The 144,179-nt window shown below is 36.7% G+C and overlaps 1 protein-coding gene and 1 pseudogene across 4 annotated transcripts; both read right to left on the bottom strand.

The window, feature by feature from the left end:
• Positions 1 to 48,903: 48,903 nt before the first annotated feature.
• Positions 48,904 to 53,165, bottom strand: RGS1 (regulator of G protein signaling 1). 4 transcript variants are annotated; one of them, XM_041773522.1, is made up of 5 exons: positions 52,976 to 53,165; positions 52,508 to 52,588; positions 52,027 to 52,091; positions 50,491 to 50,654; positions 48,904 to 49,742 (listed from the first exon to the last, which is right to left on the bottom strand). In XM_041773522.1, exons 1-5 carry the CDS (start codon positions 53,110 to 53,112, stop codon positions 49,557 to 49,559), a joined length of 633 nt encoding a protein of 210 aa, XP_041629456.1. In that variant the 5' UTR covers positions 53,113 to 53,165; the 3' UTR covers positions 48,904 to 49,556. The 4 variants fall into 4 exon arrangements, with proteins under 4 accessions (XP_041629456.1, XP_041629457.1, XP_041629458.1 ...); XM_041773523.1 differs by having other exon boundaries at positions 52,027 to 52,088; positions 52,976 to 53,162; XM_041773524.1 differs by having other exon boundaries at positions 53,084 to 53,161.
• Positions 53,166 to 68,391: 15,226 nt separating this feature from the next.
• LOC121471538 lies at positions 68,392 to 130,609 on the bottom strand (annotated as a pseudogene).
• Between the last annotated feature and the right edge of the window lie 13,570 nt (positions 130,610 to 144,179).

Raw genomic sequence — 144,179 nt, 5'->3', positions numbered from 1 at the left:
CCAAGTTAGTAAATAAGCCTTTTATTTTTATAAGATTACAGTGTGATGGGAATAAGAAGGATCATCAAAATTCAACATAACAAAAGAGAACATAATATATGTAGTAAAAGTGGTGCAATATAGAGATGATATAAAAGGAGTAGGTAATTATATCTGGGTGTGACAGAAATATATTATGGAAGGGGTAGCATTGGGATGGCTCTTAAAAAATGGGTGGTATTGAACAGTTTCATGTATTGGACATTTGAATATGAATAAGGACATGGTCTCTGCCTTTAAGAGCAACCAAGGCTCCTTGGTGGAAATGAGTACTGAGTGAGTATCAATAGGCCAGAGAGCAGTGAACTGGAAAATGCAATTAAATAATTATGCAAGATAACATTGAAAAAATAATGTGAGATTTTGTGTTTTTCTAAGGGTATAGTAAAGGCTTGCAATATGGGTAGTTGGTGGCCTGGGAATCTGGGACTTAAGGTTATGTTGATCTGGATCTTGAATATTTGTTCTAAAAATGGATCTAAGAGGGGCTTTTAGAGACGTATGAAACTCAGTTAACGTAAGTTCTGGTTCAATGACTCAGTTTTCTTGGGAAGTCAGAATGCTTTGAGTATGGAATCCACAAGGTCTGGAAAGGGAAAGGATTCTTCTTTAAACAGTGGAGTTTGTGGATGTACTACTCATCAAAGTTGGCAAAGAAGAATCAGGCAGCATTTGGGTTGGATTATACTGAAATCACGTCAAAGACTGAATAATTAAAACCACTTGAAAGAGAAGTTTGTTTTCCCTCTTACAATGAACATATGACTCTGGCACAGAAACGTTTTTCTAGTTAAATGTTGTTTCATTTCCCATTTAAGATTTGTCATGGTAAATAATCTTTCTCAAATGACAATAGTTTGAATGTAAAATATAGTGCGTGCTGCCTAAATATTCGGCAGTCAGTTCCTTTTGGGATCAACTAGCTTTTCCTTAGGTGAAGACTGTAAAACATAATAAAGCAACACACATAATCAAGCACTAGGATTGTTCTCATGGTAAGGATGATGAGAGACACTTTTGCTAATAGAAGGAAAATGGAATGGATGTTAAAGATGTTCATAGCTGTGCTATGGCAACTGCTTTTTCTACAACCCTAAGCTTCTCCATTCATCTCTCATGTGTACAGCTCCATTTGCTAGCTATGAATATACAACTAGTATAGAGAAATATTTTTATTCAAAGTGATCAACAACTTATTATTTTTAATAGCTTTGTTGAGGAATAATTTACATGCTATTAAGTTCACTCAATTTTGATTGTAAAATTTAATGATTTCATAAAAATGTGCAGTTGTGCAGCCTTCACCACAATCTAATTTTAGAACATATCCATCACTCCCAAAAGATTCTTTGTGCATATTTGCATTCTATCCGCAGCTCCTGACAGTATTTATACTTTCTGTCTCTATAGATTTGACTTTTCTGGACATTTCACAATAATTTATTCTTGAGTAATTTCTATGAATTGGTGACTGTAATGGGTATTTTTTTTTTAAAGTAAAGCATGTTTCCTGTTTTCAAAAACCCGACAAATAACTAGGAAAGGTGATATTAATATCGTACTTTTTTAGAGGTGAATGATAAAGGTAAGGGTTAAATTCTGTATGGGGCTCACCGATACAGAACTACAATAGGACAAGAGCCATACGTGTAGAGAGATGAGAAATGAAACAAATAAATTAGATATCAAGACATTTCACCAGAAATATCTCATTTGTTTGGATGAAAGTGTTTGATTGAATAATGTGATAGTCCTTTCACTTCTTCATTTTTCAATGAGGAAAGAAATATATATTATGATAATTTTAAGTTAACCTTGAGTTGTAGTTGATCTTGAATTTATCTATTTATTTATTTTAAAAGATTGTATGTATTTATTCACGAGAGACACAGACAGAGAGAGGCAGAGACAGAGGCAGAGGGAGAAGCAAGCTTCATGCGGGGAGCCCAATGTGGGACTTGATCCCGGGACCCCAGGATCGCGACCTGAGCCAAAGGCTGATGCTTAACCGTGGAGCCACCCAAACATCATGATCTTGAATTTAAATATTGGACATGATGAGGTGCCTGGGTGGCTCAGTCAGTTAAGCATCTGACTCTTGATTTTAGCTCAGATCATCATCTTAGAGTTTTGAGATCAAGTCCTGCATTGGGCTCCAGGCTGGATGTGGAGCCTGCTTAAGGTTCTCTCCCTTCCTCTCCTTGTGCCCCTCCCCCTGACCACATGCTCCTTCAGTCAATCAATCAATCAATCAATCAATCAGTATTGGACATGTTGGCTCAGGTATTTTCTGGGTTGGAAGAGCATACGATACATATCACAGTGAAACCTATCCTGGCCGTCCGTATGAGTGTAGAAAACCTGCTTAGCAAATATTGAGAATTCATAGGCTGCCAGTGTCCTACTACACTCTCCGAGTATGTTATCCACTCTGTTCAAGGCCAGAATTCTCCCTTGCTGTGCTCAATACTTGGGTAGGATACTCTCTGTCAAACAGTACTATGTTTAAGGAAAGAGGGTGTCTTATAAAAGATAAAGGAAATTTATTTTCAGGCTTCTTGATCACATTTCTAGACAAGCGTGTTTTATCTAATAGCTTCTGAGGGCTGTTGTAACAAAATACCACAGTCTGGGTGGCTAACACAACAGAAATATATTGTCTCACAGTTCTGGAGGCTGGATATCCAAGATCAAGCTGTCAGCGGAGCTGGCTCCTTCAGAGGGTGTGAGAAAGAATCTGTTCCATGCCTTTTCACTCAGCTTCTGGTGGTTTACTGGCAATCTTTGCCATTTTTTGACTTAAAGAAACAATACCACATCTTTGCCTTCATCCTCACAAAATGTTCTTCCTGAGTGCATGTCTGTCCCTGTGTTCACATTTACCCTTTCTTTATATATATATATATATATATATATATATATATTAGGTTAAGCCGTATGAATTGCATTTTTTTTTTTTTTTTAGAGAGGAAGAGAGAGGAGGTATGGGACAGAGGGAGAGGGTGAGAGAGAAAATCTTAAGCAGACTCTACACCCAGTGAGGAACCTGACATGGGGCTCAATCTCACAACTCTGAGATCATGAACTGAGCCAAAATCAAGAGTTGGACATTTAACAGACTGAGCTACCCAGGTGCCCTGAAATTCTTTTTATGAGGTAAAAGATGGCAGCAAATTAATAATTTTATGTGATTCAAGCTAGTATCTCTATTCATACTTAAAGCCAACTTTTGTTGGTTTCTAAGACTTATCGCTTCTTTGTTGATAAAGCAGGCAAATCATCTCATTTCTTGGGAAATTCTTTTACCCTTGCTGTCCACCCCAACCTGTCTCAAACATTTAAGAAGTCAGACTGGTGGCTTTCTTCGCTTCAGAAAAGAATGTTACATAACACAGAAAAAAAAAAAAAACAGCAACAAAAATACGATTTTTGGCTTTTGAGGTTCAAACACATAAATCAGAATATAAAATATAGATTTTGAGGGCAATAGAGATGCTACCTCTGTCCCTAGATTAAATAAAGATTCTATGGACGTCTGGGTGGCTCAGCAGTTGAGTACCTGCCTTCAGCTCAGGGTGTGATCCTGGAGTTCTGGGATCAAGTCCCACATTGGGCTCCCTGCATAGAGCCTGCTTCTCTCTCTGCCTATGTCTTTGCCTTTCTCTCTGTGTCTCTCATGAATAAATAGATAAAATCTTAAAAAATAATAAAATAAATAAAGACTCTATTGTAGAAGGAAAAAAGTCTGAGTAGCAGCAAGAAATGAGGGTCATTTACTGGGCATAGGCTGTGCCTATCTGCTCAGGGCCAATCCCGGAAGAGGTTAACAGGATGATAGAATTATGTCCTATTTTTTAGTTAGTGCTGTGGAAAAGAGCAAGATAGTTCTGGGACCACATGCTCTATGTTGTGGTAATAAATTTCATTGGCTTATTTCATAGTTAAGTCTAAACTTACTTGTGTAGACAGTAAATTTACTTTGGAGAATTTACTTTTGGAGAAATGAAGTTTTTAGCACACTTGCATTTGTTGACTGATATTTATTTATTTATTTATTTATTTATTTATTTATTTATTTATAAATTCAAGTTAGTGTAGTATTGGCTTCAGGAATAGAATTTAGTGATTAATCATTTACATATAACACCCAGTGCTCATCCCAACAACTGCCCCCCTTAATACCCATCATCAATTAGTACATCCCTCCTCCCACCTCCCCTTCAGCAACCCCATTTGTTCTCTATATTTAAGAGTCTGTTTTATCTTATTTTATTTTTCTTTCTTTTCCCTTATGTTCATCTGTTTTGTTTCTTAAATTCCACATATGTTGTTTTTTGATAGATGACAAAGAGACACTGTAGATTTTAGAATAGTCTGAGAAAGTTATTTTAGAACATTTTTTTTCCTTTTTATCCGACTGACTATCCAAAAAAGGATCTAGAAGTGAAAATTCATCAGTAGGTCGTATTTAAAGGCCTACTTGCAAGTCCATTATTTTGGATTTGGCACATCTTCAGACAAATCTTTTTTTAAAAAAGATTTTATTTATTTATTCATGAGAGACACACACACACACACAGAGGCAGAGACGCAGGCAGAGGGAGAAGCAGGCTCCATGCAGGGATCCAGACGCGGGACTCTATCTTCGGTCTCCAGGATCACACCCGGGGCTGAAGGGGGCGCTAAACCGCTGAGCCACCCGGGCTGCCTAGACAAATCTTTTTATATGAAGGGTTAGTTTCCAAGATGGTCCACAAAAATTTAGATAACTTGTAATATTAATTATTATTTATGCAGATAAATTATTTTGCAAATTATAGCAATCACTACATTCATGGAGATCTAGAAGTTCTGCGAGAATTTTTAAATTTTGTATTTTTATTTTGATGACAATCTAAAAATTATTGTAGTCATATTCTAGATCATCCAAATAAACACTTCATTCTGTGATTCTCAAAAAAATGTTCCACATATGAATGAAATTATATAATATTTGTCTTTATCTGGCTGACTTATTTTGCTTAGTATAATACATTCTAGTTCCATCCATGTTGTGGCAAATGGCATGATTTCATTCTTTTTGATCTCCAAATAATATTCCACGATATATAGATAACATCTTCTCAGTTGATGGACATTTAGGCTCTTTCCATAATTTTGGCTATTGTTGATACTGCTGCTATAAACATTGAGGTGCACATGCCCCCTCAAATCATTACTTTTGTATCCTTTGGATAAATACCTAGCAATACAATTGCTGGGTCATAGACTAGTTCTACTTTTAACTTTTTGAGGAACCTCCATACTATTTTCCAGAGTGCGCCAATTTGCATTCCCACCAACTGCAAAAACAGTTCCCCTTTCTCTGCATCCTCACCAACATCTGCTGTTTCCTGAGTTGTTAATTTTAGCCATTCTGACAGGTTTGAAGTGGTGTCTCATTGTGGTTTTGATTTGTATTTCCCCAATGATGAGTGATGTTGAACATTTTTCATGTGTCTGTTAGCCATTCATATGTGTTCTTTGGAGAAATGTCTGGTCATGTCTTCTGCCCATTTCTTGACTGGATTTTTTTCTTTTTGAGGTGTTGAGTTTGATAAGTTCTTTATGGATTTTGGATACTCATCCTTTATCTGATATATCATTTGCTTATATCTTCTCCCATTCTGTCCATTGCCTTTTAGTTTTGTTGATTATTACCTTACTGAGCAAAAGTTTCCTTTTTATATTGATGAGATCCCAATAGTTCATTTTTGCTTTTGTTTGCCTTTCGCCCTGAGATGTGTCTAGTAAGAAGTTGCTGTGGCCAAGATCAAAGAGGTTTCTGCCTGTGTTCTCCTCTAGTATTTTGATGTTTTCCTGTCTTATATTTAGTTCTTTCATCCATTTTGAATTGTGTATCATGTAAGAAAGTGGTCCAATTTCATTCTTCTGCATGTCGCTGTTAATCTTCCCAACACCATTTATTGAAGAGACTGTCTTTTTTCCATTGAATCCTCTTTTCTGCTTTGCCAAAGATTAGTTGGCCATACAGTTATGAGTCCATTGCCATTGATCTATGTGTCTGTTTTTGTGCCAGTACCATTCTGTCTAATGATTATAGCTTTGTAATACAGTATGAAGCCCGGAATTATGATACCTACTGCTTTTCTCTTCTTTTTCAACATACTTTGGCTATTCAGAGTCTTTTTTGGCTCCATACAAATTTTAAAATTGTTTGTTTTAGCTCTGTGAAAAATGGTGTGTTATTTTGATAAGGATTACACTGACTGTGTAGATTGCTCTGGGTAGTATAGATATTTTAACAGTGTTTGATATTCCAATCCAAGAGCATGGAATGATTTTCCATTTCTTTGTATCTTCTTCAATTTCTCTCATAAGCGTTCTATAGTTTTCAGTGTACAGATATTTCACCTATTTGGTTAGATTTATTTCTAGGTATCTTAAGATTTTTGGTGCAATTGTAAATGGGATCAATTCCCTATTTTCTCCTTCTGCTGCTTCATTATTTGTGCGTAGAACTGCAACAGACTTCTGTATGTTGATTTTATATCCTGGGACTTTGCTGAATTCATATATCGGTTCTAGCAATATTTTTGGTGGAGTCTTTTGGGTTTTCTAGATACAGTATCATGTTGTCTGCTAAGAGTGACATACTGATTTGGATGCCTTTTATTTCTTTTTATTGTCTGACTGCTAAGGTTAAGACCTTCAGCACTAAGTCAAATAGCAGTAATGAGAGTAGATATGCCTGTCATGTTCCTGACCTTAGGGGAAAAGCTCTCATTATTTTCTCATTGAGGATAATATTAGCTGTGGGTCTTTCATATATGACCTTTAGGATGTTGAAGTATGTTCCTTCTAGTTATACTCTCTTGAGAGTTTTTATGAAGAAAGGATGCTCTATTTTGTCAAATGATTTTTCTTCACCTATTGAGAGGACCATATGGTTTTTATCTTTTCTTTTATTAATGTGGTGCATCACATTGATTGATTTGTGGATATTAAACAACCCCTAACACTCAGGAATAAATCTCCCTTGATCATGATGAATAATCCTTTAACATATTGTTGGATTTGATTAGCTAGTATCTTGTTGAGAATTTTTACATCCGTGTTCATCAGGAATTTTGGTCTGTAATTCTCCTTTTTAGTGGAGTCTTTGTCTGGTTTTGGAGTCAAGGCAATGATGGCCTCATCGGATGAGTTTGGAAGTTTTCCCTCCAATTCTTTTTTTTTTTTTTTTGGAACAGCTTCAGAAGAGTAGGTATTGATTTGGTACAATTCCCTTGGGAAGCCATCTGGCCTTGGACTCTTATTTGTAGGGACATTTTTGATTACTGATTCAATTTCTTTGCTAATTACAGGTCTTTTCAAATTTTCTATTTCTTCCTGTTTCAGTTTTGGTAATTTATATGTTTCTAGGAATTTATCCATTTCTTCCAGATTACCTAATTTGTTGGCATATAATTGCTCATAATATTCTCTTACAATTGTATTTCTGTGGTGTTGATTGTGATCTCTCCTCTTTGAGGCCTAGTTTTATTTATTTGGGTCCTTTCTCTTTTTTTTTTTGATAATTCTGGCTAGGGGTTTATCAGTTTGTTAATTTTTCAAACAACCATACCCTAGTTTTGTTGATCTGCTCTTCTGTTTCTTTTACTTCTATATAATTCATTTTAGCTCTAATCTTTATTATTTCCCTTCTTCTGCTGGTGTTAGGCTTTTTTTTTTTTTTTTTTTGGCTGTTCTTTTTTCAGCTCCATTAGGTGTAAGGTTAGGTTGTGTATGTGTGACTTTTCTTGCTTCTTGAGGAAAGCCTATATTGTTATATACTTCCCACTTTTGCTATATCCCAAAGGTTTTGGATTGTCATGTTTTCATTTCCATTTGCTTTCATGTATTTTTTTTTTATTTCTTCTTTAATTTCATGGCTAACCCATTCATTCTTTAGTAGGATGTTCTTTACTCCATGTATTTGTGGTCTTTCCAAATTTTTTCTTGTGGTTGACTTCAAGTTTCATGGAGTTGTGGTCTGAAAATATGCATGGTATGATCTTAATCTTTTTGTACTGGTTGAGGTCTAATTTGTGACCCAGCATGTGATGTCTTCTGGAGAATATTCCATGTGCACTTGAAAAGAATGTGTATTCTTCTGCTTTAGGATGAAATGCTCTGAATATATCTGTTAAGTCCATCTGAACCAGCATGTTATTCAAAGTCTTTGTTTTCTTGTCGATCTTCCACTTAGTGACTGTCCATTGCTGTGAGTAGGGTGTGTAAGTCTCCTAGTATTATTATATTACTATCAATGAGTTTCCTTAAGTTTGTTATTACTTGATTTATATATTTGGCTCCTCCCAAGTTGAGGGTATGAATAATTACAATTGTTAGATTTTCTTGTTGGATAGATTCCTTTATTATGGTATAGCACCCTTTTTCATCTTTTATTACAGTCTTCGGTTTAATATCTAGTTTGTCTTATACAAGTATGGCTACTCCAACTTTCTTTTGATGTCCTTTAGCATGACAGGTGGTTCTCCATCCCCTCATTTTCAATCTGGAGGTGTCCTTGGGTATAAAACGAGTCTCCTGTAAGTAGCATATCACTGGGTCTTGTTTTTTAATCCACTCTGATTCCTTATGTCTTTTGATTGGAGGAAAGTCCATTTACATTTTGAATAATTATTGACAGGTATGAATTTAATGGCATTATATTACCTGTAAGGTCACTGTTCCTTTCTAATCTATGTTGCTTTTGGACCCTCTTTCCTGCTCAAAGAGTCCCCTTTGATATTTCTTGTAGAGCTGATTTAGTTAGTGTTCACAAACTCCTTTAGTTTTTGCTTTGTTGACTGGTATTCATAATTGCTACATGAGAAAATTATGATTTTAAAATTTTAAATCTTAAATTCAGTTTTTCTCTTTATTTCTACACTGAAATGTTTTTTTAATAGACATAGTTGCTATGGGCTGAATTTTCAATAATTTCTAAGAAGAATTATATTCATAATATATTTTATTTATGAACTATAAGGTAATTTATGAAGTACTTAGATAAAATATTTTCAGATAATTTTGAATTTATGTAGCAAAATCAGGTACTATATGAGGAAGTGGGATTAAATAAGATACAGTCTCTACACTTAATTGAATTTTGCATATTTTTTATGACTTTAATCTCTATTTATAACAACTTAAGTAAGTTTACACATAAAAAATAAGTTCTGGATATACAAGCTGTTGGGGGTGAATATAGTGAATAAACAGAAAAGTCATATAGGTTTACTTCAGGCAAGCTTGAGTTAAAGAGCTCACAAATAAATACCCAAAGTAAATAATTGTACTTTATAAATTAAGATCCATGAAAGACATATGGAAGTCCCTAATGTAGAAAGATGACCAACTTTGGAGTCAGAAATTGATGGATCCTTGTTCGCAGCAGAGTCATCAAATTTTCTGCACAAACAGCTTACTTAACAACTGCTAGTTTCCTGAAGGATATTGAGGATTATTTTAACTGACACATCTTAAGTACTTAATGATTTGTAAATTTTATTAATATTATTTTAATTTTGTTGTTATTATTTTTCCATAATAATGCCAACTCAGTATTTATACTTTAAAATGGTTAATGATTATGGCCATCATTTGAAGAGTATTTTCTCTTATTATGGAAAACAACATTCTCTTCATGTTTATGTTTGGCTTATTATGTACAGTGTTCTCGTCAACTATCCATACAACTATAGTTGAATTGGAAAAGAAATGACATTTATTTCCAGTAATTTTTTGAACCAAGTAACCTGAAAACCCTCCCATTACAAAAGCATCAGATGTTGTATGTAATTGTTGAATCATTATATTGTACACTTAAAACCATATTACACTGTATTCTAACTAACTGGAATTCAAATAAAAACTCAAAAACAAAACAAAGCAAATAGATTTGCTAGGGAACATAGTTAAAAACCCCTTTAAATAGAGAGAATTAGAAATGACAGTGGTAAGAAAGAAAACTGATAACTGTGGTTCTCTCTTGAGAGAGTAGAGGTTCAGGGGGAAAAAGCATTGTCAGCATGAGAAAGCTAGGATCTTAGTTATGATGCCTATGCTGAACAGAAGACATGGCTTTGGGCCAGTTTGCGAAGGAAAGTAGTGTTGATATACCTACACTTTCTCTTCTCTTAAAGCTAAATGCTTTCAGCTTTTGGAAATGGTTAAACTAGAAAACATCTGTCCATTGGCACAGAAGACAACGAGGAAGCTTAACTCTCAGTCTGGGCTGGGGATAGAAAAATGAAGTCTTTGATGAGAATTTGTAGTGATAGGAGTGGAATTTAAATCTAGCTTACCATTCATTGAGTTCCTGGAATTCCCAAATAAAAAAAATAGATGCAAAAAGTAGTTGAAATCAGGATCTCAAAGCAATATCTGCATTCCCATGTTCATTGCATCATTATTCACTATAGTCAAAATGTGGAAACAACCTAAACGTCCATTGATGGGCGATTGACTAAAGGAAATATGTTGCACATAAACAATGGAATTCTATTCAACTTTAAAGATGAAGGAAGTCCTGCAACATGTCACAACATAATGAAACTTGAGGACATTATGCTAAGTGAAATAAGTCAGTCACAAAAGGACAAATACTACATGATTCCACTTACACAAGGATTCTAAAATAGTCTGTAGAAATAGGAAAATGGTTGCAAGGGGATAAGGGGAGGAGGGAAAGCCAGTTGCTAATCAATAGGTATAAAGCTTTAGTTAATGTGAGATCAATACATTCTAGAAATCTGCTGTACAACATTGTGTCTATAGTTAAGAATTCTTTGTTGTTTCCAAGAATCTATTAAAAGGGCTGCTCTCATGTCAAGTGTTTTTTCACAATAAAATACAAATGAAAATAAAAAATAAATTGGAATTCAATTTTTAAAATATTTCTAAAAATCTTAAAATATTTCTAAAAACTGTCAGTTTCCAAATGAAAATAAATCAAATAAAAATACAGAGGAATAAAAATGGGAACTGGAAAATGTGAAGAAAAGATAAGATTATGTATCAAATCTTATGAGATAAAGCTAAAGTGAATCTCAAAATATTTTTATGGCATTTAATGCTGATTTTTTTAAAAAAGAAGAAAAACTATAAAATAATGAGCTAAATGATCAACACAAAAAGTTAGGGGAATAACAGTAGAGGAAACACATAGAAAGCAAAGAAAAGGAATAGTACAGGTGAAAGCAAAAGCTAATGAAATAAAAAACTATTATAATTCTAATTTAATAGAAAGGGAACATAGAATTAAAAAATATATGTGCCTATTTCTATGTAAAGTTTGTAGGAAAGTCTGTATGGCAGTGATGGTGAGAGGCCTTGCCTAGAGCAGAAATTAAAAACAAGTATAGGGGATCCCTGGGTGGCGCAGCGGTTTGGCGCCTGCCTTTGGCCCAGGGCGCGATCCTGGACACCCGGGATCGAATCCCACATCAGGCTCCCGGTGCATGGAGCCTGCTTCTCCCTCCGCCTGTGTCTCTGCCTCTCTCTCTCTCTCTGTGACTATCATAAATAAAAAAAAAAAAAAAAAAAAAAACAAGTATAACTATGAGCAATGAGCAGACAAAATTAGTACTATTATGATATGGTAGGATTCTCTACTTAGAAAATATACTTAGGGAAATTATTTGTCATTCAAAAAAATTTAATAGGGGCACCTGGCTGGTTCAGTCGGTAGAGCACAGGATCTTAATCTCAGGGTCCTGAGTTCAAGCCCCATGTTGGGTTTGGAGCCTAACTAAAAAAAAAAAAAAAAAAAAATGTTTAATAAAGTTGTTGAAATACAAGATTAATATGCAAAAATAAACTGCTTCTCTTTACATTGCATCAACAATGAGAAAAATGTAACTTAAAGCATAATATTTATAATAGTTATGAAAATTATATAGAACCTAGGAATAAATTTAACAAGAGCTATGACAGAATTTCTAGAGAAAATTTGGTATTTTGTTTTGCAAAACAATGGAGATCCAAAATAAATGGAGAACTTTGTTATGCTCATGGAGGAGAACACTGTAAACATTTTAACTCTACCCTTATTATATTATACATTCCATATAATTCCAAACTGAGTTACACTACAATTTTTTCTTCAAATTTGACAAGTTCTTGCCAAAATTTAGTATAAAAGGAAAGATAAAAAATAGTGAATGTGCTTTCTGAACAGGTGGAAAAAACAGATATCTAGATTTACTCAAAGTTATAGAAATTTAGAAGGTGCAATATTTGTGCAAATAAAGACAAATGGAAAGATGCACTAAGATAGAACATTCTTACTCATATGGAAAAATAAAACGACAAGTGAAAATCAGCAGAAAATGTAGATTATTCAAAAAATAATGTTGGCATAATTGATTAGCCACATGGAAAAAGCCTCCCATAAATTTAGATCCCAACTTCACATTATCTACCAAAATATGAGTTAAAGGCATAAATGTTGATGCTTTAATAAAAAAATTAACAGAGAACATTTTTATGACCTTGAGTTAGAGAAAGACCCTTAAAGAAAGAAACTAAAAGTGTAAATCTTAAGGGAGAAGAATGTTAAATTTTATTGTTAAAATCAATAACTTCTATACTGATTGCATAAGGATATATATATACTTATTCATAAAATATATATAATATTTGAATACATGCAAACCTATGCACAATGATTTATAGTTATATGTAAAGAAAATATAAAGATATGCAGGTAGATTATAAAGTCCAAATCTAGATAGTGAAGACAAAAGTGGTGAGAGAAGATGTAGTGGGAGAAGAAGGGGTAACTATAAAATGAGCTCAAGCTGACAGGACTCAGGCTTTCAGATGCAGAAAGTGGAAGACATTGAGAAGATTGGATGGAGTTATGCAAACTTACAAATTTCAAGGATCAAGTGAAAAAAGAACTTCTTATTAAATATGAAATAAAAAAATGCCAGTGATTCCTTTTGACATTATAGTGAAATGTATTGAGGTTTATTAAGAATTTAGGACGTAAGCTAAAATTCATGTGCCAAAAGTGCTGATAAATAGTAAACCTTTACTCTTCAGTCAGAACAGAGCATCTAAATACTCTGTGATGTTAGGAACAGAGGGCTAGATGATGAAGAAGATTGTGTGACTGGCAGCAATTTGTAGAGTCTCTTGTTGAGAGTTTCTCAAAAGTCTTCTAAATTCTAACCTTCTTATGTTACCAGTTATGGTATTATGGCACAGAGAAGTCACACAATTTCCTCCAGTTCAAATAGCTAATCAGTGGCACAGTCAGGACTATGAACCTATGATTTCTATCCTATGAATTTTAGTATAAGCAATTATTCCTCACATTCCTAAAATTTTGGGGGGTTAACTGATTACAAAATGTACATTAGTTCTGGTCATGCATAATTTTATTTTCTGGATTTTTTCTAAAGATTTATTTAAGTACAAGTTTTAGAAGGTAACCTTTCTTAAATATAGGTTATTCATCTGAACATTTCTTTTTGTGGAAAAGGAAAATTTTATATATTTATTTCTTTAAATGTGCTAGAATCAGGATCCTTGAATACCTCAGTGGGTTAAGCATCTGACTCTTGGATTTGGCTCAGGTCATGATCTCAGGGCCCTGGAATTGAACCCCACCATTGGCTCTGTGGGAGTGGGCTTGAGATTCTTTCTCTCCTTCCTCTGCCTCTCCTGCTAATGCTCACTCACTCTATATCTCAAATAAATAAATAAATATTGAAAAAATTAGGTGTGTCAGAATCCATAAATGGGCATTATGACTGTATTTATGAGGGAAAAAAATTCGTCAAATTGAATTTTTCAAAATATGCCCATTAGCCACTAGGTGTCACCATAACCCACTATAATTAAAAGCCAGCATGATCATTTTGTAGGAAAAGTCAATGGCAACATCTTTGCTGAAGCATAAAGTAGCATATTTAAAGAGCTAGACCCATAACTCTATGTTTTTCACTCTTGGGATTCTATATCTAAGCTCTAGGTGGAAAAATTAATTAAAAATAAACTTCACATAGTTATTTTCATAGTCCATAAACTAGGCATAACGGTAATACTGAGGATTTTGGTAACCAAAACAATGTTTTGTTGATGTCAAATAATGACAATGTTCATCACATCTTGGAATTCCACTCGTTGTGCACATGGTATTCACGAGAGGGGGGAGGTTGGGGGAAGATTCAAGATCTGCCCAGGTGGTTTGTTTCGGGGCAGAGGAGAGCAAGGGCTGCAGAGGAAGAGAAGCTCATCTGGAATGGCTTTGTAGGACCTGTGCGTTGGTGTTTGAAGAGTGTCTTCTTGGGCCTGGCTGACTGAAGGCCGAGTGAGCATCTCTTTTCTCCTGCCCCAGTTTGTAATACTATAGTTTAACTGTGTGAATGTTTGTTTGCTTCAGGTAAAATATCCATTTACTAGTGACAAACAATGAAGGCTAGTCAAGGCGTTTTCAGAAGTGTCTGTCACAACCCATCATTGATATTTGGGTTTTTGGTTATTTATTTCAGAAAAGTAGACAGAAAAAAACATTTGGGGCTCTCTTCATCTCTGCCATGGTACTCTGTGGTTGATATTTGCTATTCTCTGAATTTCTCAGCATCTGAACCCCTTGAAGAATCTCTTACCTTGTAAGATAGAGCCCATCTCCCACTGTGTAAAGGAAAATTACAAATATTTCAGACTCCCTTGTAGCTAGGACATGGATACATGTCTTAGCATCTGCCAAACAGATGTATCTGTGCCGTAATGTGAGTCAGAAGCTAGTCCCACAAAAGGGGAAACTACAGAATCCTTCCAATGACAGTGGTGAGGGTGGGGTAGCCACTTCTTCCCCAGGAGCAGAAGTCCTGCAGTGTCCATAGCAGCATGGAGTACCTGGTATTGGTTTATGGGATCACAAGCGCCATTCCTGTGCCTTGAGGTTGAGGGGTGGTGAGCGCCAATCTATAAGACAGTTTTGCAGAAAGATTTGGGGTGGAATTTCCAAACTATGGGCCTCCTAGAGATTATAAGAGCTAGCCAATAGCTTTCTAATACATACATTCCTTTTATGATTAATTTGTTTTGTCTTATTTTTGCTTATAACAACGAATTCTGACGTATGTACTTCCAGTTTCCAAGGCAGAAAAACATCCTGATAAAATAAGGCCTATCACCCTTTCTTACCAGATGATCATAGATGTTCTCTTTGCTGCCAACCATGAGCTGGATAAAATGGTGGTGGCAGTAGTGTTCTATATCTTCTCTTCATCTTTCAGAATATCACACACAAGTTATGGTACCTGTAGCCAGGGGAATGTCACAGCCTTTATGCAAAAAAAAAAAAAAATGGAGAACATAAAAATACGGAGGAGCAAAGGCATTCAGTACTTCCCTTGCAGCAAGATTTAAATCCTAAAAGCTAGTAGATCTTTGGTAGACCTATTCTATTTCTCAAAAACATCTGAGCCTTAGACCTCCACATTAAAGTGCCTTATTTCATAGACATTTTATTATTATTTACATACACATTGGCTTTTTATTGGAACTCTAGATGTTTTCCAGAGCAGACCGGTTATGAGCATTGGAGTCTGATAAACCTGAGTTAATATCTTAGCATTGGCAATTATTTGCTAGGTAATCTCAGGCATGAGTTACATAAACTTATGCAAAAATGGATTTTTAGTTACATAATAATACACAATTTTCTTCATGAAAAGTAAACAGAAATGGCAAAATAAAATTTGCTGACATCCCTTCAATGCCTGATCTTCTCCCCAGGCAAACATCATAACCTTTTTCCTCACCTATAAAATAGGTGTGATAAAAACCTTCTAGGTAGGCTTGTGGTGAGGCTCTCTCATGCCAGTAACTGAGTTAAAATGCTGCTTGCTTAGAGGAGCTTTACCTGATTTTCCAATCTAGGTCAGGTTTCCCTGCTCTCCTCCTATAACACCTTCTCCTTCATAACAGTTTCATAGCTGTAATTTATTTTCTTAATTACACTAGAAGATTTACCTAGCATGTCAAATATCTGGTCTGTACAAGGCAGATGATATATCTAGAGTCTAGATAATCTTAATTCCAAGGAGACAGAGCAAAAAGATGTTTTGGTATATGTTTCACGCCAAATGTATATTTTATATTTGTGTAGAAATAGATGTATTTGCATTCTTGTTGCTCTCAACAGTTGAGTGAATGTGGACTTCAATCCATCAACTTATGTATTTAAGAAATCAAAATTTCTCATCTCTTCTAACTTAATTTCAAAATATCCAGTTGTTCCAGAGTTTCCATAAAATTGTGGTATCAGAGTAGGGGGTGTTAAAAGATAAACTGAGGCATATTACAAATGTTAAGAGTTTATTTGAGCAAAAGGTGATTCGAATCAGGCAGTGTCTAATCTACCAGATAGAAAAGAGCTCCGAAGAGCTATACAAAATGAAAAACTTTTATAGGCGGAATGGAGCAGGAATCAGGAAGTTGTACTAGGCAAAACATGGGTTGCTTATTGCAAGGTTACTTTCCTTTAGGGGATGGCAGGAGTCTATCAGGCAGATTACCTAACTAGTGCTGATCAGGTGATTCCTGATTGACTGGTTTAAGATTCCATTTCTGAGAGAGCTGAAACTGTATCTTAATTTGGTGATAGAAAGCTGAGCATCAATGTTTCTCTTTAGGGTTCATTATCTTGTTTCTAACAGAAGAGACCATCTGATCCTCAGCTGTTATCCGCTGCCCATCTTGTTGTCCTTCCATGCTGCCCTCTGGTCCTTGGTGGTTGAGCCACACTGATGGTCTAGTCATCCCTGGTCCTGCCTGGTCCTCAGTTGTTGGTTCAGACAAATAACAACTAAATTCTTCTCATCTCTGGTTATAAGGCCTTTTAGGCCTAACTCTCCAGCTATTTCTATGTTGCTCCAAAGAGAGGGGCATCCTAAAGCATCCTGAGCCCAGCTGCCTAAGGACTCCATACAGTTCTTCCTGTGTTGCTCCTGCTGGCTTTGGGGAACCAGACAGTTTGCTTTCTCAGACTCTACCTGGCCCATTGTCTCAACACCTGGATTTCCAAGAACCAGATGGAGATTTTGTAATATTTTTCCCTTGTCATCAACCTTACTTGATCAGTTGGGTACTTCGTACTTGCTGTACATTCTCCCTAAAAGGCTTTTCCCATAAATACCAAAGCTCATCTTTTCACTTCCTTCAGGTTTCACTGTTGTCTTATCCAGGGACTTTGCCTGAACACACCACGTAAACTTCTCTATTTGCATATTCTCTATGCCTTTAGTCTTGTTTTTTTTTTTTTTTTTTTAATTTCAGCACTTACTACTAATTGATTTCCTCCTTTTCTTTTCTTCTTTCTCTTTTCTTTCTTCCCTCCCTCTTTTGCTCCATTCTTATTATAATTTGTCTCTTCCCATTAGGATATTGGTTTTATATATATAAAGGTTAGAATTTTTCCTGATCATTCTCTATTATTATCCCTAGAACTTAGAATTTAACACTTCATACTGTGTAGACTTTTTGAACAAACAAGTGAATGAATGGACAATGGACCATCTCCTTGTTATTATATTTCCTTTAACATATAATTACTTTTTTATGTTTCATTAGAGTTAACAGAAGTTTTTTAAACTATTTTTCTTCCAATTAACTATTCCTGGATCATCAATATATAACTTATTATTTTCTGTTTTTAATCTAATATTTTCTTTATTGAATAACTTCATTGTTCATTGAATAACTGCTGTCTCTTGTGGTTATTTATTCTTTTTGTGAGGTAAATATTTAACACATTTATTTTCCTTTTTTAATTTTTATTTTCCTTTTTTAAAATCAAGGAACAAGCTTGTGATTTTACATACAGTATTCTCAAATTTGTTGTTGAAATAGTTGCATGTTTTATTTTACAAATTGTTCTTTATTTTATTCCTTTGACTTAAGAGGGTTTTCTAGAATATTATGATCACAAACTATTTTTTGTTTAAGTGTGTATTTTTAATATCAAATTTTTAATGATGTTTTAGTTAGTCCTACTGAACCACATATTCATGAGTCTTTGCCATGTTTTTTCCATCAAGACGCAAGCAGCTAACATGGTAAAAAGCATGTTTCATTATGCATTAGCATTTAAAAACACAGCCTACGCTGGAATTCCAAGTGCTTACTAAAATACTATTGTTCAGCCTTAAGCACTTTTTAAAAAATTTCAGTTAGAGTTGGAAATAATAGCAGTTTGTTGTCATTTTGTAATTTTTCTTTGGAAACATTGAGGTCAAGAACAGTTGGCTAGCACACTTTCACATGAGAACTTTATAGACTTGAGGAACTAATGGTAAATGCCGTCTCAATGTTGTCAAGTGATCTGAATGTTTTCAAAATTATCAAAATAGAAACACATGTTAAAAAGATAAAGAGAAAAAAAAACAACACAAAAAAGAAGTACATTGTAATCAAACACGTCATACATCTCTACGTCTTGCTATGGATGATGACTCTCATGTATGAAGTTAGATGTCACTAAAAAGCACAGGCTGTGATTAAAAATAGTTGCTGTGGTCAGACATGTGAGACCACAAAGCGGAAGAAGTCTAATCTTGAGCCACATGTATTTTTTAGAAACATCCTAGTACCCATTTATTTACAGCAACGAGTTTGGCCATTCACTAGTAACCAAGGCAGGAAGAAGAGATCTGATACTAATGTAAAATTTTCACTATTTCAAGTTAAATAAATATAATGGAAATCGAAATATTTAGTTTTTAGATAGTTATGTTTATTTATAAAGCAATAATTAAATTTCGATAAAAATTCATTATTTATGTAGCACTTTAATCAGTTATTTCATGTTTTTGCAATATTGTCTTGAGCAAGAAAGGGTAATTTTTTAAAAGATTTTATTTATTTGTGAGAGATTTATTTTGGAAAATGACTGAACACTTGAATCTAAAATTTTCCTACAGCTTTGATATCATGTAAATTATCTTTCCATCTATATATAAGTTGAATTTATAGTCCAATGCTTTGTGATGTATTTTATAAAAATTCCATGTAACTCCTATTTTAAAATATCCTGAATATTGGGGATCCCTGGGTGGCGCAGCGGTTTGGCGCCTGCCTTTGGCCCAGGGCGCGATCCTGGAGACCGGGATCGAATCCCACATCAGGCTCCCGGTGCATGGAGCCTGCTTCTCCCTCCGCCTGTGTCTCTGCCTCTCTCTCTCTCTCTCTGTGACTATCATAAATAAATAAAAAATTAAAAAAAAAATTTAAAATAAAAAAAAATATCCTGAATATTGAATCCAATTTTATGCTAAAATAAAGTATGTTATGTAACCGCAATGTTATTCGCAAAAATTGTGTTGTACACTTCAGGGAGTAGAGAAAGGTAAGATATTACTTATAATACAGATTACAACTATTATAACATTCAGAGGTGCTATACCATACACTGAAATTCTTGTTGCAGTAAGGCTTGAAACGGGCTTTGAATGATAGATTTGGCTTTGCAGAAGAGAGGTATAGCATTCTAAAAATGAGGATAATCCAAAAAAAAAATTACATGGGACTCAGAAGCACAGAGTAGATGGTGGTTATCCATGGCTAACTATCAAGAGAGATTGAAATAGCAGTCAACAAACAAATCCTGGAAGATTGGGAGCTAGTCGGAGATCCATTAGTAGATCTAGTTAGTGGAGGGCTGATATCAGTGCCTGGGTAATAAATACATACATAAAAAGTAAGTCAAGTCAGTATGAGGTTCTAGTGATAAAGAGGAAAGATGAAAGGTACACATGTCAGAGTGGATATAAGCAGCAAGATTAGTTTAATTAAATAACTATTATTATGCAGAAATGAAGTGGACTTCTGACTCCTGGTCCCCATTCTCCCCATAAGGAAAGCCTCATTATGGATCAGTTCTGGGAGCTGCCAGAGATGGCTTTCTACACAGGATCTCACATAGAGAATGTTTTCTTCAGGTGGAAGACTGAATGAGAGAACCTCTTAATGTATCTTCCAACTCCAAGAATGTATGTACAATATTAAACTTTTCAGTTGGCATTTGTATATCTATTGAAAGCTTCAAGCTTATTAACACACGAAATAATTGAGCAACCATCAGTCTTGGTTCCTTCCTTTTAGTCTGTGACTAAGTGGTCTTATTTATGAAAAGTGTTGAGTGGGCGGAAATAAAATAGAGTGTTAGAGAAGAAAAGAGCAGTGGATAATACTCTTCAAAAGCCAATCATGATTCTTGGGTTTTAAATAAACTTGAGGGAAAATATGCCTCATCTAGTCTTCTTTTTTTTTTTTTCCAGGAGTTTCCCAAGGGCATGTGTTTTGTCACCTCTCCAGTAACCACATTTGAAAGAAGGAAAAGAGTCAGACTGTTTGTGGTTATGTCATTTAGTGACAAGATTATGTTTGTCATTTTGGGTGATGGTTGCAAGCGCATGTCCCGTAGTCTCTCTGATGTCATTTTCTTTTCATGTGAGTTATTCTGTGAAGTTTTTGGAAAATGATGTCTGACCATTAGATGCCACTGGATTAGTCACATGAATATCTCCCTTTTAGATTTTTTTTTAAAGATTTCATTTATTTATTTGAGAGAGAGAGAGAGAGAGAAACAGAGACAAGGCAGAGGGAGAAAGAGGCTCCATACAGAGAGCCTAATGTGGGACTCGATCCCAGGACTCCAGGATCACACCCTGGGTCGAAAGCAGGTGCTAAACCACTGAGCCACCCAGGGATCCTCTGTTTTTAGATTATTTTAAAAGAAGATTAGATTTTAATAATCAAAATGCAGAAGAGAATAAAACAACATTAGGAGAGCTCTGGACTAAAATCACAGAGAGCTGAGTTCTAGACCCTTTTGCTTTGGGTAAACTGAGTGGGTTTGAGCAAGTCCCTGCATCTCTCTTAAGACTCTGGTTCCCTAGGTGGGTTTGGATGCATCATTTATAAAAATCCCTCTCAGCTCTGCTATTTGGAGTCTGTTACCTGTTCTGGACAGGAGGGCTTTCCTTTAATATTGGTGACAGCAACGTCCTCAGTGGTTCGTGTCATTCCCTCAGTGTAGGACTGATACACCGTTACCTCAGTAAGCTACCTATGATAAACAAGTCTAAAAGTCCTTCCAAATACTACTGATTACTAATGACAGTATCAGGTATTTGTTTGACATTTTATATTTTTCACTTTCGTGTCCAAAACATTCTTATTTGATGGGCATAATAAATGCATTAAATAAATAAAAGCAAATTAAACCAGTTCCATTATATAAAAAGTATTGAAGTTCATACAGAATCATGGAACACGGAATGACAGCCAGTCTTGCCACCCAGTTATAATTCCCCTGTGGCTCCCATGCAGTGATCAAAGACATTTAATTAAAAAGTTATGTGTTAGGGATGCCTGAGTGGCTCAGGGTGTGATCCTGGGATCCTAGAATCGAGTTCTGCATTTGGCTCCTTGCAGGGAGCCTGCTTCTCCCCCTCTGCCTGTGTCTCTGCCTCTCTGTCTCTGTCTCTGTCTCTCATTAATAAATAAATAAATAAAATCTTTTAAAAAAGTTATGAGTTATAGAGGTTTCTCGGTGGCTTAGTCAGTTAAGCATCTCACTATTGGATGCAGCTCAGGCCATGATCTCAGGGTTGTGAGACTGAGCCCCGAATTGTGGAACCTCTCAGTGTGGAGTCTGCTTAAGATTCTCTCTTTCTCCCTTGCCCCTTGTGCACTCTCTATCTCTCTCCTTAAAAATAAAATAAAATAAAAAAATTATGAGTTATGTTAGGTCTTAGGATTTTTGGCAGAATAGCATTTATCCCTTTGGAAAACAATAGTTCTAAAGTACAGAGATAAATTATAGATAATAGAGAGATCATACCTTTAAACTGATAGGCGATCCTCACTCTGCCCCTTATTAGTGCCCTTGGAGAAGTTATTTTGCTTTTCTAAGCTTTTATAAAGTGAGGTCTAGATGATCTCCAGTACTTCTAGATTTAATAGTCTGTGAATCTCATGAGTGTATAGATGGATAGATAGATACATATAGATATAGTCTCTATATATCTATTATTTATATTTATAAATTATATATTTAATTGCATTTAAAATACATATCTCTTCTTTTCCATGGAAAGCCTTCAGAGCCTTACTATCACATATTGGGTATTTCCCCTTCAATAAATGAAAGTTTTAAGCACACCCTCAAAGTCATCCTAAAAGAAGGGAAGCTCCTCTGACCTTAATGGATATATGTTTTGACAAGTATGAGGAAGTATTATTTCATGTAGTGGTTATTTTTCTTAAGGAACTTGTTTTCCCAGAGGCTGTGGTTTGAAAGCGTAAGGTACATCAAATCTAGCTACCATTTACTGCTGACTTTCCACGTGCTAGGTGTTGAGCTACAAGCTTTGCTGAGAGTACTTCATTATACACGCAAACACAGAGACACACACGGGTATTGTTCTCATTTCATAATTGGGAATCCTGGAGCTCAGAGATGTTAAGCAACTTGTCCAAGGTCACATAGGTAGTAGTGATGTCAGAATTTAGGCTAGAGTCTGTCTGTTAATGCCACTGATGCCCTTAACTTCCAGACTGCCTCCACAAAATGATTTAAATATATAACAGGAAGCCAAACAAAATGTTCTGGGGGGAAAAAAACTGCTACCTTTCTCAGTTTGACATAAATCAGGATAATCTCTTTTTCTCCAGTGTATTTCTCAATGATTTTGTCAGATCCTAGGTCAGATAAACCATGACATGCTTCTATGAGGGAAGGACTGTGTATTTACCACTGTAGTTCCATACTCAGCACAGTGCTGGCCACAGTCAATGTGTGTTGAATGATTAACATTCAAGACACTAATGTATTCAGTAACTATTTATTGTATACCTATCTGAACAAGGCAGTCTAAGACATATTCCTTACCTTCCAGAAGGTTAGAATTTAGAGAAAAGGGGATAAAACACGCATTTTAGTATTAAATGAAGTAGCACATTTTCCTCCAAGATGATTATTGCTTCATTCAATCTTAAAATATAGGCTGTGCAATAATCAAATTATCTTTATCTTTCATATTGCTTGACTTTTAAAAAATGGGCTTTTATCTAATTTCTCAGTTCAAGAAGATATTCTGAGGTACCTACAATCTAAAAATTTCAGCAATTACATTTTTTTTTGCCAAGTTAACCATCTCATATCTATTCTTGTCAATATTAGGCAATCCTGTTGCTGATTCTTTTTTTAATAAATTAATTTTTTATTGGTGTTCAATTTACCAACATACAGAATAACACCCAGTGCTCATCCCGTCAAGTGTCCCCCTCAGTGCCCATCACCCATTCACCCCCACCCCCCACCCACCTCCCCTTCCACCACCCCTAGTTCATTTCCCAGAGTTAGGAGTCTTTATGTTCTGTCTCCCTTTCTGATATTTCCCACACATTTCTTCTCCCTTCCCTTATATTCTCTTTCACTATTATTTATATTCCCCAAATGAATGAGAACATACACTGTTTGTCCTTCTCTGATTGACTTACTTCACTCAGCGTAATACGCTCCAGTTCCATCCACGTTGAAGCAAATGGTGGGTATTTGTCGTTTCTAATGGCTGAGGAATATTCCATTGTATACATCAACCACATCTTCTTTATCCATTCATCTTTCGATGGACACCGAGGCTCCTTCCACAGTTTGGCTATTGTGGACATTGCTGCTAGAAACATCGGGGTGCAGGTGTCCCGGCATTTCATTGCATCTGAATCTTTGGGGTAAATCCCCAACAGTGCAATTGCTGGGTCATAGGGCAGGTCTATTTTTATCTCTTTGAGGAACCTCCACACAGTTTTGCAGAGTGGCTGCACCAGTTCACATTCCCACCAACAATGCAAGAGGGTTCCCCTTTCTCCACATCCTCTCCAATATTTGTTGTTTCCTGCCTTGTTAATTTTCCCCATTCTCACTGGTGTGAGGTGGTATCTCATTGTGGTTTTGATTTGTATTTCCCTGATGGCAAGTGATGCAGAGCATTTTCTCATGTGCATGTTGGCCATGTCTATGTCTTCCTCTGTGAGATTCCTCTTCATGTCTTTTGCCCATTTCATGATTGGATTGTTTGTTTCTTTGGTGTTGAGTTTAAGAAGTTCTTTATAGATCTTGGAAACTAGCCCTTTATCTGATACCTCATTTGCAAATATCTTCTCCCATTCTGCAGGTTGTCTTTTAGTTTTGTTGACTGTATCCTTTGCTGTGCAAAAGCTTCTTATCTTGATGAAGTCCCAATAGTTCATTTTTGCTTTTGTTTCTTTTGCCTTCATGGATATATCTTGCAAGAAGTTACTGTGGCCGAGTTCAAAAAGGGTGTTGCCTGTGTTCTCCTCTAGGATTTTGATGGAATCTTGTCTCACATTCAGATCTTTCATCCATTTTGAGTTTATCTTTGTGTCTGGTGTAAGAGAGTGGTCTAGTTTCATTCTTCTGCATGTGGATGTCCAATTTTCCCAGCACCATTTATTGAAGAGACTTTCTTCCAATGGATAGTCTTTCCTCCTTTATCGAATATTAGTTGACCATAAAGTTCAGGGTCCACTTCTGGGTTCTCTATTCTGTTCCATTGATCTATGTGTCTGTTTTTGTGCCAGTACCACACTGTCTTGATGACCACAGCTTTGTAGTACAACCAGAAATCTGGCATTGTGATGCCCCCAGCTATGGTTTTCTTTTTTAAAATTCCCCTGGCTATTCGGGGTCTTTTCTGATTCCACACAAATCTTAAAATAATTTGTTCTAACTCTCTGAAGAAAGTCCATGGTATTTTGATAGGGATTGCATTAAACGTGTAAATTGCCCTGGGTAACATTGACATTTTCACAATATTAATTCTGCCAATCCAGGAGCATGGAATATTTTTCCATCTCTTTGTGTCTTCCTCAATTTCTTTCAGAAGTGTTCTATAGTTTTTAGGGTATAGATCCTTTACCTCTTTGGTTAGGTTTATTCCTAGGTATCTTATGCTTTTGGGTGCAATTGTAAATGGGATTGACTCCTTAATTTCTCTTTCTTCAGTCTCATTGTTAAGTGTATAGAGATGCCATTGATTTCTGGGCATTGATTTTGTATCCTGCCACGCTACCAAATTGCTGTATGAGTTCTAGCAATCTTGGGGTGGAGGCTTTTGGGTTTTCTATGTAGAGTATCATGTCATTGGCAAAGAGGGAGAATTTGACTTCTTCTTTTCCAATTTGAATGCCTTTAATGTCTTTTTGTTGTCTGATTGCTGAGGCGAGGACTTCCAGTACTATGTTGAATAGCAGTGGTGAGAGTGGACATCCCTGTCTTGTTCCTGATCTTAGGGGAAAGGCTCCCAGTGCTTCCCCATTGAGAATGATATTTGCTGTGGGCTTTTCGTGGATGGCTTTTAAGATGTCAAGGAAAATTCCCTCTATCCCTACACTCTGAAGAGTTTTGATCAGGAATGGATGCTGTATTTTGTCAAATGCTTTCTCTGCATCTAACGAGAGGATCATATGGTTCTTGGTTTTTCTCTTGCTGATATGATGAATCACATTGATTGTTTTACGAGTGTTGAACTAGCTTTGTGTCCCGGGGATAAATCCTACTTGGTCATGGTGAATGATTTTCTTAATGTATTGTTGGATCCTATTGGCTAGTATCTTGTTGAGAATTTTTGCATCCATGTTCATCAGGGATATTGGTCTGTAATTCTCCTTTTAGGTGGGGTCTTTGTCTGGTTTCAGAATTAAGATGATGCTGGCCTCATAGAACGAATTTGGAAGTACTCCATCTCTTTCCATCTTTCCAAACAGCTTTAGTAGAATAGGTATGATTTCTTCTTTAAACGTTTGATAGAATTCCCCTGGGAAGCCATCTGGCCCTGGACTCTTGTGTCTTGGGAGATTTTTGATGACTGCTTCAATTTCCTCCCTGGTTATTGGCCTGTTCAGGTTTTCTATTTCTTCCTGCTCCAGTTTTGGTAGTTTGTGGCTTTCCAGGAATGCGTCCATTTCTTCTAGATTGCCTAATTTATTGGCGTAGAGCTGTTCATAATATGTTTTTTAAAATCGTTTGTATTTCTTTGGTGTTGGTAGTGATCTCTCCTTTCTCATTCATGATTTTATTAATTTGAGTCTTCTCTCCCTTCTTTTTAATAAGGCTGGCTAATGGTTTATCTATCTTATTAATTCTTTCAAAGAACCAACTCCTGGTTCTGTTCATCTGTTCCACAGTTCTTCTGGTCTCGATTTCGTTGAGTTCTGCTTGAATTTTAATTAACTCTCTTCTTCTGCTGGGCGTAGGGTCCATTTGCTGTTTTTTCTCTAGCTCCTTTATGTGTAAGGTTAGCTTTTGTATTTGAGTTCTTTCCAGTTTTTGAATGGATGCTTGCATTGTGATGTATTTCCCCCTCAGGACTGCTTTTGCTGCATCCCAAAGATTTGAACGGTTGTATCTTCATTCTCATTAGTTTCCATGAATCTTTTTAATTCTTCCTTAATTTCCTGGTTGACCCTTTCATCTTTTAGCAGGATGGTCCTTAACCTCCACGTGTTTGAGGTCCTTCCAAACTTCTTGTTGTGATTTAGTTCTAATTTCAAGGCATTATGGTCTGAGAATATGCAGAGGACGATCCCAATCTTTTGGTATCGGTTCAGACCCAATTTGTGACCCAGTATGTGGTCTATTCTGGAGAAAGTTTCATGTGCACTTAGAAGAATGTGTACTCAGTTGCGTTTGGATGTAAAGTTCTGTAGATATCTGTGAAATCCATCTGGTCCAGTGTATCATTTAAAGCTCTTGTTTCTTTGGAGATGTGCTTAGAAGACCTATCGAGGGTAGAAAGAGCTAGATTGAAGACACCAAGTATAAGTGTATTATTATCTAAGTATTTTTCACCTTGGTTATTAATTGGTTTAAATATTTGGCAGCTCCCACATTCGGGGCATATATATTGAGGATTGTTAAGTCCTCTTGTTGGATAGATCCTTTGAGTATGACATAGTGTCCCTCTTCATCTCTCACTACAGTCTTCGGGGTAAATTTTAGTTTATCTGATATAAGGATGGCTACCCCTGCTTTCTTTTGAGGACCATTTGAATGGCAAATGGTTCTCCAACCTTTTATTTTCAGGTTCTAGGTGTCCTTCTGTCTAAAATAAGTCTCTTGTAGACAGCAAAGAGATGGGTCCTGCTTTTTTATCCAGTCTGAAACCCTACGCCTTTTGATGGGGTCATTAAGCCGTTCACGTTCAGACTTACTATTGACAGATATGAGTTTAGTGTCATCATGATATTTATTCAGTCCTTGTTTTTGTGGATTGTTCCACTGAACTTCTTCTTAATGGGAAATTTTAAGAGTCCCCCTTAAAATTTCTTGCAGAGCTGGTTTGGAGGTCACATATTCTTTCAGTTCCTGCCTGTCTTGGAAGCTCTTTATCTCTCCTTCCATTCTGAATGAGAGCCTTGCTGGATAAAGTATTCTTGGTTGCATGTTCTTCTCATTTAGGACCCTGAATATATCCTGCCAGCCATTTCTGGCCTGCCAGGTCTCTGTGGAGAGGTCTGCTGTTATCCTAATACTCCTCCCCATAAAAGTCAGGGATTTCTTGTCTCTTGCTGCTTTAAGGATCTTTATCTTTGGAATTTGCAAGCCTAACTACTAAATGTCGAGGTATTGAATGGTTTTTTATGGATTTTAGGGGGGATCTCTCTATTTCCTGGGTCTGAATGCCTGTTTCCCTTCCCAGATTAGGAAAGCTTTCAGCTAGGATTTGTTCAAATACATATTCTGGCCCTCTGGCCTTTTCAGCGCCCTCGGGAACCCCAATTAAACATAGGTTTTTCTTCCTCAGGCTGTCATTTATTTCCTTTAATCTGTCTTCATGGTCTCTTAATTGTCTGTCTCTTTGTTCCTCAGTTTCCCTCTTTGCCATCAACCTGTCTTCTATGTCACTCACTCATTCTTCCACCTCGTTAACCCTCGTCGTTAGGACTTCTAGCTTGGATTGCATCTCATTCAATTGATTTTTAATTTCTTCCTGATTGGATCTAAATTCTGCAGTCATGAAGTCTCTTGAGTCCTTTATGCTTTTTTCTAGAGCCACCAGTAGCTGTATAATAGTGCTTCTGAATTGGCTTTCTGACATTGAATTGTAATCCAGATTTTGTAACTCTGTGGGAGAGAGGACTGTTTCTGATTCTTTCTTTTGAGGTGAGGTTTTCCTTCTAGTCATTTTGCTCAGTGCAGAGTGGCCAAAAACAAGTTGTATTGGGAAAAGGAGAAAAAGAGAGAGAAGGAAAGAAAAGAGAAAAAGAAAAAAGAAAAAGAAGAAAAAAAAGGAAAAAAGAGAAGAAAAAGAGAAAGAAAAAGAAAGAAAGGTGAAAAAAGGGGTGGGGGAAGCAATCAGAAATCAAAAAGAAGAAAAACAAAACAAAACAAAAACAATAAACACGGGGGAGTATCTTCTGATTCTGTATACTCTAAGTCCCTTGACTTCCCCTGGAACTGGTCCGTGTCGCTGGTCTTCTGGGGGAGGGGCCTGCTGTGCTGATTCTCAGGTGTTAGCACTTGGGGGAGCTGCTCTGCCCCTGCCTGGTGCAGGGCTCGGTGGGGGTTGTTCACCCCGTGAGGCCCCGGGAGGAAGCCACAGTGGCGGGGGCAGCTCTGGTACCCTGGAGTCAGCCCCCGCAGTAGCTCTGGGGCTCTCCGTCTGCAGGGCCTGGGGGCTCCCGGGCGGGGCCGCTGATCTGCTCAGCTCAGGGCAGGAGCGTCCTTGCTGTCCTGGGCCCTCCCGGCCTCTGCCTGTCCCGGGGGAGGCCGGATCCTGGGCTGTGTCCCGGCGCCCTGTGCTCCGGGGCCTGCGCTGTTGGATTCCCGCTCCCGCCCCGCAGCCCCCTCCGCGGAGCCGCCGCCCGAGCCCCTCCGAGCTGCTCCGGGTCCCGCCGAGCGCTGCAGCCCTTAGGGAGCTCGGCGCACTCTCCTGGGGCGCAGGTGCCTGTTAGTGTCCCAGGGAGCCCGAGGGCATCCCCACTCTCCTGGGTCCTGCTCTAACTCCCTGCGAGCCCCTTTCCGCGGGGAAGGTTGGTGCAGCTCCTGCTCCTCCGGGACGGGGCTCTCCTGTCCTGGGGACACTCGCCCCGGCCTCAGCCCGGCTCCTCGCGGGGCCCCTCCCCCTTGGAGGCCTTTTGTTTCTTTATTTCTTTTTCCCCGTCTTCCTACCTTGATAGAAGCGCGAACTCTTCTCACTGTAGCATTCCAGATGGTCTCCCTTTAAATCTCAGGCCGAATTCGTAGGTTTTCAGGATGATTTGAAGGTTATCTAGGTAATTTGGTGGGGACAGGTGACTTGGGGACCCGGCTCTCCCGCCGTCTTGCCCCTCCCTGTTGCTGATTCTATAGTGCAATCTATTTATCTACTGTATTAGAGTTCTGTATAGAAACAGACCCAGTAGGATGTATGTATGTCTTTAAAATGTGTGTGTGTGTGTGTGTGTGTGTGTGTGTGTGTTTCAAGGCATTGGCTTTTGTAATTCTATAATAGCGGGGGCTGGCAAATCTGAATCTGTAGGGCAGGCTGGTAGGCTTGAAAGTAATGCTACAGTCTTGAGGCACAATTTCATTTCCCTCTGGGAAACTTTGATTTTGCTCTTCAGGCCTTTAAACTGATGGGACACCCACATTTCTAAGTAGCAAGGGTAATCTCCTTTACTTAAAATCAGCGGATTATTTACATTTATGTAAATCACATCTACAAGAGATTTTTCACAGCAACACCCAGATTAGTATTCAAGCAATTGGGGAACTATAGCACAGCCAAGTGGGCACATAAAACTAATCATCATGATTGCTGTTGGTAATAAGAATATCGCCAGACTAGAATCAACAGTTTTTTCCTTTTTTGCGAAGTGTAAAGGACTCCTTTTGTGTTATGTTAAACTTCTAGATTGAATCTTGAAGATCTGAAATCCCCACGAGGAACCACGGAGTTCTGAAAGATCAAAAGCAATGCTTTGATGCCAACAACCAGTGAAAAATTGAGTCCTTTCAAGGAGTATCAGGGCAAACAGTCCCAGGAAATTTATCCTTCAAAATACACAATTGAGAAATACACCATCTCTGTTAAGATTTCATTTCCACTTATTCTATCACTTTACAATCACTTATTGAAGCAAACACATCGTTTTGTAGTAAATGGAGTTGAACTCTAATCTCTGTAGCTCATCACTTGAAACAGTTTCCTGTAAATCAACCAAAAACTTCAGCTTAGACACATTTTCTAATTACCTTTCAATGGGCACTGGTTTGTTATCTTAAGTCAAGACTAGTTCCAAGTCTAATTTAGTAAAATTTCTATGCATCAATCTCTATATTTCCGTGAAACCATCTTTTAGTAATTTTATTTCAGTTTACATTAGAGAGTTCATTCTCAGAAACCACGTGCAAATCACACTTGTTTTGGGGCTTTCTTTCTCCTTTAGGTTCTCAGTAAAAATGTCCCTGAAACTCAAATTTCTTAGCCTGTGTAGTCCAAAAACCATACCAATTTTTCTGTCAATTCTGGGGGTAGAGGGGAATTGGTGTTCTTAAATTTCATAGTTTCCAAGGCTTCCTGTTTCTTTAACGATAGGCTTTGCTTAGTCTTTAGCATCCCCACACAGACAAGTGCTGACTTCTCCTTAACTTATTAGTAGCAACAACAAAACATTTCTTCATTCACAAAAAGCTAGGTAAGTACTTACTTACTTACTAGGTAAGTAAGCAGATGTTACAGAGAAAAAAACCCCAAAATGTGTGTATTTGTGTCTGCAGAATTGGGTAAAATGAAGGGTTTTACATCATAATAAGTGAACCTCAAATGAAACAATAAATATCCAATATGCCTTGAGCCCTCACCACCTCCTCTATGGCCCTCTTTCTGTTTCTGGGCCTTCTCTTTCCTTTCTCTTATTTGTCTCTTCTGCATTTATAGCTATCACTTCCTTTGAGGAGCTGTTAGAGCAATTTTGTCCCTTTCCTTATAGGGAACATCTTTCCCTTCCTGTATTCATTTGGATACTTCCGCCCTTACATTCTAATCTATCCTAAGGAAAGTACAAACTTTTTATCAGATACACTATAATTGTCATGAAGAACAAGGAGACCTCAAACACAAAGACTGCTGAATGAAAAGGGCAAATATATATTGCAAGTGATGGAAATAATGCAGCCTAAAAAGGACTTTTATCCAGAAAACATACCCTAGCCAGGTAAAGAATCAAATATTTCCTGTTCTATGGAAAGCAGCTATGGAACCAAAGGAGAAAATTCTTAACTAAAGCAGAAAGTTCTTTCCATTTCTCTTCTCTTTCAGCTACCCATAGGAACCATTTCATGTTTCTCCTCCTAACTCCTGTATTCCCTACATAGAGTATAATAATGAACACTGTTTTTTGAGGCTCTTGATAGATTGGATGATATATTCATTCACTTAGCAAACATGCAGGACTAATAGGCAACAGAGATGCAAAAGTAAATTAGATATTTGACTTCAAAGACATTCCAGGCCAATGATTGTCATTTAAATAAATTATGCAAATACACGTTGTCAGTGCTATGATAAGCTTGTATTTTAGATACAGGCGGGTCACAAAAGGGGGTTTGGACAATTTTTCACCTGCAGTGTTTGATTATGGGCAACACATATCACTTTGAAAAACAAATGTTATATGCACTGCAGATGGACAATCAACAGTGGGATGACGGAAAATGTTTTTCTAATGAACCCAGATCCTTGTTGGTTAAGGAGTGGGCAGGTGCAGAGAAAGGTGAGAAATGATAGAAAGGTAGAATAAAGATGAGGGAAGAAAAATTTTCTCAATTTATTCAATCAACTGTAACACATTCAAATTACTGGCACCAATTTTGTCAGGAGTATCTAGTGGAATTTTGCTGTTTTTCAGCCTTGAGGATAATAGCTCACCAAATTTATGCTAACAGAGTATGAGATAATGGGGAATATATAAGTGGTGAATCAGTAAGCTGGCTATTAGTGGTCATTATGTGGAGTCAGGATAAGATAATTCCCCTGATGCTGGTGTGCAGAGGAGTCATTGGCTGGATATACAATAGAGGCTCCACAAGTTATTGTTCAGCAAAATATTCATACAGTGTTATTGGCACTTTCTGCTTCACCTTGAGAAAACTTGTAAGCCATTTGTTACTTATGTGTAATTCTGTACAGGGTAACCATCCTGTTCTAATGCATTTAATCAGAACAGAGAACAGTCTGGCATTGTATTATTGAAATATTACTAAAATATAACCAAGTTACAATTGTAGGTACCAGCTTTAGTGAGGTAGTCAACATGGGACAGTTTATACAACTCTCAGATCTGAGACCAGCTCTAGCACACTATTTACTTGCAGGTTTTTAACTTTGTGACAATTACATGGGGCTCCCTGGATAAACCACTTGATTTTTTTTTTGCACTGGGACTTTGAAACCTGTGAATAGGAAGAGTAAATTAGACAACACTAGATCTGACGTGTTATGATTCCAGACAATGGGATGAATAGGGTGTGTGTTTGTTTCCCTCTCACAGAACAGACGAGAAAATTTTTTAGACAGAAAGCCCATTTATATTGTTTTCTCATCTCATGACTCCCTCCCAGACACTACTGGAGTGAAATAGACATTTAACAGGTCCTTGTTGACCGAGTAATGATCTTTCTGAATGGTCAGGAGCCCTCAGATATTTTTGCAAATATTCTCCGGATTTGAACCCCAAAGTTATTAAAGGAAGATACCCCATTTTGTCAATGACATTTTTTTTAAGATTTTATTTATTTGTCTGTTTAAGAGAGAGAGAAAGAGAGTGGGGAGAGGGATAAAGGGAGAGAATCCTCAAGGAGACTCCCTGCTGATCATGGAGCTGAATACCAGGTTTGATTCCATGACCCGTAAGATCATGACCCAAGCTGCAACCAAGAGTCAGATGCTCAAATGACTGAACCACCCAGGCACCTCAATGACGTTTCTTTTATGATACATCTAAAAACATGGATTTAGCTTTTGGGGCATGTGAGTAGTTATTTTAGTCAGGTATTTTCCTGGAATAAATTGAACTGCTGTAATTGGAATTTTTTTCTGTTGTAATTATGTTATAGAGGCTGGGACATGGGTTCATTTTTATAAATGGAAAAGTAAAGTAATTCAGGCCAACAAGATTCATTTTTGAAAGAGAACCTAGTGGAAATATAACACCATCCCACTTCAGAAACTTGGTGAACAAATACCCAGGGATAGAAACAGAAACCACAGGAGATAGAAAAAGGCTCTGAAACTTAAGAAACAGGAAGAATGTGAACTGAATCCCGACCACAGGAGGAGTCACAAAAATCTCCCCTTGAGTATGTCCATGGAACTTGTTAGAAAGGGAAATGAATGGAGGAGGGTCTTTTAATTTCCAGTTTTAGTGAAAAGAAAAATTTATCCTGTTGCTTATGGCTAATACAGAAAAGAGGAAAAAAATCAAAGCAAGATGAGGATAAAAGGGGGAGATAGCTTTCAGCTAGTATTTTTGTTTGTTTTAATATCGACAGTGTCAGGCATGAAGCCACATGTGTGTCACTGAGGATGGTGGATGAGGCAGGAATATAAACTGTAAAAATGAAGCGTCATTTTAAAGAAGAAAAAAGAATTTTGGGGACATGTTCAGAAAACTCTTTTTTTTTTTTTAAAGATTTATTTATTTATGATAGACATAGAGAGAGAGGCAGAGACACAGGCAGAAGGAGAAGCAGGCTCCTTGCTGGGAGCCCAACGTGGGACTCAATCCAGGGACTCCAGGATCGCACCCTGGGCCAAAGGCAGGCGCCAAACCGCTGAGCCACCCAGGGATCCCCCAGAAAACTCTTGAGGTAATACCTTTTTAACCTTTTCATATCATTGTGCACATCTTTAAAAAAGATAAAACTAGTCCATATCACTGTTGTAAATGGTTGAAGACATCCATTTGCAAGTCAAAGGTGAAACTGGGTGGCTCTGGGACTTTAGCCACCCTGTTCCCAACTTGAAGGCCTAAGGAGTTAAGTATCATTGTTCACCTGACATTTAAATACCATAATGATAAATATATTACTGTGTTAGCTACCTGAAAGGTTATAACAAAGAGACTCCAAAGGCAATGGTGAAACACCTTCCAGTAATAGTGCAGATAGATATCTCCTACTTCCTGAAGTCATTCAGGGACCAAAGCTACTAGGGTAAAGCTCTGCCCTCCTCTGAGGCATTGTCATCATCTGCTTACTTAAGGCTGGGTGGGTGTACATCAAGGTCCCAGCTGGCAGAAAGTGGAATAAAGTGTGGAGGTGTCCCACCCACTGGCTTATTGCTGTGGGTATCAGTGAAATACATCACCTCCACTCCCCTCCACTCACCTCCACTCACAATCCCCTTTGAGAACTGAGTATGACACACCTGACTACCTAGGAAGAGAGAACAGATTTTGCTGAACATCCAATGTTCCCCACCACAATTAAAATTTTTTCCTTTCCTTTTTTGAAAAACAAAACAATGTAATGGTTTACAAATATTTTTATGAATGTTTCCTTATTTTTAACCTCACAGGGTTGGGTATATTAATTAAACAACTAGGATTTCTCAATAATAGTAAAATATAGTTATAGTGAGTTATTATTGAAAATTTATGTTACATGCTTAAGAGATGAAAAAAATTAACACATATCCTTCTAGGGCCTTCCATAGTAGATATAAACTCAGAAAAAATACCAGCTTAAGTTAAGAATAAAAGGGACATGAAATAAGTTTCTATAGAGTTAATTGCTTAAGGAAGGTAGGAGGTAAAAAGCAATATATGAATTTGGAAGATAACCCCAATTTTTAATGTTCTGATAGGGCTTTAGTGGAAAGAATGAGATGAGCTGGATTTTGAAGGAATAGTAAGATTTGGATAGCAAATAGAGTGAAGTTATTCTATATGAATTTGGGCTACCCCCCAAATCCTTAACATAAGATTCTGAGACTAACATTAGTAAAGTTTATTGATGGACTAAAAGCACATGGTAAGAAATTTTAAGGTTTATTAATGGGATGTTTTATTATCTCTTTGGACTGGAATGAAATGTTCAGGTAGTTAGAAGACTAGTAGATAGATCATTTGGGGTATGTTGCAAATAAAAATGGCTTTTTACAGGGAAAAGATTTGGTAAACTCAATCAACCAATTATTGCTATTAACAATAGTTACTACAAATAGTGGCATACAGATGTCCTTTTCTTCCTTTCTTTCCTTTTTTTTTTTTCTTTTAAATACAGAAAGGCCTCTCTCTTGGACATTTTGTCACAAGAAAGATCCTATATTGAAATGATCTGTTTATGTGTCACTCGTGGCTCCCACACTTTAAATATCTTGAGGTAGAAATAGTTGGCTGTCTGCTGTATATTCATGTTTCACCTTTATAATGTAATTGCTGGAAAGTGGCTGTCCAGCCAGAGTCTGCATTTCCCAGACTCTTTTGAGGACTCCTGAGGCCATGTGACTAGAGTTCTGGTCAAGAGAATGATCATATTGCTTCTAGGCTCCATTCATGAAAATCTCATGTGTGGTCATCTATATATTTTCTTTCTTCACCTGCCACCTAGCTATTGATGTATAGAAGTAAACTTCTATTAAGTCACTGAGATTTTTGTCTTTTCCCCTGCTAATGAGGTAGAACTTGCCTTGTCTAAGATACATCTTGATTCAAGAAACATTTGTTCTATGGTTTATATTTTAATATGCTTAGTACATTGCCTTGCTGAGAGTACATGTCAATAAATTCTCATATAGAGATTAGACTACATGCATTGAATTCTTCAAAAGAAAATCTCAAGAGTCCATTTTGAGCTTATTATTTTAGTTGAATCTTAAGATTTTTTTGTGGTAAATATAAATATGTTGAGTTTATTAATAAAAGGAAATAAAAATAAAAATTAATTTAATTTAAACATGTATACCTCCCCCCAATAGTAGTTAATAAAGTCTGGGTGGCGTAGGCATTCACAGTGATAGCAACAGGTAGAGAAAAATAAAACAATCATTTATATGTGCTGTTTTGTTCACAGGTTGGTTTTGTCAATATGTGCCAGACATGATGGGGTGAGGGATTATTGGGCTTTACTCTCTTCTTCCCTTTTTGGTCTCCATTTTCCTTTTTTCTTTATTCCCTTGATTTAATTCCCATCTTCTTTACCTTCCCTTGCTGCTAGTTTAGGAACCAGAGGCTTCCTATCAGCATTGAGATAAGGCAGTTCTAGACTTTGACAAACTTTACCACAAAGCCCTGACCAGTGAGTTAGAAGGAAGTTTGAAGGGTTCTGTGTCTACAACTTTATACCTCAAGATGGCTCCTGGGTGGGAGATAGCACTTCACAAAACTCATTACATGTCCCCTTTCTGGTATTTCCCACAATCCTGGCCCTGTTCCCTGTCAGTCTCAGCAGTAGCTTTAATATCCTTTTTTTCTTTTTCTCTTCTTTCTTCTTCTTCTTCTTCTTCTTCTTCTTCTTCTTCTTCTTCTTCTTCTTCTTCTTCTTCTTCTTCTTCTTCTTTTTTGCCTCTTTGCATTGACTCTCCAGTTCTGATCCTTATCCTGTCTCCTAAGAAAGTGCCCTCAATTAAAGGAAAGTAGTCTCAGCTCCCTGGCAACAGTGACCCACTGGCCAGCTACCCATTCCAGTAACTCTCCTCACCTCAAGCCAACACCTGCTATATTTCTCCTTAGCTCAATTCCAGAATCAACAATCCTTTTGCTGTTTCTTTTCTTTCCTTCTTTCCTACTCTTTTTCCTTCTCTTGGGAAGTCAAGTGAGCCTTCTCCATTTGATGATTCACTGGCTGCTGCAGTGTTCTTTGTCAAAAACCTACACTTAGAATCTAATCTTTTGAAAATAGAAGTCTGCATTCTTTATTTTTACAGTTGATTATTATTAACCAAACATCCTTCCATGAAGTAGCAATTTCATAATAGTGGAAATGCCTAGGGAGTGAGTCAGCAAATGACCAAGTTGTCATTCTAATATTACAAAGCTTGAAAGATTCAGTTAGCAGATAGTATTTGGTGTAACCCAGAGACATTAAATATTTTAAAAATATTTTTAAAAATAATGCAGGATACCACGCAGGATGAAGCAAATCCTCAAAATAGTTAAATGATATAGAATCAATGTTCCCAAGGGGGTTTTTGATGATGACTGAGAAAATGTATCATCTGTATGGGTGATGTCATCATCCAAATAAACATTTATCATAATGCTGTAAAAAATTGATTTTTTAATGTAAAGAATAATTCTGCCACAGGTTGGGCAAATCACTGTACCTTGCTGAACTTTGGTTTACCATCTATAAAATATGAATAGTAATAGCTCTTTATATCTCTTAGTACTGCTCTGGAATCAAATGATATATGTTAACAGCTGTGAATACTGGGAGAGGTTTTTGTCTTCCTATTTTTCTTGTGCACATACCATCTGCTAGATCAAACTGTAATCACGTTGATGGCATAATATGTGCCTGGTTGATCATAGCAGCTATACCAGTACTATAGTTAAAGAATGACCTTAATAAATTTTATAAACAATGAGAAATATATCCTTTAGTTTTGCCTTATTTCATTGTAATTTATTCTTTCATATAATATGTAAATTTTATAATATGATTCAATTCCTTTTTAGGAAATAGATAGACTGTAAATCTTAAACAAATACATGATGTAGCTGCATCAGAGGTCTCAGATGATCCTAGTAAGAGTTTTTGGAGGTAGAATAGCCTTTCATATTTGACCTAGCTGAAGCAAGGGGGCCAGATTTTCGGATCCTGCACTGACTAGTCATTGGCTTCAGGCTGCTCTAAAAGAGGAACTGTAAACCCAGGGAGGCAGTTTTCCTAGGACTTGGGAAATTCCTGGAGAAAAACTCATCAGTGAGCTGTAGGTACTTTGGAACTTAGCTGCTAGGAGAGACAGCACTTTAGTTCCTAAGATGAATTGTGCCCTGTAGTCCAGTAGGGCTTATATATATTAAGGTCTACCCCTTGTACCACCCAGATATAATTACTTCATATAGTATGTTCAGCTCTATCCATAAACAGCTGCTATAGAGTTCTGAAAAGACTCTTTCCCTGGGGAAAATTTGTTAGAGGAAGTCAGTGGGATAAAGTACTCTACCAACACCGTTACTACATTTGGTCTAGAGGCCACTTCTAATCCTCATTATTTTTCTCTTCGATTACCCATTCTAGGTTTCTGTCACCCTGATCTAGCACTTTTCCTGGTATTAGTGGCTTATATGGTGGGATGATCCAGATTCTCATTGTTCAGGAGTCTGATTTCCTGGTCACCATGCCCATCCAAGGGCATTTATCCATGTACCATTTAAGTGTCAGGAGTTGTCCAGTGGGATCATCTGAGTGCCCTAAAAGTTCTTCCTTATTCTTCATCTGTAACAGAAGCCCTATTTTTTCTTAATAATCAAGGTAAATGGCCTGTGCTAGAATGATGACTCCTTTCTTTGCTTCGTGGTCTCTGGGTACAAAGAGCTAAAGGAAAGCAACAGGTGCCTGTGATTTCAAATTTAATATGACTCTGCTTTGGCCTTTGATGGAAGCATTCATCTTCTGGGAGCAAAGTTACCAAGTGTGATAGCAAATGGAGCCACTCCTGCTCTGACCCTTTGGTTCCCAGGCCCATATATTCCACATATTGTGGGCATAGTGCCATATAGTGGTCATTTATTAAGAGTGTATTCTTTATTCTAGAAGATGACATACCTTCCTTAAAGGATATCATCTTAAAATGATGGCTCGACTGTGCCATCATAAGACCATTCCATTGTTCTACCAGGCTGGCAGCATCTGGGTATTATGGGACATGATATGACCCAAGGATTCCATAAACATGTACCCACTGCTATACCACCTTTGCTGTAAAGTAGGTTCCTTGGTTTGATATAGGATCCTGTACTGGTTAATCAAAAACTGTAGGCAAAAATCTAAGCCCTCTTAGGGTGGGGCTAAGACCTCTTGACAGGGAAGGCAAATCTACAACCAAGAAGATATATGTTGATTCAAGTAAAGATGAAAGAAATCCAATGTAATCAACTTGTCATGAAATGGTTGGTTGACATCTTTGAGATAGAATACCATGTCATTTTCTCTGTATTAGTTTCTTTTCTTGATGGTTGGACTTTGGCAAGGACAGTTGGACTTTGGCAAGGACAGTAACTAGATCAGCCTTCATGAGTGAGAGTCCATCCTTTTGGGCCAGTGCATATCCGTTATCTGCCACCATTGCTGTTCTGTTGATGGGCTGGCTGAAGACAGGCTGGCTGAGGTCAACTATTACAGTTATTCTATTTGATTCTTTATGCTTTTAGTGTGGACAATAATCTCTGCTGAGTGTAACCGTGTGGTACAAAGACCTTCATACTTTTGAACACTCTGGTAGGTCTACCCATATGCATCTCCTCTAGACTTTCTTATTCTCTTTTTTTTTTAATTAATTTTTATTGGTGTTCAATTTACCAACATACAGAAAAACACCCAGTGCTCATCGCGTCAAGTGTCCACCTCAGTGCCCGTCACCCATTCCCCTCCAACACCCGCCCTCCTCCCCTTCCACCACCCCTAGTTCGTTTCCCAGAGTTAGGAGTCTTTATGTTCTGTCTCCCTTCCTGATATTTCCCAACATTTCTTTTCCCTTCCTTTATATTCCCTTTCACTATTATTCATATTCCCCAAATGAATGAAAACATACACTGTTTGTCCTTCTCCGATTGACTTTCTTATTCTCAATTTTCTAATCATTGAGAATTTTCAATCATTCTAGGCACCAATCCACTAGCCAAGCCACTCTCTACTTTCATAAATAAATGTTTATTCTAACTTCAGGTCACTTTTATTTCCATATGCAGTAGATAACCAGGTGCATCACCCCAAACTCTGCCACTGGGAGGATTTTCCCTTGCCCGTCCCTTGGTAGAACTGTATTCTAATAGCTGTTCATCTTTAGCCTGTACCTACACACCATCCCAACACAACTCTGGGGGCATTTCATCCTCCATCATTAGTTATAAGAGAGCCCTAAGCTGCCATAGGGCACATATAAGACCTGTTCATGTTTAGCCCTGGATTTATCATTTCCACCACTCAGTGGATTTCTATGGGCCCACCTGATTTTATGGTTGGATTGTCTAATAGGACCCAGCTCCTAATGAGAAGACACTGCAATACTATTAAGCCCAGTCACAAACCAGGAGCTCTGAGCTGGACTGACTCTTCACACTTGTCCTAATAGAGAAAAGACACCTGGAAATTTGTTCCCCACATATGCCATCCATTGTATAGAAATTGTGCCTCTGACTGACACTGCCTGCAACTGGGAAGCAAGATGATCTAATTCTGAGGTTAAATTAGCAGACTTATTTGGCTCTCTCCCAATGTTCTATTCTCTGATCTAGCTTATCAGTAATATCTTAGTCTACAGCTTAATCTTCTTATATTATTTCTCAATAATCAGAACGTGGGTGGGTTAAAATGACATTATTTCCCTTCAAGAGACCCTTTCAAGACCTCTACACCTACATAAAATATTAGGCTGACATAAATGTCTGCTCACAATGGGGGTAATATCTCCTGGAGCAGCGCATGCTCTTTCAGTTCTTTTCCTTTCTAGATTTGGAGTGGTCTGGTTCTCAATCCAGTGTGCCCTGTCCTGTCAGAGCTCTAATCCTAACTCCAAATGGGGAGTTAGGATTTTTTTTTTTTCAGGATATCTGATGCTTTTTAATCCGAACAGAAAATGAGGAAGTAGACAAGTTTGCCAAAGAAAGTGGTAAAAACTGAATGTTATGTATTATGGAATCAGTATATCAGGTTTTACTTTGGTAACCAGTGATTGTTATAGTTAATTCTGCCAAAAAAAAAAAAAACCGAAATCAGTTATAAAGGAACAAGAATATAAAATGCCCATTTTTGAACCCTAGTCCGATAAAACTGATTTCATATCTCGCTTGTTGGTAATATTCAGTTTCAGTTTTCTCTGTGCAAATAATACATGTAAGTCATTAATGGGGGTTTGTTGAGGTGAAATCATTCTTTTTAGGATAATTTGACATAATAACCCAAATATTAAAAAGTTATTCACAATTCACAGAGACAAACGAGTGCCTAGGAAACATAATTCACCCATGTGCTTCACTATCACTTGACTAATACCCTGTTCCTATGTGTTCTCGAATACTTAAAGAATGTTCAGGGAATTTGTCCTTTTTGTGTTTATCACTCTTTTATTGCTCTCTCCTCTCCCTCAGATTTTTGGACCTGCATCGAAGGGCAATATGAGTGTCAGCCTCCTGCCATACATAAAGTAGTCCATTTCATCCAATTCCTCCATTTCTTCTGACCCACTGTTTTTAGGCCAAATTTGTACATCATCTTTAGGATGAATTCTTTCATTGTTAGTTCTTTGGTTTCTTAGGAAGAATGGTCCTAGTGAGTTCACCCCTTCAATTTTCCAGGATGCTCTGAATTCATACTTCCTGTCTGAATCCTAGCTTAACCACAGACATGTTTGCACATTACATATTCTTGGAATTCTGACTTTTACTTGGTGATTGGCCTGTTTAAACTTCCAAGTATTTATATCAACATGGTATGTAGCCTAAATTGAGTCAAAGTGACTGAGTGGAAAATACATGTTGCATGGCCAACTTATTTTCACTTAATGTTTTTATCAGTTGCAAAATTTTCCATCACTTATTCTTTTCCTGCTTCTTAGCCCTCACCTCCCTTTTTGTGTTGTTTTTGGCATTTTCTATTCTAAGTTACATCTGAAATAAGCTTTTCACATATTGTTCTCATCCATAGTGTACGTCCTCTGTTCCGGGCAGCTCTATCTCACAGAAAAATCACAGGGTCAGAGAGATAACCTCTGCCTAATGTGGGAGCTAAATAATACTGAGTCGTGACACAGAAATTGCCCTGTTTTTTTCCAGGATGTCTCTAAATATATTTAGAGATGAAATAAAGAATTGTTTCTTTTTGAAGAAAACGCTTTCTATAGTGTTTTGAAGAAAACACTGTACGTATATCAGTGTCTGCATTCATCAGGATAAAACTCCCTGGTTACTCGAATAAATAATCCCTAAATCGCAGAGACTTTTATTTTTCACTCACAAAAATGCTTGTGTGGGTTTCATGACTATTCTGGGTCTGGTGATTCTTGCATGTAGTTTTGCAGTGTGAGAGTCCTTTGCTTCTAGCACTGTACATGGAGGAGAGAGACAATTAGAGTGTTTTATTCCCAGTCTGGGAACTTTTGCCTATCCCTTCTGCTCATTAGACAGAATTCAGTTCTGTGGCCTTAATTATTTAAGGTAAAATATCGAGTTGCAATTAAAGGAAAATAGCTACTGAGAAGTAAATATCCAACCAAATACTGACTGTATGAAAACATTCATAGAAGGTTCTATATTTTCCACTCACTGTCAGAGGACCTGGGAAATGTAGTCTTCCTGATGCCCAGGCAGAGGGCCTGAGATTGGTGGGCATGTAGGCAATCTATCACAACTCTCTAAAATAAAAGAGAAAAATAAATCATTATTTTTGGACAATAACAGCTAAAGTAAAATGATATTGATGTGGGTAAATGATATTAGTAATTAGTAGAACAGATTTATTCTAGCCCTTTTGGAACCCAATAATGCCAGAATTTACATTTATTTGTGAGTTATAGAGCTTGCAATTAATCCACGATATAGCAGTTCATGAAGTTACTTGGGTCACTTTGAATTTAATCCACATTTTGTTGCAGCCATCATTTCTCTAGAGTCATATCCTTCCTCCAGGATAGAATTACTCCCATCTCTGAGTGCTCATAGCACACTGTTCCTTTCTGTTGAGCTAGGATAAACCTCATGAATTCCACAGGTGCAAGAAGGAGGAGCATCAGGATGGATATCTTAGCCTTGTAGCATCTCAAGAAGAGGCAGGTATAGTTTGCAGTTGCTGCTCCCTTTTTCTTAGGAACTTTGGAAGGGAGTGGATAGCGCCCAAATAAGTTAGCAATAATTAATGTCCAGGGGAGTTATATAAAGTATTGGTAGCACCTGATGACCCTTTAGAAAGTTGGCACCACACAACGTCTCCCATTAGGGAGATGAAGGGCCACCAGTCCCATTTGGTTTTTCACCAGGGACCTGGAGAGAGTTGCTGGGGAGGTCAACTATCACAATCATAATTGTCTCTCCACTACACTGCTCTTACAATGCTTAAAGGTCTATTTCACTGTAATTCTTTTTTACCCTTTTCTTTCCAAGAGTACTGTGAGCCTTTCAGTAATTAAGAGCTCTGTCTTATTCATCTCTGTTTCCTGTCACCTGGTATGGCTTTTTTTTTTTTTAATTTGACAGAGAAAGAAAGAGAAAGAGAGAACACAACTAGGCAGAGTGTCAGGCAAAGGGAGAGGGAGAGGCAGGTTCCCCACTGAGTAGAGAACCCAACCAACCTGTGCTCTATCCCAGGATCCCAGAATCATGACCTGAATTGAAGGCAGCAGCCCAACCGAAAGAGCCACCCAGGCGCTCCCACCTGGTGTGGCTTATGGCACATAGCAAGTGTCATTAATTGCTGAATTTCTGTTTTAATTTTTTAAATTATTTATTTATGTATTCATGAGATACACAGAGAAAGGCAGAGGGAGAAGCAGGCTCCCTGTGGGGACCCGGATGCGGTACTTGATCCCGGCACCACAGGATCACACCCTGAGCCAAAGGCAGAGGCTGAACTGCTGAGCCACCCATGTGTCCCAATTGGTGAATTTATTAAAGAAGCAATAATCTAGACTCTTTTCTAGAAGTTTATAGTTGAGCCTAGATTTCTAGATCTCTGAATTTAAAAACCACTGGGCAGGGGATTTTTTGTACTTCTTCCCCTCAATTTTGACATCTTTAAGTACCTCCATAGATAGTATGAATTATAATCATTGCAGTCAAAATTGTGCCAAATAAACATTCTGGGATATGGGAACATGTTCTATCTATACAATGGATCATTTGTAAATACTGAATTAACAGATAGACTTAAGAAAAAAAAAAAAAGTCAGGTATCCCTGGGTGGTTCAGCGGTTTAGCGCCTGCTTCGGCCCAGAGCATGATCCCAGAGACCCAGGATCGAGTCCCACGTCGGGCTCCCTGCATGGAGCCTGCTTCCTCTTCTGCCTGTGTCTCTGCCTCTCTCTCTGTGTGTCTTTCATGAACAAATAAATAAAATCTTTTTTAAAAAAAGTACTAGACTAGAATACAACCTGTTTTTAGAGTTAATTCAAGCTGAGGGTTTTAAGACAGAGTACAAAAGATGAGTGGAAAACATGTGAATTTTACTGATTTAATCCATACGTACTGAATTTTTCATTGTGTTTGACCAGAATAGCAACAAAGAGTTTAAGGGAGATAAGAGAATATTTGACACCCACAAAGTTTTGTTTTTCTTTCTCTCTCTCCAGAAATAAAGGGTAAAAATAGATTCACCTATTTTGAAGAGTGAAGGTAAGAGTGATTGAAATAAAGAATATGCCAGGAGAGTGGCCAGCTAACAGCAGGCCTCCAGTCCTCTTGTTTATCTCTGTTGATGAGAAGCAACACTAAAACATTTCAGCCGTCAAATAGTTCCACGGTCAAGTTACTGGTTAGGCCGTCCATACAAGGAGCAGAATTCCTGCCGCAGAGTCAATTTCATCACCATCCTCTGTTGTCTAGTGTTCCTTATCCCCATGGCAGTTTCTGTTTGTAGTTGACAACTGCTTTCTTTGTTTTTCTCTTGGCTTGAATCCTAGACTTCGGTTTTGTCTCCTGTGAAGATGAAAAGGAGATGCTCATCTCCTTTGAAAGATGCTCTCAACCTTAGAGCAATTGCTTGCTTGCAAATGTGTTGAGTCTCTTGGTCTTTGGTTTTTGTTCTCAGCCTGGATGATGACTTGCAAGCTAAAAGTGAGCTTTGAGGGAAAACATGTGGAATGCTTCATCTGTAGGTGAATTAAGAATAAGCTGTTATCTATTGAAAATACTACATAATTTATTTTGCATGTGCAACTTCTTAAAAGTATATGCCTCAATCTTCCTCCAATGCTCCCATCTTCTACTTCCAAGTTATTTAATGCACATTTATAGCTCAAAGGCCTCAAGGAAGACAAGCTCAAAAATAGACCCAGAAAGGAATTCGCTGGAACTTTGAGGATCCAGGTAGACACCCCATAGGTATCCTATATTGTTCCCTCTTATCTATCACAGTATATTGCTAACCAAGTTTTGTCTATTCACCTTCTCCTTTCCATTGCTTTGATTGCTGTTCTAGTTCAGGCCCTGATCTCTCCTGCTGGGCTAATAAAACTAGGTTCACATTTAGCTTCCCTTCCTCAATGATGGCTTCTTTTGAGAGTGTCTTCTACAGTAAATCTTAGAATTAATTTTTATGATACAAAGTAATCATGTCATATTCAGAAAGAAGGATGAGATAACAGAAAGTCTTTAGAAACATACATACCTGGATTTAAGTCTTAGGTCTGCTACTCACTAGTTATGCATCCTTAGATAATTTTTTTTTTTTTACTTTTTTGTTTCTATATTTGTCAATCAATAAAATTAGAGTAGGAATGCTTACCTCAAAGAGTTTTGGTGTGGACTTAGCAAGTAATGTATATCTAGCACCGTGCCTGGCTCATAGTAGACACTAAAAAAAAAAAAAAATGTATGTCTTGCTTTTTTGCATAAAATTATGCTGGTTACCTACCACATAAGAAATAAAATGTATTTTTTGGAGTGGACTAAATCCCTTCTTAGAATCTGCCCTAAACTATCTCTTCAGTTTTCCCTCTTATTCTTTCCAGCCACACTAAGTAAATCACCATTACTGAATAGTTTTTGTCTCCCCGTGAATTTCTGACCTTTTCACAGACTCTTCTCTGCATTGAAGTGTCCCCACTTCCCTTCCTTCCTGGTTAGGTTTTATTTAATCTTCAAGATCCACCCTAATTATCCCTTCCCCTGTGGAAAAATAGTGGAGGAAACCAGCCAGCAAATATTATAACAGGCAATAATGCATATTAAATATAGGACAATAGCAAAAACTTTTCTTTGATGAACAAATCTAATGTCTAATGTATTATTATTTGAGTAACTATTTTTGTTAGGAAAACTTGGAGTTGAAGAACTTTTTAAAAGTCTTACATCTTTTTTAATTTGAGAAATGAGAAAATTATCAGGCATCATGAGGTATATGTCACTCTCATTTCTATCTTGTTAGATTCCTAGTTTTCTGTGATACACATATTACAAATAATGTAAATCCAAGAAAAGCAATTTTTTTTAAAAGTTAATGCCTTTTAAGCCATACATATTGTTGACTGCCACTTCTTTAGTATGACGATAGAACACAACCTGTAAGCTGAGATTCAGGTCAAGCAGCTGGATTAGATTTCTTTAAATAGTAGATGTCATTAGAGTTAATCACATTATTGTGAATGCTCTTTTTTTTTTCAAATATTTTATTTATTTATTCATGAGAGACACAGAGAGAGAGAAGGCAGAGACAGAAGCAGAGGGAGAAGCAGGATCCATGCAGGGAGCCTGATGTACGACTCGATCCCTAGACTCTAGGATCATGCCCTGAGCCAAAGGCAGATGCTCAACCATTAGCCACCCAGGCGTCCCAGTGAATGGTCTTATAAGACAGCCATACCATAGTTAAAAATGCCAATTAAAAGAAAATTATTTTTTCAAGTATTTTTAATATCTTGAATCTATGCTTTCATGAGTTCTTTTAAAATTTATTCTTATTCTTATTCTTATTATTATTATTAAATTAAGAAGTGCCTTAGATATTTGTTTTGACCATCTGTCCAAAAATTGGGTGGCTGTTTAACATGGCATCTTAACAAGACAAAGACCAGAAGCATTTATTTTATGACCGGTGTGTATATTGGACAGTTGCATTTCTCATGCCTCCCAGTCTGAAGAGCCTGGACTGTGTAATGTGACAGTAATACTGGAAATAGAAACAGAGTGTCTTGTGTTTATACAAACTCAGTTCATATCCATTTGACAGGGAAAGTAACTACATAGTGGTGGAGGGTTTTAGAAAACCTTTGTGGAAGAGTTATTCTATCCTGGCCTTGAATAATTGGCTGGATTTTGAAAACTGGAAGGCAGTAGGCGTTTTAGAAGGATGAGCATTTTAGATGGATAGTAGAGATTAGGGGAAGGCCTAGAGATAGTGAAGGGCAGGGCTTATTCAAGAAAAGACAACTAATCCAGTGTGACATAAAGGTAAGAAAGTACCCAGAGAAGAGCAATAGGATTATACCACCAGTCTCACTGTGAGTTCCAGAAGGAGAAATTTGAAATTATTTTATATGTCATGGGAGATGACATGGTAAAATCTGTGTTTCAGAGAATGATGTTGTGGCTATTCAGAGTATGGATGGAAGAGAAGAGGCTGGCAGATGTAAAACAAGTCAAATGAATTGGCAAACAAGGACAGCCTACACTGAGCCTACACTGAGGTAATAGAGAAAGAGCAGGTGATATGCCTCCTACACTCATCCATGCGCGAAGATTGTCAAACTTGGTGATGGACTGAGGAAGGGATAGATTATTATTACTTGATTATTACTATTGTTATAAAACTGAACCCTCTTCCTAAGCTTCTCTTATAATATGACCTGCTAAACCATGGAATAAAATTTAAGGTAGAAACAATATGGATTCTATTCCATAGAAACTCAAGAGTAATACTTTTAAAATCTTATATATATATATTGCTCCAAACCCTAGCTGTGGGCCTGATGAGTAGTAATCCTGTACTGAGAATATCCATAGTATTTCACTATGGTGTGTGGATGGCTGATTATTCAATAAAATATGGAACACGGGCACATGGGAAGATAGAGCTATATAGGCTATGCTGGAATGGGCATAATCTTGATTATTTTTCTACTCTCTGTAGGTGACCCCTACAGAGTCCTCTTATTTTCCTACTTACTTGACACTTAGAGGACTGTTGGAGACATGAACGATTTAGGAAATGTATTTTGGCCAGTGGGGGGCAGTGTCTCATAGCAGAAAGAGCTCAAATTGTGTAGTGAGAGATTTGTGTGCAACCCCACCCCCCCCACCCCCCCCAGCAGCATGACTGTCTTAATTACAGGGTTCCCAGCCCCGAATTATCTTTAGAATCACTTGGGATTTCCTTCTAAAATGTAGATTTTCATAACCTATCCCTTCAAGATTCTGATTCAGTTTGGGATAGGGCCCTGAAAAAGGTGGTGATTGTGGTTATTTTTAAAACATCCTAAGTAGTTTGACAACTAAATTTGGGGACTAGTGATTTATTCTGAGTCTCAGCTTTCACAAGATTGCTATGAACATTGAGTTTTCTAAACTTAAATCACAATAAAATATTAATTGTTAATTAGGTTACTTCTTGAAATTACTCTTCCATCCCCTTTTTAAAGACTTCTTCAATTTTTCATCAGTTTGAAGCTTGACTATATGAAAGCATATTTGTTTGCTTTCATAATAATGCATAATGCATTAAGCATTATGATAGCAAAGAGAAAACTAATGAACTCTTTCCAATAGATACATATAATACTTTAGTATGGGATTAATTTCCTGATAATTTTAGATGTTGAAGAAATGATAGAGAGTAGAAGAGCCTTGCTTGAGTTTTTGTTAAATGTGAGGAATAAATACTCATTTCTAAAAATGGCAAAGAAATGTAAAGAGAAATAGCTTCTATATATTTTTAATACAAAACTCATTTATTATGGCACTGTGATAATTTAATTTACAAATAAATTCTCACTTCCCAGTTTAAGAGCAATAGTTTAAGTTAAATACATTATTCTCTTCTTCATCTCTTTCAAACCAAAAGCAAACAAAAAATATAAAACACCAAAAACCCTTGCAAGCATCAATAATAGCAACGGTGGTTGCAAACACATATTTTCCAAATAGCTATCCCAGTTAGAGATCTCAGCAGTTCAATGCAATCTCTATATAATAATATGTAGCATAAATATCAGTTGACCTTAAAGCTTATAGCATGTTTTAATTGGTTTCAAAACCTTTATTCACAGTTTCTGTGTAACTGGAGTTACCTGGCCTTCTCAGTACTGAGGGATTTTCTGACATGTCCACTTTTTTTTTTTTTTTTTTTTAATGACAGTACCACAGTATCTCCTTCTTTCTACTGTCTCTTGCTTATGCGCCTTTAACCCTGAGCCTGTATAACTTCCATGTTAATCCATTTTGAGTCATTTGCTCTTCTCTTGGGCCTGTGGAGTCACTCAAAAGGGCCAGGTTGTTCACCCAGGGAGCCATAACTGGAGCATTCCTTCTGTCCTTGATATGATCTTCAATTCTCTCCAGCCCGGAACTGGTCACTTTAGACTATTAGCCTGAAGTTCATTCAGAAGATTTAAATATATATTTGATTTGAGAAATCTGGGATAGGAATCCTTTTCCATAAGAGTATATATAATTTTTTGGGCTTCATCAAAACATGTAGGGGTTGGTGCTTTAATCTTCTTGGCTGTAGATTCTCGAGTGTGAAAGTCAATATTGATCTAAAAAGAAATACTAATTAATACGTACTTCCAATTTATTGCACATTTTGTGATGTGACTATGTTTGTTGAAACATCTCAAGACAATGGCATTAAGCCCTCAGTGATATCAGTTCAAATATCTCTTACATGCCTTCTCTAAACCAGCTCTATACTAGGTTTGAAGGAAGTAAAAAGAAATATCACACACAAAAAAATCTTTGCTCCAAGTTAGCTCATGGTATAGTTGGGAGATGCCAAAGAGACAGACATGAAAAATTTAAGTATCCATACAAGGTGAAGAGTGATGTGGTCATTTAAAATTCATAGGAGAGGACACCTTGTGTAGTAATTTTTGCTTGAACTAAGAATATTTAACTGGAATGGGGGCACTACTACTAACTGAAAATATCTCTGTTGCTATAATTGTATGTATTACACTAATCTGTATTTTATCCTAATGTAAGATGAGCTAACTCATTCAAGACATTCTGACATGTAATTCTGGCTGGTAACACTGGTACTCCTTACCCCATCTCTATCATGTTAGCTAATTTTGCAAAACCAATCTTTTCATTCTACTGTCTTGAAATATTCAAAGATATAGAAAATTAGCTTATTACTGCACTGAACTATATGAACATACCTAAATATTTAGCAGTGAAATTATAATACTTAAAAAAGATCTAATCTTGCTATGTATGCAGAATGCTATTTCTGCATCTAAGTTCCTTTACACATAAACTGATGATAACGAAGATAATACTTACTTGTTTAGCAGCATCTGAATGCACAAATGCTTTATATATTTTCTCCGCTTTGCGATGCAAAAGATCAGACTCTGTTTTTTTATAGTCTTCACAAGCCAGCCAGAACTCAATGTTCTCCTCACTGAACTCAGACTTTAGGAAACTTCTGAAGACATCTTGACCAACTAAAAATAAAGGGTGAGAGGTGAGATAATTAAATTATTTGAGCCAATAAATGAGTACCTTAAAGAAGAAATTTGCAAGAAAAATACTACTGCATTGTCTAGGCTCAAAGGTAAGATACGGCTAATGCTGAAGAAACAACTGTGCGTAATTCATAAAGACGAGACAACCTCAGAGATTCCTTCACTGATAGTTTCTCTGGGGCCAGACAAACCCATCCACCGTCACAGGCTGCTAGCAATGGCTACAGAACTGTGCTTTGCTTCCATCTATTAAGTTGAAATTCTGCTCTTGTGATAACATAACAATCTCTTTTCTTATAAATACCAACTCCTAGCCAGACTGTAGATTATTTTAGGGAAGCAAATATTGACGAAGGTCATTAACATCATGTTTATTATTAACAAATATAAATTCCCCATCCAATCCCTATCAGTCAGGAAATGTGCTGATATGCTGATTCTATTTGCTGGTGTTACTGAGGCTTTTTGATGGGCCATTTGTACCATTTATTTGTTTGGTTGGATTGTAAACTAAGTCAGATGATAAGAGGGATGAACCACATTGAACTACTTGACACCCTAAGTAGGGATTAAGAGTGCTTGTGGGGAAAAGAGGATTAAATTCTTCCTCTAGATAAAGACCACACTGCTTATTCATACCTCTGAGTGAGATCCTAATCCCAAGAGAATTGCAATGCCCACGATGAGGGAAAGGCAAGCTGATTTCACTCTTTACCTTCTCTTATCAGAAACTCCCCACAAGACTGTTTAGAAATTCTTTTTATCATATCTGTGTTATCATGTATCATGTTATATATAATGCAATTAAATATTGTGTTTCTCAACTTCCTTCAAAGCAGCAAGGCACGTGTCCTTGGTTTTGAATCCTTAGTGCTTCTAAACTGCCTACCACATAAAAGTAGGCTAAATGAGTCAATGAATGAATGGAGAGAATGAAAATAATAAAATAGTCAATTAACCTAATGAATCTTACTTCTTACATCCAACAGTTACAAAAATACATTCTATAGGTAGCTTTCAGAATGGTCATAAGTTGAGATGTTTGGTTTACTTTTAAAAACTTGAAACTTCAGAACCCCAGCATAGCTTTAAATTTTGCTCCTATAATGATCCATGGAAATACCTAATTGTCTCAGCAAATTTGTCTGAAGGACAGTGGCGGACTCTGTGTGAGGTCAACATCACACTACAATGAGGAATAATATGCTGAAGCTATTAGTGACTACAGAAAAACTGGAATACAACTTTTTATATACTCTTCTATCCAGAACACTATGTTTTAATGAGGTCATTCAATCTATTAGTGTACTGAGGTAAACCTAAAAACATTTAGTAAGTTAATCATACTTACTTTGGTTTGCAAGTAGTTTTTCCAGAGATTGAGACCACTGCATTACTTCATTAACAGAGAGTCTGCTGGGACAAAATTCACATAAATTAGTCAGATATTTTTTTGTGTGTGTAATCACAAATGATATCAGAATAGCTGCTATATTTTGATAACTCCAGGAACTAAGATTCTAGTTCTATACGTTTTCTTAAAATTTATCTGTAAGAAAACAAAACTTCCTTTAGAATTACTGTCATTATGAAAATATCTGTCAGTAGAATGTGAAGAAATCTAAATACATATACTGTAACAGTATAATGAATAGCAAATTATGTACACATACGTTGGGACTTAATTTACGTTGGTACTAATGTAGTCTACTTTCGTTTGGCTTGTTACTTAAAATAAACACTAGCATGTGCAGTATTAATCACTTGCTAGAATATAGAGCTAATACACAGGCTGCTCTTAAAATGATAGTTCAGCATATTAGTATACATACATGTCTTTGGATTTAGAAGGTTTAATTCCAGATTCCAGATGTGGGATCATAGATCTCAGGTATGCTTTCACATCCATTCCACTACAAAAGATACAAAGATGAATATTCATATTTACTCAGTAGAATACATTTTATTTGCACAAGGAACATGAAATAAACTTCTCCAAGGAACAAGGCAATAATAAAAATAGTTGTTACAACATTTTCCTATGTTAAGCTTGAGCTAATTTTTACAAGCCAAAGTCTGAAAAAATTTCCACATAATCTAACGCCCTGTCACGAATCATTAAAAAAAATTTGAATACAACTAAATGTATAATACATGTATTATATATATATACACATCAGCTAATTTCTCTGATTTAGTTAACTAAATGCTCATATTTTTTCCCATTCATTCTCAATCCTTCTGCCATTAAAGATAATCTAAGTCAAAAATTCACAAAATGAGACATCAAGTGAACTTACAAAGTCTTTGGCCTCTTTTTATGCGTTTTATTATCTAGAAGTGAATGATCAGTTTCTTTCAATTCCTTTGGATTAGCAGAGAAGAACATTCCTGGCATTTTGTCTAACCTTGGTGTGGAGATGCCTGCTGCTCGCATAGTCCTCACTCGGCAAATATCTGCTCGTCAACGTCTCTGCTGCTTTATATAGTAAAGGCAAACAGGCTCTTGCTGTTCAAATGAGTCTGTTTATCAAGTGATGTTACCACAGACACTGGAAGTTCCCTCTTTCTTGGTGTGTTATGACGTGTATCTTGAAAAAAAAGAAGCATACAGTGATGTCTTGTGGTAGAAACTTAACCAAATGAGTATAGGTCACTTGATTAAAAAGAAAGAAAGAAAAGTAAGCACACAGAGGCACACACACATATACCACATGCCTAAAGTATTAGCAGGATCAGTCTTTGGTTCTAGGGGATGTCTGTTTCTTCATAAAAATTGCATATTTCAGTAAAATATTTATTTTAGTGTATTTATTGTATCACACAGAAACTCAATATTAGAGATGTATCCCCTCAATGTTTTGAATATTCCTTGATTATAAAATTCCTCTGATCACAGTATTTTAAAGAATTCTTTTTTTTTCCCAGAAAGTAGTGTAAATAAATATCTTTCTGTTTGATTATTTGTGTATATATCTGGTAGGAGGGAGAGTTATGAGAGGTTATCTTAACTTTTCCCCACTCCACCTCCCATCTCTTATTTCTGTAGCAAGAAATTTCTATTTGTGTTTTCCAAAGTGTGTGCTACAGATTCTGCTGGTGATATACAAGATAACTTTAAGGGGTTCATGAATATTAATATTTACCAGAAATATAATTAATATATCAATCTGTGATTTTTTTTGTATATTACTGCTTAGGATAAGAATAAAGGAAAATTAAACAAAGCTATAAATACATAAAAGTATAGTTAACACAATAACATGATATAATATATAAATATAATGATACCAAAAAATGACACAGTATCAAAAGAGAACCACTTAAGGTAAAATGAGAGTATATTTGGACAGGCCAATAAAGTCTACTTCTTAGGTTATGATGATCTTCCAAATTTTGGCAGTATCTCTGGAGACAGTCTAGCTTTAATTTAAGATTAAAGATTAAAAAACAAACAACCCCGCCCCCCCCAAAAAAAAACTCTCAGAATTTAAATCCAATGAATTAGGTGACTACTCACTGATCAACAAAGAGGGGTGAATGCAATGTAAGCTTTTATAGAGTTTATCTATAGAGTGTGCATATTTATGGTGTCCAGTTTAATGTAAACCTCCTCTGGTTTTTGTCACTGAAAAGACCAAACAAATTTTATACAGAGAGGCTTCTGGTGGTATTATGTATAGTTGATAAAGAAGAGAGTACTACTTTTCCTATCTTGGTTCTATCATCAAGATAAAAAATAAATGAAGAAATCACATTATAATATTTGAAAATTTGCTTACTACACACTCACAAATATGTATATTACGTTGTATGTGCAAGCATCATTTGATGTTTGAAAGATAACATGATGCAGACAGAGAGCCAGTGAGATGAGCCAGCCACTTTGAAAGTGACCCAAACAAAACTGATGGGGCTTCAAGACTGCTGACAGAAAGGCATTTGTAAATTTCTTGTGGTTCAGTCTATATTTACTTTTCTGTTAACATCTTCAGCATTGCTCACATTGGTTTATCTGGTAACCTTTCATTTCTCTAGATAATGTAGGTACATTATGTTAGAAAAACAAAATTTATGGGCACGTCGGTGGCTCAGTGGTTGAGCCTTTGGTTCAGGACATGGTCCCAGGGTCCTGGGATTGAGTCCCGCATTGGGCTCCCTGCAGGGGAGAAAAAAGAAAAAAAATTAACATTTATTTTTAATGGCCCGTTATTATTGTTATCCAAATATACTGACAATGTACAGAGTATGTTTCTGCAACTATAATTCTTCGGATGTGAATTAACAGTATCAAGTATCAGGACAACAGCAGCAGCAACGGCAGCAAAGGTTAGGGGGCAACATAGGTTTGGGAAATTAAGATTAAATAAAGTTCTTAAACCGGTTAAGGCAGATTTTCGGAGAGCCTTTATTTTATTTTTTTAAATACTTTATTTATTTATTTATTTATTTATTTATTTATTCATGAAAGACACAGAGACAGAAAGGCAGAGACACAGGCAGAGGGAGAAGCAGGCTCCATGCAGGGAGCCCGATGTGGGACTCGATCCTGGGACTTCAGGATCAGGCCCTGGGCCAAAGGCAGGGGCTAAATCACTAAGCCACCCAGGGATCCCTCGGAGAGCCTTTAAAATGTTAATGGACATCTGTCAGTCTCTAAAAGGAGTGTAAAATATGCAGCAGTTTCCTTACATTTTTGAGAACAGAATCCTCATTAGGTCGGGAATATAGTCTGCAGAATTAATATTTTCTGAATAAATTAGGAAAACTGGTCTGAGATAGAAGTAAATTTTCACTTCATCTATTAATAATTCTTTTTTTAAAAATTTTATTTATTTATTCAAGAGAGACACACAGAGAGAGGCAGAGATATAGGCAGAGGGAGAAGCAGGCTCCTGTGGGGAACCTGATGCAGGACTCGATCCCAGGACCCTGGGATCACAACCTGAGCTGACGGCAGATGCTCAACCACTGAGCCACCCAGGCGTCCCTATTAATAATTCTTTTATACTGATTTTTTGCTACCTACATACTGACTTTCAGTTCAGGCATTTGCAAGCAAGTACTTGCATATAATTGCATACTTCCAAGCCCAAATAGAGAAACTCCTGATAGAGGGCGTCCTACTAAAATTCCAATGTCACAAATGATTGTTGAAGTCAACTCCAGGGCAAGATAATGTATCTGGTCTCTCAAAGGCTGCTTGCTAGCACATGCAAAGCATGTATACATGCCAGAGCTAGGCAAATTTGATGGGGCTGGATCAGCAAGGACTGATAAGTCCATGGCAGGGCATTGAAAATTCTCTATGAATCTTATAGTATCACTGTCTGGCCCCTCTTTGTGAAATTCATTAAGAAAAGACAAATATTAGGGGCCCAGAGTGGCTTAGTTGGTTAAGCATCTACCTTTAGCTTGGATCCTGGTTCCAGGATCCGGCCCCACATGGGGTTCCGTGCTCACCAGGGAGCTAGCTTCTTCCTCTCCCTCTGCCACTCCCCCAGCTTGTGCACTCCTTTCTCTCTGTCAAATAAATAAATAAAAGCTTAAAAAAAAGACAAATCATAAAATAGTAACTTTACTGAATCCATCACTTTGGTTGAAACTGGAGTATTTGATTAAAAGCCAATAGAAGAAACAGTGGCTTTCATAAACACAGGCTGGTTTGTATACTTCCTATGTGAAATTGTGCATAAGTAACTGATTTGGAGTCTTAAGAAAAGGAATATTGCTTGTGGTCTTAGTGTTATTTAAAGAAATTAACAGACTAGTTTTAGAGCAATTTAGGTTTACAGGAAAGCTGAGAGGAAAGTACAGAGAGTTTCTATATACTCTCTCCACTTCCCACAGCCTTCCCCACCATCAACATCCCGCATCAGTGTGGTATATTTATTAATAAACCTGCACTGACACATCGTTATCACCCAAAGTCCTTAGTAGACATTATGGTTTCCTCTGATGGTATACATTGTACGGGTTTTGACAAATGTATAATGACACGTATCCACCATCATAGTATCAAACAGAATAGTTTCCCTGCCTTAAAAATCCCAGTGTTATATTTTTGAATATCTAGGAGATTGGTTCAATAAGACAGTTCTGATTATGGATAGCAATTGTGAGGAGAATTTTAATTTTAATTATTTTTGCTGAGTTGATATTACATTTTGGTTCCAATCACTCCAGCCACCTGAATCTTAGGGAATGCTTTGCTATATGACTTTTTCAAACTTGGTATTGACTAAACTGATTTTGAACCTTTATAATATTGCTGAAATTTTGTTGTGGACGTTAGGAATTATGGGGAAAAGGACATAATGAGTCTGAGGTTGTATCTTAAAAATAAAAATATATCTACACCATTAAAGTCAGTGACATGAACAGAAATTTTGATTCATTAAAACAAAATGTCTTCAGGGGTCCCTGGGATGGCTCAGTCGGTGAAGCCTCCAACTCTTCATTTTGGCTTAGGTCATGATCTTAGAGTGAGGGGATTGAGCCCTACATTTGTTAAGCCTAAAGCCTGCTTAAAAAAAAAAAATTCTCTCTCTCTCTCCCTCTGTACCACCTTCCCCTGCCCTGGCCCACCCCACAAGCTCACTCTCTCTTAAAAATTTTTTAAATTAAATTAAGTTTTAAAAAGATCTGGGTTTAACAAACTATAACTGCAGTCCTACAGTGTATCAGATATCGGTACTGCAAATAGAAAGATGAATGAATCTCTGTCCTAAGGAGTTTACAGTATAGTAAGTGTGTATTTAAGCAAGTAGTCAAAGTGAAAAGTGCCATCAAAGAGGAATGTGTAGGAAAAATAGAGTCTGGATGTGCAGGACAGAAAAGAAAATGCTGTTGCCATTTATTACAAAATCAGAATGTATCTATTCTCTGCCTGCTTCTGCATTCCAGATCAACACCCAGTTGGAAAGTACAAAAGGACTGCAATGGAGAAACTGATCTTCAGCAAGTAGACACCTCTTCTATGTATACAGGTCATGGAGGAATGGATCCTATATGTAAACACAAAGCTTTGCAGAATTTAAAAGTGGCTCTGAAAGACTGTTGAATTAGCATAATCACCCAAGGGTTGAGTGAAGACAAAGGCTCACTACTTTTTGGGCTCTTGCAACCTCCAGATTTATAGGTAGGGCTACCAAGAATGTTTCAGCTACATTTCGTAGAGTTTATTTGAAAAGCTTCAACAAAGGTAAATTTGGAAGGATCTTCCTCTATGTCTAGGTAGAGGGAAAGAATTATACATTTTAGGCTTGCTTATGATTTTTTTATTTTTTTATTTTTTCTAAATGAAGAAGTCAGCTGAGAAGTTTTAGTAACAGAAGATATTTGCAACTTGGTGCAATTCAGTGATCTTAGTAAACGCAAATTGAGCAAGATAAGAATCTAGTTTCTTTTTCTCGCTCTGTTCTAATCTACTTATAGTCAACACCAAACACCTCTTTTCTATAATTTAAGTGATTATAAGAAAATCAGATGTGAGCCCTTCAGTGAACTGGGCTCATGTGATTCTAGAAATTTACTTTATTCACCTTAGAACTCATTTTGCCAATGAATTTCTCAATAATAGGCCCATTTTCCTTTCATTCTTGAATGTACTAAAGACATCTTTGATCAATATTATCTCTGATATACTTCCTTCATAAAAGACTCATTTCATTTATTATTACTCTATGATTAATAACCATTTCAACAAGGGAGAGTAGTCATGTCTGACTCTATTTGACTATGCTTTGCAAACAAAATTTGCAAGCACTGAAGCAAGTGTCTTGTTCCCAAGTTGAAAGAAATGGAAAACTAAATGCTATAAGAACACTGATACATTATTTGCAGTTGGACTGGAATGATATGTTATATGACACAGGACATAAATGCAAAAGCAGAGATACTTAAAGGTCAACAAAGAGAGGCAATTTGTAAAAATAAAGTATTTTTTAATTACTAGGGGACAACTTTGATAAATGGTTGTATTAATTTCTCAAATCTCATGTAACACTATTTCAGTGATTTGCCTTTGCTTTTACCACACACTAAAGTGGTTAACAACAGTAATTTATTTGCTTTGTTTTTCTCCATTCATTATGTAATTTCCCTAGAAAAACCTATCACATTTTCTTGACCTGCTTTGTTCTTTCCAAAGCTGTGGCACTTATTTCTCATGACTCCACTAACTACACTTTCTTCATGTATTCTCTAATGTTTTGCTTTTGCGTTTGTTTAGTTTTACCAAGTATTGGTGTCAAATATAGTGGGCATTGATTTTTTTTTTTCTCATTATGGGCATTGATTTTATAGCAAATGTTATATTCAAAATAAGCCATGCTCTTCCTACTTGAGTTAGCATGTTGAAGTCAATAGATAGTAACTCTCAGCATGATTCTACTCTTACTGTAGGTATACACGGTCTGTGGTGTTCCACACTTCCTGTGTTTGCCCAGTCTTTTACAAATAGGCTTGATTTATTAATTTATTTTCCTTTTTTAAATTCTTAATTAAATGAAAGGCTTTGAGCCCATTGAATCCTAATGACGTGTTCCATATTCCCCACACCCCCATGATGTGTTAATCTTGCTGCTTTTCAAAAGGCTGTGGGTTCAATACCAAGCTATAACTTTGGCCTGTTATTTTGTGAGTTTGATCAAATCAGCTAACTTCTTGTCAGTTTCCTTTGTATAGAAGTCAAGGTGGCCATGAAGCAACTTACAGTGTTGGCAGTGCTGTTGAGACATTTTTGCTCCTTTTGAGATTCTGTAGTGATCAAAAAATTAGACTCAGAAAAATCAGGATTTAGATAGCATTTGTGATAGGTAACATGTTTTCCATTTTTGTTTTATGTAAAGCCCTCTGTCTAGACTTCTCCTTCCTAAAACTTAGTAAATTTGGCAGCCCAACTGCTGTAGGTTCTCGGGGCTCCTCCGGGGATTGTGGCTCTGCATTGGCTGGGCCAATCTTCCAGACTATTTCTTTTTCTATCAATATTTGTTTTGGGGCACCTGGCTGGCTTGGTCAGTGGAGCATGAGATTCTGGATCTAGGGGAAGTAGATTATAGCTTCACGTTGGGTATAGAGATTACTTAAAAATAATTTTAAAAAATCTAAAAGATATTTGTCACAAATCTCCTTTTCTCATAGCTAAGGTATTTCTGGAAACTAAGATGTTAAACAGTGTTTAAATGTATCTTCAGATGTTAATTATATAGAAATATTACAGACTACTTCTGACAGCCCTAATCTAATTTTCTTGGCATCTGCCTTCTACAGATACTCATAGCTGGAAATATTGATCACTCCCAACTGCCAATCCATAATGAGGCTAGAAAGAGTAAAGTTATTTCAGTTTGAATTTGAACTGGTAAAAAGTTCCTGCTCTGGAGTCCATTTTTAGGATGGGATTTTCAAGGTTACAAATTTCAACAACCCCATTTTGAGTATTAAGTTAACTTAGACAAACAGTAAGATGATGGGATGTATTGTAGAAGTACCTTAAGTAATATTGGCCAGGAAAAGCTACAAACTGCAGAAACATGGCTGCCACCAACTATGAAGCTTATATCCTATAGTTCTAAAGGTAGCAGATTCCTAAAAGTTCTTCTGGCTTCTTATCTCTGTTTTCTTCTATGTGCTTTGTTTTGTCTTGGGTTTGTAGAAACAGAAAACCAGGGCAATATATTTTGTGGGAACAAAGCTCATAACCTTGTTCTATCTTTTGCCTCAGATATTAAGGAAGATCAGGAGATATAATTTGCTATATGTTTCTGTTATTTTCTTTGTAAAAATCAGGTAACTTTTACCTTGAGAAATTTTTGTCTTCTGTTTTGTCATTATAAGTTTTAAGTTCTATTTTATCTGGATTTGATGTCTTGTTTATGATTCTTTAGCTTTTTCCTCTTGTTGAGTCTGTTTTGACCAGGTTCTTAGCTGAGATAGTAAGATATTAACACACTAAAAACGGCACAGAAATATTAAAAGCAGCCTGGTTTGTGTGGGAATTTGTTCCATTTTTCTAGCGTGGGGTTTCTTTTTTTCACATTTCGTTTAAGCAAGATTGAGATATATTTGCCTTCTGCATATGAAAGTGTGAATGGGCAATGGAAGAAAAAGTGAAATTATTAGCAATGATTAGACTAAATTATAGCAAGAGGTTGGACATAAGCAAGAAAGCAGGGAAGCAAGGTCAGAATGGGAAAGGAGTGGAAATGTCACAGTGGGACTGGCAATGTGCATGACCAACTCTGAAACTGATTTGTCTCTCTTCTTGCTTCCCTGTTTACTATGCAACAGCAATTGATTCCCAAGAAAACTGAAACCTCTTTAGAATATGGTAGTTGCATCATGACTTACATGATCCTACTTAATCCTGGGAATCACATCTTTTACAAGTCTCTTGGAGCACCTGACTGGCTCAGTCAGAAAAGCATGTGACTCTTGATTTTGGGGTCATGAGTTCAAGTCCCATGTTGGTGTAGAGATGACTAAAATAAATAAACTTTAAAAATAATAAAAATTTAAAATATGAAACAAATATCTTGTAGATAGTTGCATATTATAATTAATCCTTTGCATCTTTAAGTGAATCATCATTCACCATGTAAAGAAAATCAAAAGCTTCTGAGATGACCTAAAAATGATCAATACATTAAGATTTTGTTTCCTTTCTATATATTTCCTCCTGACTGGGGACACTCCCAAAGACAATGGAGGCCAAACACCAGGGAGAATGTCACCATTTCACTTTTGTTTTACTAAAAAAAATTGATTTAAAATGTGAATCACTTCAGAACTAACTATGAAGGAAGTTTCAAATTTTGAGTTGTATGTGTGGGGTTTTTTCCTAGTAGAATCCATATCCAACTATTAAATCAAACACCAGTCAATCCAGAGAAGGAAGATCTGGGCAGTGGATGTCTCCAAAACCAGAATACCAGACAGCTGTAGAATAGTTGTAAGATGAGGATACTGACTCAGGTGTCTGTGATCTCACAAAAGCCTTTAAATCACCCATGATTACATCAAGTTAAGGTCTATCTTAACCACAGCCCAACTTGGTGGCCATAATTGATATTAATCATTGAATAAAACTATACTCCACTTTATGCAGTTGGCAGGCCATTATCCAAATTTGCTTATCCTTTCTCAGAATCACTCTTCAGTCTCCTTTTCCTATCACTTTATCTTTCCTTTCCAGCTAAACCCCTTGCGTTTTTGTGCCAACATTTTTTGGCCCCCACTCCCCTTTCCCATTCCCTTCCTTTCCCTTCCCTTCCCTTCCCTTCCCTTCCCTTCCCTTCCCTTCCCTTCCCTTCCCTTCCCTTCCCTTCCCTTCCCTTCCCTTCCCTTCCCTTCCCTCCTCTTCCCTTCCCTTCCCTTCATTTTATTCTTCACTATCTTCATTGGCTTCTGAATGTGCAGATGGACAATGGCTACTGGACTTCGCCGTGAAAACTTTACCTTTACTAATTGTTTTCCTTTGTGAAATTAGAAAAAAGAACAAAGCAAGTCAATGTGGAGTTGAAAGCTTCTGAGGATTCTGTCTCCTGAGCTCCGATAGAATCTCTAATCTTTCAGTAAAACTCTACAAGTGAAGCAAATTTCTTCTACTTAAACTTTTGTGTGATTTTAAATAGATAAGAATGAGTCTGTTTTGCTCAAATGTCCAGAACAATGTTTGGCACATATGAGGTACTAAAAGAAGTTGGCTAAAAAGGGGGTTAAGGGCTGAGGCTGACATTAATTTCTTCAACTATTATGCTTTTTGTATGCTAGTCACTCGGCTATGTATTCGGGAATCTAGAGGTGAATTGTATTCTGGGGAAAGACAAATAAATGGGAAATTTTAAAACGTGTTAATTGTACAATGTAAGGTTAGGCATAAAATGGAGGGTATTCGGGAGGACATAAGGTGGTATCTAATTCAGCATCAGTGGGGTGAAGAAAAATGTATTAATTCAACAAATAATACTCATTATGTACTAGTTACTTTTCCAAGCACTTTAAAAGAGGACTGACTCAAGTGGCATATGCATTTTGCCCTTCACCCTTTTCCTTTCTGACATCTGCCTGAGCAGTTATGTTGCTATCATGTGGTTTTAAAAGGATGAAAGCCAGAGGCTAAGGATGCCTGAGCAAAAATATAGAAGGATCTGAAGACCTGATGTGATCACAAAGCCACAGTTCCAGCCTGGTAAGGAGACCTCCAGGTCTCTTGTACATGACAAAAAAAGGACAATCAGACTTCATTGTCTCATCACATTATGTTCTGCTATTAATCTGTATTATTCTAAAATATATAGTCCATGTGATTTTTGCTATTGTTGTTTTGGTTTTTAGATTTTGTCCTTATTAATTTGAAGATTTGCATTTTTGTCCTGGAGGTTATCTTTATAGCTGTGACTTTATATTATACACTTTAACCTTTGTTGCTTTAAATGGTGTCTGTAACTGACTACAAATTATAATCCATCAGTATATTCTACTTTCCCCACTTCTCTCCTTTCCCTCTCCAATGCAATTTTGCTATATCAGGTTTCGCAGCTTGACTCAATACTCTCAAGTACTTTTACCAGTATAACTTGACTTTCCTTAAGAAATATCATTTGACATCCAGCAATAAAGGAGAAGGAAAAGAGCACATTCTTAGTTGCCTCCACCCTCTTTCCCTTTCCAACATCTGTAGCTAGAACAGCAGTTCCTGAGTGATTGAGACATGAGGAAGTGCTGAAGTAATGTGGGTTCCAGCCTTTCTGGAAGGAGTTCATGCTTCAGATAGAGATGAAGCAATAAAAAGCATCTCCCTTTTTTTTTTCACATTGCTTTCTTTAGCAAGTCATATTCCCCACACCCCCAAAGCCAGAAGGGCTATCCAATAGCAGACTATTGGAGATTACCTTCAGCTTTTCAAGATGAGGTGCCCAAGCACCTGTGCAGCAGCACAAAACAAGATGTCCTATGTAGGAAACTGGCTATGTATTTGGGACTTCTCTAGATTCTAATCCACTATATCAGTCCATGAGGGCATTGAGAGTTCTGCTCACATCTTTTCCACTGTGGAGTTTTCTCTGCCTAGTTTAAACCCCAGCCTCCACATGTGCCTGGGGGTGGCAAGGAAAATGGTTGATGTTGCAGCCCGCTTATTAAGGGCTCTTCCCCACCACCCGAATTTTAATTCTTCTAGTTCTCTTTGCTTCTACAACAATCTGTTCCTTTTACATATATGACATTTTCCCAAAATTATTATGTTGAAAGAAATTCTTCACTTCTATGTTTATTGCAGCATTATTTACAATAGACAAGACACAGAAACAACTTAAGTGTTCATTGACCATTGGAAAGGGAAAGAAGGTGGAGGTGTGAATAAATAAATAAATATTCCATTGTACATATACACACATACACACAAACAATGGAATATTATTCAGCCATAAAAATGAAAGAATGCTGCCATTTATGACAATGTGAATGAAACTTGAAGGCATTATGCTAAGTCAAATAAGTCAGATAGAGAAAGACAAATGCAGTGTGATCGCACTTACATGTAGAATCTAAAAAAAACAAACCCATCGATACAGAGAATAGATTGATGATTGCCAGAGGTGGGGGCTGGGGAATGGGAGAAATGGTTGAAGCCATACAAAGGTACAAACTTCCAGTTATAAGATAAATAAGTCCTGGTGAGGCAAGTTACAGCATGATGGCTATAGTTAATAATACTCTGTTGTATATTTAAAAGTTACTAACAGTAGATCTTAAGGGTTCCTATCACAAGAAAAAAATTCTAACTATGGGAGGTGGTGTATATAATCCTTTTGCAATATATACATTTATCAAATCATGAAGTTGCACCCAAACTAATAGAATGCTATATATCAATTATACCTCAATAAAGCTGGAAAAATAAGACATCAAATATTTAAATAGTAAAACTTTTAGTAAGTGCTTATAGAAAAAAAAAAAGGAATGCTTTTGGTGTTTTTTGTTTTTATTTTCCTAGTTCTTTTATCAGGAGCAATATCCTGCCACTGCCTACTATGTTCTTCTCAGAAACAATGTTCTGAACTCTTACAGATTTAGTGAAACAACAGATAGGTACTGGGATTCCAAACAGAATTGACTTTTCTTTCCAGCCTCAGGAAGGAAGATATGAAGGCCCTGCTATGAAGGCCCTGCTATTTTACAGCATTAATAGCCAATACCTTTCATATTGTACTATTGTTTTGAAAGAAGCACTCCTTATTGCTATCATACCACTTGCAGTGTCTTCAAAAGTGAGAACAGAATATATTGTCAAGCTTAAATAACAAATGTAAAAAAAAAAAAAAAAGGAGGCAACTAGTTTATAGGAAAGTTGCTTCAGTATTGTACTGAGCTTACTGTTCTATACACATGCTAAGGACCCAAGTCAGATGTGTCTGGTTATTAAAACTCACTTTTCCACCACACCTTCACCCCTAGTTCCTGAGAAAATAGATCACATTGAGCAGTAAGATTAGGTAAATTATATCTCTATTCTTTAAAGCAATTTATGAGATATATGTATATAATTACTCCTTTTTTATATAAGGAAAGGTAGGCTCAGGGGACTGTGTAATATACTCAAGATCACAAAACTAATACATGGTAGTTAATAGAAAAGGACAGATAATCTGTCCTCATCCCATGCTCAGGCCCTGTCTGCTTCTGTTCTCTGCATCAAGGAACAGCTCTCTCTAGCAACTGTCTTTCTTCACTTGGCTAGTGTTCTATTCAGTGGAGTCTGCCTGTAGCTTGCTTCACCCCTCCAGAGGTCAGGAGGTCCAGCAGGCCTTGTCTTATTGGGGAAGACCTTTTCATTCCCCTATACCCCACTTTCACTTTCTATTCCTTCCCCTTTTGAAAGAAGAGAAAACACATACATGTGCACATCATTAGTGCTTCTGAAAAAATAAAAATTAAAATCTCCCATCTAAAGTGATTTTCCACTTCTTTTTCTTCTTTTTTGGTCTTAGTGATAAGACATTTTACATCCTGGTTAAGACTTTTCTGTTCATCCATAAGATTTTAGGCTTTCATATCTTGAGGCTCTGCTTCTACCTTTCTCTTCAGGAATTGTGGTAAATGGGACAGATGGACGCACATTCTGTTTTCTCCTTTGAGGTTCAGTTATCATTGTCTAATATGACATTACCCCATCCAGTGCATTTTTTCATTCTATATATTGTGGGTTCTGTTTCTAGAAGTTTAATTTGTGTCTTCTTATGTCTTCTGTGTCTTTACTTAACATCTTCAATCTTCTAATGTTTTGAACACACGGGAAGCACTTGTAAGAACTGTTCTGAGGTTCTTGTACCAGTGGTGTTTGTACTATTGTTGTGTGTGGTACTATCTGTATCATTTCTGCAGAAGTCTTTCAATTGATCTTCACCTTCAATATAGGTTGTAATTTCCAGACTTCTTTGAATGCCTGGTAATTTTTTATTGGATACCAGAAGTTATGATTTTACTTTTTTCAGGTGCTACTTTTTTTTTTCAATGCTATAAGTATTCTTAGATGGTTAGGTTGCCTGAGACAGTTTAATTTTCCCAGGTTAGGCTTTGTTAGGTGGGATCAATGCCATGTTTTATTGCGGGTTGGTTTTCCCTGTTTTTGAAGCAAGGCCCCTTTTAGTGTTCTACCCAGTATCTTTGAAATATTAGGTCTTCCACTCCGGCTTTTGGGACTAATTCTGCCTTTGTGTAATTTCTGAGTATGATTCCCTCTTACGTTTTCAAGTGGTTCTCTCAAGTAGTTTATCACAGATAAGCGCTAATGAGTATTCAACCAACACTGAAGTGGAACCCTTTGCAAACTTTGTGGAGTCCTTTCTCTGTGTAGCTCATTCTTTTCTGATATTTTTTCCTGCTGACTTTAACTGCTTGGGTCTCTGAACTGCCAGCATTGTCTCCTCTCCAGGGAGATTATAGGACTCTGCCTCAGGTCTCTCACCCTCCACCATAGCCAGGCCACTTTCTCCAGGTAGTAAACTGTGAACATAAGGTATGCATTTGTTTCCCATCTCTCAGGGATCACTGTACTTTATTATCTGATGTCTTGAGCTCCCAAGAATAGTAAATGTTTGAATAAAGAAATCCCCAGCTTGTGACACCCTTAAATGTGGTGATTACAGTTTTTGTGTCATTTTTATATTGATATCATTATTACCTAGCCCTAACTCCTTCTTGCTATTACATTATGTGTTGATAGCAACACATTCATATAAAAATTTTATTCTTTTTCCATAGTCTTTTGATTGTTCTTTTTTTTTAAAGATTTTATTTATTTATTCATGAGAGACACAGAGAGAGGCAGAGACATAGGCAGAGGGAGAAGCAGGCTCTCCGCAGGGAACCCGATGTGGGACTCGATACCTAGACTGGGATCACTCCCTGAGCTGAAGGCAGACACTCAACCACTGAGCCACCCAGGCGTCCCCTCATTTGATTGTTCTTTTCACCTTCAGAATACTATCATGCTGACCTTATTGCATTTATTGATAAATACAATAATCATCCAGATTATCAAATGACCTGGATTTCTACAGTTTTTAAAATTGAAATGTTAGACTTTCTCTCTAGAGGGATGACATTTGAGGTTTAAAAGAAGGAATATAAATAGACAAATTGGCTCACACTGGTCAAATGACTAGTCTAAAGTCAACTACTGCGTCACTGTCAGACCCAGGGATGGCCCTTGGGATCATAACTTCCAACCACTTGTCATCACCTCTAGACCACACTTTTCATTATTCAAAACGCTGAAGATGCTTAAGGAAGTATTGCTTACATTGTTAGAATACTTAGGTCAAATGGTAATTCTCATGTTTAAATGTGTCACAGGTAGATCTAGAAATTCATTCATATGATGAATAAACACTCATTTCCTTTCTTATCAATTCAGGGAGTAACACATTATATTTGCAACAGTTTGACCAAAAAAAGAAACTTTGCCATAGTACAGGAATTTGAAAATAAGCATCATATTTAAGACATTTGATTTCACGTAGTTATCATATAATGTGGTCTGGAGAGGGGTATAAACTCGGGGAAGCAAAGTGATGTAGAATAGGCCAATTAATAGGATGTCATGCCATGCTCACTCTGGCACAACCCTCTGAGCCAATGTTTCACTCGTTATATACACCAGTTACTACAAAGAAAGATTACTCTAAGCAACATTCATGCTTATGTTTTCTTTCAGACTTGCTATAGAAGTTATTTTACAATACTCATAAAAGTAATGATAGTTAATAATAAAGCTAGATAAAAGAATGAAAACCAACTTATACATTTTTGATTACTTGATCTCATCTTTATTATTATTCTTTGGGAAAAATGTCATTATTCTCATTTAACAAATTAGACAACTGAGTTTCAAAGAGATTATTTTTTCTGACTAAATGTGTCAAAACTTGGAATACAACAGAGGCCTGACTTCAAAATTCATGCGTGTTCTTGGGGCACCTGGTGGCTCAGTTGGTGAAGTGTCAGACTCTTGTCTAGGCTCAGGTCATCATCTCAGGATCTTGAGATTGAGCCCCCAACCCGAATCAGGCTCTGCACTCAGCAGGGAGTCTGATTGAAGATTCTTTCTCTTTGGCCCTCCTCCACTCTCTTTCTTTCAAATAAATAAATAAAATAAAATAAAATAAATAAATAAATAAATAAATAAATAAATAAATCTTTTAAAAAAAGTTCATGCTTGTTGCATTTTTCTAAGCTCATTCTCAAAATCACTGCTTTGTAAGACTAAAGCTGTCAGCTCTTCAAGGCATCGCTTCCCTTAAGTGTATGAACACAGTACACCTTGAACAGTTTCTCAGCACTATATAAACTTTCCTATCCAGATCAACCTTTTCCACCACTTAAGTAGTCCTGAGGAGTATGCTGTAGTTCCCTTTTTGCATCTATTTTTTCCCCTGAGTTGGAATCTGGTTTCGGGCTTATCTTGTCTTCAGAGCTTGGTTTGAGGCTTGTCTCATATATGTGAAGTGTAAACCTCATAATCAAGACTCTTTCCTGGCAACTTACCTTCTTCCATGGCTTCCCTACCTCCATCAACTCTACCACTTGCTTTCTTTTCCGAGGCAGTTCTCTTTACAGAAATGTTCACATGTATGAAGAGTGTAGTTTTCTACAGCATGTTAAGACCTTTACCTAATTTTCAAGTATGATTCAGAAAAGTTAGCTCTTTCACTTCAAAATTAGAATGACAATATATTATCTTATTAGATTTTAAGATTTGGCTTGTGAGTTGCATGCCTCACTGAACATCCTTGACAAAAATCATTCCACTTTAGGATTTTAAATCCATCAACTATATAATGCCTTTGAGTGTATTTTGCAAATTTTAGTGTGAGGGTTCTTTAGAGAGTGTATTGTTTATTAAAGTGATGTTTCAAGATCACTTAGGACAACATTTTTCCCAAAATGTAAATGTGAAAAAACAGTGATGGCAATAAGGTAGGGAAAATGCATGAGACCAACTTTAATAATATGATTCCAAAGCAGTTTGTGAGAACCCTACAAACCAAGGGGGTTTCCATTAGAAAAATACTAAAATTTAGTTCTGTGAAATCTAGGGGCTTTCTGCTGTTCAGCTGCAGCACATGGACTGAAAAAATTAAATCTCATTTCATGAGCATCCTGTGTCAGTTTCTTTGCACTGCAGGAAATAGGTTACAAAAAAAAAAGATATGAGAAAAGATATGAGAAAGATATACAATTGCTATGCAGAATGCCCTGCATACTAGTTCGTACTAATGTGGCCATTTCCAGGAATCAGTGGTTGATTATTTTTCACGTGATATACTTAAAGTATACTGATGAGAACGTATCCACATCCAATCAAATTCTCAAGCATCTTTGCTGGTGCAATCACATGTTCTTATATTTATCATTAACCCTGACATGTAGACATGCATCTGAAGGTTCTATATGCTTTTTCATGTGTCACTTTTTATATGTAATTCAAGAAACATTTTAAAATAATTCACTTCACTTAACAGTGAAGACTTTGACTTTTGATATATTAAGCTTCTCTTAAAGAATCTCAAAAGATCTTTACTAGAAAAACACACTGGTTTAAAAATGTAACTAACAATTCACATATATCTCTTGAACATCCCCACATATATTAGTTCATCTTTACTACAATAATATGAGAGAAGTATTATTATTCTTATATTTTACAATGGAAAATATAATCTCAGAGATTTTTTTAAACCTGCTTAAATACACACACACACACACACATCTCACTATGTACTATGTTTTCTATATATTTATCAATCTTCACAATGACCCTAGGAGGAAGAAACAACTTAATTTCCATTCAACAGATGGGGCAACTTAGCTTTGGAAGATTAAGTCATGAGCGTAAGTTTATACAATTGGCAAATTTTAGGGGTAGAATTTACAGTCATTGGTGTCTATTTTGACGGCTGTCAAATGGCTGTCTATTCTACCATATTTCTTTCCCTGGTCCATTGACTCCACAAAAACAGTGCAAGGACACACACCCATGGCCTCTGATTCCATTGTCCATGGAGTATCCACCTTAAGGCATGTTAGTTTTATAAGTGCAAGAATTTAATTGGTGTGGAAATTTCAACAAATTGATGATTAGAGGTAGCAATAATACCCATGTCTGGAATTATTTTTTTTACATGACTTATTACTCCTGAGAGTAAAAAACTGCAGAATCATCTGCCCCTAAGATATATCCTTGACTAAGACTGATAGAAGATGTTTTAGCTGCTTAGCAGTGAACATCCGAAATAGCATCTTATCTAAAAGGATGTCCTCAAGACTGACCGATCACTACTATGATTATAAATAAGTATTAAATATAATTAAAATAGGGATGCCTGGGTGGCTCAGCAGTTGAGCATCTGCCTTTGGTTCAGGGCATGATCCCGGGGTCCTGGGTCCTGGGATAAAGTCCTGTATCAGGCTCCTTGCAGGGAGCCTGCTTCTCCCTCTGCCTATGTCACCACCTCTCTCTGTGTGTCTCTCATGAATAAATAAATAAAATCTTTAAAATAGAAATATATATATAATATATGTAATATATACATATATATGTATATATTATATATATATGATTAAAATAAAATCTCTCCAAGGTAACTGTTTAAAATCTATTTAATCTGTTTAAAATCTATACCCTACATCCTTGTCAAAGCCTTAGCTTTGAGTCAGCCAAGAAAACCCTGTGAGAGGAGTGGAGGTGGCTTATTCTGGAGTCCTATCCTGGCCTTCCTGTCCCACAAACAGAGGTCAAATTTCCCTGCAGTCAACTTCAAAACTGCACGTATGAGGAAATGTATCTAGTCAATCCACTGATCTGTCCTCTGAGGTCAGTCCTCCTCAGTCTCACTATTGAACTTCCTCCATGACATCTGATATGAGGGAAGTGTTCCCGTTGACAGTGTGTCAAGTTCCCTTCCAGGATGATGGCAATGTAGAACCTTCTATCTCTGACTAAAGAAATGGCTCCAATACTTCGGAAAATGCCAGCGTGAAAACTGGTGACCACAATTAGTCATAGGCTGCATTGATCAAGAAAGATTCTTGCTATTTTACCTCCTTCTGAACATTCTTTATTCAGTGTTGGGGATTCAGGGTAAATCTTGGCCGCATGCTGAAGCAGTTAGTTCAAGCCAGGGTACACACAGTTCTTGAAATAAAAGCTGTGGCTGCAGACAGATGTTCTAGTGTGTGAATTAATGCTTGGGGGCTATGCCTTTTAGCTGGGGAGGAAATGCTACTGAATACTTTAAAAACTCAGACTGAAAAATCCAACATAAGTCATGGTTACAATTATGAACGAATGCAGATTGGTGTCTAATCCCCTGCCATCTCTTTCTGGATACCTTTTCCAGCTCTTTTCACTGTGCTGTCTTCAATGGGTCTCTTAAATAGTTTCATAAAGAAAACATTTATTCTTTTGTATCTTAATCAGTTACTGTGATGGGCAAAAGGAAGACACTTTAGAGCAAGTTTATTAGTTCTGAGTTGTATGAGCCCCACATAATGTTTAGTCTGAACAGTCTCCAACTTTGGAACTTTTGAAGCTCATCTTAAAAGGGGATTTACTTGGCTATTTGTTATAGAGTGAGTTCAAACTGATTATCTGTTAAGTGGGAGCTAAGCTGTATGAATTATAAGTGCCCTTTAAAGGCTGGCTAGAGGAATTGTAAAGCATGAGGGAAAAAGAGCCCTATATGCATTGTAGGTAAAGCTTAGTCTGAAAGTGGCACAGATGTGGGGATTCATGCCCAGAGAGTTCAAGAAAAAAACCACAACTTCCTCATAGAGTGTCCTCCTCATGGCCTCAGATCTACCTTCAGTTGGCTCGAAGGAGGCTCATAATTTCTAAGTAACTATAAGTAGGGCAGCAGCAGGAGCAGACTTGAAGCTTTTTACTTTATTTGCTTGTTTTTTCTTTATGAAAAAAACAAAAAGTTTGGTTACTAGAAGCAATTATGGTTATTAAAAGCAAGTCTGAGGACTCCTGAGGAATACTGTGGGGTAATAAAACATTTTATGGTAAAAGATGAGTTCAAGGGAAAGGAAGAATGTTATTTGAACTTCTCTTGAAAATCTTTAAGGGTCAGAATGTTACTGTCATCTTCTACTCTATTTAAGAAATTTAATTAGTGCATAGTGCATACTACTGAAGGGAATGCCCAATTGTTTTGTACCCAGTAGAGAAGGAGATACATGCTAATTGCACAGTTACATTTAATTCAGGGCAGGATAAAATCAGTGTTATTAGAGAAGTACAAAAAAGTGAAATGACATTGAGAAAGTGAAGAACTTACAGCATAGGTATCAAGTTCAGTTCCCAGAGGTTGCTTACTTCCTCATGAACCTTGCCTCTGGTGTTTGCTGACGGGAGATTGTCTGACCAATCTTTAATTATAGGTGGAGTTAACTGTTGATAGGATCAGTAAGCATTTTCATCTATTGTAGTTAAACAAAAAAATGCTTTCAATTAGCATATCAAAACTTTGGAAGGCTTTATTAAGTGGTATACCTGCTGGTCTGCAGGAAAAAATGAAATTCAAGTTCAATGGAGGGGTAATTTTATTTATTTATTTATTTATTTATTGCTTCAAATTTTTATTTAAATTTTAGTTAGCATATAGCATAATATTGGTTTTAGGAGTAGAATTTAGTGACTTTTATCACGTACATATAACACCTAGTGCTCATCAAAACAAGTGCCTTCCTTTTTAAATATTTTTTTATTTTTATTTATTTTTTATGATAGACATAGAGAGAGAGAGAGATGCAGAGACACAGGCAGAGGGAGAAGCAGGCTCCATGCAGGGAGCCCGATGTGGGACTCGATCCCGGGACTCCAGGATTGCTGCCTGAGCCAAAGGCAGGCGCCAAACCACTGAGCCACCCAGGGATCCCCAAGAAGTGCCCTCCTTAATACCCATCACCCATCTAGCTCATTCCGCACCTACCTCTCCATCAACCCTCGGTTTGTTCTCTATAGTTACAAGTCTCTTAGGTTCGCTTCCCTCTCTCTTGTTTTCCTTCCCACGTCACCTATTTTTTTTCTTAAATTACATATAAGTGAAATCATATGGTATTTGTCTCTCTCTGACTTATCAAAGAGGGTAATTTAAAATATTTCCCATTTTGATATGATTTTTAGACTTACAGAAGACTTGGAAAGATAGTACAAAGTTCATGTATAATTTTCACCCACTTCCCTTAATTTTAACATTTTATGTAACCATTTTTCAATTAGCAAAACTAAGAGGGGCACCTGGATGGCTCAGTTGGTTAAGCATCTGATGTTGATCTCAGTTCAGGTCTTGATCTCAGGTCATGAGTTCAAGCCCCATATTGGGGCTTGAAAAAAAACCACAAAAACCTAAGAAATTAACATTGCCCCAATTCTATAGTTATTCTACAGACTTTAAAATAAGATTTTCCCAGTTTTCCATAAATATCCTTTTCATGGGTAGCCATTACATGGAAAAAGAAATTGAAAATAGTTGATAATACCAACCGTTGATAAGGATGCACAATAATTGGCACTATCACATATTGGTACGAACACTTGGGCAAATAGTTTAGTAATATGTAGGACTTCACTGTGCCATGGAGTAGCCACCAGCTACATGTGGCTGTTGACCACTTGAAATGTGGTAAGCTAAGCTGAGCTATAAGTGTAAAATATTTATTGGATTTCAAAGAATTAGTACAAAAAAGATATATCAATGATTTTTATATTGGTTATATTTTGATATAATATTTTGTATTAAATGGAATATATTATTAAATGTTTTGAATTAAACTATAGTATTAATATTGTTTCTTTTAACTTTTTTGAAAATGGGAGCTAGAAAATTTTAAATCACATATGGGGATCACATATTTTTATGGAACTCACTGATTTTGAATGTAAGAGAAGTGTTTAAGATTCAGATATTTTAGAGAAGTTCTCATACTAGAGAAGTTCTCATACTAGAGAAGTTCTCATACTTTATAATGAAGGGATATGTGTAAGACTTGCATTGTATTAATTTTGAAACAATATGAATTTAGAAACAATTTACGTTTGTCAATAGAATACATAAAAATTATATTATTATAGTAGAAAATTTTCAGTAGTAAGGAATAATCTACATTTAGTGATAAGTATAGATAATTATTTCAAACAAAGTGGTTAAAAGAGGTATTAAATTATACAAGGTATGAATGGGTTTGAGATCTGCAAGATACACACTGGAGCCCAGCCTAAATTTGTTAAATCCTCAGCTTTTCTTCAGGTCCATGTAGAAAATTATAGTTTTAAGCCATACAATTTTTGTGTCATTTGTTACACAGCTTTTTTTTTTTATGGCAATAGCTAACTGATAGAAGAGATTCAAACCACAGTAGTATAATTCTTTTCATCTGAGATGAAAAAAACATAAATGTTTTGTACTTAAACATTTTTTCTGTTAATATTGTCTCTTATAAATATTAAAAAAATAACATTTGTTAGATTGGGGTGATAAATATATGGCTGAATTACATCAGCCATATATTTATCAATATTCAGAATTCAATATTCTGTCTATATATTTGAAATTTCTTAGTACTTTTTTAAAAGATAAAATGTCTTAAAAAGTAAAACTAAACACGGTATACCCACTCATGGAATATTATTCAGTCTTAAAAGAAATGAGTTATCAAAACATAAAAAGATATGGAGGAAACTTAAATGAATATTACTAAGTGAAAGAAGCTGATTATGATGTGTCAATGTAGGTTCATCAGTTGAAACAAATGTATCACTCTGGTGGGGGATGCTGATAATGGGAGGGGGAGGCCAAACATGTATAGGACAAGGGGTATATGGGAAATTTCTGTACCTGTTGCTGTGAACCTAAAACTGCTCTAAAACATAAAGTTATGATTTAAAAAAGAAAAGTTATAGTACTAATTGCCCAGTTTTATATTACTTTATTTGTGATTTCAAGCTGATAGTAATTCTTTGATTTTTTTTCTGCATTCATTATTGGTTTACTTAAATAGCTCTGATTTATGATTCATATTTATGTTTATGTACACCTTCCAGTTTAGCATTTGTCTTCCCAGATTTTTTATTTTTTAAAAAGATGTATTTATTTATTTATTTGAGAGAGACACAGTGAGTGTAAGAGTGAGGCAAGGGTCAGAGGAAAAGAATCTTAAGGAACTCCCTGCAGAGTATGGAGCCCAACACAGGGCTCAATCAGAACCCTGAAATCAGGGATCCCTGGGTGGCGCAGCGGTTTGGCGCCTGCCTTTGGCCCAGGGCGCGATCCTGGAGACCCGGGATCGAATCCAAATCATGACTTGAGCTGAAACCAATATGTTTAACCAACTGAGCCACCCAGGCATCCCCTGATTTTTCATTTTTAACAAAATACTCATTAATTATTGCATTAAAATAAAATGGAGTGGACTTGGTGACCTTTTGATTTATATTTCCAGTATCTGTCATAATTTTATCTAATAATGTGTAAATCATATACCAATGAAGAGACTTCATATTCAACACATGCTTAAATCTGAAAATCAATAAGTGATAATCTCTCTGTCATTTTCCTACACCTTTTCAAAGTAATGGGACCTACACAGCACCTAGAGATAACCACATTTCTCTGGTTTTGTATAGCAATAGGAAAAATATTTGAAGACTTTTTCCTAACTGGTGTCTTTTGTACCAGACATTTGTGCCCTGCTCTAGCCTTTATCATAATTGGGAGAAAAAAAACTCACATTGATGAAATCATTAGGAAATATGGGAACTGGAAAGTCAGTTGTACAGGAAGCATGGCCAGGAGATAGAAGCTGAGCACTCCTGCAAAGAACAAATAGAAAACTGTCTGAATACTTCTGCAAAATTTTTTAATTCTTTATTCATCACATCATTATTTCGCAACAAATACCCTTTCAGCAGCAATAAACTGAGGTTTATACCTAATGAAAAACTGAATTGTTTTGGTTACTCAAGATTGATAATGGAAGTGAAGTTGCTCAAAACATTTGTCAACATTTTCCATCTACGGTGGGGGCTGCAGTGCTATCATTGACCACATGAAAAACGGAAGACACAATTGTACTAAAGCATCAGCATGTACTTTGTGAGTAATTATTTCATGAAAATTGTGCACAGAGATTATGAATATCAGCATGTGAGATATTAATGAAAATCTCTGTGATCTTAGTTAAATGAAGCCTGGCAACCAGAAACTGCTAGATCTATCAGAAGTCAACTTGAAATACTAAAATCATGTTACATGCTGACTGGAGGGTGGTTTAAAGTTCATCCAATGTACCTACTCAGTGAGCCAGTAACTCTGAGCCCTTTAGGCAATCCTCAGACAAAGGCCTTCCCAAGTAAGCCATCTGCCTCTGTCTGAACACATTTTTGCCTTGGCTACCATCTCAGGTCATAATTTTGATGCAAACCCAAAGTGTGGTTTTCAAGAAGGATTGCATCCAGAAAGACAGCTTCAGCCCATCCCATGTCCTTTATGTTTTTGACCATAATATCATATTTTTTGTAAACATATGTTTTTTTTCTATTGCCACCACTATAAAAAAGAGGAAATGAAGGTGTGAAGTAGATATAGCATTCTTAGTGAAACATTCCTAAAAAGTGGGGACAATCCCATTAGTGTCATTTTAGCTACATTTCTTGGTATAGAAAATCTCCTCAGTAATTGAGTTTCTAATGATAAAGAGGGTTTGCTTGGCCAACTTTGGTCATGCTCCTAAACCTTCTAGGCTCATCTGTGCACTTCATATCCAACAGTGCATAGTTTTAGCAAGATCCCTGCTAAAATGGTTTAGCAAAACCTCCCATTCTCCCTATCTGGTCATTTTCAATATCTAATCATGATCCTCATCTCCCACCAGTCCCCCAGTAATGTCTGATCATCCTGGCCTTTCTTTGGCAAGAATCTTGTTAGATAAGTTTGACCAGAATTGCCCCTACTCCTTGTGTTCTAACTCTCATAATTTTTCATTCACTAATCCCCATCCTGATCCTTGGTTATAAATTCCCAAGTGCTCATGTTGTATTCAGAGATGAGCCCCATTCTACACTGAGATCTCTTTTCCTGTTTCATAATACTCCCATATAAAATCTATTTTTATAGATTTATAAACTCTTAACTGCTGCCAATTCTGTTGTTTTGTTGACACTAACTTGAGTTCTTATAGAAATGAAAGAAATATTTACATCAAAAAAAGTTTGCACCATTGGAAATAATATCTATAGTTCCAAAAGCTTACCTTCCTTTCCTTACTACAAAAACTATAAATTATTAAGTGTCTTATTATTCTTAATAATTTCCACTATGATCCTAATATTATTGTAGCCATAAATATTAATCTCTCAAAGACTTTGCATAGTTTGGTACAAATTCTTTTTTCATATTTGTGCTATTCTTATGAGGTTAGAAGTGAAAGAAATGCAGGAATTTTTTAAGCTTCACCAAGAGTTAATGAGGTGTGGATGAAATGAAACTTACTGATTCTCAGCTCATGCATTGTTCTCATTTTTCTTCAGGTTCCTCATTAGAAATGACTAGGAGAAATGAGAAAAATCGTAATAAAATCATTGTTCCTGGGAATTGTCAAGTTGTCCATGGAGGTGTTTTTTTGTTTTGTTTTGTTTTTTTTGTTTTTTGTTTTTTGGAAAGAATATTTGATGAATCATAGTTCCTTGCATAAACCACTTTGAAGAAAAAAAAAAAAGAAAAAGTTCAAAGGGGATGTCCAGAGGATAGCTCTCTGGGTCTACAATGAATTGATTCTTAGTCAACAGGGGAATTTCTCAAACATTCTTAAAGCTCAACCCAGAAAGAACAGCATCTGTCAGCAGTGTCTGTCTTCCAGGTCAGAAACATTTACAAGTAGAGCCTAAATGTGAAGCATCTACTACACCTCCCTCTTAAACAACTGTTTTCATCCCTTCAAGAGAAGAAAAGCCAAATAATGGGACTCTGCATTTCTGACTAATTACTCATTTCCTGCAAATGTAAAACCTAACAGTTAACATGAAATGAGGATAGCAACAAGTTATGTATTATAAATTGTTTCAAAGAATTCAAGCTCTTTTGAAATATTTCTGTTTAATAAAAAGCCAAAGAAAGAGAAGAGCCTGTCTCTACTCAAATAAATTTTTCTTGCAGACCACCAATGGGAATTTCTTTTTGCCACCAATTGGTAAAAATGACCCTATTCATGTTAGTTTATTTTGTGGTTTATAGTTCCTGCACTAAATCATAGTTGCACAGATAAAATTTCAAGTAACATTATTCGTTACTGGTTAGCCTGAAACTATAAACATTTATGGGATTGGTTCATAATGATGAGTGGCACTTGAGGTATTAGTCTAACCCAGCAAACTTAAGGTAAAATCATAGAAAAAAAGTATATTCTAGAGAGAATCTAAAATTCATCTGGAATTCTGGTAAACATCTCCTTTGTTAAAAGATATAGAGGGACACCTGGGTGGTTCACTTGGCTGATGGTGCTTTTACTTTCAGCTCCATGCTGAGCAGGTAGTCTGCTTGAGACTCTCTTTCTTCTTCTCCCTCTGCTCCTTCCCCACTCATGCTCTCTCTCTCTGAAACAAACAAGCAAACAAATAAATAAATCTTTAAAAAATATGAAAAAAATGTGCTTTCATAACCATCCATAACAAATTATGACATTTCACAATCTTTATAATTCAAAACAAACCATTATGAGGTTTTTATAGAAAAAGTAAATTATATTATTATGATTTAATTGGCTGGCAAGTGGACTTAACAAGAGAAGAAAAAAGAAAAAAGGTTATCTTTTTAAAGAGAGACATTAAAGTGATTTAAAAAAAAGGATTTTATTCAGTATCTACTGACAGTAGGAGAAGGAGCTGAGAGCTCCATTTACAATTTGCACAGAGATACTGTGGCACTTCAAAGGGAGAATCAGGGAATAGGGAGGTGGAACTATAGGGAGGCTCAAGTGGAGCCAGGGTAATGGAAACTTATAAAAGGTTGGTCAGTGTAAATGATTAGTCACTTGGGTCTGCTAGCTACAATTATGGAAGTTAGGATTCTGTCCTCTCATAGAGTCTAGGAGACAGAGGCCCTATTCTTCCTGATGATTTCATTTCAGGTAATGGCTTCCACATCCTTGAGAAAGACACTCCTGAGTTGTAGGACAAACGGACAGAGGAAAGATTCACAGTTGTAAGCCCTTTTCTAATAAATGTTCTAAGGAAGGGAGGTCAGAGGTTTATCATCAAGTGTTGCCTAGAACAAGTAGCAAAATCTTTTGACAGCCCTGAATTTTTCCAGACAAGAGTACTTCTCTCTCTCTTTGTCTCTATCCCCTGCCTCTCTTTCTCTCTCTCTCTTTCTCTCTCTCTCTCTCTCCTCCCACTCCACTGCCCCAATCTTTTATTCCCTCTCACTGTTATCTGACAGGATGAACTATAGAAAACAGAAACTACCACTGTAGGTATTTTAAGCAAGAAGGGTTTTAATACAGGAAATTATATGCTTACACAAATATTGGAAATGATTTAAAAAAGATTCTAGGCTGGGCCTCCAGTACTGACCCTAGATTGACCTTACTGGGAAGTTACTACATCTGAGGTCTTTACTGGAGCTGTAAATTTAAGAGTAATTCCTGAAGCTGTAATGCAGGTGTTGGAATACTAAAAATAAGAAGCTGTCACTGCAGCCACTGTGTCTGCCTTGCAACACTGAGGACACTAGAAAGTGGATTCCCAAAGCTAGAACGTAGGTATTGACTCTTGACAGCCAAGAAGCTGTAGAGTATGCTGGAAGTTGGCTGCAGAAACACCTCATGTTTTCACAACGTTGTTTGCAAGCAGAAAAAAAGATAGCTTTGACTTTGCTGTACATCTAAATCTTCTATCAGCAGAAACTAATTTGCATCCAGAACACTAAGTACAAAGTATCTTTGTTTCTTTTCATTCTTTCCACTTTTTTCTCCCTACCCCCATCTTTTAAATGTATGCATGTGTACTTACCCCACCAAAAGTGATAAACATTGCTGAGCTATGAAAATTACACATAATAAATGAATCTCATGATTTTATATAGTTCATTGTCTGCCAGGGAGATAGATGAGGAGTTACTGTGCCACAGGTAAGTGCTGGAGTAAAATTGTGGAGGGGGCTCTGGAAATGTTAGAGAGATTATCTCTAATTGGAAACAGAGATGTTGTTACAAAAATGAACCTAATATCGTCTATGGAAAGATGACTACAAACTGTGTGCTTTTTTTTGGGGGGGGGAATCCTTTTAGAGGGAAGAATAAATTGGAAAGTATAGATTTAAGGAAGTCTGGTGAGCTAATGGAATAACAAGTTGTTTGATATAGTCCTGATGTAAAGGTAGTGGCTCTAACTCTAGAAAAGAACAGTTGGAGACAAGACCTTACCTGTAAGCATGAAGCTACACTCCTAAAAGCACAACAATATCTAAATAAATACCACTTGGCCTTTTCCAATCTTGCTTTGTAGTTGGTATAAAAATTAGGTCTAAGTTTATGATACCCAAGACCTACTTCTCTGATGAATAAGTATTTCCTCTCTAAGCTTCTCTGTATTTATTTTGTAAGCTTAAAAGAACACAGAATGTCTCATTATTATGGGCATACACATTTAATTTTCTGATTCATTTAACAAATATTAAGTGCCAATGTTGTGCTGTGGAACATAGTACAGAAGAAAAACAGATGATTATATCTGTGACAAAACATCTTTAGTGAGGAAACAGACATGTAGATTAGCTATAAAATTGGATGATTGCTCTGAAGTAATAATGTACAGAATGTTCCAGGAATCCCGATGAGGGCTCTCCTAAGTCAGTTGAAGACATCAACAGAGGCTTTATGACAGAAGCAGTATTTTAACTGAGAAGTAAAGACTGAGTAGGAACTTTCTAGATGGATTAATATGTGGAGGTGGAAGGATGTTCTAGGGGGAAGCTTTTCATATATCAACCTTTCTCAGTGAGAATAACACTGGCTAGTGGGGAAGGCCACTATGGGATTGAGATGGCACCATGAGGATATGCAGAGACATAGATCAAACACTTCTCTCAAGGGTATAGCAGAAATTGTGTAGTAAAAGCTGCAAGTACCACGAGCTTCTAGAGAGGAGAGCTTTCCTGAGGCCTAGGGAAGGCAGCATGGGCTTTGTGAAGGGAGTAGAATTTGATTTGGAAGGACTGAAGGAACCTTGCTCCAGATTTGGCCAGTGATGTGAACTATTCTCCACAAATAATATTAATGGGGTCTAGCTATTGGAGAGCAGGAAATAGAGCCTGGCTTTAGCAGAGGCACATCATTGAGACTGGCAGAAATCAATTTTGGACATGTAACTGGTACACATTATGGAAAGCTAAAAATGCCAAAGTGCATTTAAGGGAGTAAGAAGAGTATTGAAGAAAATATTGTATCTGGAAGCCCATAGATTCAAGTACTTGTCATGTCTATAATCACTTCTGTAATGCTGGACATGGCACACAAGGTGAAATTTCATAATCTGTAAGGCTATTTCCAGTTCTAAATTGCTACATGACTTTAAGATATGTCAAAATTTCTAGTGGGTTTTATTATGGTGCTATTGTTATTTGGCCTTAAGAAGGTAAAATTAAATTTGGGGAGCTGGTATTTCAGCTCTTCAATTACTAGTTTTATGACCTGGAGAAAGCAATGCATTTTCCCAAGTCTATTTCCTTATTTGTAAAGCTGGGATAAGGTTTGCCTTCCTTACTACTAAGGTTGTTTTGAGGATCAAATGTGCTGAATATATAAAATGTTGTGTATTATTATTATTTTTTAAGATTCTATCAATCTATCCATGAGACATACACATGCACACACACACACACACAGAGGCAGAGACACAGGCAGAGGAAGATGCAGGCTCCCTGTGGGGAGCCCAATGTAGGACTTGTCTGCAGGCAACGGGATCAGCCCTGAGCCAAAGGCAGACGCTCAGCCACTGAGCCACTCAGGCATCCCGAAATATTGTGTATTCTATAAAGTGTTACAGGAAACATTTTAAAAGAGGTAAAGTAGTAGACCATTATGGTAACCCTGTGTGAGGAGATATGATCACGACATAAATAATGCCATATAGATAGAGTAACAAATGTATACGATGATATTTTGAAGGAAATGTAGATAGAAGCTAATGACTTCTATAGTTTTCAGAGTACATATCTTTTACCTCATTGGTTAGGTTTATTCCTAGGTATCTTATGAAACTTAAGAAGAAATTGAGGAAGACACAAAGAAATGGAAAAACATTCCACGTTCATGAATTGGAAGAACAAATACTGTTAAAATATCTAAGCTACTCAGTGCAATCTATACATTCAATGTAATCCTTATCAAAATACCATCAGCACTTTACACAAAGCTGGAAAAAAACAATTCTAAAATTTATATGGAACCAGAAAAGACCCCAAATAGCCAAAGTAAGGTTGAAAAAGAAAACCAAAGCTAGAGGTATCACAATTTTGCACTTTAAGCTGTATTACAAAGCCGTAATCATCAAGACAGTAAGGTACTGCCACAAAAACAGATGTATCAATTAATGGGACAGAAGAGAAAATTCAGAAGTGAATCTTCAACTTTATGGTCAACTAGTCTTCGAAAAACCAGGAAAGAATATCTAACGTAAAAAAGACAAATTGTATTGGGAAAATTGGACAGTAACATGCAGAAGAATGAAACTGGACCACTTTCTTGCACAATATACAACAACAAATTCAAAATGTAAGACCTAAATGTGAAGTAGGAATCCATCAAAATCCTAAAGAACACAGGCAGAAACCTCTTTGGCCTCAGGCACAGCAACTTCTTCCTAGACATATCTCTGGAGGCAAGGGAAACAAAATAAAAAATGAACTATTGGGACTTCTTTAGGATAAAAAGCTTTTGTACAGCAGAGGAAACAATCAACAAAACTAGAAGGCAATGAACAGAATGGGAGAAGATATTTGCAAATGGTATATCAGATAAAGGGCTAGTATCCAAAATTTATAATGAATTTATCAAACTCAACACCCAAAACCCCAAAAATCTAATTAAGAAGTGGGCACAAGGGCAGCCCCGGTGGCTAAGCGGTTTAGCACAGCCTTCGGCCCGGGGTGTGATCCTGGAGATCCGGGATTGAGTCCTATGTCGGGTTCCCTGCATGGAGCCTGCTTCTCCCTCTGCCTGTGTCTCTGCCTCTCTCTCTCTCTCTCTCTCTCTCTCTCTCACTCTGTGTGTGTGTGTGTGTGTCTGTCATGAATAAATAAATACAATCTTTAAGAACAAAAAAGAAATGGGCAGAAGATGTGAAAAGACATTTCTCCAAAGAAGACATACAAATGGCTAACAATGAAGAAAATGCTCAATATCACTTGGCACCAGGGAAATACAAATCAAAATCACAATGAGATACCACCTCACACCAGTCAGAATGGCTAAAATTAAAAACTCAGGAAACAACAGATGTTGGCGATGATGCAGAGAAAGGGGAACCCTCAAACACTATTGGTGGGAACACAAACTGGTGCAGCCACTCTGGAAAATAGTACGGAGGTTGTTCAAAAGTTAAAAGTAGAACTACTTTACAACCGAGTAATTGTTCTACTAGCTATTTATCCAAAAGATACAAAAGTAGTGATTTGAAGGGGCATATGCACCCCAATGTTTATAACAGCAATATCCAGCCAAAATATGGGAAGAGCCCAGATGTCCATTGACAGATTAATGGATAAAGAATATATGGTGTATATGTGTGTGTGTATACATACATACATATATATATATATGTATAGTATGAAGATATGGTAGATAGATATAGATATAGATATAGATATAGATATAGATATAGATACACACACAGACAGACACACATAATGGAATGTTACTCAGCCATCAAAAAAGAATGGAATCTTGCCATTTACAATGATGTGGTTGGAACTAGAGGATATTATGCTAAGCAAGTTAAATTAGAGAAAGACATGTGATTTCAGTTGTGTGTGTAATTTAAGAAATGAAATAGGTGAACATAGGGGAAGGGAAGGCAAAACAAAATAAGACAAAAAGATAAAAATGAGAGGGAGGCAAACGATAAAAGACCCTTTTTTAAAAACTGGGTTTATTTATTTTTAATTTAAATTTAATTAGTTAACATATACTGTATTATTAGTTTCAGAGGTAGAGGTCAGTGGTTCATCAGTCTTGTATAATACCCGGTGCTCATTACATCACATGCCCTCCTTAATGTCCACCACCCAGTTACCCATCCCCTCACTTCCCTCCCCTCCAGCAACCCTCAGTTTGTTTCCTATGATTGAGTCTCTTATGGTTGGCCTCCCTGATTTCATCTTGTTTTATTTTTTGCTCTCTTCCCCTATGATTCTGTTTTGTTTCTTAAATTCAACATTGAACATTATGTGATGAAGCCACAAGTATGAAAAGTGATGACCATAGTCCCAGCTGACAGGTTAGCTGTAGTCTCATGAGAGATACCAAGCCTGAACCATTCAGCTAAGCTACTTCTGGAGAAACTCTGAGAGAAAGTAAATATTTGTTGTTTTAAGCTGCTAGAAACAAATATAAAATAAGATAAAATAAAACAAAATCTCTGTGCTCAACACTGCAGAAAATGTATTTTAATGCAAATGAATAGTATACATAAAAGTAAGTTTTTGTTCTCAGATTCAGAATCAAGCCAAAATGAGAAACTCATTTCTGCATTTCAAGTGTATGGAAAGAAAACAAGATTTTAGAAAGATACATGCATTTCTGTAATCTGTGCGAATATTTTCAACATTTAAAAATTTTATTTATTTATTTATTTATTTATTTATTTATTTATTTATTTATTTGACAGAGAATGTGCAAAGGGCGGAAGAGGCAGAGGGAGGAGAGAGAGTCCCAAGCTGATGCTGTGCTAATCAGAGAGCCCATCTTGGGGCCCAATCTCACCACCCTGAGATCATGATCTGAGCCAAAACCAAGAGTTGGACGCTTAACCTACTGAGCCCCCCAGGTATCCCATACACAAAATATTTTAGATGATAAAAAGGTGATAATCTACTTTTCTACCCTGGAATAAAAGAGATAAATTATAAAGTGGTCAAATTTTATCAGCTCTTTCCTGAATTGAAGAGGAGGACTTCTTCATGCCCTGTAAATGAAGCCAAAGAAGTATAAGTGCAAAGGACACACTGCTAGAAACAGTAGTGAGTCCTGAATATAAAATCCTAGGGTACATTCCTGTTCCACATTTTCACAATTGCTACCATAAAGGGAGCATTTTGGATGTAGTGCTCTGTAACATGGTTTCTCTTCTCAAGAATTCCTCTGATCCTTGATACATGGCTGGAAGAATGCAGACCTCTGGAGGTCATATTTTATGTGTTGCTATGGGACCGTCCAAATATTATGAACAGAGCAATAGTATTTGGCATACGATGGCCTAATGCCATGAAATTATGGCAACTAGAAATCATTTTCATATCTCTGAAATGTAAGCTTCTAGATTAAAAGAATGGCATGAGTGCCTTTAATAAATGAATTATCCTTTATGTAGTAAATTAGACCTTAGGTAGAGATATAAAGTCTCAGACTTCAAAGAGGTTTTTGTCCAGGGAGAGTTGTGCAGACCCTAACAAGGAAATGCACCAGCAGGCCAGGGAAGGCCTAGTGAAGGCAGGTTGAGTAAAGACTTGGTAGTGAGGGGTAGAAGAATACGTGACCCCAAAATATGCCACTTTGGAACGTGAGATTTTTTGATCAGAAGGCAATCAAGATCCAGCAGACTCAAGACAAACTTTTTCCTCTCCTGTAACTACTTCAAATAATTAATTTTTTTATTTTTATTTTTTAAAATATTTTATTTATTTATTCATGAGAGACACAGAGAGAGAGGCAGAGACACAGGCAGAGGGCTAAGCAGGCTCCATGCAGGAAGCCTGATTTGGGACTTGATCCCAGGACTCCAGGATCACACCCTGGGCCAAAGGCAGTGCTAAACCGCTGAGCCACCCAGGGATCCCCCTACTTAAAATAATTTAAATAGGGGCTTGGACCAGAAAGATATTACCTGAGATAAACTTTTTATCTGAGTGACCTACCTGTATGGGAAGACAAACATCTAATTACCAAACACCAACACCGGCTCCTGTTATTGTCCTGTGAGTTATCCTCTTCCCCTTTGGGGCCTCGGGTCTCCATCTCATTCTTTAGCTCAGGATGGCATATAAATCTCAATTGCCTAAATCGTCCTTGGGTCTCATGTTCTTATGGACTCCCCATACATACATAATAAAATTTGTTGTTTTTTTTCTATTAACCTGTCTCATATCTATTCACTAGCAAAAGAACCATAAAAGTATAGAGAAAAAAGCTTTCCTTTCCAGCAGCTGGCATAGTTGGCAGGATACTTCACCACTGCTCACTTTGGAGCTGCTACAGTAGAGAGATCTTGGGACTTTTGACAAGTGTGGGCAGAAGGTCAAATTTCTTACCATGCCAGTCTCTTGGATCTCTGCCTACAGGGTCTGGTGGAAACGAGAGTGCTGAAAATAATTTTTTTTCTAATTTTAAAATTGGCAGAAATATTTGTGGAGCTAGTTTCTTGGATGTAGTGACTCTGGTAAAGATTTGTTATTGTAAGTACTGTTGATTTTTATTGATCCTTTTCCTTCCAGGAATGGTCACTGTTTGTCTTTGTCTTTGCCTGTCATGTCATTTGCCTTAAGGAGGGAAACCATGGGGCAGAGGCAGGCATAGGTCCTATAAACCTGCTGTTCAATTCAGCCTCACAGACTGGTAAGTTTGTGATTCTTACCAGAACAGCATCTGTTTATACAAACTTTGTTGTGGGTTAAACAGGTACATGAGGTTAGGACTGTTGCTGAAGGATAACTTGGAAGCCAAATCCACAAAACTTGGTGGGCATGGATTCAGTACTTCAGAGGAGTTGAAGCACTCGCCACCTAGCTCAAAAGACTCCCAGATTAGAATAAATTGGTCACAGAGTAGGTTAGATTGACAGCAGGTCACCTGCCAACCTCAAAAAAAAAAATCTGTGTAATGAGATACACTCTGAAACAACACACAATTCTCAATTTGGCAGCATATCCCTCTTAGGTATTAGTGTGGCTCCAAGAGACCTGAGCCTTAACTAAAGATACTAATGTACATAGAAGAAAAACTGGATGAGGTTTTTCTTTTGTCTTGTTCTGTGTCTTCAGAGCTTGGTCTTGTGACCAGTGAGAACATTCTTTCTGGGCTCCCAGCCAGAAGGTGCCCATACCAGTGCACATCTCGGTGACCAGTCTAATTGCGGTTCCAAAAGAGAAAATCACAGGCAGCACTCTCTGTGGCTGATGATGCCAGCTCTCAGGAAAGATGTCACAAGGGGTCCTGCTCTATTAGAGGCTTTTGTTGTCTCGACTCTCTTCCTTAGTTAGTGCTGGAAAAATCCCATTCCAGGTAGTATCTGCCTGGTGTCATAGATTAGTGGATCTGTGACTGGAAGTGTCATGGTCTCCCGGGAAACCAGAGATACCATTTTCCTTACACCGTGCTTATCACCTGTTTCTGGATCTTGTGAGGGCTGCAGCTAATGCAACTCCTTTGAAAATGCTTTTTGTACCTTTTGTTAAGCCCTGGAAAGGCTTATTGGTTGGAGTTTCTATTGAGATTAATAAGATCCTGCTCATTAATGGCTAGAGGATGGATCCTTTGCATTGGTTATATTTGAAAAAATAATTTTTAGAGAGCTGTCATTCTAAACAATTGTCTCACTGGTACCTAGGAAAAGACCAGATTAAAAAGTGAGAACAAAGAAATATAGTGGCCAGCTTTAGGGACTCCCTTAACAAAGTGAAAGACCAAAAATTAAACTCCATATCCAGTGTAAATCATCCCCCCCGCCATACACACACACACACACACTCACTTAAAATCCAGAGTTAAGCCCATCACCTGCTTATTTTATGTCTAAGCACTGTGGTCCAGGAAGCCATAGGTATTTACAAAAATGGCAAAATCTTACTAAGCTTGTTTTGTGTTCTGAGAACTTAGCTTGGTAACTCAGGTTGAAGACCCAAAATATGACCAGACAGAAATGTGGATTATGTTCCATTTGTAGCTAGACATAGCTGGATAGAGAATTTAGGGTAAACCCCACTTGTGGCTAGGGCCCTACCAAACCGCTGTCAGCCCTTGGGGGAATTACCACCTAGAATTACAAAGGCCAGTATGAGGAACTTTCCAGTTAGATAAGCTCATTAAAGAAGCACACTTAAAAGCAAGGGTTTCCAAGTCAAACAAACATATTGGAATATCATTATAATTGTTATGCAGAATCCTCCAAAAGTCTTCAAAATTCCAAAATGGTTTCACTGAAAAGCTTGTTGTAAAAGGCTAATAAAAAATTAGAGGTCTAAGAGGTACCTAAAACAAGAGACCAAGATTGATATAACTCCTATGGCTTCTCTCTATGTTCTCCTGAGTGTTCCTTCTAGTAATCCTTTGTTTGAATTGCCTTTCCACTCTGAAGAGTATTAAACAATTACCTTTTAAAATAAAACCACCTGAGGCTACAGGCAATTTTTTTTTTCAGGTATGCTTTACTTTTTGGTCAGAGCTGAGCTAAGGGCCATAGTTAAAGATTTTCTTAAACCTGGGGACAGTTCTCAAGTTTTTGTAAATGAACTACCTCCTGAGATTAGTGAGATTAGTTCTCAAATTTTTGTAAATGAACTACCTCCTGAGATTAGAAAACAAGATAGGAGGCTACTGGTCTGATTGAACTTGAGACCACAGTTGATGTTCAGAGCCTAATAGGAATTTTCTTTTGGGGGCGGGCAGGCTCTCCCTTAAATTAAAATAAAACTGTGCCCACAGAGAAAGAAGCAAATTGGAGATAAGATAGTTGGATGGGTAGGTCAGTTCCTTGACTTTCAGGCTGGAATCCAGTATTTTAGGGGAATTGGGGAAATTGTCTTTGTCTTGCCAATCTCTACAAAGTCAGAAATGTGGCTCTAGAAGCAATTAAAAGTCAACTTATCCTTTTAACCAAACCAAAACCCTCTCTTCTCTATCTTAAATGTCTTATAAGCATTGTCCTTGGGAAACAAAAGTCCTTCTTGGAGAAACCTGGATACTTTCTACCCTCATCTTCTCTAGACTCGAGAACCATTTTTTTTTCTTTTCTTTTTTTTTTTTTTAACCATTTTTTTTCTAATGCAAACTTTAGGGGGAGGTTTCTTACAGGAAAGAAAAAAATAACAGAGAGACATTATTTGGAAATCAGGCAAATGAAAAATCTTTTCTACAAATACTGGTAACTATAAGGTCTCTGTGTCTGTATGATTCTGCTTGTCTACATATGTATATTGTAGATGTGCAGTATTTTTTTTCCTATCTCTGGATAGATTGTCAAACTTAATTTTTAAAATATTGCTATTTGATTGGCTTAACCAATCATTTATTATTCATAAAAATTTTCAAAAAATACAATAGAAACTAATCTAAATGCTTTTCAAGATCACATGATTTAAGAAACTATTTGGTGTTCAAACAAGTTTAAATTTGTTGGTTTAATTAATACATAAAGTCTTTAATTATTAGCATTAAGAATACATTTATTCTACTGGGGTTATTAGTCATATAAGCTCATGTTATCTATGTTATAGAATTTGTCAGCAAGAAAAATAATTTAAGATGATGGCTAACTGCTTTAATGGCTCATGAAATTAATGAAGGATAGTTGGAAGAAAAGCAGGCAGGGACCAAACCCTTCCTCCCCCCACTCCCTAAAAGGAAACCACCCTTAAAAGGATTTTACACCACTCTGGAAGGAACCCTCCATCCTTTCCCATGTGATAGATGACAAAAGCCTGATTGGATGACAGGCACAGGGAGGATTAATCAATTAAAACAGCCCACCAACAAGTCCATAAAACTCCCTAGACTTAGAAACTCCAGTGGCAACTCTCTCGGGTCCCTTCTGTCTTTGGGAGCTTTGTACTGTTACTTTACTGTTGCTCAATAAGTTTTGCTCTGGTGCTCTGGTCTACTTCTTTCTTGTAAGTGGCATGACCAAGAACCACTGGCACGGAAGGAAAAGAAACCCTGTAACAAAATCTTCAGGACCATGAGTATGATTGTTCAGATCAGATAAATTAAATGGATGTGTGATGAGAATTTTTAGATAAGCTTTTGAAATAGCTTCCCCAAATCTTTGGTAATCTGGAACATTTAAGTATTGCTAAGTTAAATGATGGCTAGTCATTAAACATTCAGATCATTTCCAAATAAGATAAAATACTGAAACTACTGCTATATATAGATTGATTCATTTTTTGGCTTCCCTTTACAGAGGAACTAAAAGGTATTTGAGTCTATTAGTAAACATGCTTTTGTGCTATGTTAAAAAAAATGTGTACTATGAGGAAGTATATGTCTCTAGAAATTCTGAAATATGTTACTAAATTTGCCAATCTAAAGAATGTTGATATAACAGTTCACAATTGCATAATCCTTAGTTTTCTTTGGAAATTGAGATTTCTAAGGGCAGGTGGCTCAGTTAAGCTTCAGCCTTTCACTCAGATCATAATGAAGCCAGCATCAGGCTCCCCTGCTTGTCAGGGAGCTGCTTTTCCCTCTCTGTAGCTCCCCCTGCTTGTGCTTTCTCCCTCTCTCTGTCAAATAAATAAATAAAATCTTTTAAAAAGTAAAATTTTTAGGTATTAAAAATTCTAATATGTGTAGTTGAAGTTACTAGAAATAGTAAGGGAAAAATCTCCCTATGCTAGGGAAGTACTATGTGTATTTTTAGTAAAAGAAGTTGTGAGGAACGGAAATGTATTTTTTGTTGAAGAAAAAAGTTGTAGAAGGTTTGTAGAGAAGGAATCTTTGGAAAGGATTTTTTTTTTAAGATTTTATTTATTTATTCATGAGAGACACAGAATGAGAGAGAGGCAGAGACACAGGCAGAGGAAGAAGCAGGCTCCGTGCAAGGAGCCTGACATGGGACTCGATCCTCAGTCTCCAGGATCAGGCCCTCGGCCGAAGGTGGCGCTAAACTGCTGAGCCACCCAGGCTGCCCTGGAAAGGATTTTTAATGTGTAGTCAAGCTGGCTAAGGCTATAATAAATTTAAGTTAAATACATTTTAATGTCAAAAGTATGCTGGTGTAAAGTTAGAATTGGTTTTCTCTCTTTCAAAAAGATAACATTTTCTTGGACTTTAGTCTGTTTTGATAACAGATTGTGAAAGTTTCTTTACCTGTTAAGTAATCTGTCTAGAAGCAAAAATTCTGTTTTATCAAAATAATTTTCTGTGCTTTATCAGGTATTTTACTGGTTTTGTTCATAACTATGTAATCTCTTGTATTTGCCCTTAAAATCTTTTGTCACTTTCATTAAATAAGTAAGCATTATTTCACAATGAGCTATGATTATATTTAGTCAAGTCTCTCTTTTAATATTTTTTGACAAACTTCTCAAAATAAAATTCTAAATAGTCTTTTTTGACCTCAAATTAAATTTGAGAATTTCCAGATGGTCCCTGAAACATTTGAAAATATTTGTTCTCTCTCCATTTAAAAAGAGAGATATTACACTACTTAGACTTATTTGGTATGTTAAGCTACATGGGAAGTGATGATAAAGCTTTTTAGGTTATATTATGTAGATAAATGTCATTAACGTAAGAATATTGGAAATTGCATAAAATTCCTAAAAATCTGATATGTTCTGGTATAAAGTTATCACAATTCTAGCTATTACCTTAATATGTTGTATGTCACAGAAATAACCAAATTTTATTGTCAGTTCCATTACAATGAACTCATTAGATCTTTAAGAATGAGCTGAGATATCCTTCAGTCAATGAATGGATAAAGAAGATGTGGTCTATACATAGAATGGAATATTACTCAGCCATCAGAAAGAATGAATACTGACCATTTACATCAATATGGATGGAACTGGAGGGTATTATGCTGAGTGAAATAAATCAATTGGAGAAAGACAATTAAATGGTTTCACTCACATGTGGAATATAAGAAATAGTGCAAGGGACCATAAGGGGAGGAGAGGAAACTGAATGGGGAAAAGTCAGAGAGGAAGACAAACCATGAGAGACTTAGCTCTGGGAGACAAACTGAGGGGTGCTGAAGGGGAGGTTGGTAGGAGGATGGGATAACAGGGTGATGGGCATTAAGGAGGACATATGATGTGATGAGTACTGGATGCTGTACATAACTGATAAATTATTGAAAACTACATCTGAAATTAATGATGTACATATGTTAGCAAAATTGAAATTAAATTACAAAAAAAAAATGGGCATATAAAGTGTTTTGGTCATGTACAGATAATTATTGCTTTATACTGTTGCTTTGTGAAAGTATTCCTGCAGAAGTACTTTGCCTTTAAGGAGATTCAAAAAAAGGCCTTTTGACAAGTTCAGGTTTCTGATAACTTTAAGATTATGAAACTGAGTTGACTAAGAATTTCCAGAACAGGGGGATAACTGGATTCAAGCAGAACAAGTGTTAATTACATGGACCTGAATAAACTGATGAGGATGACTGTAATTATTATGACTTTTGTTTGAAACATTGCCGGTTCTTTTTTGTTTTTCTAGATTTAAAGAAATCTTCTCTTTTAGTCATAAGCTATCAACAATTTGGTAATATCTTTGTGAACAAAGGTGTAACAATTAAGCAGATCTGATCCCTCCAGAATTTGGAAACATGGTAAGGATTATTTTTGTGGTAATACAGTTTTAGGTAACTTTAGTAAGAATCTATTGTTCTTGTAACAGGACACAGTTGGAAGCATTGGTTATATCACATAGGCTTTGACTGAAATGTCTGTCATATTTGAGAGACATACTCAACGACCAGATAGCTTTAACGAATTAAGGTGGACTTTTTGGAGCCAATACAGCTCCTTGGAAAAATTGACCTGGTACTTGGCTTACAGTGTTCCTAGCAGCCTTATCAGGTGAGTAAGGAAGATCACTTCCTGACAGGCTCTGGAACCTCAAGATATTTGGGGCACCTCAAGAAGAGAGGAATTCACCCAAATTTATAGACATTGAAGGCAAGGTCTGATGGTGAGTTCTTGGCATGGCTTCTTAGCCTTGAGAGGCTTTTAAAAGCTCAGTCTAAAGTTTCTTGTGAAAAAATTCCATTGAGGCAAATTTAACAAAGCCTATGTATGTGATCAATCACTATTCTTGCTGCATTTATGTAAATAATCATGCCAAGTTTCTTGAAACTAGACTTAATGTGTAAACACATTGGTCTTAACTTGGCTATCTTTGATAGAAATGAGGATGACTGAGAGAAAAAAAATTGTTTCCATAGAAACTATTGTTACAGGATTTTTTTCTCCATCAGTGCCCAAGGTTCTTGGTCAGTAGCTTCAAAGGATGAAGAAGTAGTTCAGACAGGGTGGTGAGCAACAAAGCAAGGTTTACTGAGCAATAGTGAAGTGATAGTACAAAACTCCTGAGGAAGGAGGGAACCTGAGAGGTTTGCCACTGGAGTTATTAAGTCTAGGGGTTTTTATGGGCTTGTTGGCAGCTGTTTTAATCTGATTAACCCTCCATGTGCCTGTCACCCAATCAGGTTTTTGTCATCCATCACGTGGGAAAGGGTGGAGGGTTCCTTCTAGGGTGGTGTAAAACCTTTTAAGGGTGATTTCCTCTTAGGGCACAGACCCCTTGTCCTTGCCTGCCTTTCAACTACCCTCATCACTATCTATCTATCTATCTATCTATCTATCTATCTATCTATCCATCTATCTATTTATTTATAAAGACGTTATTTATTTATTCATGAGAGGCACACACAGAAAGAGAGGAAGAGACACAGGCAGAGGGAGAAGCAGGCTCCATGCAGGGAGCCCGACATGGGACTCAATCCCGGGTCTCCAGGATCATGCCCTGGGCTGAAGACGGCACTAAACCGCTGAGCCACCCTGGCTGCCCCCCTCATCACTATGTAAAAAATATATATTTTATTTATTTGAGAGAGAGAGAGAGAACAAGCAGAGGTGGAAGGAGAAGTAGAAGCAGACTCCCCACTGAGGAGGAAGCCCAGTTTGGGGCTTAATCATCCCAGGACCCTGGGATCATGACCTTAGCCGAAGGCAGGTGCTTAACCGACTGAGCCACCCAGGCTCCCGTCCTATCATTATAGCCACTTTTAGATATTAGATTCTAGTGCTGTTCATTGTCTTTGGGGTTTTGGACTGGATCCTGAATCCTTCCAGTTACCTCATAGCTGGTGACAACTCTCCGAACTAACATATGCAATTTTCTCCCATCTTTTGGTCTTGGAATCACTAAAAGCAAAAGCTGCCTTTTCCCTTTAAAACTAAATGTGAACAACTTGACAGAAACTTAAGAGAAATCACCACAGTAGCTCATGCATGGACAGTCTTATTCCTGTTGCTATGTGGCCACTCAGAAAGATCACCAGAGACATTCAAACTGCAAACTAGGAAAATCTGTCGGACCGCCAATGCTGGCCTCCTCTCCAACTGAGATGCTTCAAGCCAGACAGCAATCTTCTCAACTGTCTGTCTTCAGAAGTCAGAAACAAGGACAATAATCTTCTATTATTAACCAACTTTGAGGACGATAGTCTGCTTCAGTCATTAACCAACTATGTTTCTTTTGTTTCCATAGAAATGCCTCTTATTAAATACCTGATTGCTTGCACCATAGGTCTCACTTTGGAAATGCACCTGCATCACCACCTCCAGAAATGAGACACCCTGTTTAACTGAACTGACCTGTTATTAGGACTAGAAGACTGAGATGAGATGAAGCAATCTTTATGCGGAAGTTTCAAAGGTGTGACTAATGAAGAGCAAAATACTTGACCCCAAAATAGCCCACTTTGGCATGAGGATTATTTTGAGCTGAAGGCACTCAAGGCCCAGCAGACTTGGGGCACCTGAGTGGTAGTTGTTTAAGCAACTGCCTTCGGCTAAGGTCATGATCTCTGGGTTCTGGGATGGAGTCCCATGTGGGCTCCCTGCTCAGTGAGCAGTCTGCTTCTCCCTCTTTCCTCCTCCTCCTCCTGCTCTCTCTTTCTCATATAAATAAATAAAATCTTAAAAATAAAAAAAAGACCCAGCAGATTAAAAAAAAATTTTTTTTTTTACCTCTTCCTTAACTACCTGAATGAATTTATATAGGAGTCCTAGCCCAAAAAGAAAGCTATTACAAGAGATAGCTTCTTATTGGAATGACCTCTCTGTATGGCAGGACAAACATCTAATTCCAGGCAGGACAAACATCTAATTCCAAACATCTCTTTTTGTACTACGACTTACCTTCCTCCCCTTTGAAACCCCAGGCCGCTATCCCATTCCTTAGCTCTGGATGGCTTATACAGCTCAATGACCCAAATTGTCCTTGGGTCTCATGTTCTTATGGAGCTTCTATATATACATAATTAAATTTGTTTTTGTCCTGTTAATTTTCCATTTATCAATTTACCAACCAAAGAATCAAGGTTGGGTGAAAATTTTCTTCTCCTCAACATTAGCCTCAGAGATCTCACAAGATCCATGTTACAAGTAGAGGTCCTCAAGTCTCACCCAAGAGGTGTGGTTGAAGGTAAACAAGATTGCTGGACCCCCAGCTCAGGGATGTCAAAGCAAGGTGAAGGCAAAGCAAGGCTGCTCCTTCCAGCTCCCCTATTTTGAGTAGTGACGTTGCAGGATTTTTTCATTTGGTGTCCACGGTTCTTAGTCAAGCCACTTCAAAGAATGAACAGGTAGACCAAAGAGTGGTGGGCAGCAAAGCAAAATTTATTGATCGATAGCAAAGTGATGGTACTAAGTTCCCAAAGAGGGAGGGGACCAGAAACGGTTACTATCAGAGTTTCTAAGTCTAGGGGTTTTTATGGGCTTGTTGTTGAGCTGTTTTAATCTGATTGACTCTCCCTGTACCTGTCACCCAATCAGGTTTTTGTCATCTATCTATCACATGGGAAAGGGTGGAGGGTTCCTTCCAGAGTGGTGTAAAATCCTTTTAAGGGTGGTTTCCCCTGAGGGTGGGGTCCTTGGTCCCTGCCTACCTTTCTTCCAAGCATCCTTCCTCAGTGAGACCCAAACTCTCAACTGCTCAAGTTTTGATGTTTCACTCTTTCTCAGGTTCCAATAATTGTTTATGAAACTGTTCAACTTTAAAATCAGAAGTTACTTACCATAAAATACATCTATTGTTCCCCCGTTTTAGCTGAGGTGAAATTCATTTAAATTTAAGTAAGAACTACAGTTTTCTGTGCACCTTTTAAAATAACAGTTCTGTGAATGCTCTTGTCTTCTGCAGATTATGCTAAAGCCAGTTTCCTCTCTAAATGAACAGTTCTAACACGTGAATTCAAAATACAACAAGCCTACGTCACCAGCTGCCCTGAGTGAACAGGAACTAAGTGCAGCTGGCGCTTTGTGGCTTTTTTGGTTTTCTTTCCTTTTTTCTCCTCTTCAGACGGTTGCTATTGAATACTGTTTTTTTTTTTTTAAATTAAAGAGGATTTTTTTTTTTTTTTAACAAATCCTTTTGCTTTAAACCAAAAAAAAAAATCAAATTAAAAAGTTGAAAGCAGGCGTGCCTGGGTGGCTCAGTGGTTGAGCATCTGCCTTTGGCTCAGGTCATGATTTTGGGATCCTGGGATCGAGTCCTTCATTAGGCTCCCTATGGGGAGCTTGCTTCTCCCTCTGCCTATGTCTGTGCCTCTCTATGTCTCTCATGAATAAATAAAGTCCTTTAAAAAAAGTTGAAAACAGGGGCGCCTGAGTGGCTCAGGTGGTTAAACCTATGCCTTAGGCTCAGGTCATGATCCCAGAGTCCTTGGATCAGTCCAGCATTGGGCTTTCTGCTCAGTGGGGAGTCTGCTTCTCTCTCTCTCTCTCTCTTTCTCTCCCTCTCTCCCTCCCCACCACTCATTTTCCCCCCTCCTCTTTCTCAATAAATAAATAAAATTTTTTAAAAAGCTGAAAACTTTCGAAAGAATGAAGTTTCTCTTTTCAGAGCACACAAAAATCCATTTATCTCAATATCTGAAAAAGTTTCCCTCACAGTAGAAAGTATTTAATTCTTACTGCTTCTCTATTTTCTCATCTGTCCTGCCTTATGAGGAGAGGAAGAATTCTTTCCCTCTTTTTTCTTTGTTCCTCATTAAAACAACATGAAAAAATTTAAAAAAGATATTTTCTATTTTTATCAGTATTCTCGGAAATGCCACCACCTGGATATTCTTGTCTGGAATATGCCTTTAAAAGTGTTGGATGGTCTAGAAACAAAATGTATAATTAGTAGAGGAAGTTAAAAAACATCTGTTGAATGAAATATTGTCGCAAAACAAGGTCAAAGTTCAACAACAACAAGAATAAACTTAGGAATTGTAAGAATTAATCAAAATGTGTGACAATTATTGGTATTATCTTCTACCAAATATTGTTCAAAATAAGAGGCTTGTCTTGAAAACTGGCTTTGCTGCAGAGATCCTCATTATATTCCTCATAAGAAATGCTTTATGCACATGAATTCTGTCCAATGGTAGCTTTCCTTTGATCATAAAACAAGAGATGAGAATGTATGGAAATAGTTGAACTTATCTATGATCCAGTTAGATGTTTCTAACTGTTGCTTTTCCCATATGAAAAGTAAATGTAAATAAGTGACATAAAGCTTTTCAAAATTCTGACATGAAAAGTAATTGTATTAAAAAGATGTCGGTGGTAAAGTGTGTTCAAAGTTAAGCTCTTATCTGTAACAGATAAAACAGATTAAAAAACAAATCTATAGTATAATTCTGTGGTCTTCCTGCCTATTGCCCAGCTTAGTGAGACATAGATCCTACTGAGTGAACAAAAAAGTCGCCTGATACTTACTGTTTCTAGGCTGTTGAGTTTCTGAAGGAGGAAGTAGATTAGTCAACTGTGTCATCTGTGAGTGGCAAGACTATGACACTGACAACTGATAATTTGTATGCTACATCAAATGACAGTGTGCATAGTGTCATTTAATAATTTTAGGAGATAAAATGTTTTACATTATCTTTTTGACAAAGTTTTGTTGTCTTCCTTGATTGATGACTTCAAAGTAGTTGCTCAAAATGAAAGAAATGAAAATATATTATGAAAATGAATTTAGTTTTCCATTGTAGCCTGTAAAGTAATAGAGTCTGTATCACTGGTTCTGAACCAAGGGTGATTTTGTCACATGGGAGACATTTTACACCTTCAGGAGACATTTTTCATTGTCCTGACTGAGCAGGGGGTAGTGAGAGGTCAGGGATATGGTCAATATGCTACAATGCATAGGACAGCCTCCCACAACAAAACATTATCCAGCTTCTGTGTCTACAGTGCTGAGATTGAGAGACTTTATTTTATATGAATTACCGGAGTGAACAAATTACCTAACATGCACATGATATAATCCTAAAGTATTTTTTCCATTCACATTGGAAATGTGATGAGTAAAATGTAGATTTTACTACAGTGTTTTTATACATATTTTTAGAGCTTTGTTATCAAACACATAAAACAATTACTCATGTTATACCCAGTTTGAACCTGGAGGATATAATTATATTTTTAAAGACACGAAAGAGACATATTTCTTCTTCTGCTTGTGTGTTAGAGCAATTTACCTTTTACTACTCATTCAAAAACCGCAAAATAGAGGCCATCTTCAAACCTGAGAATAAGTTTAATGCAAATTTCAGTAAAAAATAAGTTCTATTTTACATTGAAATTATCCCCACTGCCGACATTATTATAATCCATATTATATTGAGTTATTAAATAGTAGCACCTCTTGGGGCACCTGGGTGGCTCAGTGCTGAGCATCTGTCTTTGGCTCAGGTCTGTGATCCTGGGGTCCTGGGATCAAGTCCTGTTTCAGATTCCCCACAGGGCTCCTGCTTCTCCCTCTGCCTATGTCTCCGCCTCTTTCTCTGTGTCTCTCACGAATAAATAAATAAAATCTTAAAAAAATTAAAATAAATAGTAACACCGCTAGGTTTCCTTCATCTTTTTGGCGTACAAAAAGAGAGTGAGGTATAAAGTATCATGCAAGCAATGGAAATCTGTATTTCTTTTGTATTCCAATTTTGAAAATTCTCTTTCCATCCATTCCTCCCACTGAGACAGAGAACAGGAAAAAGGAGAATTAGCAGAAGACTGGAAAGAAGAATGCAGTTCACCCAGGTTAGAGATGTGATGTGGTCCTACATTCCTGAGCCCACAGCACATAATACTAGGAAACCAATTTCAAAGAATTCAGCTAATAAATACACAGTCCCTTGGTCTCCATTTGAAACTAGAATATATATATGTACATGCATCTTTTACCAAGCTGGATGTAGAGATGACATCATGCATCAATAAACAGTGAAGTAAACTACAGTGATTCTAACCCTCCTTCACCACAATTATTGAATACCAGTCCTCTCTTACAACTCATTCTCAAATTATTTCTGAGCTCTTCAGAGAGGCACTTGCATACAACCACCATATGGCCCCTCATTTCCTCCTCCATCCTGCGTTTCTCTTCCTTGTTGGTATTTCCTGTCTTACCCATCCCAGGCAGCCTCTCTCTTGAGGGCACTTCTCAGGAGTTTGACAGGGATACTGCTAAGGGGGTTGTCTCTAGATTCTCTTAAAACTGCCTCTCTCAGATGTGCTGGAATTGTGGATTTGGTTCTGAGCAGGCTTACAGAAAATGCCCCTCTTTCCAATTTCTTGCATCCTTTTGACACCCAGGCCCTTACAAAATATTGTTTGAACATAGAGATTTATGATGCCCTTTCTTTGTAAAAACAGCTTCTTCTATTCTTAATTTACTACAAGCAACTCCTAAAACTAACAAAACCCCAACTTTTTCACTGGGTACAAGCAAAAGTCCAGACACCATGCATTGCTAGTCCCACTCATCACTGGACAATTCCCTTTTCTCACTGGCTCAAAAGAATAATATGCAGCCCTTGCTTAACCTACTAGGTAACATTCCTAAACCAGAATATTTATTTTCTGCACTTAAATTAATGATGACAGTATTGATGGAATAGATGAATATTTTCTGTACATTTCTGTAACTGAAGGGCTATTCTGGAGAAACAGAAGGGCCATTCTAGAAATTTTAAAAAAATATAGTGTGTTCCAAAACCATTGAAAAGTCAATGGCTGGTGCAGAAAACTAATTGTGATATTTAGAAACAGTTTTCCCCAACTCTTTGGCATTCAGTTTCAGCCAACTCGTGCTGTTAAATGAGGGGGCAAAAAACCCTTTAAATAAAAAGGAAATGAGGGGATCCCTGGGTGGCTCAGCGGTTTAGCACCTGCCTTTGGGCCAGAGTGTGATCCTGGAGACCCGGGATTGAGTCCCACGTCAGGCTCCTTGCATGGAGCCTGCTTCTCTCACTGCCTGTGTTCTCTGCCTGTCTCTCTCTGTGTGTCTCTCATGAATAAATTAAAAAATCTTTAAAAAAATTAAAAGGAAATGGAGTAAAAAGTAAATAGGACATGATATCATTAGCCAAGATTAATGTAGCAACAAAGAATTTTGATTAACCTAGAACTTTTGGAGAATTTAGATCAGTTGAGACTTTTACTTTAGGTTGCACTGAAGAATTCAAGCTTTTCTGATTACTTCCACATTTATATCTCCAGCATGACCACTCTCCTAAATAACACACTCACGTGTCCAATGGCCAACTCACTGTCTCCACTACTGAAACGTCTAAGAGGAATCTCAAAGTTCTGTGTTGAGAACTGAACTCTTGATGTGTGTCTCCACCACCACCTCGTCTGTCTCTCTCACACTTCCTTGTCTAAGTTCACAGCAACTCCGATTTTCTGTTCCTCAGGCCACCAATCTTGGAACCGTTCTTCATTCCTCTTGAAGTTTTTCTTTCTCCCTCCATAAAATCCATCACTAACCTTGTCAATTTCATCTTTAAGGTGCATCCAGAGTCTGGAACTTCTCGCCACCTCCACAAACACTGTCCTTGGACCAAACCACCATCTCACCTCTCACCTGGATTATTGGAATAGCCTGCTAGCCAGCCTATTGCTTTCATTTTGGGTCCCAAACTAATTCCAGCAGGGATGCTGTAAGTTAGATTGCTTAAAACCCTCCAGTGATGTGCTATTTCTCTCAAAGTTCTTAGGTTCTCAAAGTTCTCAAAGTTCCTAGGACTAGAAAACCCTCCAGAATATGTTCCCCTACTTTCCTATTTGACCTGACCTTGTCTCCTGCCAAAGTTAGCTTCATGATTGTGTGACCTGTGTAATCACATAAGGTCCTGTGCTCAGAAGGTGTGGGTGCACGGTTTAAGTCTGTGCTACAGCTATTTTGAAATTCTTAATAATTTTGAACAAAGAGCTCCACATTTTTATGTCGCACAGGGCCCCACAATGAATGTAATCAGTTCTTTCTTCTCTTCTCTTCTTCTCACTTGCATCCAACAAGCTGTGAACACACACTGCTCCAACACCCTGGAGCTGCTCCAACACACTGCTGTGAACATTCCATGCCCTCTCTCCTCAGAGCCTTTGCTCCCTCTGCTTGGCTCTCTTTTCCCCAAAGGGCTTCTATGACTTTGCCTTCAACTGCAGCAAGTCTTTGTGCTAATGTTGGTTTTTTAGTGAGACTTACTCTGACCACACCAAACTGTCCTCATTTTTCTCAGCTCGGATGGATTTTTTCTCATTATACTTAGGACCTCCTTACATCTCTAACATTTTGTTATGTTAATTGTCTATTATCTCTATTTCTTCTCAAATATAATCAGCTTCATGAAAGCAAGGATCTTTGTTTCTTCACTGTTGTGTACTATGTGCCTGATACACAATAGTTACTTAATAAATATTTGCCGAATGAATGAATAAGCACTGAGGATTATTAGAGTTAAAGACATAATCTTTGCAGGTAAATATGTAGAATATGGAATAATAAGCTTCATATACATAGTTTTCATTACAGAATGTGACTCATTTCATTCACAAATCTTTTTTGTGGTGTCTATACGTAACCATTTTGCTCTAATATAGGAGGAACATGCCCGTTTTCTCCACTTAAGTGTGAGAAAATTCCGGTTTATGTAAAAGCAGTCAACTTTAGGCCAGTTTTGAAATGCAACATATTTTGTGCAAAGGTGCAGTGATGACTTTGTAACAGAAATATAAAATCTTCGTAAATTGGGATTGCTCATTAAAAACAAAGAAATAAATTAATGCTCCTCTGTTTCTCACATGCCTCTCCCACCACCAAATAGATATGTGTAAGTATACAAGAACTACTTGGTGGTAAAACTGAAACCTCTTGGTGGTAATGGTTGAGTCTGGACAGAACTGGAGGCAAAAATGAAGCCAGATCTGACTTAGCTTTACTGAGTTTCATTTCCCTGAAGTGTGGCCTTAAAACGGTGGCTCTCTTCATCCCTGTCTCTTCACAGGCTGTGTTGCAGGTAGTACATCGACACATCTTGTCCTGTGTTGAGCTCTTGCACAGATGTTTGTCTTTAAACAGACAGCAGGTCTCAGATCTTTCTCTCTGGATGTTATTTGTTTTTCCCTTGAATTATGTTATGAGTTTTACTCTTTGAAGCTTTACTATTAGGTGATGATCTTGTTTCCCATTTTACTGAGAAAATAGAGGCAAGTAGAGGAGAATTTCTCATCTACTCAACCCCTGGCCTCTATACCCAAATATTCTACTTTCTCTGCTGTTACCATGGAGGAATTGCCCTTGGGGATGGCCAGGGCTAACTCTCCCCATTCCAGAAGGATATTCCTTCAGAAATTCTCTTCTCTCTGTAATTTTCTCTCTTTTAACATGATCTTTCTAATCTGTATGTACATATGGATTAAGTGAATTTTCTTTTCCCTTTAAAAAACATCGCGTCTCTTCATCTCATTACCCCCTTTCAAACACTGTCCAAATTTTTTTCTTTTCTAATTCCTCTCTACTTTTTCTATTTCCATTTTATTCAGAGTCAACCTTTGCTTCCAATAGTCCACAGAAACTGCCCTTGTCTATGTCACTAAGATCTTCTGTCATCGAAACCAAGATCTATGCTCAATCCTCTTCTTACCTGAACTATGAGTAAAATCAGACATAGTTGATTATCACTTCCTCCTTGAAATATTTTTTCACTTGTCTTCCAGGACAAGTGTGGTTTTCCTTTCACTTTGTAGACCATTTATTTTCATTTTCTATTGCTGGTTCCTCTTTAAGTCCTGACTTAATTTTGGAGTGATCCAAATCTCAGTCCTCAAATCTCTCTTTTGTTCTGATTTAATTCCTGAGTCATCTCATTCATCCTTATGGTTTTAATGCTATTCATTTGCTATAAATTCCCTAATTTCTCTTTCTCTTCATTCTTTCTTCCCTTTAACTTGAATGTTTAGTAGGTATCTCAAAATTAGGATTTCCATATTTCCCATCACTCTTAACTTGCTCTTGTCAAATTCTTTCTGAGCTCCATGGACACATAAAAATTCCATTTTGTAGATGCTCAGACCACAATCTTTGGAATCAATCTTGATGCCTTTCACATCTAGTCTGTACTACATCCTGTTAACTTTGTCTTGAAAATATTCAGAATCTGGTTCCTTCTCATCATTTCCACTGACACCAACCTGCTCTAAGCCATCATTATCCTGTGTTTGGGTTAAAGCAATAACCTCTTAACAAACCTTCCTTTTTTTTATCCTTCATCTCATCCCTCACCTTTAGTCTATTCTCAGTATAGCAGCCAGAGTGAGCCTTTAAAAAAAAGTTGATCATTTACTCCTCTGTTCAAAATGCTTTATTGACTTTGTATTTTACTCAGAGCAAAGCAAAAGTCTCTAGGATGCCCTGCAAGGCTTTAAGCAGCCTGACCATGTATAATCTCTCCAACTTTATGTCTTTCTTGAGTACTTCATGCCACTGACACTTCTTCCTTGACTATACCTCTTGCACATTCTCTTTGCACAAATTATTTCCCCTGGTTAAAAGAATATTTCTTTAATATCTGGATGACTTGGTCCTTTCTTTTAGATTTTGTTCGTCTCATGGCTTTTCAGTGAAGTTTTCCTTGACTATCATGTTTATATTGCAACCCTTCAAAACACTTTATTTTCCTTCCCTGCCATATTCTCACCAACAGCAATTATAATCATCTAACATTCTTTATTTTTACTTCTTACTTTTAAAAAATTGTCTGCTTACACTAGAGTATAATTTCCATGAGAGCAGGTATTTTTGTCTTTGTCCACTGCCATTTCCCTGGTGCCTGGAAGGAGCTTATCACATAGTAGCTGTTCAATATATATTTGTTTAATAAATAAATGAATATATTTTGTACCTATTTGATTATATATGTATAATTACAGTCTTTGACAAGTAAAGGGAAGGAGTTACAGTTCCTATTTTAGGTAACTGAGAGAAGAGGAGACTAAACAAAGTGGGATAAAATTATTTTTAGTTTCTTTTTTAAAATGAGAAACTACTTTAGAATATATGTCAACCACTTATTCAGTCCTGCATAGCATTTTCCTACTACTCTTTTATCTAATTTTGTCTTTGTCTTTTCTTTGTTTCTCTCTGGGGTTAACCATATTATGTGGCATGTTTAATAAAATTTTTATGACAGTTATTTTTAGTTCAAGAGTTTGAGCAATCTCTACACCCAATGTGGGGCTCAAACTCATAACCCTGAGATCAAGAGTCACATGCTTTATCGACTAAAACAACCTGGTGTCCCTTTAGCTCAAGAGTTTGGATAGGCCAGTAGCAACTCTTCAGTATTGGGCACCCAAAGGCCCCAGGCTGAAGAGGGAGACATTCTGATTCTGCTCTCACTCAGCATTTGAAATATGAATGAAAGATAAAAAGGTAGAAAAATCCTTGGTGTTGTTTAACAACCTGCTTTTCTAAGATTGAATTTTCCCAAATGTGTAAATACCCAAATTTTCAGATATATTAGTCTAATTATCCTTTCCAAACATGAAAATGATAAATCAGAAGAAAAAAAAAAACCCAAAAACAAAACTTAGAGGAATTCATGACTGATCCATATGTCTCCTGTAATCTCCTGTGGTATATCTGAGTTAGCATGATTCTATACATTTGTGTGTATGTGTGTGTGTGTATTTCTGTGCATATGTCCAGTTTTTAAATACACTTGAAGCTGCTCAAGAGAAGGGGATTGTCCTTGAGAAATCCCCAGTATTTGTCTTTGAAGCTGAGCATCTGCCTCTGTCATCTCATGATTCTCCTGAACCTTGGCCAGAAGTAAATGGCACAGAGGTCTTGTGCAAGTGACTAATGGTGAGAATCTTTTAGTTCCTGGATTTTTTTTTAAGGACAATTAACCTGATATTTTTGGATGACCTTTTTTTTTTTTAAAGAACATCTATACTCCTTTTAAGGTATGTGAGGAAACCTGGATTCATTATGTTGTCATTCAGTGAGTCCTCCAAAATTTTACTGAGCAAATCTCATAGTATCTTCTGAAAACTCTAGAGGAAAGACAATAAATGGCCCCAGTAAGTTCTCAGTTTTCTGCAGAAACTGTGTATATTGGTCATGTGGAGATAAATCAAGTGATTTGGCCTTGATCTTTTCCTACCTTGGTTTTGTGATCCCAGGCTGACTACCACATGTGTGAATACTAATCATTTGCTTTTTTTGTGTGTGGCTTCTTTATATTTGTTTGGTTTCTTAGGCTCTTTGACTCTTCGTGCCTTCAGATTTATTGATAATATTTTATTAATTTATAGGTCAAAATGTGCTACTTAGTGTTGATGTTTAGTTACTATTGATGGAAGTTACACTTGCATTTGTATGTGAGTCATATAGAATTCCATAGAAGTAGACTCCAGAACCTTCTATTATCACTAGCCAGGTGTGTAGGAATTCTGCTGGGGATTTTATAAAATCAAGAGGTTTCACTGAGATTGACAACATCTATATTATAAGTCACTCATAATTTACTAAATAAATGATTCACCCACATTCAATTAGTAATTTATTTTATTCAAAAATATTTATTAGTTCCCATAATGTTTTGGAAATTGTTCTAGACACTGAAAGTATAGCAGAAAACAAAACAGACAAGTCCCTGCCCTCATGGAGCCTATATTCAAGGGGAGATGGTGGGGCAGACACATAGAAAAATAAATAATATAATGCCTAATAGTGACATATGAGCCAAGAGTTTTATTTATTTTTATTTTTTTTAAAGATTTTACTTATTTATTCATGAGAGACAGAGAGAGAGGCAGAGACACAGGCAGAGGGAGAAGCAGGCTCCATGCAGGGAGCCCGACATGGGACTTGATCCCAGGACTCAAGGATCACGCCCTGGGTTGAAGGCGGTGCTAAACCACTGAGCCACTGGGATGCCCCAAGCCAAGAGTTATAAAAAAGTATAGGACAGGGATGATTGGGTGGTTCAGTCAGTTAAGCATCAACTCTTGATTTTAGCTCAGGTCATGATCTCATGGTCATGAGTTCGAGCCCCGAGTTGGGCTCCATGCTGGCTGGGTCAGTCAGTTAAGCATCTGACTCTTAATTTCAGCTTAGTTCATGAGATTGAGCTCTGCATTGGGCTCCACACTGAGCATGAAGCCTGCTTAAGATTCTCTCTCTCACCCCCTCCATCCCTCCTTCTCTCTTTCTCTCAAATAAATTTAAAAAAATAAAAAAAATAAAAGCCCTGTTAGGTATCTAAGAGAAAAGACTGAATAGAGTTGGATGCAGGAGTCTGGACTTAAGGAGAGAAGTGAGAGCTGGAGATATAAACTTGGAGGACAATAGCACATAAATGGGACTTGATTAGAACACCTACAAAGTAGAGATTGAGAAGAACCTCAGTATGAGAAATTGGAAAGGAGATGATCCAGTAAAGAAGCAAGGGACAGGAGTGGGGAGTGGAATCTCTTAGAACCAAGTGAAAATATAAGTATTTTCATAAGGAGGTCTGTATGAGTTAAATGCAGCTGATAGATCACGTACGAGAAGGAATGATAATTAACCACTGGAACTTGAAATATGAAGATCCTTAGATCACTGACAGGGTGTGGTAACATGTTTAAGTTTCTGAAATATTCCTTTTCTTTTTCATCCTGATACTCTATTGTCTGTTAATATTTTCCTGTCTTTCCCAGTAGTCAAAATCCTATGTTCATCGAAGTTGCAATCATTTTTTTTCTTTATTTCCTAATTAAATGTTAGGGCTTCTGGCTCTCATGTCATTGCTCAAAATTCAGATTTTAGGCAGTTTATCCATGGTCACACTTTCAAACATTTTTTTAAAGATTTTACTTATTTATTTGAGAGAGAGACAGCACACAAGCAGGAGGGACAAAGGGAGAGGGAGAGAGGGAATCTCAAGGAGTTTCCATGCTGAGCAGATAGCCCAAAATGGGGTTCAATCCCAGGACTCTGACATCATAACCTGAGCTGAAACCAAGAGTCAGATGCTTAACCAGCTGCACCACCGAGGTGCCCCCCCCCCCCCCCCCCCCGCCACTTTCAAACATTTTTTTTACTGTTTATCTTCTGTGGTCCATGTGTTAAAAGTTGTGGATAACTTTTGAAAAGCAAATTTGGTTTGTCTTTCCATAGCAATGTCCTAAGTATTCTACTTCGAATTTCTTATTATGACCACTTGCCAGTATTGTTCCAACTATGCACTTGTTACTTGGAATCTTAATGGTTCAGAAGTACTGCTTTCTCTAGTAGTAGATAAATCCCTTAGTGTATCAGCAGTGTTCCAGCTAAATTAGTGATGTGAATATTATTTCCTAGGGAAAGTTTCTCTGCCCTCCTCTTCTTTCCCACTGTTTCAGATAGCACCTTGCCTACGTAATCACTGGTTATTCAGTGGGAAAGATGAAACATTGTAGTTCTTCAAATGTTGAAGAGGGAAACACATTTAGAAAGGGCAAAAGGTCAATGAGTTTGAGTAAGGGGAAACTACTATTTTTACAAGCACCTTCTCACTAACTGCTTGACATATAGAAGGAGGAAGAATTAGGAAAATTTTGTATTTTGGTTGATAATTGGTAGAACTTTGAGGATTGGGGGATTTATAGCTCATGTTGTATTTCTGTCAGGGAACTTTTGGGACACTGAAATCAGAACAAAGATATTCATTTTTTTCTTGGCTGGAATTTTTGAGAAATGAGAATTCTTTTCAGTATATGATGAAAAAGAAAAAAACCCAGCCATTGCTATGAGCATGAATTCTACCAGAAGTGACAATGCCAGTGGCACATTGGTCATTCTGATTTAACCAGCTCAGCTGATATTTTGAACACTTAATCTATACTTAGCACTGTGTGAGACCTTCTTTATTAATTTTCTCACTTAATTTTCCCTAACAAGTCCATTAAGTAGATATTACTAAAAACATTAGATAGAGGAAAGTTCTAGTACCAAGCATGTTCAAGTGATTTTATTAAAGACACACAAGAAGTTAATGATGGAGTCCAAACTTTCTGAATTCAAAGCCTCTGTCTAACATTCTGATAACATAAGTGCTAGATATATAGATAAACATACACAGGCAACCACTGTACAGTCTGATAAATATGGTTCTGAGCCCATTGTTTTGAACCAGTGGGAGGAACAGGTAAAGACTTTTTGAAAAGGCCACAGGAGAATATTTTCTGCTGAGTCTTAATAGGAGATAATGGCATTTCTGACTTTTGGAGAAACGTGAGAAAAGGCATAAAATCACAAAAATGATGACTTTTGTTGTTGTATGTAATAAACCAACTGTCGAAAACCATTCCAAAGTAGAATATCAAGTCTCTGTAATTAAATAAACCATTCATACTCTTTGGAATTGGATATATATTGGTAATGATGGAAATTGGTAGTGGCACACCTACCTAGAGGCTTACTGGAACAATCATCAGCAGAAAAGCAGTTGGAGACATGCCTAAGAGCTCCTCAAAATCCTGGAGTATTAAGTTACTTAGAGGACCAAGAGTAGAATATGGAGAAAGAGGGAAGGCAGTGGGGCAGGTTGTCTTCTCATCAATTCTACACTTGCTTGTCAACATCTGTTTTGTCACTATTGATTGATTTTATAATATAACATCCAAAAGGTGATATTATTTGAGACTTGAGGTCAAATCAGTAAGATTAATTAGCATAGGAAAGAGTAAGAGCGTTGCGGTTCTTGGAGATCATAAAATCCACTCCAAACCAAGTCCAAACTGACCTCGGAGATTAAAATGAGAAAGAAACATTGGGGGGGGGGGGCTCCTTAGTAAAGTATCTCAGTCTAAGCTTCAATTTGGGAAGCAGGGATAGATAATGGTATTTCAGTAATGTTGTTTAATACTGAACCAAAGGGGGATGCCTGGGTGGTTCAGCGGTTAAGCATCTGCATTTGGCTCAGGGCCTGATCCTGGATTCAGGGGATCGAGTACCGCATCAGGCTCCCTGCATGTAGCCTGCTTCTCTCTCTGCCTATGTCTCTGCCTCTCTCTCTGTCTCTCTCTCTTTCTATCTCTCATGAATAAATAAATAAAATCTTAAAAAAAAAATACTGAACCAAAGGGGCACCCAGCTAGCTCAGTCAGAAGAGCATACAACTCTTGATCTCAGGATCCTTAGTTTGAGTCCCACATTGGGTGTAGAGATTACAAAAACAAAAACAAAAACAAAAACAAAAACAAAACAAAACAAACAAAAGAAAAACACCTACTGAGCCACAGCCTTCTCTGGTACAAAATTTAGCATATCTCCTTTCCAAGGCTATAACTGCCTCAAGGGTAAACAATTATGACTTCAAAAGTGAAGTTTTATTTATGTTTGGTGGAAATTGGAGAATAGGTCTCAAGAGATAGGCAGAATTTTTAGATGATGAGTTCACAGTGATTCAGATCCCCTTTCCTGGATCCATTTTTCCTGTGGGATTTGAGATGCAGTCCTAGCACCCCTGCGCTCTGTCCATTTGGGTTTTTCTCTACACTCCTCTATTTTGCAGGCTGTCTGTTAAAGATGTTTGGCAAGGCTCTGTTCCACAAATACTCCCCAAATACTGATTAGAACTTCTAAAATGTCACTTGGCCCTTGAGCTAAATGTCCTAGCCTTGTTTCCTGAATCTCATATAATTCCACTTTCAGGGCATATCATAGGAAGGCATCCATCCACTTACTGTGGCTGAGATGCTGGCATTTCCCTTGATCACCAATGCCTGAGCTCCTCAGCCATTTTGGGTGACATCTCTTCTGGAGCATATCCTAATAAAATATTGTGTTAATTATCTTTCAAGTATATAAGTCTTATCACCCAGACTGTGTTGTGAGATCTTTGTGTCAGAAGACACAAATGTCTGTTTTGATATCTTATGCAATACCTAGCTTCATGCCTGGTCCAGCAATTTTCACATTCTACTGCCCATCAAAGTCACCTGAGGTAATTGTTACAACTGCATATTCCAAGGCCCCTCCCTAAGATATTGTAATTTAGTGATTCCAGGAAGGAGCCTCAGAATATATCTTTTTTAAAACCAATTATCTCTGGGGAAAATGGTTACACTTTGGAAAACACTAGAGTCATCAGTAAGAGCTCAAAAGACACAATATGGAGTGATCATTGATGCCCAGGGAGTAGAGAGATGAAAGAGCAAAGAAACTTGAGAAGTGTGACTTAATTTTGTTTCCTGTAAAAATTACTGGTTCTTTTAGTTGTACGTGCTGTTATACGTGGTAAAGTTCGAAATGTTCCTCAGTACAAAGTCACTCATTCACATAGTTAACACACCACTTCACTCTCACCCCCATTTGCTTGATTCACTCTTTCCTATCTTTCAAATTTTGGCTAAAATATCACTTCCTCAGAGACTTTCCCTAACTTCTTTAAGGACTTTAGGAGACCTGTCCTTCTCTCAGCCCTTGCTTTATTGTACACCTATTTCAGTTGTAATAGACGCACAAATACACACACACAAACACAAGACACACAAATATATGTGGTGTGTGCATGTATTCACTTATATTATTGTCTGTCTGACTCTATTTAACCAGTAACCCGCATCCAATGTTTAACACCATTCTTAGCATCTTGTAAGTTTTGGCAACATTTAATAAATAAATAAAAGAATGAATGACAGATCCACTTGGACATCCATATGTTATATTGATTAATTTTTTTAAAAAAATACTGATTATGGAAAAAACAACAAAGCTTTTGAAAATTCATGTTGTTTTTTAGTTTGTTGAATCATGTTCTTTCATTTGGTTACTCTTTTGGAAAGGTAGCTATAATTATCCCTTATGTGCAGATGAAAAGGTTGAGATCTGGAAAACTATTGCTGAATATCACAGGTAGCAAGTGGCAGTGTCCACATATCTTCTCTCTCCAAATTCTGCGTGAATTTTTTTATGGTATGTTGTACATACAAGGTAATCAATCTTGCTATAGCAGGATAGTGTATGCTTCTTTAGAATCAAGGAAAGGAGCTCATGATTGTTACTTCACAAACCCCACATTTATGGAACTATGTTTTTGGAAGATTTATAATACATATTTTTTTCTTGTTTATTTAAGACTGCATTTTGGCACTGCTGACATTAGGCTGCCCTGAGTAGTGCTTCTTTGACCCTCAGATAAAGCAGTTATAGGAGACTCTTTTTAGGAAAAGAAAATTCCTTCCTTTCTCCTATGTACCTAGAGTTATGTGGACAGAGTTTAATCTTTGGATGGAAAAGTATAACAGAATGAGAAGACAAGCTCAGAGTGAATTAATATTTCTGTTAGCTTGCAGGCTCTAGGAAATATTTCTTACATTTCCCTAAGGCTATTGGCTAGGTACATACTTTCGGTGGTGATATGGGTTTTCTCATATTCATCTCTGATGTGTGTATGAGCAAAATGACCGGTGCCTGGGTGGTTCAGTCAGTTAAGCTTTGGACTTTTGATTTTGGCTCAGGTCATGATTTCAGGGTAGTGGGATTGAGCCCCACATCAGGCTCTGTGTTCAGCAGGGAGTCTTCCTGAGATTCTCTCCGTCTCCCTCTGCCCCTCTTTTTGCTTGTGGTCTCCCTTTTTCTCAAATAAATAAATAAATCTTAAATAAAGAATTCTTGATTAAAATATTTAATAAAACACAATGTTACTAAAGCCTATATTAAGCTTTTTGTTTTGAGTTTTGTTTTATAAATTTTATTTTTTAGAAAAAAACTTTGGCATGGTCATCAGAAAATGAGTAGGGGTCTTTGATCTACTATAGTAGTCTACATTAAAAATAAGATTGCAAATCAAAATTATAGGTTACAGTACTTTGTTAAGTATGGATTTCATTTCTCTTCAGATGGTTCCATGTTGAATTTTATAGTCTAACAAGGTTATATGCTAAATTCATGTGATTTAACATTAAATCCAAGAAAGACTATTCTGATGCCTACCTGTTTTTGTTTTTGTTTTTGTTTTTAGCGGATAAGAATAAGAATTAAAGATATTATCCCAGAACAAACTTACTAAGTTCTGACCAGATCAGAAAAGATGACATACTCAAATTTAACCTTCTTCTTAGGTGCACTAGGGTCTCTGGTCATGCAAATAGGAACTCCAGTGCATGGCCCCACTGATTTCGGACTGGATGTCTGGCAATCCTTTCAGAACTATAAAATTGACCTCATTAAATTAAATAGTTAAGAGGAAAAGTTTGGTTGATCCTAATCATATTCAGGTGAAGAGTTGAGCTAGTCAGGCAGCTACCTGGTTACCTATGTGATGTTGCAATATCTATGTAATAATTCAAAAATAAAGTGTCAGGTCACTGAGTTCTCTAATTTTCATACTAGGCAAATTGAACCTTTGTTATATCCTTGCCAAAAGAACCAATTCCAAGAATGGATATTGGACATACTCGTCCTCGCTTACATTGATCCATTTTGGTTTAGTATGTACATAGGAAATGGCCCAGTGCAAAAATAGGCCACCCCACCAGCTCTGAAGCCAGTCAGTGGAGAGTCACTCTGGGTAGGTAGTTCAGTGCACTGAAATTCTTTTTTTTTTTAATAATTTTTTTTAATTTTTTTAATTTTTATTTATTTATGATAGTCACACACACACACACACACACACACACACAGATATATATAGAAGGAGGCAGAGACATAGACAGAGGGAGAAGCAGGCTCCATGCACCGGGAGCCCGACGTGGGATTCGATCCCGGGTGTCCAGGATCGCGCCCTGGGCCAAAGGCAGGCGCTAAACCGCTGCGCCACCCAGGGATCCCATGAAATTCTGAATATAAATAAGATATCATAGAGCACTATTTACTGGGTACTAGATGGGGTTTATTATCTACGTTTTTAAACCCGTGCCAAGAATTTGAATGTTACAAGGAATCGCAGAGAGAAACAAAGTAAAACATGAATTCTGAAACGTGGGGAACAATTTTTAACTTGAGAACCAGAAAATTCCAAAACAGTGAAGATGTTCTAGTCTGTGAATGTAACAGATTTATTTTTAATATTGAGTGGCATATAATCTAAACTCATAGGAAGTTTCTTCACAGTTTACTAAATATACATGGAACTAACGATTTAAAGAATATATTCATTTGAAGAAATGCCATGTTATGAGCCAAATGGGGTTCTCACACCTCTTCCAATATACCTGGTCCTTGCTCTGACTCCTGGTCTGTACCCTGCACATAAGCTCCAGATTTATTGGATCACTGGGCTGATGAACAACATTCAATGGCTCAACATTATCTATGTAAGGAGTTCTGAACTCCCTGGGGTGCATTCATGCTCTTCCTAGTCTGATTTCAACCTTCATTCTCAACACTGGCTCTCCTCTTCTCCCAGCGTACCCCTACACAGCTAAATGAATGCAATCCCTGTTTTTAAACTTCCCTAAAACTTTCCTACACCTGTGCCTTTGTTCCACTCCCCTTGTTCCCTTATAGCACCTCATTCTTCATTTTATCTTTCCCAAAGCTCAAATTAAGTACATTTTTTTTTCTAGATTGCTTTAGCTCATAGCTACTGTTATCTAACTATATATGTATCTCTGACTATCAGCATTAGTCATTTGGCAAGACATTGTATGTCACTTCATTTTGCTGTTCTTTTGTTAGCATGATTAAAGTTTCCTCCCCCAACTGGATTGCAAATTCCTTGAGAAACAGAAGCATATTTTACATGTCATTTTGTCTCTCCAGCATCTACAAGAGAACTACACAAATAGTAGGCAATCAGAATATAATTTTATCTGGAATCCTTTTGGGAGTCTAATTTAAATAAAAATTGCTGAATCATTTTCCCCCAACTGCCATATGATTGTAATTTTTGATCTGAGATTCTGTTTGTTTAAGCTCAGCATCTTTGACTTTGTTCTAAACTTTAATATATAGAATTGGCATAAGAGGTCAATTGAAACGTGTCCTAAATTAATGTGGGTGACCTAAGTTCCTTTGCCGCCTCTTGTACAAGTTTTGTATGTTGCATCAAGAAAAGCAAATGATTGCTGAAATGAGTAATACAGAGCTCCACTGGTTAGTCAATCTTCCTATTCCGGAAGCAGAGACTTCCACGCAAGGCTCATTTACATCCGCACCCTGCAAAAGGAAGCTTTGGGCAGTGTCTGTAGTCTCTGTTCAACATGCGTGTCCCACACAACCACATAGTCCTTATAAAACCACCTATATCCGTTCTCAGACACCATGTCTCGCCGTTGTGTTAATCATTACTGACAGCTGCACTTTTTTGGTGATGTGAAATGTGGTGGGTATGAAGTAAAGAGAATGCCACTTTAAAGAGAATCATCTCCAAACAACTTTTATATGCCATCAAAAAGAGTTATATTTGTCCCCAAAAAGAGTTATTTTGTTAAATACCTATGCCCTTTCTTAAGACTTGGGAGTTCTTGGAAGGCAGAAACCATTTCTTACTTATTTCTTTATCATCTCCAGCACAGGGCCTGAAAGATTGGAGGTGTTCAGCGAATGTTTATTGGATAAATGTCTGAAGAAGAAATAAAGGGATAGAGTTAGTGTATGGGGAAGGTGGAGGAAATTGGCAGCAGTCCCACAATCAGTGAATCAATTGCCAAATGTTTGCCAGGCTCCTGTTTGTGAGCTGTGAACTTCAGAGTACAAAGGGAAATATGAAAGAATAGTCTCATTAAAGCTCACTTTTTACCCGGTTTAAGATGAAAACAAGTGGAAAGAGAAAATAAGAGGAAAAGAATTGTTTATTCTCCCCTAATTCCTTCACTAAGTGCAGGCCTACTAAGCTGTATGGAAGGTGCTATGAATGCTCATTTCTTCACTTTACCCATTATTGTAGAAAGCACAAACAAGTGTTTGTTTAGCCTTCTTAATGTTTAAAAAAAAAAAACAGAAACATTTTACATCAGTATTGAGATATATATCTGTTCTTGAAAAATATCTAGCAACAGTGGTTTAGGGTTTCTGCACAGCAGTACTTGTCTGAAACTGAACAGCCTCAACTGTTAAACAGGGCACACAGGCACTATTGCAGGCTGTCGCTATATGTATTTAAAGCACATAGAATTATACAATCATAGTTTGCATTACAACATGGGTTGTTTCAGAATTCTTGATTAAGTTCAGAATTGGAGAGTAACATTGATTTTTAAATAAGCTATATCTACTTTTGGGGAGATATAAGGGAAAAGACATTGGATTTGGAGTTGTTTTTTATTTTTATTTATTTATTTATTTATTTTTATTTATTTATTTTTTTTTTTTTGGAGTTGTTTTTTAAACTGAATTTGCCACTGCTTAGCTGTGTTTATATCTTTACACATCCTGGAACTTATTCACTTCATTTGTTAAATGAAGTCACTTGATGGTCACTAAGGCTGCTTTAGGTTTTACCATTTTCTGATTCTTTAGTTAACTATCCAAAGGAAGTAGAGTATAAGGCAGGAAAGAAAGCTGTGGGGAGAGAGAAGAAGGAGAGGTTTGCATAAAGGAAGCAAACTGACATTGAGTCCCTATTTCCTAGCTACTTTTTTTTTGCATTATCTCTTTTCATCCTCACCAATACATCATGAGGTATTTGTAATATCCCCCAGTTTGTGGGTGAAAAACAAGGATTTCGAGTTAAAGAACACACTGTAAAGGCAGAAAGTGTGTTCTGGTTTTTCTGATCTTAAACTTAGGATGCTTCCAACTGGCCCTGTTGATTTTGGTGACTTTTCTTCTTAGAAAATAAGATTGGTGATATAATAGCTTTACATCAACTCTGAACTACAGAGTTAGATTTAGAATACTGTGAAATTTTAAGTGATATAACAATGGCTCCTGGGTGGCTCATTTGGTTAAGCATCTGCCTTCAGCTCAGGTCATAATCCCAGGGTTGTGGAATCGAGTCCAACATCAGGCTCTCTGCTTAGCAGGAAGTCTGCTTCTCCTTTTCTCTTTCTGCCCCTCCCTGCACCACTCATGCGTATTCTCTCTCTCTCTCTCCCCCCCCCCAAAATAAATAAATATATAAAATCTTAAAAAATGATATAACAAATATAAAGCACCTAGCTTGAAACCAAGTACATAATAGACAATAAATATAAATCTCATTCCTTTTCGATAGCCTTCATAAAAAATCATTGCATTTGCATAATTGGGTGAATTCATAACATTGGACACTTAACGATTGAAAAAGATAATAACAATAAAATGGGAATTCTTTCCTTTATAGATAGTAAAATATCCATCCATAGCCATATGTATGTTTTTACAAGAATCTAGCTATACACATATACCCCTTTGAATTGAGTTGTAAGCATAGTTTACTTAAGTATCTAGTTGCTATTTCCTAGTTGTCCACAGGAATCAAACCAGCTCATATGTATATCAGCAGGAATTATGGTAACAAAGAAAATCTAATGTAAGTAAATCTTGGCATAGAGGTTGCTAAATGTATTTATAAAGGGCAATATAACAAATCTCTTTTGTTTCCAAGGTGCTAACACAGACTGAAATAATAAACTGTTCTTGGAAACTAGGAATGTTTTAGGGAATCCTGGAGGGGGAAAAAAAAAATCTCTGTCAGCTGATCAAGCCCAAACTATTGTCAAATAGAATTAACTCAAATAACTCCAGCCTTAATTCTATCACTTAGCTTATTTTGGGAAGTATGAAACATATATTTTACTTCACACTGGTAAGCATATAGCCAAAACATGAATTAATTATTAGTGATTAAGGGAAATAGAAAAATAAAAAAAAAGGTTTCTGTTTCAGAATAATGAATAAACTTAAATTGATGATAGGCTCTGGAAGGAAAAGGCTAGTAGAAAAGATTATTTTAATTGGTTTGATGTTGAGTGTGTGGTCTTACTTCTGTACTGAGAAGGGTCTGAACCAGCCCATGAGCCAGGCTACCTGCCTTTGGATGTTGGGAAAGCAGTGGTGTGATGAGTGCCAGTCAGCTGCTTGCTTTACACTGAAAGGAGTCTGTGCAGAGTAAATTGAAAAAAAAAAAAAAAAAAAAAAAAGCCCCCTTGTCATGGCCATTGCCTGCTTCAATTTTTTTTGTCCTATAATACAAGAAGAATTCTTAAAATTTAGAAGGCACAAACATCAAGGAAATGTTTTTTTCTATAACTTGAAATAATTTAAAATTAGGTAGGATCAGGATACCACATTGGCTCAGTAAGCATGGGAGTCTTGATCTTGGGGTCATGAGTTTGAGCCTCATGTTGAGTGTAGCAATTATGGAAAAAAAAAGGATTTTCAAAAAATTAGAGATCAACTAATTTGATACTACTTTACCCATGTGCCTATATACTACTGCTTAGAGAGAAATGCAAATGTTTTATTCTTGTATTTTTTTAGCTTGAAAGTAAAACAAAGTTAACTATGTCTTTCTTATCTTCTTTTTTTAAAAAACAATCCATTGAAGCCCTGTTATCTATGCAAAACCATCCCCCTGACCTCCATCTACCCACCAGCACACAGACCTCTTTTTCCCTTTGAAAAATGTGTATGTTGACCGAACTAGAGATCTAAAGTATTTACTCTTCAAACAAGAATGTTTCTCACACGATACGAGTATCACAAGGCTTTTGAACTGATTTCTTTTGTACTATAATTTCTACAATTCTTCACTTTTTAAGCCTGATATAGTCACAAAGTAGAGAATGTTAGAAGTTTAATGTAAACAGTGCCAAAGAGATAAAAAATAAATCATAGAATTTCAAAAGTTAATTGTTGGATTCATCATCCTCCCACATACCCACTTGCATGGTAGTATATAACCATTGTGAGCTTTGCCATTCGCAAGTGTTCTAAGAGCAGATTTCTTTAGTTCAGATAAGAAAGTTGATCCTGACCTAAGACAGCACATTGATGAATTCTGTTTAGAGTGAATGTTATTGCAAGTGGCTCTTTGTTGACTAACCCCATTAAGAAGTAGAGCCATTCTATCTCCTCTATTCTTATCCTTCAAGCAGAATGTAAGCTGAGAAAGTAGAAATATGGACTGTAGAAAATTAATGTTCTTTATTTTGCAAAAGATAAGATTTTCCTTAAAGTACTAGAGTACAGACAACTAATATGGAGTAAGGCTGAAGCCTCATCATGTTGAAAGAGCTATTTAAGTGCTCTCTTGGTAACAAATGAGAGCCTCCAACCCTGGCAGTGCTTCCTCTGGAACTGTGATTGTTCTACAGCTCTGGAAATGACAAAAGCCCCAGCTGTGGGAAGTGGTTTCTCTTCCTTTTCCCCATGGGTGGTTCTGAAGGAAGTGCATCTGGAAATCCAGCATGAAAGACACTTTAACTATACATTTCCCCAAATTACTATTTCCTCAATGCATCACATTGTGGATGGGGTGTACGGAGGTCTATTTTCTCTGTCAGTTCTAGGGTTTAGGAAAGGGGTGTGGAAATAAATATTATTGACAAATTAAAGATGGAAGAAGGGAAAATTAATTTGTTGAGTACTTGGTTTGTGTCAAACACCAATCTATTATCATAGCGTCTTCTTTACTCTTCAGATGAGTACTGGGACTCAGACAGATTAGGCAATTTATCCAAGGTTTCACAGCAAGAATAAGTGGAGTCAGGTTTCAAACCAATACCTGTCAGCTCCCAAAGCCTGTGCCCTCTCCACTTCATTATTCTGACCAGTGGGATGCAGAAAGAGCTGAAAAGTAAAGCCTTTATAAATGATTATCTTTCCTGGTTAAAAAATCAAGCAAGCAAATGAACAAATCTTATTTATGCTTTTTCACTTTGTATAATAGCTTGCTTTTTTTTTTTTTTTGAAGATTTTATTTATTCATGAGAGACACACACACAGAGAGGCAGAGACATAGGCAGAGGGAGAAGCAGGCTCCATGCAGGGAGCCCGATGTGGGATTCAATCCTGGGACTCCAGGATGACGCCCTGAGCCGAAGACAGAAGCTCAACTGCTGAGCCACCCAGGCATCCCATCGCTTGCTTTGAAAGAGATAAAAAAGCTAAGCCTTCCCAATTAGGCTGCTTCTGTCTTTTGCTTCTTGGAGGCATTCTTAGACTTAAAGGGTATGTGGAAAGGTTCAAAAGGTCCTGGAATATAACAAGGGTCACAGGTAGAGCTATCAGGTGATTTCCAGTTTGAAAGAATGCCTGGGGTGATTATATACACACATACATATATGTGTAATTATGAACTGCATAATTATATTTACAAATTTTTTTTAGTGATCTTTGGATTTAAAAATACCTTAATAAAAAACTCTGGTTCTAAGTCTAGGATCCCATTCTGGGTAGTAACTAAGCAACTGAATTGATTTTGAGGGTAAGTGAGAGCAGTTCTCAAACTGAAGTGTTCCTAAGAATCACATGCAAGGTTGTTAAAACATAGATTCTTGGGTTACCTCCCAAGATTCTGGTCCAGAATGACTGTAAATGGTATCTGAGATTTGCATAGCCAACAAGCTCTCATTTGTGCTGATGCTCTGGTCCAGGGACCACATTTGGAATAGGTCTAGCTGGGAAATTGAGCAAGATATCTTTCTGGTATTCAGGCTCTGCCGGCTACAGGCATGAGGCTAGAATTCATTCTTCTTCCTCCATAATTTCTTGATTGGAGTCACTTCAATTCAAGATATATTTTTGAGCAGCTTCTCTGTTCCAAACATAGTACCAAGGGCTGTGAATGAGATTTAATCTTAATGACTTTAAAGAAATAGATGCTAAAGGCTCTTACATTATTCTAAGGTGAAGTTTAAGAAAACAAATGATTTGTCTTCTCTTTGTTTGACAAACACGTTTTAAGTTTTCAAGTTTATCAGACTCTTTCTCCTAATCGGACAGTAAACAATTTGATGATAGAATCAATAATCCAAACATTTCTTGGGGGGGGGGGGAGGCCAGGGTCACATGGGTGGCTCAGTCAGTTAAGCATCTGCCTTTTACTCAGGTCATAATCTCAGAGTCCTGGGACAAGTGTGCATCCAGATCCCTGCTCAGTGGGGAGTCTGCATCTCCTTCTCCCTCTGCCCCTCCCCCTCACTCCTGCTCTTTTTCACCTCTTTCAAATAAATAAATTCTTAAAAAAAAGTAAGGATCCAAACTTTTCTTGCTATGGTTACCGCTATCACCCTAGGTCACTAGTCTAAGCCACCACACCACCGATCCTCTCTCACCAATTGGAATTACAGCTTCCTAACTAGTGTCTCTGTGTCAGTATGGATCCTGCAACACACCAGTCACAAAAATACTCCACCATAAACAGATAACTTCACTTTTCTGGCCACAATCCCAATGTTCTTACAACTGGCAAGACCCCATCCACCTGTGCCTGCTTAACTCCATGACTTTTTCTTCTATTACTCTCCCCTCACTCTCTTCCAGGGACCTGCTCACCTGGCTATTTCACAAACATGCTAGACATCTTCCTCCTTCAGAACTGCACTCGTATTGTTCCTTCTACACAGAATGCTGTTCCTTCAAATATTTACATGGCTTCCTTCCTCATCAAATATTAGCTCAAATCTTAGCTCAAGATAAACCATCCTATTTAGTGAGGTCACATCATTTAATGTAATGGCCTCCCTTGTGCATAATTTCTATCTACTTTCCCTGCCTTATGCTTCTCCTTAGTATTTGTCAACACATAGCATATTATATACTTTTATACTTTTTATCTATTGCCTGTTTCCATATACTACGTATTTATATACATATTTTTTCCTGCTAGAACAGATAAGGCAATCAAGAAATATTTAATCTATGTTTATGTAATACTTAAAAAAAATTACATTGTTAAGTACAGGACTAGAAATACTGCAGATAGTCATCATGGTTGTCATGTCTCTTTGTGTGTGAATCCAGATGGAGTTTTCTTGCTTGTGGAAGTCTGTCCCCACCTGGCCCATTTTCATCTCCCATATATACATTGGGTGCTTAATTCTTCTTATGTATATTGATATTATTTCATGTAAACTTCAAATGTATGATGAATGTTATGTATATATTTATGTTATTGGAATTTACTCAGTATATGGAAAGGCCTTTATTGGATTGAAAATGAAATAGTACTTTAAAAAAATTATTATTATTATTATTATTTTTTACTTTGTTTAGGAACACAAAGTAAAATTCTTAATTAGGGGTAATTATTGATATAAAGACTCAATAAATGCCTAAGAATTTAGAGGATGAAACTAAAGTCCTTTTTTTTAATTCCTATTTTTGTAATTGCCATCTCTACATTTCTTCTTCTTTTCCATTCCCTCCTTCTCTTCCTTCTCCTTCTACTCCTCTGACTCCTTCTCATTTTCTTCTTCCTGCTCCACCATTTCCCTGTCTTGTTCCTGCTAATTTATTTTATTTTTAAAATAAATACTCTTCCTTTCTTCTTAGAAAAAAAAATCACAATGAATTAAATACTTCTAGAGAGCTGATATCAAACTCATGGATCTGTTTGATGGATGGGCTACCTCTGGGTGGATAGAAGGGATTAACTTTTTCCTGGGCAAAACCAAAACAGAATAGCCAATTACTCATTAATTATATCGTATTTATCTAGGCTGTCTCAAGTCTTTTGAGAGATGCAGAAAAATACTAAAACGAGATCTTAGCCTGTGAGGAATTTATCATCTAACTGAGAAATGGATGTTTATGTGAACTAACTCGTTAGCCATGGATGTTAGAAAATTGGATATATATTGACGGGTATCATTGATGTGTTAAGCTTTAATTGTATTTGATATTTAAAATGTTGAGATCAATTATGACTTTAACTTCAGTGAAAGTTCCCTGTTTTATATAAGTATTGATTCTAATGAGCCTGATCATGCTGAATTGATCACCAAACTGAAGTTGGCTAAGAGAGGAAGGAGTGTCCTACTGCCTGCATGACCTGAGGGGTCCCCCTAATGGTTACACAGCTCAAGTGGGGTTCTTAGCAGACACAGGAACTCCTCTGGTCCTGGTCCTCTGGTCCTTTGATCTTCCTGGTCCCATCTCCTCCGTGAACTTAGAAAAATTACTTTTTAAATTTTTATAAGTAGAAGATCCTGTGTCCTTCATCCTCCTTTTGGGCTTCTGTCTATAAATATATGGAATGTTGACTCAGGAACAAATATGGACAACTGTTATTTTCTGCAGCTTTGGAGTTCTTTTTTTGTTTGTTTGTTTTGGAGCCTGGTTGCCAGCTTTTTAAGCTTTTCACAGTATTTTTTTGTTATGTATTCACATTCTCCACTCTGACCTTTGGGGGATCTCTTTCCACCTGCCTGCCTCATCACCAGCCTTCTGAAGCAATTGCTTGTATCCACTGAGAGCCAGAAATGTCTTGGAAACATGTTTCTGGTCCTGTCCCAGTCTTCGGCAGGCTGCTTCTTTCAGGGAATGCCTTCTGTGCCTCAAGGAGGGTCTCTCAACTCTTCTGTCCTCAGATTTAAGTTTACATATGGTAAAGGTTTGTGGGAAAGTGATGAGCAGAGCAGACTTGCTCCTGGATCAGGGCTCCAAGAGATTCTAATTCATCCTGCCAATATTCAGATGGTCATTAAGAGGTGATTAAGGAGGTGCCTGGGTGGCTCAGTAGGTTAAGCGTCTGCCTTCAGCTCAGGTCATGATCCCAGGGTCCTGGGATTGAGTGCCCCATCAGGCTCTCTGCTTAGTAAGGAGTCTACTTCTCCCTCTGCTTGCAGCTTCCTCTGTTTGTGTGCTCTCTCTCTGTCAAATAAATAAATAAGATCTTTAAAAAAAGAGGTTATTAAGAGTTTGGGTAGTTTCTTCTTATGCTAATCTATGGTAGATTCTTCCTCTTTCCTCACCATTCCCTCTGGAAAGAAAGCAGATTTGGTTTACTTCTCATCTTAGGAATGGTCCATCACTTTTTGGATCATGTTCCTTGAGTTTTCTTTCCATCCTCAACTCTGATTATTTTTAACTATGATTTTTGTAATTTGTGAAATGTATTCTAAATAGGTGTGGGTCAGTCTCCGTTGACTTTCTACATGCTTCCCAAATCAATTTCATGGCTCTTACAAAATAATTTAATAAATACTCTCACATGAATGAAGTTAAGGTAAAGGATATTTTATACAAATTCCTAAAAGATGAAGGTTAATTTTACAGAAGTTATTTATAGTCAGGGAACATATTTTTGAAAAACTTATGGCTTGGTATAGAATTAAAAATATTTTTTTGATAGAAAAAGATGAAGTAAAGATTGCCAAAACTTACAAAACCATCGAAGGTATCCTTTTCTGAAAGAAATACTTATATTTTATCTCTTTAAATTAGAATATATATATATTCAACTATGTATGTATAGACATAAATATATATACACATAAACATTAAATTTCTTTTAAAAGGAATATTTATACTGCATCTCATTTAACAGTAATACATGCTTATTATAAAATATCAAAAGACAAAAATATGTAAAATAGAACGAATATTTCTCTAATCTTATTCTTCAGAGATGATCACTGTGGGGCTGCCTGGGTGGCCCAGTCAATTAGGCATGGGACTCTTGATTTTTGACTCAGATGATCTCAAGATCCTGAGATCGAGCCTCACCTCAAGCTCTGAGCTCAGTGGGTAGTCTTCTTGAGATTTTCTCTCCCTCTCCCTCTGCTCCTCCCCTCTGTACTCTATCTCTGTCTCTCAAAAAAAAAAAATAGTAATAATAAAGATGATCACTGTGAACTTTATGGCACATACATTTTCATATTTTTAAATTGTCTATATACAGAACTATCTAGATTTTTTAAAAACAAAGTAGATATCATATTAAGAATTATACAACATGATCTATTTTAGTTGTTATATATAGACAGATAATACTCTGTTATGCATTTTCAAACTAATTATTTTCCTGCCAAAGCATCCCTTAGCATGTGTGTTAAGCAAAATTAAAAATAGAATATAAAAAAATAGAATATAAATATATAAATGCTTTTTTAAAAATAGTTGTGGTGTTTTGCCCCAAATAATTTTTCACATATGGATGAGGAGGACAGCAGATTTGTAAGGCAGCTTGTCATGTTAATTAAATTCAGGCAACCTAGGATGTTTGTGTTAAACTGAAAGAAAAGCAAAACTGTCTCTGATATTATAAGAACTGTATTTTACAAACATGGATTGTTTACAGTCAATATGAAAGAATGAAACTTTGATGAGAAACAAGGACTTGTCTAATGCTTTGATCTTCATGTATCCTAAGGACTAGAGAATGTGTTCATTGACAAAACAAACATGAGTACAAATTATTTGTACCTGAAAATTATATACACATATTTATAAAAATGAGTTATACATCATAGCATAGTATTAGAAATTTTCTTAAACAGTGCACAACATAGAGTGAATGTGACAGCATCACTCCACGATTCTTGCAGTAAAGAGCTGAATATAGTTTTACCTTCTAGCATCCGTGACTTTGGAATATATTCATGAGTCATTCCTTTAGTGAAACAGGGACTAAATGAATCTTGGTTATTCTAGTGGTGGGTGTCAGAGATTGGTCAGTGGGGGGTGGGGAGAGAGAGATATCACATTATATATACAAACCAATTAACCCATTTCCAGAGTTTGGCATTGCAAGCAGGAACAACAATTTCTCTATTCATTAGAAATAATTTGATATTTATATAATCCACATGAAGAACACATTTGATTTTTATATAATCCACATGAAGAACACATAATCAATGACATTATCTAGATATCCATTTAAAAATCACTAATCTTCAAAATGAGATGGTTGTATGACCAGCAGAAAACAATTGGGTAAATAGCAATTTAGCCAGAAGCATTTTGGCCTAAAGTCCAACGAAACAATTAAGTAGAAATGATGATGACTAAAAAATTATGTGGTAGTATTGATAACTACAGTGCCCAATGGGTAGGTTTGCAAAATTTTGAGTATTTTTCTTACATTTTATTCTTCTTGTAAATTTTTAAATTGTATTTAATATTTCTGTTTTATAATCATTTTTATATTATTACACTCTTTGAAATGCCAAAAGTCGAGAAAAATTGAGATATGCCAAACTGATAGGTTAAATTCCTTACAATCTATTAACAATATATCACTCAGATTAAAAAAATTAAGTATCAATAACATATATACAAAAAGTGTCACAAAACTTTCTATAATGAACTAACATTAAAAACATTTGAAACACAAATTTTGGGGGTATTTTTCACCAAATTATTATAATCAAATGTCAAATTAATCAACTTGCTTTTGGTAAACCATTATTCTAAATTTCTATCAGACATTTTTAAAAAATGAAACAATACCATTGCATTATTAAAGGAAGTTAGTCTTTTTTGGGGGAATTTGTCATTTTAATTAAAAGTGGTAAAGTAGATATTTTATGATCAATTATATACGTATTTATACTAACAATTCCTAATTATGAATATATTATTATGCATAAATCATTTGTTAAAGACTTAATATGAAGATTATTATAATTCTCAAAAACAATTCATTTTTAAAAATTCTTTATCATCAAATGATTAATATTTTACAAATTACCAACATTAAACTTTATTACCGTATGAGTTCTTAATTGAATGTATTGATTTGATATTACATATAAACTGACATTAAGGGCAGCCCCGGTGGCACAGCGGTTTAGTGCCGCCTTCAGCCTGGGGCGGGAGACCCGGGATCGAGTCCCACATCGGGCTCCCTGCATGGAGCCTGCTTCTCTCTCTGCCTGTGTCTCTGCCTCTCTCTCGCTCTGTGTCTCTCATGAATAAATAAAAAATAAAATCTTTGAAAAAAAATAAACTGACATTAAAGATATGTTATTTTTAAGCTTTTTATTTTGAAAAATTTTAAGCATACTTTAAAATTGAAATAACAATAAATCCCTATCTATCCATTACCCAGCTCAATACTTACCAACATTTTCTCATTCTTATTTTATTTATCTCTTCTAGTTTATCTATTTTTTCTCCAACCTCTCTGGTTTTTCCCTAGATTATTATAAAGCAAAAACCAGATATTGTATCATTTTGCCTGTGAATATTTCAGTACAAATCTCTGATAGATAACTTTTAAAAAACATTACTTGGTAATATTTGATTGCAAATAATATTGTAAATAATGAATAATGTCGTATCATCTATTAATCCATCCTATTTTCTTCACCTACCTAAAAAATGTCTTTGCTTAAAAAAGATTTTATGTATTTATTCAGGAGAGACACACAGAGAGGCAGAGACATAGGCAGAAGAAGAAGCAGGCTCCCTGTAGGGAGTGCGATGCGGGACTCAATCTCAGGACCCCGGGACCACACCCTGAACCAAAGGCAGATGCTCAACCACAGAGCCACACAGGTGCCCCTAAAAAAAGTCTTTTTACTATTATTTGAATCAGAATCCAGTCAAAAGCCACGCTTTGTTTTTGATTAACATTCTTCTAAACACCCTTTTATAATGTTTTATATTTGTTGAAGATACTGATTCATTTGTCCTGAAGAATTTCTCATATTCTGGATATAGCTGATTATATTTACGTGTTCCTCTTTCCCCGTATTTCCGGTAATTTGGCAATTTACAAATTTAATTAGATTTGGGCTCAACTTTTGGAAAAAAAATGATTCCTAGCTTTTATCTTTTATAATCCTTTTTTCTAGAGTGTCACTTGAGTTCACCTACTTCTGTTCCTTATCATTACTATTTTTCCCATGTTTCTCAAGTGTCTGACACATGGCAGCAGCAAATGTATTTCCTTCCATCGGTACACCAAACCAGTGAAAATACTACCAGTTCCACTGCTACCTTGTGCCAGAGTCTGTGTTCCACCCATCATCAGAGAACAAATTCTCGTGCCAAATGGAAACAAATCATTCAGCTGTATAATCCTATCTTAGTATTTGCTTTCTTAGACCACACATGGCAATAACTGGTTGCCACCAGGTTAGGTGTTTTGGGAAGGGAACTATGTGATGGAGATTAACATCCACGGTATATTAGTGAGTGCTCCTGGGAGAATAAAGAGCAAGAGTGAAGAGGGAGAAACCAATCTGCAGTCTCAACCATGTTTTCAAGTGATGCTCTAGAGAGCTTTGGAGCCCTGGTGGCCTTGCAAGTTGTCTCAAGTTGAAGTAGCAGGCTTTATACCACAGTTACCCTGGGAATGTGTATAGCAAGAAATAAACTATGCACAAAAAAATCAGAATAGATCATGAATAATCCTTTCCCTTTTTTAAAATCAATTTTTTGGGACTCTTGGGCTCAGTGGTTGAGCATCTATCTTCGGTTCAGGGCATGATCCCAGAGTCCCGGGATCAAGTCCCGCATCACGCTCCCTGCATGGAGCCTGCTCCTCCTCCTACCTTTGTCTTTGGGGCATAGCATATTGTCCTCCAGCTGTGGGGGTGGGAAGTTACTAGTGGGGAGTAAGAAGAGGATGCATACTCTCCTCTGCTTTTCAGGCTCCAGCCTTGTCCTGCACGAAATTGCAGGTGCACCCACCCTTCTGTGTCTGCAGGCATACTTCTCCCATGGACCACACACCACTTGACACCGTGGGCCTTCTGTGGCGATGCCCATCTTCCCAGCCCCGGCTGCAATTCTGGACCAGGAAGCAAATGGGACTTCTGGGGCCAAAGCTGTCACAACAACAGTATTGACCCCTCCAGGAGAGCATCAGAACCCTTAGAGGGGGGCAGCCACTTCAGGAGAGTAGGTTCCATCAGGAGGTATCTTTGTTCCAGGACTTTCCAGAGACATTTCCCTTTTGTCCATCATCAATCTTCTTTGTGTCTGTGTGAGGATCTTGGCCTCTTCTGCGGTGACAGGAATGTTCTTCTTTTGATCTGGGTAAGCATATTCACAGATTCACTTACATACCAGACACCAAATGCATTGGCCCCTTGATCTTATACTTCCCAGCCTCTAGAACTCTGAGAAATAAATGTATAAATAAATATATAGAGAGACATACGTCTAATTTCTGGCCTTTGGTTCTCACCTTGAATTCTTGGCACCAGGCCTGCAGGATGTTCCGGTGAAGCAAGTTGGCTGGTGGCAGTTTCAAAGGTAATGGAGGAACTGGGATTTTTCTTCCGAATTCTTACTCTTGTACTCTTGCCTTGTGCGGTCTTTTCTGAACAGGAAGTTTCTCCTTCTTTCATAGATCTTTTCCGTTTGGTCCCACTTGCTGAGGTTCTTGGTAACTTTGTTTCACCAGAAGCCTGCTGTTTCTCTTTGGTTTCTTCTGATACAGGTTGGGATTGGCCAGCCAGATAGTCTTCCCCTGACTTCCTGGAGCTCTGAAGATTTTCTTCCCCCATTCCTTTGTTCTCACTCAAACTGTTTCTTAAATTAGCCAGTGGAAGCTGCTTTAATTGCTTCCTTTGCCTCTTTGTTATGACCTCTATAATGTTTGATTACTTTCTTGCTTTTCAGCACAAGATGTTGCAGATTTATTTGACAGATTTTCCATTCAGACCTGGAATCAGTCAGTTTCCTGAGGAGGAAAATAAAGTTCAGAGACCAGAATTGGGGCCCCAGAGGTGGTCATTGCTACTGGTTTGTCTCTGCTTCTGGAACTTTTCACTGGACAGGTATTTATATAATATGCATTTTTAAAAAGATAAATAAATGTAGGTGTCTTAGTCAGCCCAGACTACTATAACAAATACCACAGACTTGATGGTTTAAGCAACAACATGTATTTCTCAGAGTTCTGGAGGCTGGGAAGTATAAGAACAAGGTGCCAATGGATTTGGTGTCTGATAAGAGCCTGCCTCCTGGCTTTTAGAGAGCTACTGTCTCACTGTGTCCTCACATGGAAGAGAAAGAGATCATTTCTCTCCTGTCTTTTCTTATGAGGGCTCCACTCTGATGATCTAATCACCTCTCAAAGTTCCACCTCCAATTACCATCACATTGGGGATTAGGGCTTCAATATATGAATTTTGGAGGGAAATATTAGTGCATAACAATGAGAATATAATTTTTTTTAGAGAAAATCATGAATCCATAATAAAATCTCCATTTCAAATGTATGATTACTATGTATTACTTTACTTGGTTTTATACTTTTCTCATATTTTGATACTAAAAATCTTGGTGACATGATGGGTACATAAATTCTTATTTGATTTATCCTATACTATAAACATTGTGATTTCAAAATAGTAATACTAATGTTATCATTAACAATAAGGCTACTGAATGCAGCTTATGATTATTTGTGGTAATTTTTTTATCCCTAACATATATCTCACTCTTGATGGACAGTACAAGTATTGCACTTTAAAGTCACTTGAAATAATTCTTCTCTGTGTGTTTGTCAAGAATTTGATATACAATTAGATCCTTTTTTCCCCAATTTATTACTTTTACAAAATGCTTAGCTTTGTATTTCAGAAAATTATGTTTTCTTTTTATTACATAAGACATTTACAGGGTTCCAGGGTAAATATATATATAGACATCCATTTCTATTCCTATTTCCTCATAGTACTATTTTTTAAAAAAGATTTTATTTATTTATTCATGAGAGACACAGAAAGAGAGAGAGGCAGAGACAGGCAGAGGGAGAAGCAGGCTCCATGCAGGTAGCCCAATGCGGGACTTGATCTTGGATTCTGGGATCATGCCCTGAGCTGAAGGCAGATGCTCAACTGCTGAGCCACCTGTCCCCCTCATAAAACGGTTTTTGTTTTATCTTTCCATCGTGTCAGTAACAAGTCTTTACATAAGTAAATTTATATTTGCTTTCCTTATCTGAAAGCATTTCTTTAAAATTGAAAATTAGAAGGACTTTCAAATAGTCATCTTGTTAGTTTTATGGCCTGGTTCTGTAGTTACACACCTATATCAGATAGAAGCTTACTTCATCTTGTCCTAGTGTAGACTCAGAGACTAGAACTTCTAACTAGAGAAAGCAAAGATTATAAATCTTCAAAGAAACATGTGGGATATGATAATAAAAATAGAATATCCATTCATATTTGTAGAGTGCTTTCAGTTTATATGGTAATTTCACTATGAATTTATTTATTTATTTATTTATTGAAGTATAATTAACATAAGGTATTATATTTGATTAGAATATAATGATTCAACACTTCTACATGACATAACAATTCTCTACTGTGAATTTGTTAATTTTTCACAAAAACCTTATTTTGGGGTTTTTAAAAGAGATTTTATTTATTTATGTATTTGAGAGAGAGCAAGAGAGACAGAGATAGTGAGAGAAAGCAAGAGCATGGAGTAGAGAGAAGGCTGCCTGCTGAGCAGGGGGCTGGATATGGGGCTTCTCCCCAAGAGCTGGAAATCATGATCTGTGCCAAAGGAAGACTGACTGAGCCATCCAGATACCCCAATAACCTTATTTTTCACCTCTGTTTTACAAATTGGAAACTGAGGCATGAGGACAAAAGCCCTTAGCCCAAGGCCTTGCTGAGTTCACAGATACATACTGACAGGTAACAGTCCACGTTATGATGACACTGACTCTCAAATTCAAATACACTTGTGTTGTTTGTTTTTTTTTTAAGATTTTATTTATTTATACACGAGAAACACACACACACACACACAGAGAGAGAGAGAGAGAGGCAGAGACACAGGCAGAGGGAGAAGCAGGCTCCATGCAGGGAGCCCGACGTGGGACTCGATCTCGGATCTCCAGGATCACGCCCTGGGCTGAAGGCAGCGCTAAACCGCTGAGCCACCCGGGCTGCCCAACACTTGTGTTTTGATCTATGTCTTCTGTAGTCATCATAAATTACTCCAATTAACTTTTAGAAGTAGCCTTTATTCCCTTTTGTAGATTCACAATTCAAAATAACATTAAATACAGTCTCTGAAAAGTTCTGTATGTTTGAAATTCACACTTAATGTTGTATTTCTTAATGTTTCCTGATTTTACTAGACCACAGAATATCTCCCAACCTCATTGAGCCTGAAAAGGTGTCAAAGCCATAAGACTTGTTACTGCCACAAATGTGGGTTAATCCACTTAATGACAGGTTCAATCAGCAGTTGGTTTCTTGACATAAACCATGCTCCAGGATTATGTTTGGCTTTGATAAACATCTATAGCTTGTCAGAGCCAAAGTTTGAAGATCATCTGTTTTATAATTTGATTCAGTTAATCTTTTAGTAACTTGACAATCAGGTGATAATTTTTAAAAATAAACATTTATTGGTAATATTTCTCTCTCTTTTGTAAAAGATTTTATTTATTTATTCATGAGAGACAGAGAGAAAGGCAGAGACACAGACAGAGGGAGAATCAGGCTCCTTTCAGAGAGCCCAATATGGGACTCCATCCCAGGACCCCAGCATCACCACCTGAGCCAAAGGCAGTTGCTCAACCACTGAGCCATGCAGGCGATCCAGGTAATATTTTTCTCTTAAGGAAATTCATCCATATTTAGTTAACACAAGAACAGGAGAATCTGCAGGAGCCAGCAGTGTTTCTGTGTATCCCTAGCAACAAGAAACCATGACAGAGCAAGGCCTAAAACCAGAGCCTTCTGCATTTTCTCATCTGTGATGACGTACATTGATGTTAGACATTAATGAGTCTCAAGACATAAAGAAGAAGTATTTACCACTGGAAAATATGTTCTACACTAAAACAGAGGTAAGCATAAAGGCAAACAGTGTAAGATGTGGAGCTATGAAGGCTTGAGTTTTCTGGAACTTTTTTGTACAAAGTAATAAAAAAATAAACACTACAATTACTTGAGGTAGCTTATATGATATTCTGTGTTGTCTCCATTTTTCATTATTTTACTATGATTTTTTCAAGTCAGCTGATCTATTTAAAAAAAAAATAGAAAATACTATTTTCAAGTAAGAGGTGGCCCTTTTTCAATTGTTTTTTTCTTTACTCTTAATTTCTGAAAATTTCCCTTGAGAATGTAAACTTTTTTTAAAAGTATAGTTATATATTAAGGTAGAGAAAAATCCCTGGGAATTTATATGATCCTCTGGAGGTAAATTGAAAACACTGTTTTCTTGGATAAATTCTTCAAAAACAGTGGACAGTTAATTGCAGGGTGGATTTTTCCTAAGGTAACTTTAATTCACTCATTCACCCAAGGACCACAAAATTACTATTTATTAATTACTCTGGATTCTGATAGGCTCTGTGGGATATAAAATCCAGATGTGGAGAATTCAAGGTTCATGCTTGCTGTTACTTTGGAGTAGCAATCTAGCAGGATTACAACGTATATGACTGCAGTAAGATAAATATTAATAGGGACATCTAGGTGGCTCGGTCAATTAAGCATCTGATGATTTTGGCTTAGGTCATTATCTCAGGGTCATTGAGCCTTGGGTCAGGCCCTGTGCCAAGCATGGAGCCTGTTTAAGATTCTGTCTCCCTTTGCCCCTCTCCACCATTTTCTTCCTCTCTCTCTCAAAAAAGATTCTTATTAATAAAAGGGGAGCTATAAAGTAATTCGTTATGATAAAACACTGAGAACAGTGAATTTTAGAAAACTATAAGTATTTTGAATATATACATATATATATATATATAAATGAAGGCTGGAGAAGTATAGAAAATCTTTGTGGTGATGATATTTGAGCAATGAACAAATAAAAACCTTGGGTAGTTGGAAAAGGACAATGAACGTTTTCCATAAAGGAAGACAGTGTTAGCAGAGGCCAGGAGAAAATAACCCCCACCCTGGTTGGTTCAGGAGATGAATATAGTAAAATTTGACTGTAGGGCACAAAAGTACATTGGGAGAAACTGTTATCAATTATTGATGCACTGAGGACACAATTTCATCTGTATAGTAGCATCATTTTCAGAATGTTTAAACTGAATCTAGTCCTTTGAAAAATCCAAATAGTAGAACATTCTGGAAAACAACTGGTCTGGACCTTAAAAAATGGTCAATGTCATGAACAACAAAAGTGTCTAGGGAACTATTTCAGATTAAAGAGTTATGACAATTAACTACAACGTTACAACTGATTGTAAACCTCAAGAGGAAAAATAAATGACAAATAAGCATTGATAACTGGGAAAATTTGAAACTAGACAGTATATTAGATAATGACATTATTTTAGTATTATAATTCCTGAGTGAAATAATTGTATTGTTATATAAGAGAAGGCCTTTGTTTTTACGAGATCTGCACTAAAGTGTTTAGGTATGAAATGTTATGATAACTGCATGTAATTCTCAGGTGGTCCAGCATACACACACACACACACACACACACACACACACACCCCGATATTATAAGAGAAATAAATACAGCAAAAAGTTAGCATTGAGGAATCCAGACAAAGGGCATATGAGAGTTTCTTTTACTGTTTTTACTTTTCTATAGATTTCAAAATTTTCAAAATAAAAAGAAGGAAAATAAAATTTCTGTTAACATTTGAGGTTCACATATTTCTGTTTTACAACTTCTTTTAATTACTTGATACATATCAAATAGCTGTTGTAAATAGCCTCATGGTTATATCATTCTGAGTTTGTGGTGAATGTTTCTTTGGAAATGTTTGCTTTATAATCATCGTTAAGAAATTAATTAATGTAATGTGATCTCATTATAGAAAATAACTGCTATAGGTAACCATGTGCCAATATGTTTTTAAATATTTGTTTATTTATTTTAGAGACAGAGAGGCAGAGAGAGAGAATAGGGGCAGAGGGAGAAGGATAAGGAAAGGGAGAGAATCTCAAGCAGAGTCCTTGCTGAGCAAAGAGCCCAACATGGGGCTTGATCTCAAGACCCTGAGATCATGACCTGAGCCGAAATCAAGAGTTGGATGCTTAACCAACTGAGTCACCAGGAGCTCCAATATTTTTTTTCCTAGAGTGATAGTCTCACATAGCATAAGTAGTCTTTTAAGATGGTTCTAACCTTTATCACCATTTTACAAAATTTTCTTGTAAATATTTCACTTTTATTTTTTAAGCATTCATGAAATAGTGCAAGTTACTTTGTTATGAAATATATAATTCAGGGGTGCCAGAGTGGATCAGTGGTTGAGCATCTCCCTTTGGCTCAGGTTGTGATCCCAGGATCCTGGGATTGAGTACCACATTGGACTCCCCGTGGGGAGCCCGCCTCTGCCTGTGTCTCTGCCTCTCACTCTCTGTCATGAATAAATAAATAAAATCTTAAAAAGGAAATACATAATTCAATACATATTTATTATACAGATTTTCTTTGACTTACCATAAGATTACACCTCAATAAACCCATTGTAAGTTGAAAATGCATTTAATATACCCAATCTACTGAACATCATAGCTTAGCCTAACTTAAACATGCCCAGACACTTCCATTAGTTTATAGTGGGCAAAACCAACTAACACAAAAACTATTTTAAAATAATGTGTTGAATATCCCATGTAATTGATTGAATCCTGTACTGAAAGTGAAAAACAGAATTGTATGGGTGCAGACTGGTTGTAAGTGTATTGTTTGTTGACCCTCGTGATTGTGTAGCTGACTGAGAGGGGTTGGTGCTGCTGCCCAGCATCAAGAGAGAGTATCTATGAGCCTTGGAAAAGATCAAAATTCTAAATTTTAAGTATGGTTTCTACTGAATGCATATCAGCTTTGTACCATTATAAAGTAGAAAACCATGGTAAGTCAGGGACGGTCTGTGTATGTGTTAATATGCCTCTAACTTGGCCAGGTGCAATCCTTGCCCTCAAGGAATATATGATGACCAGTTTACTCCAGAAAATGTTGGATAATCATGGGATGATGATTTTCATCTTCCTTAGGAGTGATGAAAAAGGTGTTGTGATTTTTTTGACAATAGTTAAGATTTGGAGAAAGATACTTCAATAAATTGCACTGAAACTGAAGATTTGGGTTGTTCCCAAGGAATTATGGCTCCCAGAAACTCCCAGCTATGGATAATTCTCCTTATTTAGAGTTGTACTAAGTGCTTTCCCCTTAAATTATTCTGTCAAAAGTTTTGGCCATTGCAGTTCTTTGGTAACCTGCTCTCTGCCTGGCATCTGAAAGGAGTCGCTTTTTATAGGCTTTCCATCTACTAAGATGATTAATACCAGCTCAAAATGCTAGTACTTATTTTTCTTAAAGGAGTTTGTGGGTGTGTGCTGACTCATTCAACCCTCTCACATCCTGTCTGCACCGTGATCTTAAGCATGTATTTTCAATAGGACTGGTCAGGTCAGTGCCAGGCTATAACCGTGAAACAAAACCAAGTTAATGTTTCATGAGCTAAAAAGTTGGCTGTGGAAGTGCCACACTCCAAATAACATATCTACCATTTTGTTTGAGAATTACTAGTTTACTTCATCTGGTTTTACCATCTATGGTAAGGTAGTTAGAATTAATAGAAAATTCATCTCACTATTCAACAGGGTCCAAATAATGCAGCCCCCAAGTTAAAGCAAAATTGACATTATTGTAAATTGAAATCATGGTCCACATTACAGTATAAACCTGTATAACCAAGAGGAATTTATTTCTTTAAAATATTCAGAACCCTGATCTTCCCTAAAGTATGACACAGAAAATACAAAACAAGCCCCTGTAACAAAAACCACAATTATTTAGAAAGGTTTCATAGACATGATGGGATTTCAGAAGCTAACAGGGGATCAAGTGTTCGGTTTACTGTGGAGTGTGGGGTTGACTCCAGACATGACTATGCTATGGAGTATTCCAAAGCCAGAATTGTAGTAAGTGTATCGGGTGTTTTTAGATGGAATATCACACACTAAAGAAGAGAATAGACATGGAGGATTAAGAAAGGCAAGATCTATGGGTCTAGAAGAATGATTTTAATCTACACAATATTATAAAAAAATTACTAAAGAATTTAATCAGAAATAAGATAGTGAAAGGGATTATAAGGGAAAGGAAGGGAACTGTGTGGGAAAAATTAAAGAGGGAGACAAACCATGAGAGACTCCTAAATCTGGGAAACAAATAAAGCGTAGCAGAAGGGGATGTGGGCAGGGAGATGGGGTAACTGGGTGATGGGCACTGAGGAGGGGACTTGATGGGATGAGCACTGGGTGTTATACTATATGTTGGCAAATTGAACTTAAATAAAAACAAATGTAAAAAAAAAAGAAAGAAGATGATGGGGAAATCAGTTTGAATAATTAAAAGTGATTATTTCCAACTCACTTTCCATACTTTTTGGAAATTTGTATTGAAAGTCCTATATGGGGGAGCCTGACTGGCTCAGTTGGTATAGCATGCCACTCTTGATGTTGAGGTAATGAGTTCAAGCCCCATATTGAGTACAGCTATTACTTAAAAATAAAATGTCAAAAAAATTTTTAGAAAGAAAGGCCTATATACATGTATTGAAAAAGTCTAAAAATCAATGATGCCTTCATTTCAATGATAGAATTAGAAAAAAAAATCCAGCAAATTAAATCCAAAGAATGTAAGAGGAAGAAAATGATAGAATAGCAGAAAAAAATTAATTGAATAGAAAAAACACACAAGGGATTAATGAAGTCTAAGTTACTATATTAAAAAGATTAATAAAATTGTTAAACCTTTAGCAAATATATGTAATAGTGAAAGATTAAAAACTTCTCCATTTACATCAGGAACAAGGCTAGCATGTTGCTGTCACTACTTTATTTTCTAGTATACCAGTAACAGAAATTAAAATTTAAGAACAAGATACTACTTAAATGTGTATAAAAATACAAATACCTAACTCTAAATATGTGCAAGAACTGTACGTAGAAAATTGTAAAATATCTTTTGGAATTAAATGAAACCTAAACAATATTACATGGATTGTAAGATTCAGTTTTTTTTTTTATTTTTTATTTTTTTTATTTATGATAGTCACAGAGAGAGAGAGAGGCAGAGACACAGGCAGAAGGAGAAGCAGGCTCCATGCACCGGGAGCCTGATGTGGGATTCGATCCCGGGTCTCCAGGATCGCGCCCTGGGCCAAAGGCAGGCGCCAAACCGCTGCGCCACCCAGGGATCCCGAGATTCAGTTTTGTAAAGAAGGAAATGTTAAGAAAATTTATTAATGCTATTCAGTCTAAATCCCAATGGATTTTTGTTTTTTGGGTTTGGTTTGTTAACTTGTGCGTATGTATGTACGTATAAATTAAAAAGCAGTTTGTGTCTCAAGGTTGGGAGTTAATTTTTTTTTACAAGTCTCACATATTTTTCCTAGTATCTTGAAAAATTCATTAACCCCAACCATTGTGCCTACAGCACCTAATAGGTAAAATGGCCACTTTTCGTATCCCCAGGCTCATGGTAATCTCACTAGGATATCACTGTGTGCTTCTGCTTCTGTTCTAATGACTCATGGACTATTTACTTCTCTTTAAATTAAAAAATATATATATGCATGTGTTGTTGGGTTTTTTTGCTTTAAAATGTACATAGGTACATGGTCGAAAATTGTGCTTATTAATTCTCTGAAACCATGAAGTTAAAATAAACACATGATATTTTAGCTGAAATTTGTCTTTAGGTATTTAGCATATATATATATATATATATATATATATATATATATTCTATTCTATTCTCTTCATTGGTTAATGCTACAGAGAAACATGTTTGAAAAATATGGCTTCTACCCACATTCAAAAAAGCAAACCATGAGTTTACTGATTTTTCACTGTACTTGTCTACCCTCTAGTGGTTGAATTGCAAAGTCAAAAAAAAAAAAAAAGCACAACAATTCCACAGGCAAGAAACATGATTCAATTTTGAGAAATTTATTATTATTTTTTTTAAGTTTAGCCTGACTTTTTTTTTTTTTTTTTTTTTTAGCCTGACTTCTTGTGTAACATATTACTAAATTTAGAAATCTACTTCATGTCAATAGCATAGACATTAGCATATACCTGTTCAGTGTTGCAAAGTGTGTAAGATTTTTAACCTAAAACTAGGCTAAAAGACTAATATCAGAATGATTTATACATTGATAAAAATAACTAAAATAACAATAGCAATAAATAAAAAAATAACTATAGATGAAATTGATTGAGTACTTACTGTGCTAAGTTGTTTTCACACGTCATCTTTTATCTACACAGCAGTTCCAGAAGCGGGTCACCATTTTGCACTCAGGCTTAGTGTGCTTAAGCAACATGATGAAGGTCAAATATAAATATTAATAATCGATAATATTTTAAAAGCAATTTTTAAGTACCAGAAGCTCTGTTAAGCACTTTGTATGTCTGTGTTTAGGTTTAGAGTAAGAAATGGAAACTACTTTTAGACTTAAAGTGGAAGTAGGTTGAGACAGGTAATGAGGTCCCTACAATCAGAGGAAGGACTGGAGGAGTAGGTTTTTGGGTGGACCTTCTGGGATGATTGTCAAAGCAATACAAAACTGATTCACTAGGAAGTTCCACCTCTGTGGTTGTCACTGTTGAAATGCCTCAAGTCTCACAGCACTGAAAAATCTAGAAACTGGACTCATTTTCTGCAGCAGAAAAACCTCTTCTTCATAATTCTTGCTGCCAGCAGAGATAGCTAGATGCTGAAAAATCATGCCTCTTGTTCACATTCAACTTCTGCCTCTGATCGCCAAAACATAATTCACATCCAGGGGTCTTGTTCCCAAGGGGTCAGAGAAATGTACTTTTTATCTTCCCAGATGCAGTGGACCAGGAAGAAACATGGAGAAGGATGAAGATAGACACTGGGGACAACTGACCACATCAGGCACAACATGCCATCTTACTTAGTCCCCATAGAGATATGTATCTCTATATATTTGCAAAGCAAGTTGAAAATACTGGGCTTTGTTCTCACCTAAGAGTGTATTAGGATTACTCAAAGATTTTTTTTAAGAACTCATAACCTAATGCTACATTCCTGGCATTTGAGATTTAGTGCATCTGAATGGATAGAGTGGAGCTCAGAAATGCATATTTTGAAAATTCTTTGGCATGATTCTAATGCTCACCCTAGTTGTGACTTAGCCTAAAATGGATAGTGCTGTGATCTTTTTATAAGAAAGCTGACAGAAGACAGAGTTATAATGACAAGTAGAATAAGATTATGTCATGAGCTAGTAATGTCAGTTCCCTGGATTAGAAATAGTTCATTTGAATTTTAGGGGTTGGGGAGTTAAAAATGTTGGAATTACGAATGTAATATTCTTAGGGAAATTCTTGCCTTTTTGAAAGGCACCTGCCATTTGTAAAACGGGAGTACCTGTAAAAGAGCGAAAGTGCCTCCAAGTGGCCAATGTCTAAATTACATTTTGGTGAAAATAAGATCTACCTTTAAAAAATGAGCAGAGAGAAAAGAATGTTTTGGAGTCTAGTATTTTTTTTAATTGAACATATTCAGAACTGCAGTTTGAAAAGGAGATATGGATGCAATGAGGTGTGTCTTTTATATGAAAATTCTTGTAAAATTGGTGGTGAATTATTTTCTTACTTAAACGTCAGCTGTGGTAGGGATATATATATACCTTAGAAATTCCACATTTTACTTTTAATTAGGTTTTCTTGTTAGAAACTGGACTAATCTCCTTAGACTGACTTTCCACTGAAATTCACAAGGATAATACCTTAGAGACACTGAAAGAAAATTACACATTTTATGGGTCTTTATTTGTTTATAATGAAGATTATTTATTACTTTATCCAATAAATATTACTTCAGCAGGTATTTTGTGCCATATTTGCTTTGGGCATTGGGATCACAGTGGTCAACTAGATAAAAAAGATCTCTAACTTCAGGGATGTGTGTGGGATGTATGTGGAGTGTGTGTGTAGAAAGACAAATGATACCTAAGTTGCATCCAGCTTAACTTACTATCATCCCTTAATAATAAACACAATCAATACAGAGCATTTGAAGTGCTCAGAACGAAACTTGGAAGTGTGATAGAATCTGGTGGGAGTGCTGGCAACTTTAGATAGGATTAGCAGGGATGGGTTATTTGAGTTACTGTTTGAGTGAAGATATGAAAGAAGAAAAGTGAGCTCTATGGAAAATAGAGAAAGAACAATCCAAGGAGAGGAAAGAGCATGAGGAGAAGAACTGGGCATATTTACAGAAAGAGGACAAAAACCAGAAAAGCCAACACATATGGGAAATGGGGCAAATGGATCAAGACAAGGTAGACACGAACCAGATCTTGTCTATTGTTTATTGGGAAGCCATTAATGATTTTGAGCAGTGGAGTGTAGACTTTGAGTCAACCAGATTTACATGCTTAAAAAGTTACTGCTATGGGGGGTATTGAATGGAAAGGGGCAGGAGACTAAACAAAGAGTTCAGTTAGGAAGTTATTGCAATTGACCCAGTAGGAGAAGATGCTAGCTTGAACTAAAATGGTAAAAATGGAGATGGAGTGAAGTGGACAGATTCAAGATAAATATTTGAGGGAAAAATTGACAGGTCTTGTTAATGACTTAGATATGAGAGATAAAGGAAGTGTAGAATGAAGATGGCTCCGTAATATGTCTTGGGTAGCTAGGTGGAGGCTAGGTGCCTTTATTGCAATAGGTAATACAGAAGCAGAAGTTGGGATGGGGTAGGAAAGCAAGTTGTCTGTTTGGGGCTTCTTACCTTTGAGATGTGTGTGGTATATATGCTAAAGTGTCAATAGGCAGCTAGCTATAAAAATTAGCACTCAGAATTTAGAACCGGGGCAATCGTAATCTAAGTATATATGTTATCTAAGGTGTGGAAATGAATGAAATGTTATAGTAAGAGGTTAGAGAAACAAAAGTAACTTGAATTGAAACTGAGAATTGTAACTTTTTAGGCCAGGTGGATGCAGTGAAGTCATCAAAGCTGTCAGAGATGAAATACAGTGCGAAACAGAAGAATATGACATTGCAGAAATAAGGGATAGTGTTTCAAGGAATGAGTGCCAATTATGCGGAATGTTCTGCGTAAACCAAGACAGAAACAGAAAAATGTCTACAGAATTTGGCCACATGGAATTGTGTGACCTTGACAAGAGCAATGTCAATAGAGTGAAGTGGAGGAAAGCTAGGTTAGAATAGGTTGAAGAGTGAAGACATAATATTAGGAAGAGATGTCAAGTAAACACTTTCAAGAATTTTGCTGTAATAGGGAGCAAAGAAATAGATGGAACTTGACATTTTTCAAGTAAATTTTTTACCCAAATGGGAGTTACAAAGGAATGTTTTTATAGTTAATGGATAAGCATCTTGACAGAGAAAAACATATCTAGGAAATAGATGGTGTAGGAATAAAGTCTTGAGAAAGTAAAAGGGGATTGCAACCTAAGTGCACATGGAGGAAGGGGCCAGTCCTTTTACGTAAAAGAGGCAGGAAAGACAGAGACTGAGGTATAGACACGGATCATATTCATCTTTAGCTAATTCTGCTCGACCACTTGTAAAGATCTGGTGCTTTTGAGTTATGGGATCACATTCTTTGCCAAAATTTGTTCACATTTCCCAAAATCCGGAAAATATTTGGCTAACTGAACTTTCTTTACTGTGAGACTTTTTAGACTCTTTGATATGCTCCAGTGTTTTGTAAGGAGTTTATAGAATCCAACAATTCCCAAACTGATCTGGCCATATAAGTCCTTTCTTGTGAACTGCCCTTTATATATGGGAAAAAGTTTTCTAAGGAACATATTTTAGGAGATTCTGAATAATCAAAAGGACTATAGTTTCTTTTATTAAAATCGACTTTTAAAAGGCCTTTTTCTTTATATTCTTTCTCATAAATCCCATTTTCTCTAGCATTCAAATAAAATGAAGAGAAAGGAGATTATATGGTAAATATGTGGGCACATGTTATTTTTAGCCATTCCTTGACTTTTCTTAATAAACTAGACACTAACAATGTAAGCATTACTTTTTACCTGATATAATTCGATTGATATCTACCGAGTTTGGTTTTTTTTTTTGTTATTCTTTTCTTTTCTTTTCTTTTCTTTTCTTTTCTTTTCTTTTCTTTTCTTTTCTTTTCTCTTCTTTTTTTTCTTTCTTCTTTCTTTCTTTCCTATTTGTTGCCCTTGTTATTTGTTCCCATTTTTGTTTTCCACTCTTTCTGCCTTTTGTGGTTTTAACTGAGCATTCTATGAAAGTCTATTTTCTCTCTTTTCTTAGCATATCAGTTATAGCTCTTTTAAAATATTTTTAGCAGTTGTTCTAGAGTTTTCAACATACGTTTATAATCAATTGAAGTCTTCTTTTCAATATTTATCTACTTATTTATTGAGAGTGTGCAGTTGAGTGGGGAGGGAGGTGCAGAAGGATGGAGAGAATCTCAAGCAGACTCTGAGCTGAGTGTGGAATCCTATGCAGGGCTCAGCTGGATCTCAACACTCAGAGATGTTGACCTGAGCTGAAATCAAGAGTCAGACACTTAACTTGCTGAGCCACCCAGGCACCCAATCCAAGTCTACTTTTAAATAACACTATGCCACTTCATAGATAGTGTGAATACCTTATAATAACAAAACAATTTTAATTTTCCCCTTTATCTCTTGCATCTTGGTGTCATTCATTTCACTTATACATGAACATCCAGAAACATGTATATACATGAGGGTATGTAATTGATACATTGTTACTATTATTATTTTGAACAAACTGTTATCTCTTAGATCAATTAAGAATAAGAGAAATATTTTTTAAGAATAAGAGAAATAATTTTTTTATTTTAATTTCACTTATTCCTTCTTCAATGCTCTTCCTTTCTTTATGTAATGTGAGTTTCTAACCTGTATTATTTTCTTTCTCTCCAAAGAATTTCTCTTGACATTTCCTGCAAGGCTTGTCTACTGGCAACAAATTCCATCAATTTTTGTTTATTTGAGAAAGTATTTATATCTCCTCACTGTTGAAGGATGATTCTGCAGGGTACAGAATCCTGGGTTGGTGGCTTTTTTCTTTCAACACTTTATTTCACTCCACTTTCTTCATGCTTGTATGATTTAGGAGGAGATGTTGGATGTAATCCTTGCCTTTGTTCCTCGATAGGTAAGGTCTTGTTGTTCTTTGATTTCTTTCAAGATTTTTTTTTATTTTTGATTTTTTTGTAATTTAACAATGATATGCATAGGTGTAGGTTTTTATCTTGCATGGTGTTCTCTAATGTTTCTGGATTTGTGGGTAGGTGTTGGACTTTAATTTAGGGAAATTGCCAGTCATTATTGCTTCAAAAATCTTTTTCCTGTTTCCTTCTCTTTCTTTTCCTTTTGGTATTCCTTTTATGCATATATTAAACCTTTTGCAGTTGTCCCAAGTCCTTGGATATGCTGTTCTGTTTTCTTCAGAAAGTCTTCTCTTTGCTTTCCAATTTTGAAGGTTTCTACTGAGATATTCTCAAGCTCAGAGATTTTGTCCTTATGTATGTCTAGTCTACTTATAAGCCCACTGCCAGCATTCTTAATTTCTATTACAGTGTTTTTTTTTAATCTTTAGCACTTCTTTTTTGTTCTTTTGTAGGAGTTCCAACTCTCTGTTTACATTGCCCATCT

This window comes from Vulpes lagopus, chromosome 11, assembly GCF_018345385.1.
Source record: "Vulpes lagopus strain Blue_001 chromosome 11, ASM1834538v1, whole genome shotgun sequence".
Classification (NCBI taxonomy): Eukaryota; Metazoa; Chordata; class Mammalia; order Carnivora; family Canidae; genus Vulpes; species Vulpes lagopus.
Note: the sequence above shows the minus strand (reverse complement) of the source record. Positions and strands in the feature narration are given on the sequence as shown.

What these genes read in the sequence shown, in the direction of transcription:
- RGS1 (XM_041773522.1), bottom strand. Translation starts at nt 53,112, where the DNA reads ATGCGAGCAGCAGGCATCTCCACACCAAGGTTAGACAAAATGCCAGGA. An exon ending in CCTTCTAAATCCAAAGACAT is followed by an intron (nt 52,092 to 52,507) that starts GTATGTATACTA and finishes ATTTTGTCCCAG; the next exon opens with CAGACTCTCTGTTAATGAAG. An exon ending in ATTCAGATGCTGCTAAACAA is followed by an intron (nt 49,743 to 50,490) that starts GTAAGTATTATC and finishes ATTTCTTTTTAG; the next exon opens with ATCAATATTGACTTTCACAC.